The sequence below is a fragment of the Muscardinus avellanarius genome (assembly GCF_963383645.1).
Source record: "Muscardinus avellanarius genome assembly, chromosome: 15".
Lineage (NCBI taxonomy): Eukaryota > Metazoa > Chordata > Mammalia > Rodentia > Gliridae > Muscardinus > Muscardinus avellanarius.
Window position 1 is genome coordinate 40,905,811 of NC_137801.1, and position 144,179 is coordinate 41,049,989.

At 41.2% G+C, this 144,179-nt stretch overlaps 2 protein-coding genes across 2 annotated transcripts; both read right to left on the reverse strand.

Moving 5' to 3' along the window:
• Nucleotides 1-8,358: 8,358 nt before the first annotated feature.
• STPG4 (sperm-tail PG-rich repeat containing 4) lies at nucleotides 8,359-78,551 on the reverse strand (the record flags this gene model as incomplete). The annotated part of the gene is made up of 7 exons (XM_080711613.1): nucleotides 8,359-8,475; nucleotides 12,358-12,462; nucleotides 45,798-45,852; nucleotides 46,827-46,891; nucleotides 74,362-74,619; nucleotides 76,074-76,133; nucleotides 78,468-78,551. The coding sequence occupies 7 exons, from the start codon at nucleotides 78,549-78,551 to the stop codon at nucleotides 8,359-8,361; spliced, it is 744 nt and encodes a 247-aa protein (XP_080567739.1).
• Nucleotides 78,552-83,799: 5,248 nt separating this feature from the next.
• On the reverse strand, nucleotides 83,800-86,756 carry CALM2 (calmodulin 2; the record flags this gene model as incomplete). Its single annotated transcript, XM_080711872.1, has 4 exons — nucleotides 83,800-84,342; nucleotides 85,655-85,790; nucleotides 86,496-86,602; nucleotides 86,687-86,756. The coding sequence occupies 4 exons, from the start codon at nucleotides 86,754-86,756 to the stop codon at nucleotides 84,314-84,316; spliced, it is 342 nt and encodes a 113-aa protein (XP_080567998.1). The 3' UTR covers nucleotides 83,800-84,313.
• Nucleotides 86,757-144,179: the final 57,423 nt, after the last annotated feature.

The window sequence follows — 144,179 nt, forward strand, 5'->3', positions numbered from 1 at the left end:
AACACCAATGAATTGTGTACTTCAAAATGGCTACAATGGTAAATTATGTTATGCATATTTTATCATGATAAAAAGAAAGAAAGGGGGAGCACTGATTCTGAACTTGTAGATTCTTGAACTCTATTTTAAAAATAATAGGGTTTTCAAAGTAATCCTAAACCAACCAGATGTAGTGGGTACATATCTGTAATCCCAGTGACTCAGGTGACTGAGGCAGAAGGATCCCAAATTTGAGGTTGACCTAGGTAATCTAGCAAGACCTTGTCTCAAAGTACAAAAAAAAAAAAAAAGAGACTTCTGGGAAGATGGCGACCGAGAAATGCGGGGCTTAAAAGCCCCGCTAACAACAAATCTCCATTACCACAAAATCAGCGCCTTTCATAGCCAGAAAACACCATCACCAGTGAAACAAAAAATCACCAGGCTCCAGAGAGAAAGCGGACTGAGAACAGAGCCACAGAGGAGATACACCGGCCTCGCGCCCGAGGACGCGGCAGAAGCGGCAGCAGCGCCATACTGCCGGAGGCACCGGCGAATTCACGGGACGGCCACAGCAAGCCGAGGTGAGCCACTGCGGAACAGCTAGGCGGGATTACTCCGCGCAGAGAGCATCTAAAGCTCCCAGTGGCCGAGCTCAGCACACGCTGCAGGGATTCAGAGTAGAAATCAAAATCAAGAAGAAAAACGCCAGCCCCATAGCCAAGAGCGTAGCAGCGGCGCCATATTGCCACCGGCAGCAGCAGCAGTGAATTCAGCGAGGCCAGTACAGCTACATCTGCGTACTCAAGAACAGTGAGTCAAATTGCGGGCCACAGAGGACAAATCCCAGTACTGTACTCCCTGGGACTTGACCCAGTGGGGGAGGGGCGGTGGCAGAGATAACACACCATAGGAGAACGTGCAACCTGGCACCCCCCACAGTCTAAAGCAGCCTCTATCGACTCTCTGGGTCGGAGACTCTGTGATAAAACCCAGTAAAGGAGTAGTGGGGTCTGAGATACTACTGACTCGAGATCCAGAACACCGTAAGGGAAGTCATAGTGACCCAAGGGAAGAACCCAGAGAAGGCACAAACATTGGAAATCATGGGAAAGAGGAATAATACTGGAACAATTAATGCCCACAACCCCACAACATCAAAACCCGATAAAACAGAAAATCAGAGATTTCTAGAAGATCAAATCAGGAAAATAACTGTAGAAATAATAGAGGTGCTTCGAAAAGAACTCAGAGAGAGCCAAAAAGAGATAAAGGATGCAATTAATGAAGTAAAGGCCTCAATTCAAAGCACAAACAACCGATTAGAACACATGGAGAACAGAATCTCGCTCTTAGAAGATGAGCAATCCAAAAATGAACTTATAGTTTCTAATCTAGAAAAAAATATCCAACAGCAGGAATCTGATATTGAAGAAATATGGGCCCATTTTAAGAAGCTAACCTAAGAATAATTGGATTAGAGGAGGGAAAAGAAAGTGAAACCAAAGGGATCAACAATCTCTTCAAAGAAGTAATAGCAGAAAATTTTCCAAACATAGAGCAAGAGGTCGATACACAGGTCCAGGAAACTTATAGAACTCCCTTTAGACAGGATCGGAGAAGAGGATCCCCATGCCACATAATTGTCAAAATGACCAATGTGGAAGCCAAGCAGAGAATCTTAAAGGCAACAAAAACAAAGGGCCAAGTGACATTCAGAGGCAAACCAATTAGAATCACTCCAGACTTCCCAAACCAAGTCATGAGAGCCAGAAGGGCTTGGAGTAACATATTCCAAACTCTGAAAGAAAACAACTTCCAGCCAAAAATTTCCTACCCAGCAAAACTTGCTATCAAATTAGATGGAAAAATAAGAAGCTTCCATGACAAACAGAAACTGAAGGAATTTATGTCTTCAAAACCAGCACTAGAGAAAATACTCAAAGAGATTAACTACAAAGAAGAAATAGGTAACACACACCAGAACCAGAGAAACAAGATTTTCCATCCAACAGACAACTAAGATTGGTTATCTGTGGAGATTCATTATTTATGTTAGTCTTTTACCTATCTCTAAATGGTATTGTTTGCCTTTATTGTTGTTAATTTTTAGGATTTCTAGTTGGAATATTAATATACCTTCAGATATAGCAATTGGAAATATTTTATCCCATTCTATTAGTAACTGTTAACTCTGTTTACATTGTCTTTGGATATACAATTTTTTTATTTTTTTATTTTTTTATTTTTTAGGGAGTCTGTATACTCCTCTGTTGCCTGTGTCATTGAAATCATATCCAAGAAATCACTGCCAATTTCAATGTTGTGAGGTTTTATGACCCAGATTTTCTCCTAAAAGTTTATAGTCTTAAGATTTGTATTTAGGTCTATTATCTATTTTGAGTTAATATTTGTATATGGGATTAGGTAAGGGTCCAATTTTATTCTTTTCCATGTAATTATTATTTTTTTAACAATATTTAGTTAAAAGATTATCATTTCCACCACCAAATGTTCGTGGAAACCTTGTCAAAAATAACTTGACAATATAGGGAAGAATTTAGCTCTAGGCTTTTATTTTACTCCAATGGTTTATATATCTGCCTTTAGAATAGTACTACACTGTTTCAATTATTGTAGCTTTATATGGTTTGAAATCAGAAAATATATATCTTCTAGCTTTGTTCTTTTTCAAGATCGTTTTGGGTACCTAGACTCCATATTCCATATTAGGATAGATTTTTTTCTGAAAAATAAATATATAAATATATGATAGTTTCACCTAAAAAATAGAAAAAAAATATTCTCTGGTAAGAAAGAAAGCAAAAAGAAATATTGAAATGTTATCTTTAAGTCATCAAAAGCTTGGTATCAGACAAATGAAACTGTTATGTGAGATTATCATTTTTAATTTTAGATAAATTGCCATAATACTAGATGTCAACTACTAAGCCAAGCATGGGAGGGAGGGATAGGGAGAGAATGGGGTGGGGATTGGGTGGGGGCTGACTGGGAAAAGTGTGCATGTATGTCTACAAAAATATGTATCCTACTATGATGTATGAATACAGTGCACCAATTAAAAAAAAAAAAAAAAAAGGAGCCAGGCATGATGGTGCACAGAAGCTGAGGATCGCAGGTTCACAGCAGCCTCAGTTACTTAATGGAGCTTTCCGCAATTTAGTGAGACCTGTTTCAAAAATAAAGAAGCCTGGCATGGTGGTGCACGCTTGTAACCCCAGCATTTGGGAGGCTGAGATAGGAGGATTATGGTTTGCGGACAGCCTCAGCTACTTAGTGAGGCCCTCAGCAACCCAGTGAGACCCTGTTTCAAATAAAGAATAAAAATATAGGGCCAGGGGTGTAGCTGGGAGGTAGAATGCCCCTGGGTTCCATCCCCAGTACCGCAAAAAGAAAGAAAGAAGGAAGGAAGGAAGGAAGGAAGGAAGGAAGGAAGGAAGGAAGGAGGAAAGAGAAGAGAGGAAGGAAGGAAGGAAGAAGGAAGGAAGAAGGAAGGAAGGAGAAAGAATAAAAAATAGGCCTGGGTGTGTAGCTTGGAAGTAGCATGTCCCTGGGTTCAATCCCAGGTAACTGCAAAAAAATTAAAAAGGGCTAGGGATGTAGCTCAGTGATAGAGTACCCCTGGGCTCCAGCCCCCATACTGCAGCAAAAAGAAAAAAAAATCCAAATAATCATAGGCCTGTGAGCCTGAAACCAGGCAGCTCCATGCCACAGGGTGGCATCAAGCACGGTGGGAATGATGCTGGGACCAGTCACCTCAGCACGCCGTGGCCTCAGCCTCAGTTCTGGAAGCTGCTGCCTGCAGGCCCAGAAAGCAGTGAGACGGTGGGGGTGGGGATGCAGGAAAGGAAGAGAGAGGAGGAGGACAAGCTGTCCCCTTCAGTGCTGTGACTTTTGACATGTCCTGACTTAATGGAAGCAAACTTTACATGGAAACACATAAGATATCTGTAGCCAAGAAAGACATGTCCTCTGACTGGAGCCAAATTCAGAAAGTGCTGGGGGGAGGGGCAGGTGGAGGAACAGCACAGGAGAACCAGGGCAGGGACCTAGAGAAGCCAGAATTACAGCGGCTGATAGGGCAGGGTAGGGGCCATAGGAGACCTTAAAAAACGTTCCTCAAGGATGTCAGGTGGGGAGGGGCCGGCCCAATGAACATCAGAGTTCCTTTCATCTGCATTGCTGTGACTCCCAGGTCCTCTTGGATATATCATTTGAGACACATGAGAGTCCTATCTGCCTTAAAGCTCTAATCTCAGAGCTAAAGTTCAATGTCTACCCTGGTACATCCAGTCTCTCTTCTTCCATCTTAGAATTATTTCCCACCGGGCATGGTGGCGCACACTTGTAATCCCCGCGCTTGGGAGGTGGAGACAGGAGGATCCCATAGGTTTGGAGCCAGCCTCGCTGGCTTAAGAGACCCTGTTTCCAAATAAAAAATATAAAAATAGGTCTGGGAGTGTATCCTGGAGGTAGAAGGGAAGAAGGGTTCCATCCCCAATACCACCAAAAAATAAAATTTAAAAATAAATAAAAAGAATTATTTCCTAGGTTTGGGCTCATAAAAGAAAAAAGCCATTCCATCTCTCTGGTCTCCCTGGAAAAGCCTCCCCCAAACTGAGTGAAATACATTACAATAAAAACATCGGAATACACCAGAGAGAAAAAGTAAAATACATACTGCTCTTACTACTAGTTTCCACAAGCCTCTCTGCTAGCCTCTGGGGCAGAGTGTCTGTCACTTCATCCCAAATAGCAAAAACAGGGTAAGGGCAGGTCAAAAAGACAGATCTGAGCTGGGTTTAAATAAGCCAGGCGGAGGCTGAGACAGGAGGATTGCAGGTTCACTACTTAGTAAGGCCCTCTGACACTTAGTGAGACCTGTTTCAAATTTTAAAAATGTAAAATAAGGCTGGGGTGTGGCTCAGAGGTAGAATGCCCCTAGGTTTAATCCCTAGTACCATGAAGGAAGGGAAGGAGGGAAAAGAAACCCAGGTCTGAGTTGGGCCCCCCACTCCTGAGTCAAAGGCAAAGCTTAGAGTCAAGTGAGCACAGAGCACAGGGTGGGCCAGGTGTCCTGCAGAATGTTCTCCAGAGGCTCCACGTCCAGGTAAAATCTCCACCCACCTCCCAAACCCATTTCCTCAGGCCGCTCACATCACTGTCCCCTTCTCACTCTCTCTAAGGTGGTGGGAGGCTGCCTTCTAATCCACCAGCTGGCTCTTGTAACTGCTATGGGTCTAGCCCCCTGGCATAGCTAATGGCCCAGGTAGATTCCTGACCAGAGCCAGCCCACTGGTTCCCTCTCCTGGGAATCTGAAACTGGAACCAGCCAGGTGTTGGTTGTCTTCTTTCAGAATGTTGCCTCAGGATATGACAGGTGGGGCTGAGGGGACCACATTTGACCCTACCCACATAAGGAGACACTGAAAGACAGCTCTGGGGGCAGAAGAAAAGCAAGCCCAGGATGTGGCGTCCTGACACTTGCAACAGAACCCCCCCACTACCCCTGTTGGGCTGAGGCCCCCTCTAACTTTCCATCGATCAGCTTTGACGGAGACAGACATGAGCACCTCTTGCCTCCCTCCTTCTAGAATGGCTTCTCAGTACCAGCTGCCATCAGAAACACCACTTCCTAGAGAAAGTTCCTCCATCAGAACGGCCAGCCATCACTTTGACCCACTTTGAGAATAAGACGTGAAACCACCTGCCCTACAGCCATCTCCTGGTCAAAGAGACGCCCACCCAGCCTTCTGCGTGGCTTTGCCTTTTGGAAGCGAAGGAGCTCTGGAGACAGCCTTCCCTCCCCCACTCCAGTGTCTGTGTTATGAAGGCTTGGAAGTCTAGAGAAGAGAGATGTTTTTTCTCTCCTTTTAAAATATAATAAAAGTCAGGCTTTTGTTGGATTTATAAACAAAATTCCTTCTGGTTGTTTATTAATGACTCTGGACTCTCCCCGCCTCTGCTGAGCGCCCATAGAATAGGGGCAGCAGGCGTTGGATTTGCCTGGAGATGGCTCCTTGAGCAGAAAGGACTTGCGGGCGTGCAAGGCTTACGTAGCCCAGCTCTGACAGCCTCTCCCTCCCACGCCCTCACTTGCACCCTCCTTTCCCTGGGCTAGGCTTCCTCTGCTCCTTGCCGGAAAATGTTTATTCCTGCCTTGGGCCTTTGCCCCGTGGCTGTCCTTGCTTCTGACACTCTCCCTTCTCCTCTCTGCTCATCTCAACCTCCTGATCCCTTGGGTGCTGGCCAAGCTGCCCTCCTGCATGCACCCAGGCTCAGCGCACTGCCTTCTCCCTCCTCTGATCCATCAGCTTCCTACTAGAGCCAAATGAGGGAAGCTTTAGACCCCAAAGAAATGGCAGAAGCTTCTTGCCACACTCTCACAGCCTTCCAAGCTCCCTCTCAGGCCTGTTCTCTTCTTGTATCCTCCAAAGCTCGGTCCCATGCCTTATTCGTGTCCTTTCTGAGCCCCCCGCCCCCAGCTCCAGCAGACAACCTTTTGAAAGCAGATACTCTAAATGTTTTCATTAACTTGAAATAAAAAATACAGCCACGCATCCCTTAACAGTGGGGATGTGTACATTGTTAGTTGGTTTTGCTATTGTGTGCAAACACAGACCTAGATGGTACAACCCATGACACACTTGGGCTGTGCTAGAGCCATGATGAACAAAAGAAAGAGACAATGAAGCAGTCAAGAGAGACAGGTGGACTTGAGATACACAAGGCTGCCGCCAGGGTTAACATGGTGTACTGTTTCACCACAAACTTGTTTTCTGTAAGTAGGAGGAGCGCACTCTAAAATAACAAGAAATGAACCAGGCACAGTGGCCTGTGCCTGTAATCTCAATACTTGGAAGTCTGAGGCTGGAGGGTCACAGTTTAGAGGCTAGCCTCAGCCACTTAGTGAGGCCCTTGGCAAATGAGCAAGACCCTGTTTTAAAATTAAGAATAAAAAGGGCTAGGCTGTAGCTCAGGGGTAGAATGCCCCTGTATTCAATCCCCAGTTACACAAATAAGTTAAAACTAAAATCATGATAAATGAGGTAAGGTTGTAGTTCAGTGATACAGTGCATTGTTTATAGGTACAAAGCCCTAGGTTTGATCTCTAGCACACACACACACACACACACACACACACACACACACACACACAAGGTAAAATGTATTGTAAATACCCCAGGTAGATTGGCAAGGGAGAAAAACATAGCATGGTAAATATATACACTGATAGTGCATTCAGTTATTATTATTATTAAAAATTACAGCTGGGCGTGGTGGTGCACGCTTGTAATCCCCGGGCTTGGGAGGCGGAGACAGGAGGATCGCGCAAGTTCGAAGCCAGCTGCTTGCTCTGGCTTAAGAGACCCTGTTTCCAAATAAAAATATAAAAATAGGTCTGGGAGTATAGCCCGGAGGTAGAAGGGCTTCCAGGAACCCCAGTACCACCAAAAAAAAAAAAAGAAGAATTATGTACTATACAGTATTGTATGTGCCTTTAGGGGGGCAGGATGTGGTTCTAGGGATTGGACTCACAGACATGCTACCACTGAGCTATACCTCCAGCTCTATTTTATTGTTCATTTTGAAACAGGGTGTTGCTCAGTTGCTCAGACTGGCCTCAAGCCTGCGGTCCTCCTGTGCCAGACTCCCAAGTACTGGAAACAGGCATGTGCTACTGAATCCCACGTGTGGGCCATACTTCCACATGACTGGCAGTGCAGTGGGTCTGTTTACACCAGCATCGCCACAAACATGTGAGGAAAGTCTTGCACTCTGGCATTACTAGGCAACAGGAATGTTTCTGCTCTGTTTTATTCTGAAAGGATAAATTCCATCATATGTTCAATCTGTTGTTGACCAGAACATCGTTATTTGGCACTGACTGTACTCAGTGGGGATTGAGCCAGTATTTTGGGGGGTAGTTGAAAAAGAGAAAGTACCACCTTTGGGGATTGTGTTGGGCTCCACATGGCCTTGGTTTAATGCCAATGACCCAACAAAGTCTTCAAGGGGACCCAGGTCTTTCAACACTAATATGGTTGAGCTGGAGGGGCTGAGGCCATGCAACACTCTGCCGGTGTGTTTGCAAAGCTGCAGGCACAGCCAGGACCCAGTCTCGGGACGTGCTCTTGGGTAATAAGCAGAGTGAGCATTTAACTGATTGCTCAAACTGGGATACTTTGAGAGTGAGATGGTAATTATGCTGGTACTACTGAAGATGAGCAGGCTGTCACACCAGGCAAGTGATCGCGTTCTGTGGCCAAGCCCCTTCATGCAATAGGAAAAGTGCAGCTTCCTAAACGGAAGAACTTGCTAAAACTCAAAGTAGTTTAGCGATGATATTGCTTTACTTTAAAAGCCAATTGTGTTGTTGAAGAAAAGGCTATGTTCTCGGCCCATTTTGGCTATGGTTGGCGACTGCTTAGGGAACTGTCTGGAAGATGTATATGTTCCTGGGCCTGGAGTTTTCTGAAACCGGAAGAAAAAACAGGAAGTGATGAGATAGTGACTCCAAAACCCAGAACCCCTTGCAATTAGCTGCTGGCCTAGATGTGGCCGGTGGAGGAATCCCCTGGGCAAGGAGACAAAGGCCACATCATCCAGGTCTGAGGCCCCTTAGGACCTTGAATTGAAGGTCAGGGAGCCAAGGCAGCTCCTGCTAGGGTCGCCTTGAGGCTGGAGACGTGCTTAGACAAGAGCAGGGTAAGCTGGGGCGTAGCTGGCACCTGCCGGGGGAGGCAAAGCCACACCCCACTGTACCGCCAAGCCTGCTTCCTCCCCATGGGTAAGCAGCCCAAGCAGCTCCCGTCCTGTGGACTGCCATATGCCCTGTCCGCTCCCTACCCCCGTGCTCTCAAGCTAGTAGCAAGTGGCTGGAGAGACTGAATTGAGAACCTGGAGGGTCTAACTCAAAAACCCCAACCACTTCCCAGATTTGCGTCATGTTACCATAGCTGACCCAGGGTGATTAAAGCAAGATGTTTCCCAAGTGGGTCTATGGACCCCAGGATCAGAAGTATTCTCAAGGGGTCCACAAGTTCTTGTTTTAAACATCATGTTTCCATTTTTATAAAATTCTTTTTTTTTTTATTTAGTGGTACTGGGGGTTGAACACAGGGGCACCTCTACCACTGAACTATACCTATTAACCCTCCCTTTATTGTGTGTATGTGGTGCTGAGGGTAGAACCCAGGGGCTTTTCCTGCCTCCAGGCTACACTCCCAGACCTATTTTATACTTTATTTGGAAATAGGGTCTCACTAAATTACTGAGAGCATTATTCAGTAGCTGAGGATGGCTTCCAACTTGTGTGATCCTCCTGTCTCAGCCTCCCAAGCGTGGGGATTACAACTGTGCGCCACTACGCCCAGCTTCAACCCTCCCTTTTTTTGTACTGGGGATTGAACCAGGGACATTCTACCTCTGAGCTATAACCCTAGGCCTTTTTATTTCTCTATTTGGAAACAGGGTCTCACTAAGTTGCTGAAGGCCTCACAGACTTGCTAAAGATGACCTTGAACCTATGATCCTCCTGTCTCAGCCTCTCAAGTGCTGGGATTACAAGCATGTGCCACCACAATCAGCTCCAGCCCTTTCTGTTTAATTTTTATTTTGAGACATAGTCTCACCAAGTTACCCAAGCTGGTCTCGAACTTGCAATCCTCCTGCCTTAAGCCTTCTGAGTAGTTGGAATTTTAGGCACGTGCCAGTGCCTGGCTGATGAAATTCTCAAACAAAATATTTTGTTAATAATTTAAACAACATGACTCTTTCACTGTGGTACTGTGTAAATGAAGTCCCTATCTATAGATTGAGGCTGTGATCTCCTGGGTCAGTGTTTCCTGTGATGGAAGAGCTGTCACATATTATTGAAATTCAGAAAATTTTTTTGTCATGATGTCATGAGACATCATGATTAAGGACAAGGATTTCAGAGTCCAAGAGACCTGGGTTCAAGTCTTAGTCCCATGACCAATGGCTCAGTGTGACTGGGCCATCAATCTGGTAGGAATACCTGCATGGTAGGAAGAAATGAAGCTTACTGGATTCCTCCCTTTGCTAGGCCTAAGACAGGCCCTCCACCACTATCAGCTGCCACCACTATTATTTGCTATTATCATGTCCCTGCCATTCCCATCTGCCTTTGCAGTTTGTTATCCCTTCAGGAGCTGGTGAGAGTGGAACAGGGCAGTCGGTCAGCTGGTTAGCCTGGCAGATGAGATTAGCTGCCTGCAGAAGCCACTTAAATGACAGGATGCTTCTTCCCTTGCAAAACGCAGAGCAGCTGCCTGGAAATCTAATAAGTGCTGGCCAGTTACATGTCAACAGAAGCAGAAGCCTTTATTGGTGCTATTGATGAGGATGCAGTATGCATGTGAAGTCCTGGAAGGCCAGACCACAGAGCAGGAGGTTCAGCGGACCTGTACCAGCAAGGCCACCCCTCAGTAGGCTGCCAGATGTGGCTGAACCTCCTTAAGAAAATCCAGCTCAGTCCCCAGCCCTGGTTTCACTGTCACCAAGGAGCCTGCTGGTCCCTCTTGGTTCTATGGATATTTTCTGTAAGGGAGAGCAGCATCCCCACACTCTAGACCCCTTGGTGGACGTTTATAAGTAAAGCAATACATTCTAGCATGCTGCTCAGTTTCTTGGGAGTTTGGTTAGCACGATTCAGTCTTGCTGAGAATTATCAGTCCTGTGGGCTCTGAAAAACATCCATTTCTGGATCGTGGTGATACCACTAACTTGGGAGGATCCTGTAGCCTTCTGTTGTCAGTCTATGTGCAATTCTACTGGCTGGACTCTCTGGAAATCCTCAGCTAAAGGTCACAGGATGCCTGACGTGAGCCCAGTAGCTCTGGAGCACAGGTTCTGAGGGCCATCCCTGGGGCACACAGGTGTGCTGAGGGAGGTGGTGGGCCCCTAAGGTGGCAATGCCACAGCCTTTCCTACCCATCGTCTCAACTTGTCCCCCATGTCCATGTCCTTCACTCCCAGCGGGGAGCCCATTGTCTTTCAGGCAGAATTTGTATTTCTGTTTACCCAACTTTCAGATTGGGGTGCAGGCTAGGAGCAACAAAACCATGGGAAATAAAACAGTCTTTGGACATTAAAAATATGTTTAAGCTGGGCAAGGCAACATTGCAATCCTATAATCCCAGTGCTTGGGAGGCTGAGATAGAAAGATCATAGGTTCAAGGCCAGACTCAGTGAGACTCTCAGATACTTAGCAAGACCCTGTTTCCAAATAAAAAATAAAAAGGGTTGGGAGTATAGCTCAGAGGTAAAATGCCCCTGGCCATGTGTGGGAATGTTTTTGTAATCTTTCCAGTCTTCTCGGGCCTTGGAGGCTCTGCACACCCCTGAATCCACTTTCTTTGTAGCTCTCCATTGCTTGAGTCTCTCTTTCTATCTCCTCTGAGCCTGTGGAGCAGGGTGGTTCCTCGTGCCTTAAAGGTCCCATTTGGTTCAATAAAAAATGTTTCTGCTTCAATGTTTTACTCCTTGGCTCCTGGAAGTCACGCACACAAAGCATGTCAGCTCTGGGTGGCTGAGGACCTCACTTCACTCACACACACACTCACTTCAGCCTGCCAGGGTATTCCCTTTGGAGTGCCCAGTCAGCCTGAGGGCGGTTGCTGGGATGGCTTGCCTACCCTTCCTTCCTTTCTTCCTTCCTTCCTTCCTTGGAGGGTAGGGGGACCGGTATTGAACCCAGAGAAATTCTACCTCTGAGGTACACCCCCGGCCCTTTTTATTTGGAAACAGAGTCTCACTAAATTGCTGATGCTGGCCTCAAACCTACAGTCCTCCTATCCCAGTCTCCCAAGTACTGGAATTATATGTACCACTGCACCCAGCTGGCTGGCTGTTTTCTTTCTCTTTCTTTCTTTCTTTCTTTCTTTCTTTCTTTCTTTCTTTCTTTCTTTCTTTCTTTCTGTGGTACTGGGGTTTCTGGAAGCCCTTCTACCTCCGGACTACACTCCCAGACCTAATATATATATATTGGAAACAGGGTCTCTTAAGCCAGCATGGCTGGCTTTGAACCTGTGTGATCCTCCTGTCTCTGACTCCCAAGCGCGGGGATTACAAGTGCGCGCCACAATGCCCGGCTTTGGCTGGCTGTTTTCAACTGACCTATAATTCAGCCACTGTCTTCAGGCCTAGAGTCACCCTGATTCTGAAGCCTTCAGCTATCAGGGCTCCACACTCCCTGTTGCCTTGACAGAACCCTCTGTACACTGGGGCAGTGTGTGGTTTCCCAGCCCGCCCTCCTCCCCTGTCCACACATGGGAGTCTTGAGACCTGACCATACCTGTATTTCCAGGGGTGTCTATCTTTTAAAATACTTACTGAACAGCTGGGCAGGAATCGAGGTACTCTGGATTGAAAACAAGAAGTAATGGAACAGGTGGGAGTTGTTTTCAAGTTATAATGACCTGGTCCCGGGCCCTCACGCTATAGAACATAAAAATAAATTTAAAAAAGAATGTTTCATCATTACTAATGCTACACACACACACACACACACACACACACACACACACACACACACTTGGCTTTTTTGATACACACACACACACACACACACACGGCTTTTTTGATATACTTTAATGCTTTATTTTCCTTTCAAATAAGAAGAAAACACCCCAGGTTGGGAGCCAAGAGCTGATATTAGGTGTGGCCTAGAGACCAGTGTGATGGGTCACACCTGTCGTCCCAGTACTTGGGAAGTTGAGAAAGGAGGATTGCAGGTTCAAGGCCAGCCTCATGAGATCCCCAGCTTAGTGAGATCCTCGACAAATTAGCAAGACACTGTTTCAAAATAAAAAATAGAAATGGTTGTTGTTGAATGAGTGCATAATGCTTCAATAGAATAGTCTTTTATTATTTTTTTTTTTTTTTTGGTGGTACTGGGGCTCCTGGAAACCCTTCTACTTCTGGGCCATACTCCCAGACCTATTTTTATACTTTTTATTTGAAAACAGGGTCTCTTAAGCCAGCACGGCTGGCTTGGAACCTGCGTGATCCTCCTGTCTCCGGCTCCGAAGCGCGAGGATTACAAGGGTGAGCCACCACACCCGGCTTCAATAAAATATTCTAAGTTTATATACTTAAAGCGTTTTAACAATACAAAGTTAAAACAATTTACATTTATTATCTTGACCTGGCCATTTCACTTTTAGGCATTCATCCTAAAAAACAATTGAAAATATATACAAATATTTAGCCACAAAGGCATTCATAGCAACATTGTTTTAAATAAAAATTGCAAATAAACCAAATGACCAATTATGTGTATCTGGTTAAATCAATTCTTATAGGCATAGAAAGCTATTCCCATTTGGGCATGGTGGTACATGCTTGTAATTCCAGCATTTGGGAGACTGAGACAGGAGGATTGTGGTTCGTGGGCAGCCTTAGCTACTACTTAGTGAGGCCCTTTGCAAATCAGTGAGACTCTGTTTCAAAATAAAGAATGAAAAAATAGGGCTGGGGGTATAGCTGAGAGGTAGAATGCCCCTAGGTTCCATCCCCAGTACTGCAAATAAAACGAAAGCTATTTCCCAAATATCATTAAGTAAGAAGTGCTTAAAAATAAGTGCATAAAAAATACTTGGAATGACATCTCAGAATTTGTTCACAAGCAGCGGCTTTCTCCAGGTGGTGTTGAGTAAAAAGGAAGAAAAAAATTCTACTTCTGTACATTTTTTATTTTTCATAAATGAACATAACACATTTTCATGTTCTTAAGACATGAAAAATTATACTTAATGTAGAAATAAGTAAATATGGAAATTGGGTAAAGAAAAAATTGTAAAGGATAGAGCCAAGAGTACAATTAGAACAGAGCCATCTATTGGGTAAAATCCTCTGGTAGCTGAGAGGTTGGCCACAGATGAGCTCAAGAGATTTGACAGAATGAAGACTGGGATTTTGGAGCAAGGCTCCTCGGGTTTACTCCAGCTGGAGGTGCAATGATGGAATCAAGGCTGACATTTTCAATTATTTGACCATGAATGGAGTCTGTTCTTAACACCATCCACAGGTCTGATAATGGAGGAATGTTGCACCTCCTAATTTTACACCTCATGACAGAGATGAAAGCAGTAACATTTTCAAGCTGAATCATGCCTGTAACCGAGGTCCCTATCAGGGTGAGGCTCTCAGTTTGGTATAAACTCTGCACCCACATGGGAGAAATCAAAGCGACCATACCACAAAGAAATGAAAGCCACAGGACCCCAGGCAGGGACGGTTTGTGCACCCTCCAGCTGTAGCAGCAGCTCTTTGTGCCTGCTGGGTAGCCGAACCGTAGCTGACACTGTGCGTTCTAACCGTTCCACACCTGCAATTGCCTGGCTGGCGCCTGCAGCATGAATAGGAACAGTGCTGTGGCCCTCCCCTCAAGCCCAGTGTGACTTTCCCTCATGAGCTTCCAGACTGCAAGTGCCTTGAGAGTCCAGGTGTCAAGCCCAAAGAAGAACGGATGTGTTCCCGTGCCGTCCTGCAGCGGCCCGGCCTGGGCCGGCCATATGACTCAATGGGACTGAAACGGAACAGAAAGAGAAAACTGCCACAGATGGCAACTGGAACCTTTAGGAGGGAACATTGGGGGAGTGGACCAGGCCTCAGGACATGTGCCAAAAACCACAGAAATGCTGTGGCAGAGCCATGACCATTCCAAGTAAGACTGGTCACTCAAGGCTCCTGCACCAACCAGCAAACAGCTCCAGCAGAGTCCCTACTGTGCTCATACCTGCGGACTGCACAAAATGGGATGTGCCATTCCTGGTGGAGTTCAGTGGCAGAGTGCTTATAATGAGAAGGATGTTTGTACTGGGTCCTGCTTAGAGTTGCGCATTCTGCTCCCTGAAGCACCAGGGATCATGAAGCACCATGCTGGGCCTCAGTCCCACTCTAAGTGGGACGGGCATGGGGTTCAACAGCACGCACGCCGCTCACACAGCTGTGTGGCTTGCTTTCTAAGCCTTGTTTTTGTCCAAGACCAAGCTGAACCTTTGAGAGGCCACTGACAGTCAGCACCAAGGAAGAACAGAATAGCCACCTTCTTACAGTCCCAGAACTGGAGACCAAGAGAAACCACAGAAAGCCTTTCATAGTGCCCATCCTCATTGGGAGCCTGGCTCCAGCTTGACTCTCTTGACAGGTGATACTGGCATTGTCTTCCCTTTTCAGAAATCCAATTTAACTAGTTTCCATGTGAGGGCAATTTTTACCAACAGGAGCTGTGGGATTCCATAGATAAATTAAACACTATCTTGGCCCTCAGAGGAGTTTGCAGTCTAGGGAGGGACATAGGCAGAACCAAACAAAGCACTATGAAAGAAAGAGTCAAACTGGGCGTGGTAATCCCAGCTACCCGGGCCATGGGGAGGCAGGCTGATGCAGGAGGATGGAAAGTTTGAGGCCAGCCTGGGCAGTAAACAGGTGGAGGGCTGGGGGGCTCGTGCTAAGCTAGACTCCTGGCTTCCAGATTCCAAGCCAGGCCTGGTGTCTGGGCTGTGCTGTTGAGTGAAATCCCAGGGGCAAGATGTTACCAAGGGTAGGATCTGTCATCTTGCTGCAAAAGACTCAAATACAAGGGTCCCAGTACATTTCTGGGTGCTCCTGGGTCTGCCAGGCTAGGAAGAAGCTTGATTTATCTGACTATGATGCTCTGTAACATAGACCTTTATAAGCCCTGACCGCCCCGCCTCCCCCCAAGCTCCCCAACACACCCTAACATTCAGGGCTGAGAGGATGGGACAGGTCAATCTATAGATGTCGCTCTGGAATGCCAACATTATCAGTGATCAATCTGAGGCAGCCTGAAGCAGAGAAATGCCAGGCGCCTCAGAGGCTGTGGGAGCAGATGAGACTGTCCCCGTGGTTATGTGTTGAACTGTTCCCACCCCCAAAGTCTTAAATCCTTTGAAGTTTTCTTGTGTTGAACTGTGTTGAATGCTGCATGCTATCTCCCCGCCGCACACGCCCTAAATTCTTAACTCCTATGAAGTTTGAATTCTCAGCATCTCAGAATGTGACCTTAGTCAAAAAAGGTCATTGCAGATATAATTACTGACAGTATGGTCATTGGCGCAAGCACCAATCCAATTTGGCTGGCGTCCCTTTTAAAGGAGGATTTAGACACACAACAATCATAGAGAGAACATATACACGAAGAGAAAAGAAGGTATCTGTAACCAAGTAAAGCGAAGAAGTGCCAGCAAAGCACCACAAGTCAGGAGAGACAGGTTGTTCCTCACTGCATGCAGGAATGGCCACCGGGTGACACCCTGACCCGGGACTTTTGGCCTCTAGAAGTGTGAGACAATAGATTTGTCTTATTGGGAACAACAAATATCTAATTTCTGGTACTTTGTTATGGCATCCCTAGCAAAGGAATATGTAAGTGTTAGCTTATTTCTTCATTCAACCAACATGTCCCCAGGAATGGGCTAGAAGCCAAGTATATCATTATCACTCAATACCCATTCTCTCATTCCTTGGTATCAGAACTTTTTTTTCAGGCATTAGGGATTAAACACAGAGGTATTCTACCACTGAGCCACCTCCCCAGCCCTTTAACTTTTTTTTTTTTTAATTTGAGACACAGTCTCACTAAGTTCCCAGGCTGGCCTCAGACTTATGATGTTTCTGCCTCAGCCCCACACCCGGCCCCAGGAGTACCCTTAGGAGAAGGCATCCTGTGCTTCTTCCTCACCCTTCTCCCTGAAAGCAGGACCTCTGTTCTCAGCAACCATGGGAACAGAAGCCATGCTCAGCAGAGCCACATAGAGGACAGCCAGCCCTAACCTGCCCACTGCAGGGGCCTTAGCAGGTGAGAAATTCCTATTTTGTTTATAACACTGTTTAATGGCCTTGTCGTTGGCAGTAGAACTTAGTTCCAGTTGACAAGATAAGCACTCATGTCCTATTCTCATGATTTTACATTTTAGCAGGGAATATATACCTTACCAAAAAATATGATCTCATGTGTGTGGAGTGTCACAAAGGGATAGAGAGGATGCAAGAGGGTGCACTGACCAGGTTCCAGGGGCCCCAGAGCACCTCATGGAACCACATCTGAGTGGATACTGAAAGAACAACGAGGAGTTTGCAGGGCAAGATGGCTGGAGAAAGGGTTGGTACATGAAGAAGTGATGGGGAAAGTGGAGGCAGGCCCAATGGAAAAGGCGTCGAGGACAAACCTGGAGAGCATTTTCATGATTATCCTCCCTGTGAGTGGGGTGGGGGTTCAGATCGACTGGACAAATTTGCTGCATTGCAAAAATAAACTAAAAGTGGTAACTGGCTAGTGCTGATTTAATGAGTAGGAAAGACCAACGACCATATGAGTAGTAGTCCCAGGATAGCTTAAGCCTGTATGCAAGTTCGCAGTAGGAATTCTCTTCCCTTCAGCTTCCTGAACTCAGTGTCCCAGGAAGTTAGAGACTGCTGCTAGGCTGACTGTGACAAGGTCCAGGGAAACAAAGCCCAGCAGTCAGACCCACAAACATTCACGGAAACCTGCTGCATGCCAGGGATTTATGCCAGGGATTCCAGCCAATGTAAAAAACATTTCCTATAAACCAGGCATGGTGGTGCACACCTGTAATCCCACATAAAAATTTCACATGAGATATTTGGCTACTCTACAGTAGCCAACTTGAATTTGCTAACCGACTTTTATAATATCATCTTTCTCTAGAGAGCACACACATTCCATATCTTGAGTGAATTATCTTTGTGCGCCAATACTGGAGAGGTATGTTAATAGATGTTTGTATCGACTGTCAAAAAATACAATGAGGGACCTGACATTCAACTTTCTCAATAGTTAATTTGGTACTTTGTACATGTGTATTAAATCGAGAAAGGTTTTTACAATTCGAAGGCAGATGTAAACCTTTAAATGTCACCATGCGTCTCCAGTCTATGCAAGTCTTTGTCACTGTGAAGCCTTCTTGTCTGCTGGCAGGTGCGGGGGAAAAAGTTCCACGGGTGCTGGTGTTGCAGGCTCCTCGCCAGCCTGCGCCAGCGTCAAGCTCCCCTGCTGCCCCACCGCTGCTGCCAGCCTTGCCTGCAGAGTTGTTTAATCACCTACTGTCATCTGATTGTCACTCAGCCTGGTGTGAGAGGTCAGATGCAGTGACTTAGCACCTCAGCCTGGGAGCCAGAGCCAGTCCCTGGCCTCACAGCTGGGAGCTGGAAGGAACAGTACTTAGTCCTAAGCCATTTTCCTTCACTCCTCCCTGTGTGTGTGTGTGTGTGTGTGTGTGTGTGTGTGTGTGTGTGTGTGTATGGTATTGGAGATTGAACTCAGGGCTATTCTACTGTGGGGGTATATTTTGAAACAGGGTCTCGAAGTTGCTGAGAGCTTAAGATGCTGAGGCTGTCCTCAAACCTGTGATCTTCCTGTCTCAGCCTCCCAAGTACCAGGCTTAGCTGTTTTTCTTTCTTTTTTTTACTTTTTGTGGTACTGGGGGTGGAATCCATGGAATTTTCTACCTCTGGCTATACTTCCAGACCTATTTTATATTTTATTTGGAAACAAGGTCTCACTAAGTTGCTGAGAACCTCACTAAGTAGCTGAAGCGGGCTTCAAACCTGTGCGATCCTCCTGTCTCAGCCTTTCAAGCGCTGGGATTATAAGTGTGCGCCACCACGCCCGGCTTCAACTGTTTTTCTGGAAAGTCATACAACTAAAGGGAACCTAGAAAAAACAATTTTCCTAGGCAAAAATAGCTTTCAAGGAGATGATCATATTGAAGAGGGAAAGAGTCAGAAATAAATATATCATCTTAAAGTCCCTCTTTTATATGTATGTATGTATGTATGTATGTATATAAAACACAAGTAATAAGTAGCATCATCTGAATTTACTACATGATATGGTAAAATGATCCCCCCCAAATTTGATGTGTGGGATAGGTAGGAATACGCTTCCCAGAAAGGAAAACAAGGACCCCAGCAAGGAAGCTAGAGTCCTGTGTGGAGCGGAGGTGGCTACAGGGGAAGCTCAGGAGGAGGAATGGCAGGACCTAGCCAAGTGGAGAACCCAGGAATTCTATAAATCAATAGCAGTCTACAAGTCCAGGGGAGAAGGGAGAGATGTGTGCTGGTTGGCAGAGTCCGACCTGCCAGGGGCAGAAGGTCATCCACACTTGGGACACTGAGAATTGAGCACACCTCTGCAGTGTACCTGGGCCTCTGGTTTCTGCAGGGAGGAAGCACGTGATCGAGTCCCGGTCAGGGTGCTGTGTGGTCGGGGCTGCCTAGTGCAAACTTGTCTACCCTGAAGGTGACGCGTGCCAGGAACCCTGGGAACACAGAACTGCCGCTTGTCCTCAGGGCCCACCCTCTATTCTCCAGGGAGCCCTGGATCAGGACGGACCCATGGAGACTGAAGTTCAAGGCAGTGTTTCTGATGGGGAACTTGGGGCCCCAGGCTGGGCACTGCCCTGAACCACCTCTTCTGCTTGTCCTGGCTGCTTGCTGCTGTGAGAGGACCCGTCCCCAGCAAAGGTAGCACTGGGGGCAGGAACTTCATCTCCCGGAGACAAGTGACAGTGAAGGGAAAGAAGGGAATCCCGAGGCCAGGAAGCTGGAAGGCCACCTTCCTGTTTTCATGCTTTTGGCACTAGAAGTGTCCTTTGTGTATAAGATGGCAAAAACACACCCTCGTTAGCCAGACGTGGTGGTGTACACCTGTAATCCTAATACTTGGGAGGCTGAGGCAGGAGGATCACAGGTTAGAGGGCAGCCTCAGAAACCCATTAAGGCTCTCAGCAACCTAGCAAAACCCTATTTCAAAATAAAAAATAAAATTTGGGCTGGGGGTGTAAGGCTCAGAGGTAGAATGCCCCTGGGCTCAAGCCCCAGAATGTCTCCACACACAAACACTCACTCCTTACAGTTGAATAGTGGGTGTCTGATGTTTTGCTTCCCATATCCCTTCCCTATTCTGCTAACAGAGCTCATCTCCTTTGTTTAGCATTAACATTTGCAACTGACAATTCTGGTCAGATAACTCCCTATTCCTGATGGCAGTGGCTGGCAGTCACGTGATTCTAACCTCGCCAAGCAAAAGGGCCTCCTCTTCACACTCAACCTGGCTGGGCAGGCAGGATGTGGATGTGCGCTCCTGGTGGCCATATGGCCCAGCTCAGGGAGAGAGCAGGTCAAAGGATAAAGGACATAAGACAGCTTCATGTGCCATTCTGGGCAGGGCACCAATACGTGCCAGCAGCTGTCCTTTGAATGTTTGTGCCCTTTGAAACTCTGGTTGAGATTTAGTTCGATTGGGAGGTATTATGAGAATGGAAACTTAATCTGGCTATGTTATTTAAAGGTAGGACCTTTGGGAGGGGATTAAGGTTAATTGAGGTCAAAAGGGTGGGGTCCTAATCCAATGGAACTATGACTTTTTATAAAGACATCTAAGCAAGGGCCCTTTTCCCCACATGATGCTCTGGGCCACATGAGGACTGCAGAGTCCACACGAGCCAGAAGCACTGCATGAGGTGCAGCTACCCACTCTTAAACTTCTCAGCCTTCAGCACCATGATCCAAATAAACTCCTTTTCTTTATAACTTACCCAGTCTTTGGTATTCAGTTATAGCAACAGAAAACAGACTAAGACACCACCTTACTTTCTGATTTTATTTTTTTGTTTAAGCTAATTTGGGATGGATTTCTGTCATTTGCAGTGGAAAAAAAAATCCTATTCCATTCCTTTTTTTCTGTTTCCAGTCAATATAAGAAATCAGCTCAGGAAATGCTTCACATTCACAATTAGACAGTAAAACGTGACTCTGCTAATGTTAACCACTGGAAAAATTGCACAGATTTAAAAAAAAAAAAAGTCCAAAAGACTTCTGGAGCTGATTGACAAATTCAGCAAAGTCGCAGGTTACAAAATCAACCTAAAGAAATCAGTGGCTTTTCTTTATGCCAACAATGAATCCACAATGAAAGAAAGAAAGAAACAAACAAACAAAAAAAAACAATTCCATTCACTATAACCTCAAAACCAATAAAATACCTAGGAATAAACCTAACCCAAGATGTAAAAGACCTCTACAACAAAAACTATAAAACATTAAAGAAAGAAATTGAAGAAGACCTTGGAAGATGGAAAGATCTCCCGTGCTCATGGATAGGCAGAATAAATATCATCAAAATGGCCATTCTGCCAAAACTGATCTATAGGTTCAATGCAATTCCCATTAAAATACCAGTGACATTCTTCAGAGACCTAGAAAAAAATCAATCATGAACTTCATATGGAGAAAGAAAAGACCTAGAATAGCCAAAGCAATTCTCAACAATAAGAAACATGCAGGAGGCATTACAATCCCAGACTTCAAACTATACTACAGAGCAATAGTAGTAAAAACAGCATGGTACTGGCACAATAACAGATATACTGACCAGTGGATTAGAATAGAAGATACAGAAACAAACCCACACATCTTTAGTCAATTAATCTTTGACAAAGGGGCCAAACACATACGCTGGAGAAAAGACAGCCTTTTCAACAAGTGGTGCTGGGAGAACTGGCTAATCATTTGTAAAAAGATGAATCTAAACCCCTATATCTCACCAAACACAGGAATCAACTCAAGATGGATCAAAGACTTAGAAATTAGACCTGAGACTGTGAAGTTAGTAGAGGAGAGCATAGGTTCAACACTACAACATACTGGCACAGGCAGTAACTTTCTCAACAAAACCCCCAAAGCTCAGGAAATTAAAGCAAGAATAAACAAGTGGGATAACATCAAACTAAAAAGTTTCTTCTCATCAAAGGAAACTATCAATAACCCAAAGAGGAAGCCTACAGAATGGGAAAGGATCTTTACCAGCCACCATTCTGATAGGGGGCTAATATCCGGAATATACAAAGAGCTCAAAAGACTCTACACTAGCAAAACTAATAACCCAATCAAGAAATGGGCAAATGAACTGAATAGACACTTCACAAAAGAAGAGATACAAAGGGCCAATAGATACATGAAAAGATGTTCTTCATCACTGGCCATCAGGGAGATGCAAATCAAAACTACACCGAGATTCCATCTAACCCCAGTCAGAGTGGCAAGCATAAAGAAATCAAACAACAACAAATGCTGGCGAGGATGTGGGGAAAGAGGAACTCTTTTACACTGTTGGTGGGAGTGCAAACTAGTTCAGCCACTATGGAGATCTGTGTGGAGATTCCTAAGAAAGGTGGGAATAGATCCACCATATGATCCAGCTATACCACTCCTGGGTATCTTTCCAAAGGGGTTGAATTCAAAGAAATACAGCAACATATGCATACCTATGTTCATAGCAGCACAATTTGTAATAGGCAAAATATGGAGCCAACCCAGATCTCTATCAACAGATGAATGGATAGCAAAACTGTGGGAAATACACACAATGGAATTCTATTCAGCCATAAAGAAGAACAAAATTATATCATTTGCAAGAAGATGGAAAGCCCTGGAGAACATTATGTTAAGTGAGATCAGCCAAGCACAGAAGGAGAAGGTACATATGTTTCCTCTAATATGCCCAAACTAGGAAACACAGAGGATACCAGTGAGACTCCAGATAATGGAGGGGAAATATCAGCAAAGTTTGGATGGAAAGATAGGAGAGGAGGAAGGCTTATCTTGATTAATGAGGGTCTACATCTGAACATGTGTAAAATTATGAATAAGACATGGTTAACCTGGACAACCATTGGTGGGAGGGGGGAAGGGAAAACGGGGGCGGGGGGAAGAGGGCACCAAATATAGTTTAAATGTATACTATTTATGTTCAATAATAAAATTGTTAAAAAAAAAAAAAGAAAAAACCTGCCAGGATAGGTATCATTTTCTGAAAAAAAAATCTTAGTATATCTGTAGCTATATTTGAAATGTTATATTTAACAAAATGTTAACAAGTGAAACTCATCTTTGAGGAGACTGTGACCTGCTTTAATCATCTTAGCTTTTAGATTCCATTCAAGCAGAAATCAATTTTCTGCTTTATTTGGTTTAACCATGTTTATTAATTATTTTGCTGCTCCCCATGGTATTTCAAGCTGTCAGCTTAGTTTTTACTTGAACTAATTCCTTAAATGTGAAAACAGCTGGAATGATTCAGCACTTTCCTAATGCTAGTGTTAGTGCACACTGAATGCCACAGATCTGAAAGAGTCTGGAGGACTCTTTCTATAAAATGTGACCCAAATAGACAAATCATACAATAATCGTTTGTATCTGTACAGACCCTTTCTTAATTCTTTAATTATTTCCTTATTCTTTATAGGCCTGTTAGGTTTTAAGAAACATAGAAACAAGCCAGGCATGATGGCACACATCTATAATTCTAGCTACTCAGAAGGTTGAGACAGGAGGATCACAAATTCAAGGCCAGCCTCGGCAATTTAGTATATCTCTGCCTAAAATAAACAATAAAAAGGCTCAGTGATAGAGTAACCTGGGTTCAGTCTCCAGTTCTACAAAACAAAAACACCTTGAAATATTTCTGTTATCAAACAAAAGAAACCCATGTTCATTTGACATCGTAAGGTTTATTTTCACAACTATGAGAAATAGTGCAAAGAATATCTTTAGCAAATCACTAGAAAACCCAAACATCATATGAAGGACAGAGTCCTAATTAGGTCATATCAAGAAGAGCTATTCTTTTTTAAAAAACAAAATGTTTTCCTGTTGATCATTTTGATGACTCTTTTCCTCAACATTATATTTTGCTTTCAAAAATTGTATTTTGAAAAATTACAAAGACAGTAGAAAAAAAGGAAACAAGCAACCACTCTTAGTCACAGCCCCTCAGTATAACCAATACAAGAACTTTGGTCCTGTTGAGCATGGTGTATTGTGCCTATAATCCAAGTACTTGGAAGGTTGAAACAGGAGGATTGCAGGTTTGAGGCCAGCCTCAGCAAATTAGCAAGATCCTGTTTCAAAATTAAAAAAAAAAAAAAAAAAAGAAGGGCTAGAGATATTGCCCCTGGGTATAATTCCCAGTACGAAAAAAAAAAAAAAGAATTTTGGTCCATTTTCTATTTTTTAATATATGCTACAATTCTACACATTAGATTATAATGATTTGGGAGTACTGGTGCTATTTTTATAATTTTATGATAATTATTTAAATGCTGCAAAATATTCCTTCGGGTGGATATGTAATATTCCTTCACTGTTACTCCCCTTCTGCTGGATATTAAATTTTTACTATTTTTATCTTGCTATTACAAATAATCCCTTAATGATATCTTTGTGTTGATGAAATTTCTGAATTTAAGATTATTACTTTAGGAGGATTTTTCGAAGTGGAATAGTAAGCTAAAAGGTATAAACAGTTTTTATAGTTTAACATATACTGCAAAATTGCTTTTCAAGGGATTGTTTTGATATATACTCCCACCGGCAATAACTAAGTACTGAGTCTCTGTGATCCACATTCCAAGCAGGTATTAAGGACAAAAAAAGATTGAGAAAAATAAAATCGTCCTCATTTCATGCTACCCTAATAATACTAAATAAAGCTATCGATAGTCCTTACAGATTGAAAGAAGTTGTGCAGAATATCTGATATTCTTAAGCCCACATTTTGAAACACATTCAGGAGAAAATAATTCAGGAGAAATAAATTCTTTCTTTTTTTTTTTTGTACATCAAAAAACTTATCTAGGTCATTTATAAAATCCAGAAAACCAGTAAGAGGGGGAGGAGGAGAGGAGGAGAAACCACAAATGACAAATTTTACAGTGTTAATTCTCTTGGATAAGAATGACTAGGGTTTGTTGCAATTTGTTTTTTCCTCTTTTAAAGCATCTTGGTATGAATGACCTGCATCTTTTGATCTTGAGATGTCTGGAACTTGGTCTTTATCAAAGTGCTAAAAGCAAACATCAGATGGTAGAAGTTTCTAACAGAATTATTTTCTGTGGGTGAAAGGGCCCCTCTGCTTGTGGTGGAATATCCTCTGGCTTCTACCTAGAAATGCATGTATATACTCTCAGAGTCTTTTCTACAGATAAAAAAAATATATGCTAATCTATTATCAATAATTATTTCAACAATAACTGAAATAGCCAATAAGTATACAACCTTACACTAATAATTTGAAGGTTGAAAATTATTTTCCAATCAGATAAACATTCTCCTGAGAGTCTTTTGGAGACAAAATATGATTCACCAATTGAATCTCTAACACAGAATGAGAAGGCTGCTAAGTTTTTGTATAAAATAAGTAAAAATGAGCTGAACATGGTGGCACATACCTATAATCCCAACACTTGGGAGACTAAGACAGGAGGATTGAAAGTTTGAGGCCAGCCCTGTTTCAAAACATAAATAAAACAAAAATTTTTTTGTGTGTGTAGTACTGGAGATTCACCCAGGGGCAGTCTACTGCTGAGCTATATCCGCAGCCCTTTTTATTTTGTTTTGAAACAGGGAGGGTCTTGCCCTTGAACCCACAATCCTCCTGTCTCAGCCTCCCAAATACTGGGATTACAGGTGTATACCACCACACTTCTTAGCACAAGGTACCTAATTTGATGAAATAAATATTTTATAATTTAACCTTCTGTATAAATAAACAAGTAAAAATCACAATCCCTAAAAATGTTAATATTCCTTTACTATATAGTTTTTAGAAATCCACAAAAACAACAAAAGAATACTAAAACTCCACCCAGTAAATAACTGGACACAAGCTATAAGCAAAAAGTATACAGAGAGGACCACAAGGAATTGGTTAACAAATAATTAGAATGTTGAGCTTCAGATCACACATATTAAATAAAAATATCAAGGTTCCTTCTCTGTGTGTGTTTTCATGGTACCAGGGGTTGACCTCCTACAGGGATGTTCTACTCTGAGCTACACCCCAGCCCTATTTAATTAATTAATTAATTTATTTATTTATTTATTTTTGTGGTCTTGGGGATGAAACCCAGGGGCCTTCTACCGCCAGGCTACACTCCCAACTTATTTTATATTTTATTTGGAAACAGGGTCTCACTAAGTTGCTGAGAGCCTCACTAAGTAGCTGAGGCTGGCTTCGAATCTGTGCAATCCTCCTTTCTCAACCTCCCAAATACTGGGATTACAAGTGTGTGCCACCACACCCAGCTTTATTATTTTTATTTTGAAACAGGACCTTCCTAAGTTACCAAGAGCCTTGTGAGGCTGGGCTTAAATCTCTGATTAACCTCACTCAGCCTCCCAAATACTGGGACTATGGTTGTATGCTATCATGTAAAACTAAGATTCCTTTTTTATTATCAAATTAAATAGTGTATTTTATTTATTTATTTATTTTTTGGTGGTACTGGGGGTGGAACCCAGGGGCTTTTCTATCTCTGGGCTATACTCCCAGACCTATTTTATATTTTATTTGGAAACAGGGTCTCACTAAGTTGCTGAGAGCCTCACTAAGTAGCTGAGGCTGGCTTCGAACCTGTGCGATCCTCCTGTCTCAGCCTCCCAAGTGCGGGGATTACCAGCGTGCGCCACCATGCCCGGCTAAGTAGTATATTTTAAAACAAAAATAAACAAGATTTATATAGACTTAGAGAAATGATACTCTTTATTGCTGGTGCAATATGCATCAAGAATTTATATAAAACCTGTATCCAGCAAATCCCATTTGTGACAATGCACAGAAAATGATTCATGAATTTAGAAAATCTTACCACAGCGCTCAGGTTTTCATCTGAGTGCTGAGTATCAATGTTTTTACATAACAAAGTTGTGCATCTAGAAAAAACTGCTATAGACAAAATTCTCCAATGAACTGACCACTTATAAAATTATATCTTATTTAAATAGCTCACCCTGCTCAACATTTGCACATAACTATTACAGATAGGAAAGCGTCTTTGTGAGTCATTTTTCCCTCTTTTCTGGTGGTACTGAGGATGGAATCCATGGGTGCTCTACCACTGAGCTACTTTATTTTTTATTTTGAGACAGGGTCTTAGTAAGTTTTTGAAGCTGGCCTCGAACTTGTGATTCTCCTACCTCAGCATCCCAAATTGCTGGGATTTCAGACATGTTCTACCTCTCTTGGCTTTCCCTCATTTAAAAAATGTCATTCAAGGCTGGGTGTGGTGGTGCACGCTTGTAATACCAGCACTTGGGAGGCTGAGACAGGAGGATTGCACAGGTTCAAAGCCAGCCTCAGTTACTTAATGAGGCTCTCAGCAACTTAGTGAGGCCTGTTTCCAAATAAAATATAAAATAGGTCTGGGAGTATAGCCTGGAGGTAGAAGGCCCCTAGGTTCCATCCTCAGTACCACTCAAAACAGTATTTTAAATCAAATCACTAACCAATTGCTTGCTAAACATCCCTTGTAGAGCTATGTTATACAATGTGATTTCTTCTCTTGTAGAGACTTTTGTTTACCTAGAGTTAATTAGTGCCCTAATTTTTCACTTGCATATTTTGCTATACATTTTAATTTTTTCCTATACTATCAGCTATTCTTGAGTCCCCTTTCCCTTAGAGATATTTGTCCTGGAGTTCTCTACCTTCTCAACATGGATTGGATTCTGTCTCAGCCTGCTATTAAGCTGTCAACCTGGGATATCTCTCCCAGACATATTCACCTTCTCCAGGATCCCATACCTTCCTTTTTATATATTTGTTCCCCTGTTTCACTGAATTTTTATCACTAGTAGCATCTTTAAAATAGTACTTGGGAAGAGATAATTTTTATGTATTTTTGCATGTTTAAAAATATTTTTGTTTTCACAATTTGTGATAGTTTGGTTGAACATAGAATCATAAGTTGAAAATAATTTTTTCTTTCTCATCTCTCTATGGACACTACTAATGGTATTTTTTATTTTTTAGATTTAAAAAAATTTTTTTGTTGGTGCATTGTAGTCATACATCTGAATGGGATATACAAGATGGTGGAGACATACATGCACACATCACCCAATTAGCCCTTACCCCATCCCCGCCCCATTCCCTCCTCATCCCTCCTTCCCATGCTTGGCTTAGTGATTGACTTTGATATGTTTAAGTACATTATGTGCTTTAGAGAGTTTTCCTCTTCCCCCCTCCCATCCCCTTAGTTAGATTGCCTTATTTGCTCCTGTATAGAATCTCTTTCTTCATCTAGAGTTCCTCCTGTTACCCATTTCTCCCTAGCTTTCGCATATTAGGAAAAGCATTCAATTTCTTGTTTTCTGTGACTGACTAATCTCCCTTAGCATAATGTCCTCCAGTTCCATCCGTTTCCCTATAAATGATGTAATTGTGTTTTTCTTTATGGCTGAGTAAAATTCCATTGCCTTTCTATTCACTGAATTCTTTTTCCAACCAGATGTCCATCTCTAGTTCACATTAGAAGTTTTTCTCATGTGCCCAGTGAAAGCTCTGGGTTATATGGCTGAGATACCTTGAGATCAGACAAATGAATGGCAAGCAAGTGCTTTTCCTGGGATTCTATAAGAGTCAGATGTGGTCTTCTTTTCTCTGGGCTCCATGAGATTTCTCATGAGTGTAAGCTCGTGTGTGTGTGTGTGTGTGTGTGTTTTGCTGGGGAGGTAGAGGTAGGTTTTTCTACCAAGCAAGTGTCTCTTGCATGCTAAGCAAGTGCTCTACCACTGAGCTATGCTCCAGTCCTAAACATGTATTTTTCAAGATGGTTTCTCACTATGTTGCCCAGACTAGCCTTGAACCCCCAGGCTCAAGATATCTTTCTGCCTTAGTCTCCCAAGTAGCTGGGACTATAGGCATGTGCATTGTACTGACTCTACCAATGTATTTCCCAAGGTGCAAATATTGAATGGCCAGCATTTCACATGAGGAGAGGAGGGAGGGGGACCTTCAGATCCAATCACTTTCTTTATAGTTTTAATTAACTCCCTGGTTTGGAACCAGATGCTTCATGTTATCTTCTCTCCAAGTCCCTTTCCTCCCTAAGGGATGAATGGGCACAATATCAACCAGTTGGCTTTGGCCATATATCAGCTCTCTACTGTCTAAACATTAAGCAAGTTATTTGATCATGCTCACTCCATAGAGCTTAGCACCCAGGTTTTGAGGTCAACACAAACCGGGTCTAAGTCCTAACTTTACCTCTTAATAACTGGGTGACCTCAGGCAATTAACATCTCTTTCCTGACCTAGCAAATAAAGATAAGTAAATGCTACCTCAACAAGTTGTCAAGATTAAATAAGACAGTCTGGTCAGTCAACAAGCACTGTGCAGGGCACCAGAAAACACTCGCAATAAATGGTAGTCAAACATCTCTTTCAAAGTTGATCCAAATAGGATAGTTGATTTATGAAGTCCCTTCCAGGTCTAAGAGTCCAATTCACAGTAGCCAAATTATGGAACCAGCCTAGTTATCTATACACAATGGAATTTTACTCAACCATAAGGAATAAAATTACATCATTTGCAGAAAAATGGATGGAACTAAAGAATGTCATGCTAAGTGAAATTAGCCAGTTACAGAAAGCAAAGGGTCATTGTTTTCTCTCATATGTGGAAGCTAGAGAAATATTGGAAAACAAAAGGAACTTTAGATAAATGAGGAAAAATACTTCAGATAAAAGTTTCTAACAGTTCCATTGCTGTGATGTTAATTTCTAGAACAATTAGTCTCAATGATAAAACCAACCAAGTGAGTTTTTCAGATAAAAGCTGCATGGCACATTAGAATTGCCTAAGCAAGGGACTGATGAATTTATAGCAAGAAGCTTTATGACAGTTCCTTAGCAAGCACTATATCCTTACCATGCTTACACTGCAGGCCACCATCCCCCGCCGCTGGGATCTAAAGCATTTGCTCTCTGTAGTTGACAAGTTTATGGATCTAAACCAAACCCACAAGTCTGTGCTGGATATGCATGCCTAGGACAGACATGAATCACAGCCCAGGCCAGTTCTTTGCCTTGGAACATTTTCCATAAAAGTATTTCCTCCTCCTCCTCCTTCTCTTCTCCTCTCCTTTCTCTTTCTCTCTCTCTCTCTTGCTCAGAAACTTCCTGGGCTCAAGAGAACCTCCCACCTTGGCCTCCTGAGTAGCTGAGACTATAGGCCTGCATCACTGCAAATGGCTCTAAATGGAAATTATTTTTAATGAGTTGTTCTATATTTATTAACTCACAGAATCAATCAAAAGCATGTATTTCAAAGAAAATACAGTGTGTATAGGAGGGAACCGGAACTCCTGACTACTGTCCACGCCAGCAGCATGGGGAACATCATCTATCTCCCATTAAATAAAAGATATACCCATCCCCATCTCACACACACACACACACACACACACACACACACACACACACACACACAGAGCCAGGAAAGAGACAAGAGATGCTGGCCTACATTAGGGAGCTGTGAAACACTTTGGAGTAATGGTAGCCGCCCTAGCTGGGGGGTGGGGGGGGCAAATGCCTCAGTATCTGGAGAGGTGTCCCTGGAGAAGCAGGCTGATTTGCCCCTTGGCACCCAAGAAAATCTCAGGAATTTGAGGCTTCAGGCACCTGCGGATGGTATGGAACTGCCTGCAGGTATGACAATTCCACCCCAGGTCCTGCCCCACCTCGCCCCAGCTGTAAGGAAATTCCCTTTCCCACTTCCCTGGAGGAGACAGGGGTTTGGTTCTGGGGAAGCTGCACAAGAGACCTGGACTTGGAGCCTCAGACACTGTGAGGATTAAGGCCTTCACTCAACACAGGGGTCCAGTTAACTTCTACATACCCCATGGTGAGACCCTGGGACCCTCCCCCACTCGGCTCCCAGAACACTGACAGCTGGCTTATACCCCAGGCAGGCGGCTGAAAGAAAAGACCTACAGTAGCAAATAATCAAGAGCTATCAAAGAAAAAGGTCCCCATCCCATCCATTCACCACGAAACCCATATATAGATAATCCCCACTTTTTTCTGGCTGCTATAAAAAATAACTATCAGTTTGGTGACTTAAAACAACAGAAGACTAACATCTGAAATCAGTCTCATCTGTCTAAAGTCAGATTCATCAGCAGGGCTGGCAGCTCTCCTCGCGAGGCTCTGGGGAGAATCTTTCTTGCCTCGTCCAGCTTCTGCTAGTAGCCAGCATTTCTTGGCTGGTGGCGGAGCCACAGCAATTGCTGCCTCCATATTTGCATCACCTGCTCTCTGAGTGCATGTATGTGTGTGCAATCTGCCTCCACGTATAAGGATATTTGTGATTGTGCATAAAGCCCACCCTGCCAATCCAGGATAATTTTCCCATCTCAGAATCTTTAACTGGATCATATTTGCCATAGGTCACAGGCACATCCAGGATGCTTTTGGTATTGAACCCTGGGACATCCTACCTCTGAGCTGGACCCCCAGCCCTATTTTATTTTTTATATTTTGAAACAGGATCTCACTAAATTACTGAGGGCCTCACTAAGTTGCTAAGGCTGACCTCAAACCTGCAATCCTCCTGTTTCAGCCTCCCAATAACTGGGATTAAAGGCATGTAGCACCATGCCAATCTTACTTACCATGTTTTAAAATTAATTAATTAATTAATTTATTTATTTATTTATTTATTGCGGTACTAGGAATGGAACCCAAGGGCATTCTACCTCCAAGCTATACCCCTAGCCCTATTTTTTTATTCTTTATTTTGAAACAGGGTCTCACTGAGTTGCAAAGGCCTCACTAAGTAGCTGAGGCTGGCCGTGAACCGCGATCCTCCTGTCTCAGCCTCCTGAATGCTGGGAGAACAAGTGTGTGCCACCACTCTGAGCTTAAAATTTATTTACTTATTTATTTTTTTGGTGCTGGGGCCAAGCACACAATCTACCACTTAGATACTCCCCCAACCATTTGCTGTGTATATTGAAAATACTTTTTCTAATTTATATTTGCCTACTTGCTTTGTTTATAGTTTGTGCGTGTGTGTTCATTTAAAAAAATTTTTTTTATTGGTGCATTGTAGCCATACATCTTAGTGGAGTACAAGATAGTACAGGCGCACATGCACACATCACTCAGTTAGCCCTTCTGCAATTCCCACCCATTCCCTTCCCCCTCCCTTCTTCTCATGTTTGGCTTAGGATTGACTTTGGTATGTTTGTGAATGTTAATATTATGTACATTAGGGATTTCCCTCTCTCCCTCCCATCCCCTCAGTTAGGTCGCCTTATTTGCTCATCTATAGTTTCTCCTGCTTCATCTAGAGTTTCTCCTATGACCCATTTTTTTCCCTAGTTTCCACAAAATCCATGCAGGAGGCATCACAATACCTGACTTTAAACTATACTACAAAGCCATAGTAATAAAAACAGCATGGTACTGGCACAAAACAGACACATAGACCAATAGAGCAAAATAGAAGAGTCAGAAACAAATCCACACACTTACAGCCAATTGATTTTTGACAAAGCCCCCCCCCCAAAAAAAAAAAAAAAACACTGGTCAAAAGATAGCCTCTTCAACAAATGGTGTTGGCAAAACTGGTTAGCCATATGCAGAAAAACAAACCCTACTTTCTCACCCTGCACAAGAGTCAATTCAAGATGGATCAAAGACTTGATAATTAGACTAGAGACCTTGCAGGTCCTTGAAGAGGGGTCCAACACTGCAACCCATAAGCCTGGGTAAGAACTTTCTCAACAAGACCCCAAAGGCATAAGAAACTAAAAGGTGGATCAATACATGGGATTGAATTAAAGTGAAGAGCTTCTGGAAACTACCAAGAACCTCAACAGAGAGGCGACAGAATAGGAAAAACATTTTGCCAACTATTCCTAATACCTAGAATATGTAGAGAACTCAAGGAACTCAGCACTAAGAAAACAAATGACCCAATAAAAAATGGGCAGGTTAACTAAATAGACAATTCACAAAAGAAATTCAAATGGCCAATAAATATATAAAAATGCTCACAATCATTAGCAATCAGAGAGATGTAAATCAAAACTACCCTGAGATTTCACCTAACTCCAACTAGAATGGCAATTATTCAAAACAAAAACAACAACAAATGCTGGTGAGGAGGTGGAGAAGTGGGAACTCTAAGACATTGTTGGGATTGCAAATTAGTGCGACCACTTTGGAAAACTGTATGGAGAATCCTCAGAAAAATGGGAACAAACCTACCATATGATCCAGCAATACCATTTCTGGGTATCTACCCAAAAGAAAGGAAACCAAACTACCAAACTAATGCATGTGTATCTATGTTCATAGCCACACAATTCACAATTTCCAAACTATAAAACCAGCCAAGCTGTCCATCAACAGATTAATGGATTACAAAACTATGGGATATTTACACAATGGAATTTTATTCAGCCATAAAGAAGAACAAAATTAGACTTCCGGGAAGATGGTGACGGAGGAAAGCGGCACTTACAAGTCCCGCTAACAATCCAACTCTACTACCACAAAACCAGCGCCTTTCAGAGCCAGAAAACACCACCAGAAAAGAAATAAAAACGGTAAATACAAGGGACAGAGAAAAAGGGCTGGAAAAACAAGACACCGGAAAAAAACTAGCCCGAACTGCCGCGCCCACGCGGCACGGAGCGGCCGGAGCAGCCGGAGCGGCCAGAGCCACAGCGCGGATTGGGGGGAGCCGTGGAGCGGAGCGGCCTGATCAGCCGGAGCAGCCAGAGCCGCGTCGCGGAATGGCCGGAGCAGCCGGAGTGGCCAGACCCGCGGTTCAGAGCAGCTGAGCAGAGCGGCCAGAGCAGCCGAGTGGAGTGGCCAGAACAGCCGAAGCAGCCAGAGCCGCAGAGCGGATTGGCTGGAGCGGCGGCGCGGAGAGGCCGGAGCCGCGGAGTGGAGCGGCTGGAGCAGCCGGAGCAGAGCGGCCAGAACAGCTGAGTGGAGCGGCCAGAGCAGCCGAGCAGAGCGGCCAGAGCAGCCGGAGTGGAGCGGCCAGAACAGCCGGAGCAGCCAGAGCCGCGTCGCGGAACGGCTGGAGCGGCCAGAGTGGCCAGACCCGCGGTGCAGAGCAGCCAGAGCTGTGGTGCAGAGCGGCCGGAGCAGCCGGAGCGGCCAGAGCCATGGTGCGGAGCAGCCAGAGCCGCGGCGCAGAGTGGCCGGAGGGGCGCGGCCTACATCTCCCCTAGCAGCACCAGGCTCCAGAGAGGAGGGAGACTCAAAACAGCTCAAATCCAGAGAGGAGGTACTCTGGCCTCGCGGCCTAGGATGCAGAAGCAGTGTCTTACTGCTGGCGGCAGCGGCGAGTTCACTGGACGGCCCTAGACCAACCCACTCAACCAGCCACCAGGAGCCTGAGAGGAGGGGTGGACAGCGAGCCGAGGTGAGCAGGTGCTGAACAGCCGGGCGGCAGTCAGCAGTTTTGTTGGTGGAGGGAACATCTAAAGCTCCCAAGGGCCGGGCAGAGCACAACTGGCAAGGACTCAGAGCGGAGTAAAAAACCTGAGAAGAAATACGCCGCATCACGGCTGAGGGCGTGGCAGTGGTGACATATTGCCAGTGGCAGAAGCAGCGAATCCACCGAGTTCACTAGAGCTCCATCAGCACACTCAACAACCGTGAGTCAAATTGCGGCCCCTAGGGGAGAAATCCCAGTACTGCACTCCCAGGGACTTGCGCAGATAGTCTCCCTGGGTCGGAGATTTTAGCAGTGCAGCCCAGTGGGGGAGTGGCAGTGGCAGAGATAACATACCATAGTCCCAACTCCCCACTGGAGAATGCCCAACTTGGCACCCCCCACAGTCTAAGCAGCCTTGATTGACTCCCTGGGTCTGAGACTTTGTGATACAACCCAGTAAAGGAGTAGTGGTGACTGAGATACCACAGACTCGAGATCCAGAGTATCTTAGGTGAACTCGTAGTGACACAGGGAAGAACCCAGAGAAGGCACAAACTTCCAAAATCATAGGAAAGAGAAATAACAATGGAGCAGTGAATGCCCACAACCCCACAACATCAGAATCTGATAACACAGAAATCCAAAGATCTCTAGAAGATCAAATTAGGAAAATAACTTTAGAAATAATAGAGGACTTTCGAAAAGAATTTAGAGTCAAAAAGAGATAAAGGATGCAATTAATGAAGTAAAGGCCTCAATTCAAAGTATAAACAACAGATTAGACCACATGGAGAATAGAATCTCGCTTCTTGAAGATGATCATTCTAAAAATGAACACATAGTTTCTAATTAGAAAAAAAAACCCGAGAGCAGGAATCTGACATTGAAGAAATATGGGCCCATTTCAAGAGAGCTAACCTAAGAATAATTGGAATAGAGGAGGGAAAAGAAGGTGAAACCAAAGGGATCAACAATCTCTTCAAGGAAGTAATAGCAGAAAATTTTCCAAACATAGAGCAAGAGGTCGATACACAGGTCCAGGAAACTTATAGAACTCCCTTTAGACAGGATCGGAGAAGAGGATCCCCACGCCTCATAACTGTCAAAATGACTAATGTGGAAGCCAAGCAGAGAATCTTAAAGGCAACAAAAACAAAAGGCCACGTGACATACAGAGGCAAACCAATTAGAATCACTCCAGACTTCCCAAACCAAGTTATGAAAGCCAGAAGGTCTTGGAGTAACATATTCCAAACTCTGAAAGAAAACAACTTCCAGCCAAAAATTTCCTACCCAGCAAAACTATGCATCAAATTAGATGGGGAAATAAGAAGCTTCCATGACAAACAGCAACTGAAGGAATTTATGCCTTCAAAACCAGCGCTAGAGAAAATACTCAAGGAGATTAACTGCAAAGAGGAAATGGGTAATACACGCCAGAACCAAAGAAAAAAGAATTCCCATCCAGCAGACAACTAAACAAAGAAGAATAAACAGTATCTCAAACAGAAATAAGATCTTAACATGTTGGGAATTAAAAATTATCTCTCTATAATCACACTGAATGTAAACGGCCTCAACTCCCCAATAAAAAGACATAAAGTGGCAAAATGGATTAAAAGCCAGAATCCATTCATCTGCTGCTTACAAGAAACACACCTTACAAGTAAAGATAGGAACAAATTCAAGGTAAAGGGCTGGAGCAAGGTAATCCATGCTAATGGTACTCAAAGACAAGCAGGAGTAGCAACTATGATATCAGACAAGTTAGATTTCAAACCCAAACTTATTAGAAGAGACAAAGAAGGTCACATTTTACTGGTAAAAGGAATAGTCCAGCAAGAGGAAATAACAATAATCAACATCTATGCCCCAAACATAGGGGCAGCTACTTTCATAAATCAAACTCTTTGTGACATGAAGTCACACATAAATCCCAACACAATAATACTGGGAGACTTCAACACACCTCTCACAATACTAGACCGATCTTCCAGACAAAGGGTCAGTAAAGATGTCTCAGAACTAAAGAACACCATTAACCAAATGGACCTGTTGGACACATATAGAATGTTTCACCCAACTACAGCAGAGTTTACATTTTTCTCAGCTGCTCATGGAACCTTCTCCAAAATAGATCACATCCTGGGACACAAAATGAGCACTAGCAAATTTAAAAAATGTTACATACTTCCCTGTGTCATTTCAGACCATAATGGAATGAAACTAGAAATCAACTATAAGAAGACCCAGAGAAACAACATAAACATGTGGAGACAGAACACCACACTTCTGAATGAAGAATGGGTCATAGAAGATGTAAGAGGTGAAATCAAGAAATTTCTAGAAACAAATGAAAATAAAGATACAACATATCAAAACCTCTGGGACACTTTGAAGGCAGTATTAAGAGGAAAATTTATAGCACTGAGTGCTCACATAAGAAAAACAGGAAATCTTCAAATAAATAGCCTTACGACACACCTCAAAGCCCTTGAAAAGCAGGAACAATTGAACCCCAAAGCCAGCAGAAGACGGGAAATTATTAAAATTAGAGCAGAAATTAACGAAATAGAGAATAAAAAAACAATACAGAAAATCAACAAAGCCAAAAGCTGGTTTCTTGAAAAAATTAACAAGATTGATAAACCACTAGCCAACCTAACTAAAAAAAAGAGAGAATCAACCCAAATTATGAAGATAAGGGATGAAAAAGAAGACATTACTACTGACAGCGTAGAAATCCAGAGGATTATCAGAAACTACTTTGAAAAACTATACTCCAACAAAATGGAAAATCTAGAGGAAATTGACAACTTCCTAGATAAATACAACCTTCCTAAACTGAGTCAAGAAGATATAGAACACTTAAACCAACCAATAACAATCAAAGAGATTGAAACAGCAATAAAGAGCTTACCATCAAAGAAAAGTCCAGGACCAGATGGTTTCCTAAGTGAATTCTATAAAACCTTTATAGGAGAACTAATCCCAATACTACTCAAACTATTTCAGGAAATAGAAAAAACCGGGAATCTCCCAAATACATTCTATGAAGCCAACATCACACTAATACCCAAACCGAATAAAGACAGTTCAAGGAAGGAAAACTACAGGCCTATATCTCTGATGAACTTGGATGCAAAACTATTAAACAAAATACTAGCAACACGCATTCAAAACCACATCAAGAAAATCATTCACCATGACCAGGTAGGGTTCATCCCAGGGATGCAAGGCTGGTTCAATATACGAAAATCAATCCATGTAATTCATCATATAAACAGAATCAAAGACAAAAACCACATGATCATCTCAATAGATGCTGAAAAAGCATTTGATAAAATTCAACATCCATTTATGATAAAAACACTGCGGAGAATTGGGATAGAAGGAACATATCTCAACATTATTAAGGCAATCTACAATAAGCCCACTGCCAACATCATATTAAATGGGGAAAAACTTCAAGAATTCCCCCTAAAAACTGGAACAAGACAAGGATGTCCACTATCACCACTTCTCTTCAATATAGTACTAGAGACTCTAGCCAGAGCAATAAGGCAAGAAAAGGAAATCAAAGGAGTACAAATAGGAAAAGAAGAACTTAAGCTTTCACTATTTGCAGATGACATGATACTATATTTAGAAAACCCAACAAACTCAACCAAAAGGCTTATAGAACTGATCAACAAATTCAGCAAGGTATCTGGATACAAAATCAATCTTAAAAAATCAGAAGCTTTCCTGTACACCAACCATAAATCCACTGAAAAAGAAATTCAGAAAACACTTCCACTCAGTATCTCCCACAAAAAAAATAAATTACCTAGGAATAAACTTGACCAAGGAGGTAAAAGATCTCTACAAAGAAAATTATAAAACATTAAAAAAAGAAATCAAAGAAGATCTTAGAAGATGGAAAGACCTTCCATGTTCATGGATTGGCAGAATAAATATCATTAAAATGGCCATCCTCCCAAAAGTGATCTACAGATTTAATGCAATGCCCATTAAACTACCAAGATCATTCCTCACAGACATAGAAAAATCAGACCTTAAATTTATCTGGAATAACAAAAAGCCCAGAATAGCCAAGGTAGTTCTCAGCAACAAAAACCACGCAGGAGGAATCACAATACCTGACTTTAAACTATACTACAAAGCCATTGTAATAAAAACAGCATGGTACTGGCAAAAGAACAGATATATAGACCAATGGAGCAGAATAGAAGACCCAGAAACAAGTCCACACACTTTCAGCCAATTGATTTTTGACAAAGAGGCCAAAAACATACACTGGAAAAAAGATAGCCTCTTCAACAAATGGTGTTGGCAAAACTGGTTAAGCATATGCAGAAAATTGGATGTTAATCCCACTTTTTCACCCTGTACAAAAGTCAACTCACGATGGATCAAAGACTTGGAAATTAAACCAGAGACTTTGAAGCTCCTTGAAGAGGGCATAGGTCCAACACTGCAACACATAGGCACAGACAAACATTTCCTCAGCAAGACCCCAAAGGCACAACAAATTAAAAGGAGAATCAATACATGGGATTGCATGAAACTGAAGAGCTTCTGTTCAGCAAAGGAAACTGTCAAGAATCTCAATCGAGAGCCAACAGAATGGGAGAAGATTTTTGCCACCTACACCACTGATAGAGGACTAATATCTAGAATATACAGAGAACTCAAGAAACTCAACACTAAGAAAACAAAGCATCCAATAACAAAATGGGCAAATGAACTAAATAGACACTTCACAAAAGAAGAAATTCAAATGGCCAATAAATGCATGAAAAAATGCTCAACATCACTGGCAATCAGAGAGATGCAAATCAAAACTACCCTGAGATTTCACCTAACTCCAACTAGAATGGCCATCATTCAAAACACAAACAACAACAGATGCTGGCGAGGATGTGGAGAAGTGGGAACTCTAAGACATTGTTGGTGGGATTGCAAATTAGTGCAAACACTTTGGAAAACAGTATGGAGAATCCTCAGAAGAATGGGATCAAATCTACCATTTGATCCAGCAATACCACTGTTGGGTATCTACCCAAAAGAAAAGAGACCAAACTACCAAACTAATGCATGTGTATCTATGTTCATAGCTGCACAATTCACCATAGCCAAACTATGGAACCAGCCAAGATGTCCATCAACAGATGAATGGATTACAAAACTGTGGGATATGTACACAATGGAATTTTACTCAGCCATCAAAAAAAACTCAATTACATCATTTTCAGGGAGATGGATGGAACTGGAGGACATTATGCTAAGTGAGATTAGTCAGGCACAAAAAATAAGAAATCAGATGCTTTCCCTAATATGTGAGAGTTAGGGAGAAAAGAGGAACAAACAAGACAACCTAAAGGAGGAGAAATGAGGGGGGAAGAGGAAAATCGCTAAAGCTCACAATGTACTTAAACATATCGAAGTCAATCACTAAGCCAAGCAAGGGAGGGAGGGACGGGGAGGGAATGGGGTGGGATTTGGGTAGGGGTTAAATCAGCAATGAGTACATGTTTATACACACAAGTTTTTTTACCCCAATAAGTTGTATGAATATAATGCACCAATAAAAAAAAATTAAAAAAAAAACAGAGATGACCTCAGACTCAGGAGCCTCTGTCATTAGCTGAATCGAAAAGTGTGCACCCTAGTTCATTTTTGTGGGAAAAAAAATTATGTCATTTACAGGGAAATGGATAGAACTGGAGAACATTATGGAAAATGAGATTAGTCAGTCACATAAAGTAAGAAATGTAGTTTGTTTTTTGATGAATAAAAATTTTAAAATGTTTTGTAATCCAATGTGATATTTCTTTTCTCTGAAAAATTTTCATTGCTATTATCTCAGAAAGTCTGCCTTATCCTAAGATGAAATATATACTCATATATCTTCTCCTAGTCTTATGGTTTTAAGAGTATCTACTTCCTTAATCAATATGTAACCTACTTTACTGTGTGGCATGAAATGAGAATCTACCTTACTTTTCCCAACTTATGTAATCAACCGTCAATCCTAAAATAACGTCCTCTTTCCCCACTCTCATACCAATGCTATAAAGCATAAAAATCTTGTGTATCCTAGGGCCTGTTTCCAAGCCATGATCAGTGGTCTCAACTCCTCTATGGAATGTTTACTGTATCGTCTCTTTGTATCCTAAGTTTGCAATTACAGACAAATAACTCCAGTTATCAAATCACCCCAACATTCTGCATTTTTTCATTCTTTCAGACTGTTTACATTAGTATTCATTTTTAGATACCCTATTGATTAGTTGTTTATCTAAAAGAGTTCATTTTTATAATAATTCATCTAAATGCATTTAGAAATATTTTAAAGCAGAAAGGCTATTTCACATTTGAAAGGAAAGAAAAACTTTTTGTTGTTAATGCACTGATCTAAATATCTATGATAATTTTATTAGTTAATTCAATAAATACTATGTGCCAGCCACTTTCTAGGTCCTAGGAATACAAGATATAAACAGACAAAAAACAATCCCTGCCTTCATGAAGCCTAGATTCCAGTGGGGGTGAAAAAAGTAAAAACAGGATACATAAAATTTATTTCATTTTATTTTATTTTCATACCTTTTTGTTTTTTAAATTTTTACAAGGTTGGATATGTAAGTTTTAAAATGAAGTATGTCAGACAGTGAGGAAAGGTATGGGAAATAAAGAAACCAAGGGAGAAGACTGGGGATTCTGCACAGGTGATGAAAGAAGACCTCCCTGAGAAAGTGATGTTTGAGTCGTGTCCTAAAGAAAGCCAAGGAGCTCACCTCCAGGGCCTCACCTCCATCCTCTGACCTCCTGACAGAAATATTAAAACAACAACAACATTAATAGCAGCAGCCATGGATGAAGCTCCTATTCTGTGTCAGAGACTAGGCTGGGTTGCTTCTGAGAGAGACGTTGCAGACCTTGGAGCAGGTGAAGCTGGTCTCCTTGTCACATGTCCCCAAAACCTCCCTCAGTGAACATCCCTTGAAGATCCCCTTCAAGGCACCTGACCTATGCCCTTGCCTTCATTTCTGCCCCTGAAAACCTCTGCATCAGACGAGCCACTGCCAATTCTAAAGGGGACTAGAGGACATGTTCTACCAAAATGGTAGCCTACACCGGGAAATTTCCGAGAGAAGAGTGAAGGAATATCTCTGGAGCACCATGCATCAAGCTAAAGAGCATTCAGTTTCCATTGAAGGAGGATGACAGAGTGTTCCAGGGGGGATATAGAAAAAAATAAAAGCAACTGATAAATTATCTAATGCATTTGATCATTACTGAGAAGAATGTATAATTCTCTTAAGAACTTAGAATACTTAACAAACCAAAAGTTAAAAAAAAAAAAAGTGAGGCTTTTTTTCCCCTCTTCTGGTATTGGGGATTGAATTCAGGATCTTGCAGAATAGGCAAGGGCTACCTCTGACCTACATCCCCAGCTCAAGTAAAGCCAATGTTAAAAGTTCAAGAAATGTGGGACTTCCAGGAAGATGGCGACCGAGAAAAGCGGGGCTTAAGAGCCCCGCTAACAACAAATCTCCATTACCACAAAATCAGCGCCTTTCATAGCCAGAAAACACCATCACCAGTGAAACAAAAAATCACCAGGCTCCAGAGAGAAAGCGGACTGAGAACAGAGCCACAGAGGAGATATACCGGCCTCGCGCCCGAGGACGCGGCAGAAGCGGCAGCAGCGCCATACTGCCGGAGGCACCGGCGAATTCACGGGACAGCTACAGCAAGCTGAGGTGAGCCACTGTGGAACAGCTAGGCGGGATTTCTCCGCGCAGAGAGCATTTAAAGCTCCCAGTGGCCGAGCTCAGCACACGCTGCAGGGATTCAGAGTAGAAATCAAAATCAAGAAGAAAAACGCCAGCCCCATAGCCGAGGGCGTAGCAGCGGCGCCATATTGCCACCGGCAGCAGCAGCAGTGAATTCAGCGAGGCCAGTACAGCTACATCTGCGTACTCAAGAACAGTGAGTCAAATTGCGGGCCACAGAGGACAAATCCCAGTACTGTACTCCCTGGGACTTGACCCAGTGGGGGAGGGGCGGTGGCAGAGATATCACACCATAGGAGAACGTGCAACCTGGCACCCCCCACAGTCTAAAGCAGCCTCTATCGACTCTCTGGGTCGGAGACTCTGTGATAAAACCCAGTAAAGGAGTAGTGGGGTCCGAGATACTACTGACTCGAGATCCAGAACACCTTAAGGGAAGTCATAGTGACCCAAGGGAAGAACCAAGAGAAGGCACAAACATCGGAAATCATGGGAAAGAGGAATAATACTGGAGCAATGAATGCCCACAACCCCACAACATCAGAACCCGATAAAACAGAAAATCAGAGATTTCTAGAAGATCAAATCAGGAAAATAACTGTAGAAATAATAGAGGTGCTTCGAAAAGAACTCAGAGAGAGCCAAAAAGAAATAAAGGATGCAATTAATGAAGTAAAGGCCTCAATTCAAAGTACAAACAACCGATTAGAACACATGGAGAACAGAATCTCGCTCTTAGAAGATGAGCAATCCAAAAATGAACTTATAGTTTCTAATCTAGAAAAAAATATCCAACAGCAGGAATCTGATATTGAAGAAATATGGGCCCATTTTAAGAGAGCTAACCTAAGAATAATTGGAATAGAGGAGGGAAAAGAAAGTGAAACCAAAGGGATCAACAATCTCTTCAAGGAAGTAATAGCAGAAAATTTTCCAAACATAGAGCAAGAGGTTGATACAAAGGTCCAGGAAACTTATAGAACTCCCTTTAGACAGGATCGGAGAAGAGGATCCCCACGTCACATAATTGTCAAAATGACCAATGTGGAAGCCAAGCAGAGAATCTTAAAGGCAACAAAAACAAAGGGCCAAGTGACATTCAGAGGCAAACCAATTAGAATCACTCCAGACTTCCCAAACCAAGTCATGAGAGCCAGAAGGGCTTGGAGTAACATATTCCAAACTCTGAAAGAAAACAACTTCCAGCCAAAAATTTCCTACCCTGCAAAACTTTCTATCAAATTAGATGGGGAAATACGAAGCTTCCATGACAAACAGAAACTGAAGGAATTTATATCTTCAAAACCAGCACTAGAGAAAATACTCAAAGAGATTAACTACAAAGAAGAAATAGGTAACATACACCAGAACCAGAGAAACAAGAGTTTCCATCCAACAGACAATTAAGATTGGTTATCTGTGGAGATTCATTATTTATGTTAGTCTTTTACCTATCTCTAAATGGTATTGTTTGCCTTTATTGTTGTTAATTTTTAGGATTTCTAGTTGGAATATTAATATACCTTCAGATATAGCAATTGGAAATATTTTATCCCATTCTATTAGTAACTGTTAACTCTGTTTACATTGTCTTTGGATATACAATTTTTTTATTTTTTTATTTTTTAGGGAGTCTGTATACTCCTCTGTTGCCTGTGTCATTGAAATCATAACCAAGAAATCACTGCCAATTTCAATGTTGTGAGGTTTTATGACCCAGATTTTCTCCTAAAAGTTTATAGTCTTAAGATTTGTATTTAGGTCTATTATCTATTTTGAGTTAATATTTGTATATGGGATTAGGTAAGGGTCCAATTTTATTCTTTTCCATGTAATTATTATTTTTTAACAATATTTAGTTAAAAGATTATCATTTCCACCACCAAATGTTCGTGGAAACCTTGTCAAAAATAACTTGACAATATAGGGAAGAATTTAGCTCTAGGCTTTTATTTAACTCCAATGGCTTATATATCCACCTTTAGAATAGTACTACACTGTTTCAATTATTGTAGCTTTATATGGTTTGAAATCAGAAAATATAGATCTTCTAGCTTTGTTCTCTTTCAAGATCGTTTTGGGTACCTAGAGTCCATATTCCATATTAGGATAGATTTTTTTCTGAAAAATAAATATATAAATATATGATAGTTTCACCTAAAAAATAGAAAAAAATATTCTCTGGTAAGAAAGAAAGCAAAAAGAAATATTGAAATGTTATCTTTAAGTCATCAAAAGCTTGGTATCAGACAAATGAAACTATTATGTGAGATTATCATTTTTAATTTTAGATAAATTGCCATAATACTAGATGTCAACTACTAAGCCAAGCATGGGAGGGAGGGATAGGGAGAGGATGGGGTGGGGATTGGGTGGGGGCTGACTGGGAAAAGTGTGCATGTATGTCTACAAAAGTATGTATCCTACTATGATGTATGAATACAGTGCACCAATAAAAAAAAAGTTCAAGAAATGTAATTGTAACATACTCTGGCTTAACAGGAAACAAAATTAAAATGTATCAGATACTATATATTGAGATGAAAATGGTGACAATTATTAGAGGGTAGAAAAGGGGTTTATTGGGGGAAGATTTGAGAACTCATATTCCATACAGAGTACTAAGAGATGAAGCCTAAAATTAAAAAGAATAAAGTAAAATCAGGAAAATAAAGTAGGAGTTGTGTAAGAGCGTTATTTGGAAAAATGGATGGTTTTTAAAAATACCAGGAAATATAGGTGAGAAGTGAAGGTGACTGGCCTCAAGGAAGTAGAACAGACTGTGGAAGGCAGAATGGAGGCATGCTCTTTTTATGACTTACAGCACCAAGTGACATTGAGCCATGTACTGATACTGTGTTGGTGAGAATAAACTTGTCACTCAGTGGCAGAGCACATGCCCTGCATGCATGAGGCCCTGGGTTCAATCCCCAGCACTGCAACAACAACTTCAAAGAGTAGAACAAAGCAGGTTTTATCTTTTTTTAAAATTTGATAGCCAGCAACATGTTTAAATTGAAAATAAAAATGGTTATATGTACGTATCATGTATATATTGTAGGATAGCTAAGTCCAGTTAATTAACATATCCACTACCTTATTTTTTATATAAGAATCCTTAAAACCTATTGTCTTGATGATTTGTAACAGTAAGATATATTTCATTAACAATAGTCACCAGTTTATCTCTTAAACTTTAGAAAGTTAAGGAGCCTTTTTTTTTTTTTTCCTTTTCTGTTATTTTCTTTGTAACCACCACCACCCCCTTCTTTCTTTTTGTACTGGAGATCGAACCTAGGGACATTCTACCTCTAAGCTACATCTCCAGCCCTATTTTTTAAATTTTGAAACAGGGTCTCACTAAGTTTCAGAGGGCCTCACTACATTGCTGAGGCTGGCCATGAACCTACGATCCTCTTGTCTCAGCCTCCCAAGTACTGAGATTACAAGCCTATGCCATCATGACTAGTGGACATTTTCTTTTATAACTTACCACAAATGCCTTATTTGCATTGAAACTCCTAGTATATTTTCTGACATACATTAAGCATATCAAATCAATTACATTTATCACTCATAGCTTATTACTAAGATGAGTAAGTTGTTAATAGATTAAAAAATCTCTATATATTTTAAACATCAAATTCATTATGAGTTAACTCTACATTATACTTACGGGAATGAAGTAGGTTGTTGGGAATCTTTGAACAGTAGAACGAAATACAAAGCTCCTATATTAAAAAAAAAAGAAGAAGAATGTTTCTCTAAGTCTTTTTTTTTTTAATTAAACCCAGGGGTGCTCTACCACTGAGCTGTCACATCTTTTTTGTTTTTTGTTTTCGACAAGGTCTAAGTTGCCCAGGCTATCCTTGAATTTGCAGTCATCCTGTCTCAGTCTCCCGAGTAGCTGGAATAACAAGAGTACATCAACTCACCTGGCTTTTAAATTAACTTCCCTAAATGATAATTTTGTTGACTTATTCCCTATCTCTCATTAAATATTTTATTTTATTTTATTTTATTTGTAGTACTGGGGATTGAACCCTGGGGTAGTCTACTTCTGCAACTTAGTGAGACCCTGTTTCAAAATAAGAAATAAAAAATAGGACTGAAAGTGTAGCTCGGAGGTAGAACACCCCTTGGTTCAACCCCCAGTGCTGAAAAAAAAAAAGTTAATATGGATACAAGACACATAAATAAGATTAAAAACCTTTAGTAGTCAGGCATGGTGGCACACACTTGTAATCCCAGCATTTCGGAGGCTGAGACAGAAGGATCCAGGTTCGCTGACGAGCCTCAGTTACTTAGTGAGACCCTTTGCAACTCAATGAGACCCTGTTTCAAAATAAGTAATAAAAAATAGGGCTGGGGGTATAGATCAGAGGTAGAATGTCCCTGGGTTCCATCACTAGTACCAAATAAATAAATAAATATAAACAGCCATAGGTATTGGTAAATATGTATGTAAATAAAAAGGTATGAGTGAAACTTAATTAGATGGGAGTGGTGATGCACGCCCTTAATCCCAGTATTTGGAAAGTTGAGATAGAAGGGTTGCAGGTTTGAGGCCAACCTCAGCAATTTCATGAGATTCAAAAATAAAATGGGCTGGAGGTTTAGCTTGGAGGTAGAACGCCCCTGTGTTCAATCCCCAGTACTCCCCTGCACACATACACACAAAGTAACTTAATAAGCATTTAATTACCTGGAAGCATACTTGGGAACTGGTGCAGGAAGTACCTCATATTGTCCTGGGGAAAGCTCAAGTGACTATACAGAGGGAGAAGATCACAATAATGTATTAGTGCAGGTCAGAAACTCACTTTGTTATCTGTCATTTAATAATTATTTTATGCCGGGCGTGGTGGCGCACACTTGTAATCCCAGCATTCGGGAGGCTGAGACTGGAGGATGGCGGTTCATGGACAGCCTCAGCTACTTAGTGAGGCCCTCCGCAACTCAGTGAGACCCTGTTTCAAAATAAAGAATAAAAACAGGGCAGGGGTGTAGCTCGGAGGTAGAATGCCTCTGGGTTTCATCCCCACACCCGCAAAAAAAAAAATTATTATTATTTTTATGGCCACTGAACATTATTACATCACTGATTCTCTAATAGTGGGAAAGGTGCACTTTCAAAACATCCAATGTGGATTCACTTTTCATGGTTTACTTTATAGAAAAAATGCCTGAGATGCTGCATGGGAAATGCTGTCTAATTAACCACAGGTCAAATGCACTACACTCCCAGAGAGACATGGTCACTGACCAGCAAGAAGTCACAGGCAAGCTGGGCGTGGTGACACATGCTTGTAATCTCAGCACTTGGGAGGCTGAAACAGGAGGATCGCGCAGGTTCAAAGCCAGCCTCAGCCACTTAGTGAGGCTCTCAGCAACTTAGTGAGACCCTGTTTCCAAATAAAATACAAAAAAAAAGTTCTGGTATTGTAGCCTGTGGTGGGTAAAAAGCTCTTGGGTTCCATCTCTAGTAACACACACACACACACACACACACACACACACACACACACACACACACGAGTCACAGGCAGGAACAATTCTAATACTGTAGTCAGTGCTAAAGCTAAAACTCAGAGGGAAACCCCAGGCATGGGGAAGAAATGGAATCTGAGAGGTTGACATAAAGATAGTAAAGACCATGAGATTTGAGGGAGGTGTTTAAGAAGGGCAAGACTTGAGAGAGGAGCGGTGGACAGCGAGCCGAGGTGAGCCACTGCAGAAGAGCCCGGCGGGATTTGGCAGATTTTTCGGCGCAGGGAGCATCTAAAGCTCCCAGTGGCTGGGCTCAGCACACGCTGCAGGGACTCAGAGCGGAGCTCAAAACCAGAGAAGAAATATGCCAGCCTCACGGCCAAGGGCGTAGCAGTGGCGCCATATTGCCACCAGCGGCAGCAGCAGCGAATTCATCAAGTCCACTACAGCTCCATCTGCGTATTCAACAACAGTGAGTCAAATTGCGGGCCACAGAGGAGAAATCCCAATACTGACTCCCAGGGACTTGACCCAGTGGGGGAGTGGCGGTGGCAGAGATATCACACAATAGGAGAACGCGCAACCTGGCACCCCCCATAATCTAAAGCAGCCTCTATTGACTCCCTGGGTCTGAGACTTTGCAATACAACCCAGTAAAGGAGTAGTGGGGTCTGAGATACCACAGACTCGAGATCCAGAGCACCTTAAGTGAAGTCGTAGTGACCCAAGGGAAGAACCCAGAGAAGGCACAAACTCCCAAAATCATGGGAAAGAGGAATAACAATGGAGCAATGAATGCCCACAATCCCACAACATCAGAACCCGATAAAACAGAAATTCAGAGATTTCTAGAAGATCAAATCAGGAAAATAACTCTAGAAATAATAGAGGTGTTTCGAAAAGAACTCAGAGAGAGCCAAAAAGAGATAAAGGATGCAATTAATGAAGTAAAGGCCTCAATTCAAAGTACAAACAACCGATTAGACCACATGAAGAATAGAATCTCGCTCTTAGATGAGCAATCCAAAAATGAACTCATAGTTTCTAATCTAGAAAAAAATATCCAACAGCAGGAATCTGACATTGAAGAAATATGGACCCATTTTAAGAGAGCTAACCTAAGGTTAATTGGAATAGAGGAGGAAAAAGAAGGTGAAACCAAAGGGATCAACAATATCTTCAAGGAAATAATAGCAGAAAATTTTCCAAACATAGAGCAAGAGGTCGATACACAGGTCCAGGAAACTTATAGAACTCCCTTTAGACAGGATCGGAGAAGAGGATCCCCACGCCACATAATTGTCAAAATGACCAATGTGGAAGCCAAGCAGAGAATCTTAAAGGCAACAAAAACAAAGGGCCAAGTGACATTCAGAGGCGAACCAATTAGAATTTCTCCAGACTTCCCAAACCAAGTCATGAGAGCCAGAAAGGCATGGAGTAACATATTCCAAACTCTGAAAGAAAACAACTTCCAGCCAAAAATTTCCTACCCTGCAAAACTTTCTATCAAATTAGATGGAGAAATAAGAAGCTTCCATGACAAACAGAAACTGAAGGAATTTATGTCTTCAAAACCAGCACTAGAGAAAATACTCAAAGAGATTAACTACAAAGAAGAAATAGGTAACACACACCAGAACCAGAGAAACAAGATTTTCCATCCAACAGACAACTAAGATTAGTTATCTGTGGAGATTCATTATTTATGTTAGTCTTATACCTATCTCTAAATTGTATTGTTTGCTTTTATTGTTTTTAGGATTTCTAGTTGGAATATTAATATATCTTCAGATATAGCATTTGAAAATATTTTATCCCATTCTATCAGTGACTTTTAACTCTGTTTACACTGTCTTTGGATATACAATATTTTATTTGTTAGGGAGTTTGTATACCCTTTTGTTGCCTGTGCCATTGAAATCATATCCAAGAAATCACTGCCAATTTCAATGTTGTGAGCTTTTATGACCCAGATTTTCTTCTAAAAGTTTATAGTCTTAAGATCTATATTTAGGTCTTTTATCTATTTTGAGTTAATATTTGTATATGTGTTAGGTAAGAGTCCAATTTTATTCTTTTTCATGTAATTATTTTTCAACAATATTTAGTTAAAAGATTATTATTTCCTCCACCAAATGTTCGTGGAAACCTTGTCAAAAATAACTTGACAATATAGGGAAGAATGTATCTCTAGGCTTTTATTTAACTCCAATGGTTTATATATCTGCCTTTAGAACAATACTACACTGTTTCAATTATTGTAGCTTTATATGGTTTGAAATTAGAAAATATATATCTTCTAGCTTTGTTCTCTTTTGTGATCGTTTTGGGTATCTAGAGTCCATATTCCATATTAGGATAGATTTTTTCTGAAAAATAAATATATAAATATATGATAGTTTCACCAAAAAAAAAAGAAAAAAATATTCTCTGGTAAGAAAGAAAGCAAAAAGAAATATTGAAATGTTATCTTTAAGTTATCAAAAGCTTGGTATCAGATAAATGAAACTTATGTGAGATTATCATTTTTAATTTTGGATAAATTGCTATAATACTAGATGTCAACCACTAAGCCAAGCATGGAAAGGAGGGATGGGGAGGGAATGGGGTGGGGATCGGGTAGGGGCTGACTGGGCAATGTGTGCATGTATGTCTACAAAAGTTTTTTGTATCCCACTATGATGTATGAATACAGTGCACCAATAAAAAATTAAAAAAAAAAAAGATAAAGAAAGAAGGGCAAGACTTCTTCGAGGAAAGCCAGAGAGGGTATTCCAAGAAGGAAGAGACCTCCATCTGAAACTGTCTCTCTGACCATCGTGGGACTTCTTGCAAACTATGTTGGGGTGGCTTCATTGTTAGCCCAGCGGTCTGAGAAGCAAGGGAGATCAGGAACTGGGAAGGGTATAGAGGATGATATGGAGAGGGAGGACAGGAGAGAAGATAAGTCGGCTCAGGGCTCCCTATGCCATGCTGCCGGAGCTGACAGGGAAGAGTTGCATTATAAATCCTGGGAAGGTTGCTTCCTGAAGTGAACAATCTCCCTCCGGTGTTTTTACATTGGATTTTGAGAAACAATGCCACCTTTGTTGAACATGAAGCATCTTTCTCCTAGCATTACTTGTCACGTGGAAGTTCAGCTATTATATTTCTCCTGGAGGCTGTCTTTCCCATGTTACCACACAATTTTTATTGCAAAGGCAGCATTTTGTGAATATAGTGATAATAATAAATATAGATTTTATGTTGAGATATGCATACTGTCCTGATGCACCTGTACCTGCTTAATGGCCCACCTGACATAATAAACACCAAGGAAAGAAAGGTATTTCTGCATCATACTGTAGAAACAGAAACATATTTTAAGCAAAGGACTCTCTTGAAGGCTAACAATGGCCTATCTCTTGATTTTGATGATGGATCATGGATGGTTGCTTTCTATTTACTTTAAACTGTGCTTATATGTGTTCCCCCATGCACATGCTCCTTGCTCTGTTACACACACCTGCACACAGAAAGAGAAAGGAGAACTGAAAGGGGGACTCAAAATAGCTGTTCATTCATCTATACTCAACAATTCACTTAAGATTGCTATAACAAAGAGCTCATGGAAAAACTTGTTAGTCTGGGAAGGAATACTGGAGCATCTGTGTTTGTCCTACTACACACAGCATTGTCCACTCTCTGTCATTTAATGTAACAGAGAGAGCTAACTTTTTTCCATAAAGTCTTTTTTTCTGTGGTACTGGGGGTGAAACCCAGGGGTATTCTACCTCCAAACTATACCCCCAGCCCTATTTTTGATTCTTTATTTGGAAACAGGGTCTCACTGAGTTGCAAAGGGCCTTGCTAAGTAGCTGAGGGTGTCCTGATCCTCCTGTCTCAACCTCCCAGATGCTGGATTACAAGTGTGTGCCACCACGGCCCATAAAGCACAAGTCAGCAGCCTTATGTAACAGACTGTCTCTGTGTGCATCACTAAACATTTGAGTGGGCCTATTTTTCTTGGGTCTAATCACACACATGCACACACACGCACACACACACACACACACACACACACACACACACGTAAACACACACAAAGAGTTTTCTAATTCCCATGTTTTTCAGTACTTCATTTGAACATATAATATAAGACTTAGAGAATCTAGACAATGGGCCCATAAAAATACCTGATTCTAGTTACTTTTTTTCTGATTCTAGTTAATTAATGTTTCATTCCACACTGATTAGACACTCAAAAATCTTGTAATAGCTTCAGGTCATAAATATGGCAGGATGATATTACTATGGCTATATAATTCAGTTTTTTTTTGTACTAACACTACCAATGGTACAAAACAGGAAAAGGTAGAAAAAAGCTGACAGTACTTATTAGGCTTTTGGTGGGATCATGCGCGCGCACACACACACACACACACACACACACACACACACACACAATTTTAAGAATTCTTTAGAAGAGTTTTAGATTCACAACAAAATTGAGAGGAAGATACAAAGGTTTCCCATATAGCCCCTTTCTCCACACATGCACAGCCTCCCTCATGACCACATCCCCACAAGAGTGTGCATTTATGACAGTGGATGACCCACATTTACACACTGTCACCCAAAGGCCATAGTTACATTAGGGTCCACTCCTGGTGCTGTATATTCCATGAGTTTGGACAGATGTACAATGACATGTATCCCTCACCATTATAGGTCATACAGAAAACTTTCACTATCCTTCAACTTCTCTATGATACCTATTCATCCTCCCCTGCTAACCCCTGCCAACTGCTAATCTTATTGTCTCCATAGTTTAGCCTTTCCTTGAATGTCATATATTTAGAATCATACATTATATAGCTTTTTCAGATTGTCTTCTTTCACTTAGTAATACGCATAAGTTTCCTCCCCCTTTGTTTTTTCTTTTGGTACTGGGGACTGAACCCAGGAGTGTTCTACCTCTGAGCTGTACCCACAACCCTTTGTATTTATTTATTTATTGTTTGTTTGTTTATATTTTTATTTTGAAACGGGTCTTGCTAAATTGTTGAGGCTGGTTTCTGAGGATGGCTTCGAACTTGCAATCTTCTTGTCTCAGTCTCCCAAGTACTGGGATTACAGGCATGCAACACCACCACTGGCTGAGTTCCACAGTTTTGTCTTATAAATTTAGGTGTATGATTCAGTTTAGGGGTTTAAGGTCTTTGTCCATATTCTCGTAAGTATGGATGTCCATTTATTCCAGTGCCACTTGCTGGAGCTATTTCCTCCACTGCACGGCCTCTGCTCCTTTGTCCAAGATCAATACCTGGATTTTTGTGGGTCCATTTCTGAGCTATCTTTTCTGTTCTACTGGTTGTGTCTACCAGTACCATACAGTCTTGATTACTGTAGATGCATGTTATGTGGTCACTGCAGTCTTCCAACTTTTCTTCTCCTTTGACATTGTATTGGTTATTCTGGGACTGTTGCCTCTCCACAACTTCAGAATCAGTTTATTATATCCATGAAATAACTTGCTAAGATTTTTATTGGAATTTTATTGAATCTAAAGATCAGGTTGACATCTTGACAATACTTATCTTCCTCCTCATAAGGAAGGAAATATCAGGGAAAAAAACCTCTCCCTTTATTTAGTTCTTTGATTTCCTCCATCAGAATCTTGTAGTTTTCTGCACATAGATCTTGTACAAATATATTTTGTTAGATTTACACCTAAGTACTTCATTTTCTTGGATGTGAATGTAAATGGTATTGTGTAGTAGGGTGTGGTGGTACTTGGGAGGCTAAGATAGGAGGATGGCAGGTTCAGGGCCAGCCTCAGCAACTTAGTGAGACCCGATTTTAAAAAAAAAAAAAATGAGCCAGGTGTGGTGATGCACGCTTGTAATCCCAGCATTTGGGAGGCTGAGATAGGAGGATCACAGTTCGTGGACAGCCTCAGCTACTGAGTGAGGCAATTTTGCAACTCAGTGAGACCTGTTTCAAAATAAAGAATAGGTCTGGGGGTGTAGCTTGGAGGTAGAATGCTCCCTAGTTCCATCCCCAGTAACACACACACACACACACACACACACACACACACACAGGCTGGGGATTTATCTCAGAGATTGTATATGCTTAACTCTACCAGTAATTTTTTATTTCATGGTATAAATAATCTTTCTCACATAAGTTCTCACACACACACACACACACACACACACACACACACACACACGGTTTGAGAAGAGAAACAGATTTCATCTAAACCTCACAATTTCTAAGTAAATTCTAGGTTAATATATGAAATAAAAGATCATCTTCTTTGTGTGTGTGTGGTGGGGGTTAATGATTGAACCCAGGGCCCTGCACCCAATAGGCAAGTCCTTCCTACCATTAAGCTGCATCTCAGCCCTTTTTATTTCATTTTGAAAGAGTTACTCTAAGTTTCCCTGGCTGGCCTTGAATCCTGTGATCCCAGCTGTGATCCTCCTGAACAGCTGAGATTATAGATGTATACCATCGTGGGCATCTCCTAAGGCACTTTTTTTTTTTTTAATGGTATTGTGGTTTTTTGTTTTCCCTTTTGTATTGAGGATTGAACCCAGTGGCATTCTACTTCCAGGCTATACCCCCCTGCACTTTCTATTTTTTATTTGGAAACATGATCTTGCCAAGTTGCTGAGGGACTAAGTTTCTGAGGCTGGCCTTGAACCTGTGATTATTCTGTCTCAGCCTCCAAGTCCTGGGATTACAGATGTGTGCCACCACGCCTGGCTTTTGTATTTTTTTTTTATTTCAAATCCCACATGTTCAATGCTGGCATGTAGGACAGCAAATGACTGTTCTCACTGACTAAATTTCTTTAACAGGTACAGAGCGACTATGTGAGGGGGCACCAAAGTGCTTTGTGCATGTATGTCATTATCAACGTGATATATATTATGATGTGAGACCATAATGCACCAATAAAAGCACATTGATATATCTAAAAAACACAGGGTGACTCTATGGTTTAGGTCTAGAATGTCCCCCACAAAGCTCATGTGTTGGCAATGCAGCAGTGTTCAGAGGTGAAATAATTGGATCATGAGGACCAGTGGATAAATTCGTTTGAAATATTAATAGCCTGAATGAATTTCCTGGATGGTAAGTGGGACATGGCTGGAGGTCACGGGGGTGTAGCCTTGGGAGCTCCGTCTGTTCGTGTGTGTGTGTGTGTGTGTGTGTGTGTGTGTGTGTGTGTGTGTGCACGCGTGCACACGCGCAGGTGCTTCCCAGCTGCCATGAGCTGAACAACTTTTCCTCACCACTCCCTGCTGCTATGATGTTTCTGCACTGGTGCTGGCTGATAGTGGTTTGAACCTCTGAAATCGTGAACCAAAATAAACTTTTCCTCTAAGTTGTTCTTCTCAGGTCAACAAAAATAACACAGTGAGCTTTGGCAGATTATGTCTTTCAAGAAATAGGTCCATTTCAACTATGTTTTTAAATTTGTGGGTATAGAATTTTTCATAATGAGCTGGGCATGGTGGTACATGCCTGTAATTCCAGTACTTATAAGGCTGAGATAGGAGGACCACAGGTTTGAGGTCAGCCTCAGCAACTTATCAAGACCCCCAGAAACATAGTAAGACCTTGTTTTTAAAATAAAAAATAAAAAATAAAATGGACTGAGAGTGTAGCTCTAATGTAGAATGTCCATGGGTTAAATCTCCTGTAGAAAAAAACAAAAATATTTATCATAACACTTCTTTATTTTTTAATGTCTATGAGATTTAGTTATGCCCGCTCTTTTCTTACTAGTATTAGTTACTCATTTTCCTTAAATTGGAAACTTAGATGATTGATTTTTTTTTTTTTTTTTTTTTTTTTTGGTGGTACTGGGGTTCCTGGAAGCCCTTCTACCTCCGGGCTACACTCCCAGACCTATTTTTGCATTTTTATTTGGAAAAAGGGTCTCCTAAGCCAGCGTGCGGGGCTAGCTTCGAACCTGCGCGATCCTCCTGTCTCTGCCTCCCAAACGCGGGGATTACAAGCGTGCGCCACCACGCCTGGCGGATGATGATTGATTTTTAATTTCTTTTCTTTTTCATTCTTTGTGTGGGGCGTACTGAGGATTGAATTGAGGTACATTCCACTTCTGAGCTAGATCCCAGCCATTTTTTATTTTTTGTTTTGAAACAGCGTCTCACCAGGTTGCTGAGAGTCTCACTACACTGCTGAGGCTGTTCTTGAACCTGAGACTTTTCCCATCTCAGGCTCCCAAGTACTGGGGTTACAGGCATGCAGCACCACACCTGGCTGCTTCTTTTCTAATATAGTCATTCAGTGCTATAACTTTCCCTCTGAGCATCGGCTTCACCATATCCCATAAATTTTGTTAAAGTGTTTTTCATTTTTTATTTAGTTCAAAATATTATTTAATTTCTCTTGGGATTTCTTCTTTTATCCATATGTTATTTAGAAACATGTTGCTTAATCTCCAGTTTTCTTTCTATCACTGATTTCTAGTTTAATTCCATTATAATCTAAGACCTCACTTTGTATGATTTCTATCCTTTTATTTTTATTTATTTATTTATTTTTTTGGTGGTACTGGGGGTGGGGCGCAGAGCCTTTCTTCCTCCAGGCTATCCTCCCAGCCTATTTTATACTTGTCTCAGCCTCCCAAGCGCGGGGATTACAAGCATGCGCCACCACACCCAGCTTATTCTTTTAAATTTGTTGAGGCATGTTTAATAATCCAGAATGTAGTCTATTTTAGTAAATGTTCCAAGTGAGCTTGAGAATAATGTTTTTTTTTTTTTCTGCTGTTGCTGGAAGAAGTGGGCTACATACATAAATTATATTCAGTTGACTGATGATGTTGAGTTCAACTATTTTCTTACTGGTTTTCTGCCTGCTGTATCAGTCCATTTCTGATAACAGGGTGTTCAAGTCTCCACCTATAATAATGCATCCTCTATTTCTTTTTGTAGTTCTATTAGTTTTTGACTTACATTTTTTTTTTTTTTTTTGTGGCACACGGGGTGGAATCCAGGGGCATTTCTAACTCCGGGCTATACTCCTAGACCTATTTTATACTTTATTTGGAAACAGGGTCTCACTAAGTTGCTGAGAGCCTCACTAAGTAGCTGAGGCTGGCTTTGAACCTGCGTGATCCTCCTGTCTAAGCCTCCCAAGCACTGAGATTACAAGTGTGTGCCACCATGCCCAGCCTGTTTCTATTTTTTAACACTTTTTTCTGTCTTTTGCAGTTCCAATTCAGCATTTTATGTTACTCCATTTTTCTCTTCTTCAGCTTATCTCCTCCTTCAGCATACTGATTCTGATGTTGTGGCTTTTACTTTTTTACCGATTGCCCTGAGTCTGCTATATATAACTAATCAAAGTTCACTTTCAAATAATACTAAACCACTTTATGAGTAGTGTGATTATCTTCCAATAGCAAAATAATCCTAATTCCTTCCTCCTGTACCTTGTATCATTGCTATCATTCCCAAATACATACATGCACAAGATATAATCATAAAAATACATGATAAAATACATTGTTGCTATTAACATTCTGAATAAACTCCTCCTATATGTTATATTAACTAATTTTAAAAAAATGAACTTTTTTTTTTTTTTAAATGGCGACTGAGGGACACAGCACTTCTCAGTAGCTGAAACAAATAAAGTTCAACTACTTAGAAAGCAGTGTCTTAATCAACAAAATAAATACGTACCAGGAACCAAAACAGATCCAGGTACTTCGGCAGAACCCTGAACTCGAAGAAGAACAAAGATCAGACAGCAGACCTGCTGCAGATACAATCGGGACGCCCGCTGGCGGGCTGCCTGCGCGGCTGCCTGCCAGCCCAATCGGCACTCCCGAGCCCTACTGAAGCCACCGCGGCAAGATAATCCGGGACTGAAAACGGACATAGGACCTCATCTTAAGCAGCGAGCAGCACCCACGTCAGAATTCTGTGTGCTCACCAGCGACTGGATCACAACAGCACGGGGACTCCCACAGAAGCCTGGACCAAGGAAGCCAGGTACCTGAGTGCGTCCAGGGAAAGTGCAGGTCCTAGCATGTGCCCCAGGCCCAGCACCGGCCCGGGGCATCTGTCCCACGCCTCAGAACCCAGCACTGTCCTCACGCACCCTGTCTGCACCCAGGACCCCTGCTAGTAGTCAGTGTCTGCGCCACTGCCACCCCTAAATCGGAGCCTACCTTGTGTGTCTAATCCCCGCCCCCCACTGGAGCCCAGACATCCACCTTGCCAGAGGCCTGCCTTCCAGGCGGCGAAAGCTCTGTGCGCCCCTAAAATCTCCTCGGCCCCCCCAGCTTCTATGTCCCGCGGGAGGCAGAGATCACTGCTGGGCACCACGCACTGCTTGTGCACCCGAACCCTAGTGCACCTATCCTGCACCCCTGGCCCACTGCTGGGAGTTCCCGCCTGCCCGGTAGCCCGATGCTTAGTTCTAATTGAGAACACAGTTCAATACACCTTGAAAGAGCATAGCAGCAGCAATAGGCAGCTGCACCCACTCACACCTGGTTCCAGTAATAGCAGCGCACCCAGCCTGCACTCTCGGAATAGGCAGAGCTCTGGCAGTAAGTGTGGGCATCCAGGAACCGGCATCCCTTTGCCCAGGGTACATCTTGGGACCACACCAGCTAGCCCAGTTGGAATTTCCAGAAACACAGGAAAATCCATCGAGACACAATATCTGCACAGGACCTTAGGGGGAGGTTCCAAGTATACTTTGGACATCCTCCACCCCTGCTGTAGGGAAGCACAGACGGGAGTCTAGTGTGGTGAGTGCAGAGGTGCTGACTACAGGTTGGAATTTCTCAGAACCTGGGAATTCTACAGAATCTAATAAAAGTGAAACCAGACATCCTGACACACAAACCCAAAGTAGTTAAAGGAAAGAAAGGTGTCCAAACACCCAGAGTGACCTAAGAAGATAAAAATAGAGTACAAAGAAAACTAAGAGACATTGGATTATATTCTGAAAGCTACCAAAGCAATCAGATACACAAATATTATATGGACCTGACCCCATATGCGTAAATAAGTAGGACTGTTTGTTTTACTTTTATTGTGGATGTTTTGTTTTGTTTTGCTTTTACAGTGCTTTTGTTTTGGTGTGGTTATTGGTGTTTTATATTTTTTTTTCTTAACCCACCCTTCTTTTACTTTAACTTGTTGTTGTTTTTTATATAAATATTTGATAGTTTGCCTTATATTCTGATTTCACACAGCTGCTAGTTCCTTTTATTTTATTTCTGTCCTTTTTTCCTCTTTCCTTCCTTTTTCTGTTCTCCTCCTTTGATTGGTTTTTCCTTTCTTTTTCTTGGATTACATAATAGTCTTGGTATCTTGTGTGGATTTTTTTTTTTTATGTTTGTCTGCTCCTTCCATTACCCCTCTTTACAAACTTTCCCACACTAACCTACATACTCTTCTCCCCCAAAACTTTTCCCCATAATATACCTCCTTGTTTAATACTCAGAGTATTTCATATATCCATACTTACACTACTAACGACAAGAGTCCTACTAGTTAACTCTCTCTCATTCTTAGCAAGATATTACCTTATCATACTTAAAGTCTTTCTCAACCTAAATATATACTCTACCTAATCCGACTCCTTTACCAATCACCCCAGCTCCTCCCACATCACCCACCCTCAACACTGGAAAGGCTCTGCTGACTTGCTGATACCCCTAAACTCCTAATATTAAGATTGGTCTAAGCATAATACTCACGAACAATGGGTAGAAATCAGAAAAACAGGACAGAGAATGCTATAAATATGAGAACCAGGAATTATGAAGAGATAGCAGAAATCACGAATACTGACCTACTAGAAATGCAAGAAGGGAAATTCATAATCTTGATGTACGATATGATGAAAAGATTTAAAACAAGTATAGAGGAGGTGAAAGGTGAGATAGAAACACTAAAAAGGAATCAGAAGAGGTCTGGAATGAAATGAAAGAGGCAATAAGTGAAATGAAGACAGCAATAGAAAGAAATTCTGGAAGATTACATGAAATGGAAAACAGAATATCAATATTAGAAGACAGTACATCCCAAACTGAAAACACAGTCAGCGATATATAGAAATCTTTACAGCAACAAAACCTAAACATCCAGCAAATATGGAATAATATGAAGTGTCCTAATTTACGGATTATAGGCATTGAAGAAGGGATAGAGGTACAGACCAAGGGCATCTGTAATATCTTCAAGGAAATAACCTCAGAGAATTTTCCAAATATGGGAAGAGACTTGGACCTTCAAGTCCAGGAGGCATACAGAACTCCACTGAGACAGGACCAAAGAAAGACCACTCCACGCCACATAATAACCAAAATGACCAATATTGAGGCTAAGGAAGGAATCTTAAAAGCAGTGAGAACAAAAGGACAGGTGACATATAGAGGCAAAACAATACGAATCACCCCAGACTATACAACCCAGGTCATGAATGCTAGGAGAGACTGCTATGACATGATTCAGACCCTGGAAGAAAATAACTTCCAGCCCAAACTAATCTATCCAGCAAAACTACTATTCAAGATCAATGGAGAAACCAAAGTCTTTCAGGATAAACAGAATCTCAAAAAATTCATTAATTCAAAGCCAACACTAGAGAAAATTCTTAAAGAAATAAACCATAAGGAAGAAAATAGAAGCAGACTTCAGAATCAGAGAAGAGAGGAAGTTAGTAAGTGGGCCATTTAAGTAAAGAAGAAAGATCACACCACCCAAGAGTAGACAGAACACAAAATGGCAGAAAACAAAAATCATATTTCAATAATATCTCTTAATGTCAAAGGACTTAATTCACCAATCAAAAGACATAGACTGGCAATGTGGATTAGGAAACATAATCCAAATATATGCTGTCTGCAAGAAACTCACCTCACAGCCAAAGACATTCACAGGCTGAAAGTGAAAGGATGGAAAAAGATATACCATGCCAATGGTGACCAAAAAAGAGTAGGGGTAGCAACCCTGATATCCAACAAAACAGACTTTAAACTAAAACACATCAAAAGAGACAAATCAGGGCACTTCCTTTTATTAAAAGGAACAATGCACCAAGAAGATATAATGATAGTAAATATTTATGCCCCAAATGTGGGTGCAACCACATTTGTAAAACAAACCCTTCTGGACATAAGATCCCAAGTAGACCCAAATACAATAATTCTGTGAGACTTTAATATGCCTCTCACACCACTGGATCGATCTTCAAGGCAAAAGATGAGTAAAGACGCTTTAGAACTAAAGGAAACCATAAACCAAATAGACCTAATAGACATTTTCAGATTATTTCAACCAGGAACTACAGAATACACATTCTTCTCAGCAGCCCATGGAACCTTCTCCAAAATAGACCACATACTGGGACACAAAGAAAATACCAGCAAATTCAAAAAATGTAATATAATTCCTTGCATCTTTTCAGACCACAACGGAATAAAAGTAGAAATCAACAACAGGAAACTCGAAAGAAAGTATTCAAATTCATGGAGAATGAATGATACACTATTGAATGATGAATGGGTAAGAGCAGAAATTAGGGAAGAAATAAATTTATGGAAACAAACGAAAACAGAGATACAACCTACCAAAATCTATGGGACACCATGAAGGCAGTATTAAGAGGAAAGTTTATTGCATTGAGTGCCCACATAAGAAGGACAGAGAACCACCACGTAAAGAACCTAATGACACAACTCAAGGACCTAGAAATTCTGCAACAGTCTATTCCCAAAGCCAGCAGAAGGCAAGAAATCATTAAAATTAGAGCAGAAATAAATGAAATAGAGAACAAAAAACAATTCAAAGAATCAATAAAACAAAAAGTTGGTTCTTTGAAAAGATTAATAGAATTGATAAATCCCAGGACAACCTAATCAAAAGAAAAAGAGAATCAACTCAAATTATCAAAATTAGAAATGAAAAAGGAGATATCACCACAGATAGTGAAGAAATTCAAAAGGTTATCAGAAACTACTTTAAAAATTTATACTCCAATAGACTTGAAAACCTGGAAGAAATTGATAGATTTCTAAGCACAGTTAATCTTCCTACACTCAGCCAAGAGGACATAGCAAGCCTAAACCAACCAATAACAACCAAAGAAATAGAAACGGCAATAAAAATTCTTCCACCAAAGAAAAGCCCAGGCCCAGATGGGTTCCCAGCTGAATTCTACAAAACCTTCAGTGAACAACTAATACCAATACTACATAACATGTTCCGAGAAATTGAAAGAGATGGAACTCTCCCAAATTCCTTCTATGAGGCCAGTATCACATTAATCCCCAAACCAAATAAAGACACCTCAAGAAAGGAAAACTATAGACCAATATCCTTAATGAACATAGATGCAAAAATTCTAAACAAAATTCTAGCTATACGCATTCAAAACTATATCAAGAGAATAATACATCATGACCAAGTCGGTTTCATCCCAGAAAAACAAGGCTGGTTCAACATACGCAAATCAGTACATGTTATTCACCACAGGCAGTAACTTTCTCAACAAAACCCCCAAAGCTCAGGAAATTAAAGCAAGAATAAACAAGTGGGATAACATCAAACTAAAAAGTTTCTTCTCATCAAAGGAAACTATCAATAACCCAAAGAGGAAGCCTACAGAATGGGAAAGGATCTTTACCAGCCACCACTCTGATAGGGGGCTAATATCCAGAATATACAAAGAGCTCAAAAGACTCTATACTAGCAAAACAAACAATCCAATCAAGAAATGGGCAAATGAGCTAAATAGACACTTCACAAAAGAAGAGATACAAAGGGCCAATAGATACATGAAAAGATGTTCTTCATCACTGGCCATCAGGGAGATGCAAATCAAAACTACACCGAGATTCCATCTAACCCCAGTCAGAGTGGCAAGCATAAAGAAATCAAACAACAACAAATGCTGGCGAGGATGTGGGGAAAGAGAAACTCTTTTACACTGTTGGTGGGAATGCAAACTAGTTCAACCACTATGGAGATCTATGTGGTGATTCCTAAGAAAGGTGGGAATAGATCCACCATATGATCCAGCTATACCACTCCTGGGTATCTTTCCAAAGGGGTTGAATTCAGAGAACTACAGCAACATATGCATACCTATGTTCATAGCAGCACAATTTGTAATAGCCAAAATATGGAACCAACCCAGATCTCCATCAACAGATGAATGGATAGCAAAACTGTGGGAAATACACACAATGGAATTCTATTCAGCCATAAAGAACAAAATTATATCATTTGCAAGAAGATGGAAAGCCCTGGAGAACATTATGTTAAGTGAGATCAGCCAAGCACAGAAGGAGAAGGTACATATGTTCCCTCTAATATGCCCAAACTAGGAAACACAGAGGATACCAGTGGGACTCCAAGATAATGGAAGGGAAATACCAGCAAAGTTTGAGTGGAAAGATAGGAGAGGAGGAAGGCTTATCTTGATTAATGAGGGTCTACATCTGAATATGTGTAAAATTATGCATATGACATGGTTAACCTGGACAACCATTGGTGGGAGGGGGGAAGGGAAAACGGGGGCAGGGGGAGAGGGCACCAAATATAGTTTAAATTTAAACTATTTGTGTTCAATAAAAAAATTGTTAAAAAAAATGAACGTTTTGGTTTTTTAACCATCATTTCTTCCTTCTTCTAAGGCTCTTCCTTTATTCATGTAGATTTGAGTTTCTGATCTATATCATCTTCCTTCTTACAAATGTCTTTGAATATTTCTTGGAAGGGAGGTTTATTGGCAACAAATTTCCTCAATTTTTGTTTGTTGAAGATCGTGTTCATTTCTCCTTCACTTATGAAGGATAATTTCACAAGATACAGAATTCTAGGTTGGTGGGTTTTTTCTCTCAATATTTCAAATTCTTCATTTCAGCCTCTTCTTTGCAAGCTGGAAGCAGTGCCTATTTGGTTCCTTTGGAAACAGAAAGAAACCCCCTCTGGTTTCTTTCAAGGAGTTTATCTTTGATTTTTGTGGTTTGAACATGATATGTTTAGTTTTGTTTTGTTTGGCCTTTATCCTACTTTGTACTAATGGGACTTCTTGGATCTGTACTTTGGTATCTGACATTAATTTGGAAAATTCTTAGTACTTTTCTTTTTTTTTCTTCCTTCTTTCTCCCTTTTTTTTTCTTTTGCATTCTCATTTCATCTCTATTATATATTGTGCAATTTCCCATAGTTTGTGGATATTCTGGGGCTTTTTTTTGTTTTTGTTTCATTTTTCAGTTGTGGAGGTTTCTACTGAAATATCCCCAAACTCAGAGACTCTTTCCTCAGCTATGTCTAGTAAGAACAGGCCCTCAAAGGCATTGTTCATTTCAGTTACAGTGATTTTGATCTCTAGAATTTCTTTTTGGTTCTTTCTTAGTATCTCCATCTTTCTGCTTACATTGTTGACCTATGATCGATCTCTCTCTCTCTCTCTCTCTCCCCTCTCCCCTCTCCTCTCTTCTCTATCTCTCTGTCTCTCCTCTCTCTCTCCCCTCTCCCCTCTCTCTCCTCTCTTCCCTCTACTCTCTCCTCTCTCCTCTCTCCCCTCTCCCCTCTCTCCCTCCCCTCTCTCCCTCCCTCCCTACCCCCCTCTCCTCTCTCCTCTCTCTCAGGAGTGCAGGTGCACATGCTCATTGGAAACTGAACCCAGGAGCTCAGTGCACAAGTGCTCTAATACTGAGCTGCACCCCAGCCCTTCCCCATCTATTCTTGCATGTTGCTGACTTTATCATTCAAGCCCATAACATATTCATCATGTTCATTTTAAATTACTGATCTGCAAATTCCAACATCTTTGCCACACTCGATTGTGATGCTTGCTCTGTCTCTCCAAACTGTGGTTTTTGCCTCTTAGTACACGCCATGTAATTTTTTTCTTGATTGCCAGACGTGATGTACTGGGTAAAAGAAGCTGCTGTCAATAGACCTTTAGTAAGGTGGTGGTAAGGGTGGGGGAGGGATTTGTCCTAGAGTCCTATAATTAGGTCCCTGCTTTTCCTGAGCCTATGCCTCTCTCTGGACCACATTTCACAAGTTCTCTGCAACCCCTCTCTTAGGTGGAACGGGGTGACGACAGCTGGCTGGAGTTGGGCATTTTCCTTTTCCTCCATAAGTCAGGCTCTGAGAAAACCCCAGCAAGCCAGGTTTTGGTTTCCTCTGAGGACAAACCTTCTTAAGAAGAACAGGGTGCTCTGATGTGTTTCAAGGATTGCTTTTTCCTGTCACCGTGGCAGAAGGATGAAGCCATTTTACTCTGACACTTGCTGTGAGAACCTGGTTGAACTCCTGGAGTTGGAACTCACAAACAAAAGTGGGAGGACTCCTATGGCTAGATCCTCCTAAAAATTTTACCTCTCAGAACTGCCCAAATAGAGCCTCCAGCCATTCAGCAATTACGGTGCCTCCAGAAGCTGCTCTGTGCATTTCTCTTCTGGTAAATAGGGGTTCCTTGTACCACCTGTAGTCTCTCTGGTTCTAGGGTTGGAAATCTGCCCTGTGACCTCACCTTCTCTTAAGAGATCTAATAAGAGCTGTTGAATTTTTAGTATGTTTAACTTTTAATTTGTTGTCAAGATGGTGCTACAACTTCTAGGCTACTTATATACAGAACTGGAAACCAGAAGTTGGTGTGACACCATTTTGGCAACCCAGACCCATAAGTGGATAGGACAGAAACATATTTCTCACTTCTTTAGAAGTTCTATCAGAATAATTGTAAGGTGAACACAGCCAAAGGACCAGCAAGTACAGAATTTCTAGGCACCACTGGTAGAATTCCTCTTCTCTCTGAGAAGTAAAACCTCTAAGTGAGCCATGTGAAAACAGCAGCAATTCATTGCTCGGATGTCGTTAAGGTCTAAGAAATAGACACACAGGACTCCTCAAAAAAGCAGCATGCCTAATGATACCAATGATATTTTCTTAATTTAATCATTATATTTTGATTTCCACTATGAAGTACAAGTATGCCCCAGTCCCCAAGATAATTCTCTGTATCCAAATTTTAAATTTCATATTTATTGCCACATTCTTGACATATTTACATGTGACAATCACTGCTTTGCCTTGCAGTGGCTGTTTGAGTTCCACCTTAAAAAAAAAAAAAGTCAGGTGCAATGGTGCATACCTATAACTCAGTAGAATGAGGTAGGAAGATACCAAGTTCAAGGCCAGCCTGGGAAACTTAGCGAGACACTGTCTCAAAATAAAATAAAAAGGGGTGGGAGGTAGGTAAAAATAAAAAGGGGTGAGGAGGTAGGTAGCTCAGTGGTGGAGTGCTTGTTTGCCTAGCATGAGTGAGGCCCTTGGTTCAATTCCCAGAACTGGAAAGAAAAAAGTTAAATTAGCCAACTTGGAGGACCATATTCCTTCATCTAGATAAACAATGAGTTGTTTCATGTTATCTACATTTGGCTCTTTGTTTTTCTGACATTTAAGACCTGGGCTCTCAAGTGACTGGCACCTCCCTCGCCAACCAGGGAACTTCTCCATAGCAAAGCAAGTCCAGCCTGGCCACCTCCTTGTGACCTAAAACAGGTACTGGGGGAGGGAAGGGGCAGAGGGACCAATTGTGTTTCCTTTCACACGTTTCATCTTCAAGGCAATGCTAAAGCTAGCCAAAACAGAGGCTTCACACTATTTTAATTAATTTCACTTAATTGTTTATTTCATTTAAAAAGAATCCCCAACCTAGGAAGTAAATATAAGAATCTCTAAAATAAGGAAAGAGAAGATTTGAGGAGGGGAAAAAAAGGCTAGCTGGAAAAATGTTGCATTCTTTACAAATGAACTTAACTGAAATAGAGTATTACTTACACACTGAGGACAATTCAAAATTTATAGAGAGAAAAAAAAAAAACCCGTAGCTTCCTTGACCATTATGTAACCCCTACTTTCCAATGTAAACCACTATTACTGATTATGTAAGTATCTCTCGAGAAAGTACATATTTAACATCACATATATGTTACTGGTATTCGTTTATACAAATAGGATTATGCTACAAAATTAACCTATAACTTGATTTTTTCACTTAATAACCTGACAATACTTTCATATCAACACATATAGATTAACCTCATTATTTTTAGTGGTATGCCTGACAGCATGCTGTTGTATGGATATGTCATTATTTAACTAGTTCTTTAGTTAAATAAAATTACAAGCAATGCTGCATTGTTATATAAATATCTCACTGTAATTTATTAAGACCATTTGAAGGATAAGTTCTTGACAGTTGATGAGTTGAAAGCTACATAATTTAGAGCTAGGTGCAATGGTACATGACTACAATCCTAGCACTTGGGAAAATAATGGGCTTAAGGACAGTCTCAGCAACTTAGTGAGAGCTTGTTTCAAAATAAAAAGGGTTAGGGATATAGCTTGAAGATAGAATGCCCCTAGGTTCAATCTTGAGTAAACAAACAAACAAACAAACAAACAAAAAATCCAGGCATGGTGTTGCGCACTTGTAATCCCAGCATTTAGGAGGCTGAGACAGGAGGATTGCAGTTCACAGACAGCCTCAACTATTTAGTGAGGCCTTTGCAACTCAGTGAGACCCTGTTTCAAAATAAAGAATAAAAAACAGGGCTGAGGGTATAGCTCAGAGATAAAATGTCCTTGGGTTCCATCCCCAGTAACCCCCCTCACACACACACACAAACTACAAGTTTTAAAATATTTCTAGGTTGCAAAATTGCCCTTTAAAATATCTGCACCAATTCATATTCATACAAGCAATGCATGAGAATGCCTGTTTTCTGTATCCCCTTTACCAATATTCAGTATCAACATACTTAAGTTTTCAATCATTATAGGCAAGCAGAAATGGTATTTTTGTCATTATTTTTATCATTAATTACTAGTTGAAGCCCAGTATTTTTTTATGTTAAAAGGCATACTAAAAAGTAAGTAATATATGTTTTGTAAATTGCTAGTTCACATCCATTGCTCATTTTTAAATCAGAGTATCTGTTTTAATAGGATTGTAAGAGAGCATTACTCATGTCCATCCTTTGAGGCAAGTGTTGAAAGGCACAGTTAGTTGCCAAATACAAAATCAACATACAAAAGGTGTCATTTTTGTAGATGAAGAATTGAACTTGCTAAAACAGAAATCAAGAAAAATATCCCATTTGCAATAGGTCTATTAACCCTGAGAAAAAACACTCAGAGATCACATCTATTACAATAATGCCTTAATCCAGAGGTTATCACCAGGAGCATTTTTGTCCACTACAGGACATTTATCAAAGTCTGGTGATAATTTTTTGTGTTATTATTATTATTAGAAGGAGGATGATACAGGGTTGGATCCAGGGGCATTTTTACCTCTGAGCTACACCTCCAGTCATATTTTATTTACTTCTAATTTTTTTTTTTTTTTTTGGTGGTACTGGGGTTCCTGGAAGCCCTTCTACTTCTGGGCTACACTCCCAGACCTATTTTTACATTTTTATTTGGAAACAGGGTCTCCTAAGCCAGTGCGCGCGGCTGGCTTCGAACCTGCGCGATCCTCCTGTCTCAGCCTCCCAAGCGCGGGGATTACAAGCGTGCGCCACCACGCCCGGCTACTTCTAATTTTTAAACAGGGTTCAGACCTAGGTTACTGAGAGTCTTGTTAGGTTCTTGAGGCTGGGTACTGAACCTGAGATCCTCCTGTCTCAGCCTCTCAAGTATTAGAGTTACAAATAGGTGATATTTTTGGTTATTACAACTTTGAGGGTAGATAGCCAATACTATCCAATGAGCAGAGGCCAGGAATACTGCTAAACATCCTACAAAGTACAGAACAGCCTCCCACAAGAAAAATTTTCCTAGCTAAAATGTCATTAGTACTGAGGGAGAGAAACCCTGGATTAGACAGGTAGGTGAAGAAGTCAGAACAACAGTAGAACTTTAGAGAGAAGTCTAGGCAGGAGATATAAATAAGTTGGTAATCACCAACAGAGTGTTTGTAGCCTTAAGACTGGATACGATCAGCATCTAAGGAAAAAGTACAGATGGAGCAGAGGTATGACTGCCTGGAGACTCCCAGATGAAGAGATAAGGGAGAAGGTGCAGAGACCGCAAGAAGCTGGGAAGTAAAAATAAAAACCAAGGACTAGAAGGAGGTGTGAGGTGTTTGAAAAGAGGGGAGAGGTGAGATATGGCCACTCAGAAGAGTGGGAAAGTAAACTAAATAGAGAACTCTGTTTGGTGCCTAGTGGAAGGGTTTAAATGAAACTAGGCGTTCAGCTACATGGATTTGGCCACAAGGTATGCAGTTAGAGTTAACCAAACCAATAAGAGATGAGCAGCCAGAGTCAAGGGAATTAACACTGTAGCTGGGAGTAACTATCATGATTATGAAATTTATGACGGGAAACCTCCTGATGGAGGTTGAGGGACAGTGAAAAGGTAGGAAAATCAATGAGTTGAAGGCTGGCAGAGAGAAAAATTGTTGGGGTTGGGATACTAGAGTGTAGCCAGAGAATGAGATTTATGTATCTGAGATTATGGAGGAGTGATAAGGTCTAGAATATACAAAGAACTTAAAATACTTTATATTAGAAAAAACAACCCAAACAAGAAATGGGCAATTGAATTGAATGGACACTTGACAAAAGAAGAGATACAAATGGCCAATAGATACATGAAAAAATGTACATCATCATCAGTAACTAGGGGGATGCAAATCAAAACTACACTGAGATTCCACCTAACCCCAATCAGAATGGCAATCATCAAGAAACCAAAAGATAATAAATGTTGGCTAGGATATGGGGAAATAGGAACTCTTTTACACTATTGGTGGGATTGCAAACTAGTTTGTCCACTATGGAGATCAGTGTGGAGATTCCTTAGAAAACTGGGAATGGATCCATCATATAATCCAGCTGTACACTACTGGTATTTTTCAAAACCAGAGAACTACAGCAATATATGCATGCCCATGTTCATAGCAGCACAATACACAACAGAAAAATTATGGAACCAACCTAGGTGTCCATCAACTGATGAATGGGTTACAAAATTATGGAAAATACAAACAATGGAATTCATTTTGGGGCAGCACTAGGAATGGAAGGGCTTTCTACCTCCGAGCTACATTCCCAGCCCTATTTTTATTCTTTATTTTGAAACAGAGTGTCACTAAGTTGGGGAGAGCCTCAGTGAGTAGGGAGACTGGCTGGGAACCTGCAATCCTCCTGTCTCAGTCTCCCAAGTAGTGGGATTACAGGCATGTGCCACCACACCCAGCACAAACAATAGAATTCTACTCAGCAATAAAGAACAAAATTATGTCATTTGCAAGAAGATGGAAGGACCTGGAGAACATTATGTTAAGTGAGATTAGGCAATCATAGAAAATGAAGAGTTACATATTTTCTCTAATATGTGCAGGATAGGGAGTAATTGGGATATAAGAGAGACTCCAGATAATGGAGGAGAAACCTCAGTGAAGCCAGGGAGGGATCTAAGGAAAGGGGAGGAAGAAGAATGAGGTTCATTAATGGAAATACTACCGATGACTATGTATATACATGTGAATATACCAACTTTCAGCAATGTGAATATATCCCACTTCTATTAAAATGATGGGCTTGATTATGCTGTCCTATTCAATACTCTGTATTGGGAGGGAGGGAAATAGGGATGTGGGGGGCACCAAATGCAGTGTGCATGTATGTCATTGTCAACGTGATTTACATTATTACGTGAGACTATAATGTACCAATAAAAGCACATTGAAATATCTTTAAAAATAATAAAATAAGAGCCGGGCATGTGGCGCACACTTGTAATCCCAGCGCTTGGGAGGCTGAGACAGGAGGATCGCAGGTTCGAAGCCAGCCTCAGCAGCTTAGTAGGGCTCTCAGCAACTTAGTGAGACCCTGTTTCCAAATAAAATATAAAATAGGTCTGGAGTTGTAGCATGGAGGTAGAAAGCCCTTGGGCTCCATCCCCAGGACCACAAAACAAAACAAAACAAAAAAATAATAAAATAAATATAAAGGGTATAATCCTGGGGCTAGTGGATGACTGCAGCACTGGGCAATAGCAGGCCATAAGGCCACACACACAAAGAGAGATGGTCTACACATATTCCACAATGGAAACATTATTTATCTGATAAGATGTTATAGTAAGCTGGGCGTGGTGGTGCATGCTTGTAATCCCAGCGTTAGGGAGGCTGAGACCGGAGGATCATGGTCCACGGACAGCCTCAGCTACTTAGTGAGGCCCTCTGCAACTCAGTGAGACCTGGTTTCAAAATAAAGAATAAAAAATAGGGCAGGAGGTGTAGCTTGGAGGTCGAATGCCCCTGGGCTCCACCCCCCCCCATAAAAAAGTAATAAAAAAAAAGTTACAGTAAAAATTGTGGGACCATCTCAAATCCTCTTTGGAAAGTACCAGATATAGATAAGTATATGTATGTACATATACACACACACCTAATAAGACTCCTTGATATAGATTTCCCAAATGAGTTACGGGCTTCAAAATAAAGGCATTAAAAATAGCAAAAACTTTTCCTTTTGTTTTGCAGTGGTGGAAATTGATCCAGATCCTCCCACATGCTAGGCAAGTGCTCTACCACTGAGCTACATGTTCAACCCCAAAATAGTAAAAACTCTCTCTTTTTTCTTTCCTTGTGATGCTATGGATTGAACCCAGGGTGTTGTGCATGCAGACAAGTGCTCAACCTTTTAGCTACACACCCAGCCCTTTTTATTTTATTAGGAGACAGATTCTTACTAAGTTGCCCAGGTTGGCTTCGACTTGGTGACTGTCCTGCCTCAGCCTCCAGAGTAGTTGGAATTATAGGCGTGTACCACTGTGCTAGGCAAAACTTTCTAACAAATAAAAAGCAGACTGACTGATGAGGTAAAAACTCTATTAAAATAATGGGCTTGGTTATGCTGTCCTATTTTAATAAACAACACTAATGTATACTGGATCTACTCAAAATTCAAAGTATTCTGGGTTCTCCTATTAAAACACCAGATTTGTTTTGTTTTGTTACTGGGAATTGAACCCAGGGGCATTGTTCCTCCATGCTACCACACCCAGCACTTTTTCTTTTTGTGTTTGAAACAGGGTCTCAATAGGTTGCCAAAGTCTTGCTATGTTGCTGAAGCTCTCCTCAGCAACATAAAGGCATGCACACCATGCCCAGCCCAATTTTTTTTTTCAGTACTAGGGATGGAACCCAGGGGCATTCTACCTTCAAGCTACACCCCCAGCCCTATTTTTTATTCTTTATTTTTGAAACAAGGTCTCACTGATTGCAAAGGGGGTGCCTATACAAAGTTACATCTGAATCTCTCTCCACTTATGAGCATATTCTCTTCTATCTTTGAAAGAGAAAGTTAGAAAAACAGAATTATTTCAGTTTCTGGAGCCTAATACTTTGAGGGAGGTGAAGAGTAAAGGAGAAAAGACAAAAAAGAAACAGAAAACGTATGTTTTCCAAAAATGTATCCATTCCTCTAGGTAAGCTAAATTCATTTGGTCCTTTTTAGTTTTGCCTAATATCAACCTTCTGTCCTTCCTTTCCACAGTGGGCCTTTAGCCAACCCTCAGAGACTAGTCGAGCAAGAAAAGAGGAAGCAAAAGGGAAGGAAATGGCAGAGGAGGTACAAAAGGATGATCTGGGTGGCCAGAACGATTTCCCATGTGGCTTAGCTACCTGACACCAAGCCATAAAAGTCCCAGGGTAATTTAGTGTTTGCATGCACTCCCTGAAGCACACAGGATGGGTAAGCACATAGGACACTTGCTGTTGTGTTTCATGGCTGTGATCCACAGAGCAGCAGGAAGGGTGTACATGTTGGATACCTGTGCTCCTCCTGTGAACACTTCGTGTGTACCTTACCAGTCGCACGCAGCCTCTTGTTCTTAACTTGGCCTCCAATGGCCACGCATTTGTTCTCAGATTGTTATCATAATGTTCTGATAAAGTGAAGACTGATACCATTACTAGCTTCTTCCCACTTGGGGAATATTAGGGCACAGACAACTGAGACAACTGCCCAAAGTCCAAGTCACATGCCTACACAGGCTGTGCTCCCAAAGCTTCATGTCTTCCACGGGGCCGTGCTCCTGCCTCCTGCCTCCTGCCTCCTTTCATCCCCCCACCCAAACCCTGCCTCTCGTTGGAGGTGGAGACACACAGTGGGGACGCACAGTAAACTGGCAAGAGGCCTGAATTTGGGCTCAGAGCGTTCAGTTCAAAGTGCTGCTTCACCTGCTTACTTATTGGTTTATCTATCTTAGAATAAGTTACTTAGTCTCTACTCACCTCATTTTTGCTGCATGTAAAAGAGAGATAACATCCATCGACTTTAAGTATTTCAGAATAGTTAAGGAGCAACTAAGGGAATATACATGGGTTATAAGCACTAAAAGCTACATAAAAGTCATTTCTGGGCAAGTCTAGCTACATTCCAGCCTTTAGTGCAGCCCACATTAAGCTCTCCCTTGGTACTTCCTGCTCCATCATTATTATTATTATTATTATTATTATTATTATTAATTAATTATTATTTTGCAGTACTGGGAATGGAACCCAGGGGCAATGTACCTCTGAGCCACACCCTCCACACCCTATTTTTTAGTCTTTTTATTTTTTGAAACAGGGTCTCTTTAAGTTGCGAAGGGCCTTGCTAAGTAGCTGAGGCTGTCTGCAAACTGCTATCCTCCGGTCTCCACCTCCTGGATGCTGGGATTACAAGCGTGAGCCACCATGCCTGGCCCTGCTGCACTATTTCTCTCAGTGCTTGGTGCATTTTGTCTTGATAGTTAAATATTTCCAGATCAGGAACATCTTCTCTCCACAGAGCCTCGTACAGGTCTCTAAGCATGCTAGTGCTCTATACTGTCAATGCTACGCATAGCCGAGCTGAGGAGACTCAGACCTTCTGTAACTACAGGCTCACTTCTACACACACGCACACACACACACACACACACACACACACACACACACACATTATTCTTTTAATTATTTTCTGCGTGTGTGTTGGATGGAACCCAGGGCCTTGTGCATGATGAGTACATGCTTGGAACTATACCTGTCGCCAGGGAAAAAAAGCTTTCTATGGTATATAGTTATATGCGTGCTCTAATAAAGATACTCATGGAGAGACAGGGTATCCTCTTCATTTATTTTTGCTACTGGAACTTGAACCCAGGGGCATTCTACCTCCAAGCTATACCACCAGCTCTTTTGAATTATTTTTATTTTGAAAAAAGGTCTCACTAAATTGCTGAGGGTCTTAATAAGTAGTTGAGGCTGACCTCAAATCTGCAATCCTGTCACAGCCTCCCAAGCGCTAAGACTACAGGTATAGGATACAAACCCAGCAGGGCATTCTCTATAAAAGAAGATGGTTTACCTTGTTAACTACTTAAAGAGGCCAGAGCATGGCCCAACTATAAGATCCTCGAGTTCACAGCAAGGGAACCCTGCCAAGAGTGGCCCTAGACAGGAAAAATGTCTCCCCAAGTTTTCTCTCCAGGTTAAGAAAACTTTATGGAGAAAAATCTTTTGGATACATTTATAAGTCAGGCAAACTTTGCTTCATCTCTATAGGAAATAAGATCCTAGAGGTTTTCCATCTGGAAGGCAGAGTATATTTTATGTATAAAGGATTTTTCCTCAGGGGCTCTTAGTAGCCCCCCCACACACACACACACACAAAGCTAGTAGAGCTTTACCTTATCTTTGTAAACAAGTGTGCTGGGGCTGGGCCGGGGCTTGTCTTTGAAGGAGTAAGAGGCAGCTTGCTTGTTTAGCAGGTCCAGGAAGTCAGGAGGCACGTACTGCGGAAGATCACTGAGGACTGGGTCGTTTCTTTGCACAAGAGGTGGTTTTCTCCTTCCTTCGTTTTTAAAATTATAGGTTGCTCTCACTGGATTTAATAGAGATTCTTCGATAAACGTTTTCAAATGGTAAGTGCCAGGTATAGGAGTATTCTGTGGAAAATCGACATCAGTTTTAAGATCATTATGTAAACCTGTAACTTTTCCAAAAGCACTGTTTCTGGAAGGGTCTTTCTTCAGTAACAGTTCTCTTTATTTTCAAATTTTAAGAAACTCTATCAAAATAAACAGTCTTGACAAAGCAGTATTTCTAGAGAATCATGATTATTTCTTTTATGAAACAAATGCTGAATTAATGCAAATGGGTTACAGTTGAAGTTTAACTTCTTTAAAGAGTAATTTGAGAGGTTGATTGATTGGTTTTCGTACTAGGGATTTAAGCTGAGGGGAGCTCTACCTCTAACCTGCATCCTGAGTCCCTTATATTTTTTATTTTGAAACAGAATCTCAATAAGCTGCTGAGGGGTTTGCTAAATTGCTGAGGCTGGCCTCAAACCTACAATCCTCCTGTTTCAGCCTCCCAAGGACTGGGATTATAGGCGTGTACCACCTAGGCTGCAGAAGCTATCCTACTTCCCCTAACTAGATACTAAGTGTCTTAACCACCTCTCAAGCAGAAAGCTAACAGATAATAACAGGAGTTTGGGAATTAACTGGCAGAGTATATGGTCTACCACCAGTCCAAGGAGATGCGGCTGAATGGCTAGATCTGAAATTGTGGTCATGGCTGCTTTGTGGCCATTCTGCCACTGAGTACTCAGCCTAGTTTTGTCATTAAAATTAGTTCGATTTCAAGGCTTTGACTCATGGGGCTCCATTACTGAAGAATGTTGATAGAAAAGACATCTGCAATATAGAAAATATCCCTTCAGAGGATGATTTTCTGGCCAGTTTTCTTTCATATATTACCGTTACATTCTTTTATGCATTGACCATGTTAGTAAATGTTATCACAGTTCTGTACCCATCTGTGATAAAATTTGAAGTCCTTTCCAAATGAATGAATTTTCTTTCTTGCACATAGTCACCAAGATCATAGGTTGGCCTCATCTGTTCTGTAAAGCACTTGAACTCCTAATACTCCTTTTCTTTCCAAACTTTCATTGCATTCAACATTTATTTTTTTATATTTATTTATTTATTTATTTATTTATTTATTTATTTATTTATTTATTTTTTGTGGTACTGGGGTTCCTAGAAGCCCTTCTACCTCCGGGCTCCACTCCCAGACCTATTTTTACATTTTTATTTGGAAACAGGGTCTCCTAAGCCAGCACGCGCGGCTGGCTTTGAACCTGAGTGATCCTTCTGTCTCTGCCTCCCAAGCACGGGGATTACAAGCGTGCGCCACCACGCCCAGCAGCATTCAACATTTAAAGCTAATTTTTCATTCATATGCTAATATTCACATTATAAATATGAAATGAAGCCTATGTAGATCTAAACAATTACTGTCTTCTTACAATTGTTACTGGTCTAAAAAGAATGATTGAAATTTTAATGAGAATAAAAATAATTCAAATAGGAAATACTGAAAATATACACACTCTTAATGTTACTCTCCACCATCCTTGTCTTTGAAAAGATGAAGTCTTCCGGACTGGTTTCTATTAACAAACACAAAATACATTAAATTCATTTGAGATGTAATCCTCTGAAATTAAATGTATATAAGACATTTACTTGAAAAAATTAATACAACAAATTAATAAGCCAAAATTAAAAGCTATATGATAATTTTTGCCCCTATTAATTCCTTAAATTGCTCTTTTATGATCTTAGTGATTTTTTTTTTTTTTTTTTTTTTTTTTTTTTTTGCGGTACCAGGGATAGAACCCAGGGGCATTGTACCTCTGAGCTATATCCGCAGCCCTCTTTTTTAGTGTTTTCATTTCTGAAACAGGGTCTCACTGAGTTGTGAAGGGCCCTGCTAAGTAACTGAGGCTGTCCACGAACCGTGATCCTCTTGTCTCCACCTCCCGAGTGCTGGGATTACAAGCGTGCGCCACCTTGCCCGGCCCTTAAGTGATTTTTAAAATATCTAAATTCTCTTTGGTAAAATTAGAGTGATAAATATCACCAACTCACTGAGATGTTATAAGGAGTTAACAAAATTTGATGTTCTTGGGAGGACCTGCAGATCCTTCACTTAGCGGCTAAGTGCACTGGGTCAAGTTGTTCAACCCTCACAGCCTTGCTTCCTCACAGCAGTGCAAAAACAAGGCATGGCTAAAGTCGGCATGAGAATATGGTACTGTTCAGAAAGACTTGGACCTGTGACCAGTACTCAATAAATGGGAGCTTCTACCTTTAACACCTCAGTTAAGAAGCAGATTATTCCAGTATTCCTCAGTTTCCAAGGGAGCTTTTGTCTTCCATGGCAAGTACTTTATACATATTTATCATTACTCCACATTTGTTTCAGACCCTTCTCACAGAACATAGCTGTTTAGTTTTTTTCTTTTGCATTTTTTCCCCCCAATACTGGGATTGAACTCAGGGGCATTCTACCTCTGAGCTATAGCTCCAGCCCTATTTTTTATTCTTTATTTTGAAACAGGGTCTCACTAAATGCAGAGGGTCTCACTAAGTTGCTGAGGTTGTCTGTGAACCTGTGATCCTCCTATCTCAGACTTCCAAATATTGGGATTTAAGGTGAACCACACCTGGTTCACCTGGTTCTTTTGTACTATTTCTCGAAGGTAAGAATGATTAAAAAGAAATTTAAAATTAAAATTTGAAGTCCTTTCCAAAATGAATGTATTTTCTCTCTTGTACATAGTCACCAAGATCATAAGATCATAGGTTGCCTCATCTGTTCTGTAAAGCAGAACATTTTTTTCTTTTTCTTTTCTTTTTTTTTTTTTTAGCTTTTAGATATTGGGAATTGAACCTGAATGTGCTATACATCCCCAGCATTTTTTAAAAATCTGAGACAGGGTTTCACTAAACTGTTCTGGCTATCTCCAGCTTTCAATCCTCCTGCTTCAGCCTCCCAAATACTGGGATTACAGTATGTACCACTGTACCCAGTTCATTTCATTTTATAATGCAGTGCATTTATTACTATGTAATATGGGTATCAAGAACTTGTTAAAACCTAATCAGGTTTATAATCCATTATAATCCAATATAATCCATTCTTCTTTCATGTTGTAACTGAAGTCCACTCTCTTTATGAGTACCACTGGGTTTTAGTTTTACCTCCAAGTATGTTCAGTTCTCTAAAAATGCATCGTTTCATACACACTTTTAATCCTGGGCTTCTTTCTATACATTCAACCTTTATGTTGAATCTTCTTTCGCACGTTAGAGTCACAGAAAGAAACTACTCAGCAGTTTAAGACAGGTCTCCCACCTCTACCCAAAAGCAGGGAAATGAAGGAAGGAGAGGTAAACAAGATAAATCGAAAGGAAGGAAACTGGCAGCTGCTGCTTGGCAGCAGGCAATTTAAATTCCACCCAACTACCATTTTAAAGTCACTTTAAAAGGGAAAAGTAAAAGACAGGCTAAACATTCCTTACCAAATTTAAAATATTTTATAGGCACTAAAGTTAAGGGCAGGGCAAAAGAGTCTAGCTAGACTATGGAAGAAAAGTTAGGGCAGGGCAAAAGTCTGCTAGACTATGGAAGAAAAAACCCATCCTCTCTCCACAGGAGAGGGAAGAGAAAGCAGTTGAATCCCTCTACTGAAGCAATGGTCCAGAGTAGTCAGCATTGGAAAGTAAAAAATACTGAGAACAAAAAATGAAGGGGGAGGGTAAGAGGCACTGCAAGGAAAAAGAAAGTAAATAAATAATAAATAAGTAAATAAAAGGAAAGATCAAATAAAGACAGGAAGGACTCCAGTGTAGACAGGAGGGCTGAGAGAAACCAGCAGGGAGAGCCGGGGTGGGGAGTGGGGCAGGGGGTCCATGGGGCAGCTAGAGAACAACAGTACCGAGGCCACGATGAGCGAATCTCCGTGCCCCAGGTCTTCTCTTAATACTGAGGTGGAAGTGATGGCAAGGACTGCAGGGTCCATTGCAGCCTCTTCTCTCCCTAGGCATCTGGTTGCTAGGAAGCACCATTCAGCTGGTGGAATCCTGAGAGCTCACAGGGCATGAGCCAGGTTTTTCTCCACTGGTGGGGGGAAGGAAGAAGAGCTGTCGCAGAGGAAAACCTTCCTGAAGGGCACACACAGCAGCTACTGAGTGAGGCTCTTAGCAACTTAGTGAGACCCTGTTTCCAAATAAAGTATAAAATGTGTCTGGGAGTGTAGCCCGGAGAAGGTTTCAGTACAAAAAGAAAAAAAAAAAATCTACAAGGTATGAAGTGGCCAGAGGGCCCTTAGGTAACAGACTTGACAGGGCTTGAGCAATCCCACAATCTCCCCATCAGCCCACTCCAAGTTACCCCAACCCCGCACTCCAGATGGGGAGAGACTGCTTGGTAGGCATACTTGGTCTTAAGACAGAACTCTAAGGCTTCAGCACCCACTTGCAGTGGCTGAGATCCTCCAAATAAAAATTCTGTTTTTAGTTCTTTCCTTACTTAATACTAGATAGCAGGTTTCACCTGTGGAACTACAGATTATCCTTTTCCTCTCTGTATAAACCCTTTCACTTTGGGCCTCTCGGCTGTAATTTCTTCTCAATCTAGAAACATTCTCTTTAAAGACAAACAGTCCATCAACCGTTTTTATAGATTGTTCCAGGAACTTCACATTCATTAATGGCATTAATTCTCACAACACTGCAAAGAAGATATTAGTCCCACCTTATGAGTAGAGAGGCTTCCTTGATCAATTTAGCAGCTGACTCACCATCACACAGAAGTGACACAACCAGAATTCAAATCCAGATGTCTTCTACACCAGTGTGTGCCTCCCTTCACAAACTTTTAGGATCAACATGGCTCTTCACATCACTTTCCTAATACCATCTCAATCTGACTTGCTCACATGCTTTTCAGATACAACTGTACGTGCTAAACAACAGTGATCCAATTGCCGACTAATGGATTTTCAGCTCTTATCAAAGATGGCCTTGATTTCATTGCTATATTGATTCCTTCTTGAATCCCTCTCTTCCCTGGACTGGCAGGACACTCACAACATTTGTTGTGATATATTCTGAGCCCGTTTCCTTGTCTATAAAGAAGATAGATAATAAAGCAATACTTACCTACATGGGGTTATGAATAACTAAACAAAATGTTTGCAACCATGTCTGGCACATCACCTTTAGGACAAAAGCAAAATTTATACAATCCAAGCTCTCACATTTTCACTTACAACCTCACACTCTGCTGTATTACAAACCTCAAATATTCCATCTTCATACTTCTGTCTCAACATAAGCTAGCCCTTTTGTACAAAATGCTAGCTCCTTTGTTCCTTCTTGGCAAATTCCAAGGGTCAAGTGCTGAGCAGCCCTCCCAGGCCTGGCCTGAAGGACCAATAAAGATAAGCATGAACTTTATTGGAGGCCTCATCTTGACAAATAATTCCTCCTAACTTTAAATATTACCAAGACATGGGGGTTTAATTCTGAGCCCTTAAAGCTTGAGGAATTTGTTGAATAAATGACCAGCTTTCAGCTCTATCAATAAAACCAGAAATTATGGCTATGATTTTCAAAAATTGCTGTGTATACAAAACATCTGGCTGTCCTGTAGATTCTGTCTCCAGGACAGGACTTTTTTTTTTCTTCCAGTGTTAGGGATCAAACCCAGGGTTTCACAAGATGCTAGACAAATGCTCTACCAGTGACCTCTATCTCCAGTCCAGATTCTGCATTTCTTACCAGCTCCTGGGTGATCATTTGAAAAGCGAGAATAGGTAGTTTTATCTAAGTGCTCTTAAAATACTGAAATCAAGTTTCACTTTTAAAAAAGGACCAGGCACCAGATTTAAAAGGAACTGAAATTAGAAGGTCAAGAGGAAAGTACACACGAGTCCTCACAAATTTAACAGATCAAGTTCATCCCAATGCCTCATTTAATTTTCTTATTTTGGCTGAGTTTATAAAACTGGCTCAGCAGACTAGGGACTGGGACCCTAGAGACTGAAAGAATATGAAAGGTACAGAGAAGTCCAGAAACCCATAGGTATGAAATTGAAGAGAAGGGAACATCTTGATGAGAAAATAGTTTTAAGAATCTCAAAAATAGGAACAGCATGGGTCAACAATTTCAAGGACTTTATCTATAAAATAGACTAAGCATGTAGGATAAACAAAATGTTCTCTTAAATTGTCTTGAACAGTATTACCCTGAAAACAAGTATTAAGACTAGTAATACTGAAAACAAGTATTAGGACTACAAGTTTTCAGAGTAATACGAGTTTTAAGAATTTCCTTTCAAGAAGGAAAGACTGTACAATATTGGAGCCCAACATTGCCTCTGCTATCCATTAGATCTTTCATCTCTTCCTAAAAATCCTAGGGATAATCTTCAACTACAATGACAATTGGTAAAATTATGAAAGCTAACATGCTACAAATGTTATCATGATGCAAATTAAAAATTACTGCAACCCTAATATGTAGCTACTAATAGGGTTGAAGGTGATATTTTAAAATCCTACTTCTGGGTTCAGGTAAAGATTATATTGCAAAAAGCTGCAGAAATTAGATTTGAACCCAGGTTAGTATGACCAGTTAAATTATGTAACTATTCTAAGGCCGGGCGTGGTGGCGCACGCTTGTAATCCCCGTGCTCGGGAGGCAAAGACAGGAGGATCGCGCAGGTTCGAAGCCAGGCGCGCGCGCTGGCTTCGGAGACCGTTTCCAAATAAAAATGTAAAAATAGGTCTGGGAGTGTAGCCCGGAGATAGAAGGGCTTCCAGGAACCCCAGTACCACCCCCCCCCCAAAAAAATTATGTATTCTATAGTTTCCACAGTCAAGATAATTCCTACTGCGACTTTTGTAAATATAAAATCACCAATGGCATATGAGACCAAAAGAGCATACTTCTCCTTTCTTCTCATCCTTGTTATTCGTTATCTTCAAAATGTTTGAAACTAAAATAACATTAACTGCCCAATTCCCTTTTACAGGGTTGTAATTGGTTTAATAGGAGAGTAACACAACAGTAATACTGCAAATACCAATGACCAGGCCAAGTGTTTGTCTCATTAGTTCACCGTTTATAAAACCAAGTAAGGAAGTAAGGAAGCCCATGCATATTATAACACCCTGGAGAAAATGCTTCATTCAGAAACGACTCACCCCGCCAAATAACTTGAACTTTCTTTTGACTAAATGTTACTATATCTTTTGAAGACTCTATTTTAGTTGACCACCTAATATGCAATGACAATTTCATCAGGATTATCAATATCTACTTCTTTGCTGTCTAAAAAGATAGGGCATAACCTGGAAAACAAGGAATTGCCCTCTGAGAATTTCAAAACTTTGTGGACTAAAATACGTAATAACTATGTTTTAATTTTGGCTCTGGCTAATTTTGCCATGAGTACTTTCATTAAATATTTAAAAGTTAACCGGGCATTGGTGGCACATGCCCATAATCCCAGTATTCAGAAGATAAAACAGAAGGATTGCAGGTTTGAGGCCAGCTTATCACTTGGTGAGACCATTTCAAAATAAAAAATGAAAAGGGTGAGGGGTGTAGTTCAGAGGTAGAATCTGGGTCCAATAATCTCCAGTACGAAAAAAGAACCTTGAATATCATCTTTTTGGTAGTTTAAATTATAAAGAAAGCTGAGCGTGGTGGCACAGGCTTGTAATCCTAATAGTTGGGAGGCTAAGACAGGAGGATCACAGGCCAGCATCAGCAACTTAGTGAAGCCCTGTTTCAAAATAAGAGAAAAATAGGGCATGGGGTGTAGCTTGGAGGTAAAATGCCTCTGGGTTCCATCCCTAGTGCTGCAAAAATTGAAACAAGGTTGGGGATGTAGCTCAGGGGTTGAACACTGGAGTTCAATCCCCAGGACCACAAAAATAAAAAATTATAATAATAACAAATTATAAAGAAAGCAACAGCAGTTTAAGCAAAAACAAAAACAAGTCTTAGGTCACTGCTAATCTATTCCTAAGGCAACTTTTCTGTAAAACATGTTGCAGGTAGGCAAACATTACTGAAATGAAAATCTTCCCTTTGTCTTAAAAAGAATAAAGCATGCTGGGTGTGGTAGCGCACGCTTGTAATCTCCGTGCTTGAGAGGCAGAGACAGGAGGAATGCGCAGGTTCGAAGCCAGCCGCACTGGCTTAAGAGACGCTGTTTCCACATTAAAAAAAAAAAGTATAAAATAGGTCTGGGAGTGTAGCCCAGAGGTCGAAGGGCTTCCAGGAACCCCAGTACCACCAACAACAAAAGAAAAAAGAATAAAAGCACAATGCGTGAAAGATTGAAAAAAGTGGTAAAATCATAATGACCCTCTCAGTAACTAGATGTGGATTGTACTCCTAACAAGCAAACATTAAAAAAAATGATTTTATGACTGAAGTCAACATAGATAAAGGGATGATAAAGTTGAAAACTACATTAGAAAGGCAGAAAACACTAAATACCTACTTTTTCACTGTTGATATACTTACAAATGTTTTTACTCTTCAATGACATAAAAGTAATTTAATCCTCATTTAAAAGCTAAATACAGCTGAGCTCAGTGGCACAGGCTTGTAATTACTTGGGAGGCTGAGACAGAAGGATTGCAGGTTCACAGTCAACCTCAGCTACTTAGTGAGGCCCTCTGCAAATTAAGTGAGACCCTGTTTCAAAATAAATAAAAAACAGTGCTGGGGGTATAGCTTGGAGGTAGAGTGCTCCTGGGTTCAGTCCCCAGTATCGCAAAAATAAATAAAAAAGCTAAATACAATCTTTTTTTCCTTTTTGGGATGGGTGGGTGGGTGCTGAAAAATAAACAGGGGCATTCTTCCTCTACCCTACACCACCAGTCCCATTTTATTTGGAAAGAGTCTTGCTAAATTGCTGAGTCTAAGTTGCTGAGGCTGGCTTTGGAACCTGCACTCCTGTCTCAGTCTCCCAAATACTGGGATTACAGTGTGTGTCACTATGCTCACCTTTTAAATACAATCTTTAATAGTAAAAACCCAAAAAATCTAGATTGTAACAAAGAGAAACCAATTACACATTTTATTCTCAAAATTGCTTTGACTTTAACAGTTAAATGACTCAAATTGAGAGCAACAGTTGGGTAAATTGTAATTTTTTTATTGGAAAACAAATATACAACTTGGAATGGATTTGAGGCAAATTGTGCCATAAGCAGATTTTCTTTAAGTGGCTAAACAAAGTTTAAAAAGCAAGTAACAATAAAAGAAAATGTTTCTGGTGCAAGACCAGCAGTACAAAAAAATAGTGTACGAGTACCTGGATAATACACCCGTTTTGCAATAGTGCAACTTTTAAGTACATATTGTTGACTGTCCATAGTCCACGCAGAGTTACAACTCCACACTTCAACAACAACATGCTGACAATTCCTAAAGAAAACTACTTAAAAAAAAAAAAAAAAGGCATAACCCAGATGTTCCCTCATTTGACCAACTCCATCTAAGTTTGGATGTGCAGAAGGGCTTAGATATATCCAGAGTAAGCCACATGCAACATGTTACTTGATCAATTTTCTAAAATAAGGTTTCAGGACAATGACAGTAAGATAAGGGAAGAAAACACGGAGGAATGAAGTCCTAATTACTATACATGCATATTTTTTGACAGTAAGGGGAAACCTTTTACAGATAAGTTACAAACAAAGAAAAGGCAAATAAACAATTTTGTACAAGAAATTTAACACATTCTGTACAATGTCTTCACTTTGCTGTCATCATTTGTACAAACTCTGAAAAGCAAACACAAAAAGTTGAGTCAATGGCAAAAAATGGACAAAACCAATCACAAGCACACAATTACATAGCAGTCTCTCGTCCCCTCCCTAAGAATTATCAATAAAGTTCAATGGAACGCTAGTTTACTGCCAAGACGGCAATTTCATAAATTGCAATTATTCAAAATTATTAATATATAGTTAATGTTTCAGACAGATAATCATAAAAAGAAGCACTTACGGTTCCTAGACTTTAAGTTTTTATTGTGGTACTGGGGGATCCAAGAGGAATTCTGAGCTACACACCAGCCTCCCTCTTCCCCTTTTTTTGAGATAGGGTCTCACAAGTTGCTGAAGAGTCTCACTACATTGTCGAAGCTGGTACTGAACCTGAGATCATCCTATCTCAGCCTGCCAAGTACTGGGACTGCAAGCATGTGCCAATATGCTCAGGCCACTTGAATCTCAAGACAGCTGGGTTACCACCGGTCAACATTACAACTTTAGTGCAAGGAACTAAGTTTAATTTTTTGGATGTTAAAGTTTATGCTGTTTTCTAAGGTAAGTAATTACATCATGAAATACACAAGTAAAACAATGTAAAGGCAAAAGTTCCACTGGCGAAGCCTTTTAATCTCTAAAGACTTTGATTCCTGTAGTGGCTATCCCAATGTTTAAAGTCACACAAGATTTTGAATTAAAGCATATGCAAACAGTTTCAGACTAAAGCCAGTTAAGAGGAAAAAATACTCAGTAAAAGCAGTAAGTCTCTTAATTTCATTTTAGGGAATTAAGAATAAGTTTTAATGTTTTTCAAATTGTCTCACACAATCATACAAAAATTGTACAGTAAGCAAAAAAGTGTACAGTGCATCACAAACTTTAGTGTGCATACAAACCACCCAGAAATCCTATTAAAATGCAAATTCTAAGCCATACGTGGTAGTGCATGGGAATCCCAGTACTTGGGAGGCTGAGACAGGAGGATCTCAGGTTTGAGATGTACCTCAACAACTTAGCAAGATCCTGTTTCAAAATAAAAGAAATTGTGTGTTCCCAGATCCAATTCCTAGTTAGTAACACAAAAACAAATTCTACGTACAGAGGGGTGGAACTGATAGTAAGACTTCTAAAAAGTTATCAGATGACAGTGATGTTGCCTGGACTATAGACAATACTTTCAATAGTAGAAGTCAAATATTTACTATTTTAGCATCCTAACTTTTTAAAGGAAAAGTCATTAATTTTGACCTATGAAATACCTAACTAGAACTTTTAACTTAAAAATTAGTGCCTAGAATGAGGCAGAGTGAGTGAAAAAACTGACCTTCATAGTTTACTTGACCATCGCCATCAATATCTGCTTCCCTGATCATTTCGTCAACCTCTTCATCCGTCAACTTCTCTCCAAGGTTTGTCATCACATGGCGAAGCTCTGCTGCACTAATATAGCCATTGCCATCCTAAAGGAAAATTAGTATAGCATGAGTAAAATTAAGACATATGGTTTTAATAGAAATTTAACTGAATTTCACAGAGAAATATACTTTAGAAATCCATAAAAAATGAACATAATCTATAAACATTTACTCTATAAATTGTCACTAAGCAGAACATCCTATGTTGGAAGTATTATTCCCTCATTATACAATACATTATGTTATTAAATCAAAATGTACATTGAATTCTTTTTATTTATTTATTTTTTTGTGTGGTACTGGGGGTGGAACCCAGAGGCTTTCTAACTCCAGGCTATACTCCCAGACCTTTTTTATATTTTATTTGGAAACAGGGTCTCACTAAGTTGCTGAAAGCCTCACTAAGTAGCTGAGGCTGGCTTCGAACACGTGTGATCATCCTGTCTCAGCCTTCCAAGTGCGGGGATTACAAGCGTGTGCCACCATGCCCGGCTACATTGAATTCTTTAAAAAAGCTTTTGCTTAGGACTGGGGATGGAGCTCAATGGTAAAGCACTTGCCTAGCATGTGCAAGGCCCTAGAGGTTTAATTCCCCAGCATGACCACACAAAAAAATAAATAAAACCTTCTGCTTAACATTTAAATTATGTTGGTAAATCTTTAAGGACAAGCCTTAAAGAATAAAGGATCCTGATACCATCTCATCATCCTCAATTTACAATCTAACATACCCAGTCTTTGGATACCGACCTTGTCAAACACACGGAATGCTTCTCTAATTTCCTCTTCACTGTCTGTGTCTTTCATTTTTCTTGCCATCATTGTCAGAAATTCAGGGAAGTCAATTGTGCCATTACCTGAAATGGTTTAGTTGAAGCATTAAACACAAAACAAATACCTCTTTTTCAAATCCTTCCACCCTCCTCAAATTAAAGACCTACCATCAGCATCTACTTCATTAATCATGTCCTGTAATTCTGCTTCTGTGGGATTTTGCCCAAGAGACCTCATTACAGTTCCCAATTCCTTTGTTGTTATAGTTCCATCACCATCCTTGTCAAATAGTGAAAAAGCTTCTTTGAATTCTGTTAAAAGACAACAATCCAAACATACAGGTTAATGATAAAAAAAAAAAGAGTATTGCTACCAAGTACATATTTCTATAAGGTAGCAACAGTGTTTATTTACAATACATTAAGGGTATCAAAGGTGAAAACTATATCTAAATCACCTAATTTTTTTTTTTTTTTTTTTTTTTTTTGCGGTGCTAGGGATGGAACCCAGGGGCATTCTACCTCCAAGCTACACCCCCAAGCCCTATTTTTTTAATTCTTAATTTTGAAGCAGGGTCTCACTGAGTTGCAAAGGGCCTAAATAGCTGAGGCTGTTCACAAATTGCGATCTTCCTATTTCAGCCTCTCAAATGCTGGGATTACAAGCATGTGCCATCACAATTGCTCACATCACCCACTAAATTTAAAATTTCAGAACCATATGTAATAGGCTAGCTTCCTTTTAATGAGGGAAAAAGCACTACCACCAAATAATATATAATGATGGGATTGATCAAGATATGAATGTATAGTTTTAGGTAAGTGCTGCATTAATGTCAATAATTTAGACTTTCTTTAGAACATAAAACTCCAAGCTCATAATAGAGTGAAATAAGTTATTCCTTAAGCTCTTATTGCAAATATTATTTCTTTTCTAATTCACCATAAGATTATCTATAAAGCTGCTATTGCAACATTCCATAGTACCTGTCATCACTATTTCCAAATAGAGAAACTAAGAGTTTAAACTGGTAGTACAAGGTCATACAAATGAGTTAATAGCAAACCTAGTGCTTTCGGAGTAAGGTACTTTCTATTAAAAAAAAAAAAAAAAAAGCTTATTAGACCCTATCAGGAAGCAAATATGAAGACAGTTCCAAAGTTCACAGGGCCATTAAACTTTCCTAACATACCTATGTTTGAAAATGTATTATCTGACATACTTAAGAAATGGCATACTTTAAAGAATCCAAGGCCATTTGTTCTCTACTCCAATTCATATACCTAAATACCAATTCTACTTCAATTTTATCTTTTCTCAGTACTCAATTACTCTTCTACTGACTTTGCCTATTAAGACTGTCTTCATGTCTTAGTATAAAACTAAACTGAAATCTTATACTTTCATGTGTGCGTGTGTGTGTGTGTGTGTGTGTGTGTACATGTACGCATGTGCCGCGTACACGGTGCTGGGGAATGAACCAGGTCATTCTACCTGAGTTGCACCTCCAGCCCTACTTTACCCTTTTTTGGAAGGCATCACTTTAATAATCCACTATTAAAATCACTTATCCACTTAACTATCTAACCTGCCAAGTTTGTCTCATTATGTGAGGCCATGACACAGCAACAAAAAGCAGGCATTACTGCCCCACTTAAATCATCTTAGCTCTGCTACTTACTAGGAATATAAAAAGAGCAAAGGACTACACCTTTTCTGCTTCAACTTCAACATTTTTGTAAAACTGTACCTACTTCTCAAGTTTAAGAATGTGGGTAAAACACTTAAGATGCCTGGCAAATATTTAAATGGCAAGATCTTTTTCTTGCAGAAAAACTGCACTGAAAATCAAAATCCTCTTAGATTCCTTAAGAGCAGTTTCATTTTCTTCTCACTTTATACTACCAGTCTTGGTCTTGACTATCTCAAGTACAGACATGACAAATTTTATCCCTTTCTCTCTGAAAACCATTTTAATCTATGCCCACTTAAATACTATCTACTCATTGCTTCTGTCATTAATACCTTTATAGTTTTGACTGCCTACTGGACATATTCCCTGATTGACCTCAAGCAAGACATAATTCTATACTCAACAACCATAGGAACACAAGTAAAAACCAAGATGCAACAAATTCTCCCTCCCAAATTCTGTCAAATTCTGTAGAATTCTACCATTTTAACACTGCCAGATTCTTTTTCCACCTCTACAACCAATATTTTGGCTCAAGTTTCCGTCTTTTGGAGTATTAGCACTGCCTCTTAACGAGATTCTCTCTTTAAAATTACTCACACAACTGCCTGGCTCCTATTACCGTTTTGAACCATCAATTTTACTTTCTTCTGCTTAATATTTTAGTTACTCAGGGCTTTATTTAGATAAAATATTACTGACTAGTTTGTAGCAGTTTACTTCAGTAAGTTTCATCCCATTTTAATATTACTTTTTTCCAGAGGATTTCATCTACTATAAGCAAAAGCTTAAAATCACAATAACTGATTTCATGACTATAATTAATATAACCTAGATCAATCTAATGACAAAAATAGATCAGGTAGTGCCCACCTACAAAAAGCAGGATTTGATAATGACACTTCCATATTATCATAGTTTTTTTTTAAAAAAAAGATGTACAAACTGTTTAGACTACAAATACATCAATCCCTAGGATTTACATCTATTACCTAGTAACTGAGGTTACAAAAACTAAGATGTTTAGCCAGGCAAGATGATGCACACCTGTAATCCCAGTACTTAAGAGGCTGAGAAAGGAGGATTGCAGGTTCATGGTAGGCCTCAGCAATGCAGCAAGACTCAGCAACCTAGTGATTCCATGTTTCAGAACAAAAATAAAAAGGGCTGAGGGTATAGCTAGGAGATAGCATGTCCCTTAGTTCAAGCCCAGTTCCAATAAAAGGTATCGAAGTGATGTGTTTATAATTATATTCTCTGCGATTTGCCACCCAGCTGTAGGTGCAGTTTATCATCCTTAATTACATAAATTTCCAATGTTTAAATAGCAATGATCATTCTTCTATTTTAGGACTCAATAATTATCTGGCAGATAGATGGTTAAAAAGGTTATATATGGCTGGGTGTGGTGGCCCATGCTTGTAATCTCAGTACCTGGAAGGCCGAGAAAGGAGGATTGCCAGTTCGCAGCCAGCCTCAGCAACTTGTACAGCCCTCAACAACCTTATTTTAACCCTGTTTCAAAATAAGTAGTAAAAAGGGCTGAGGGTGTAGCTCAGAGGTAGGATACCTCTCCTGGGTTCTATCCCCAGTACCCCCCCCCAAAAAGTTTATGTGTTCCAAATTTCAAGAAGCTTTAAAATCTACTAATCCTTAACATGTTTGCTAAAATAAGAGAAAAGCAGACATTACAACCCTGTTAATGCTGTATTTATCTTATGCATGTAAGAAAGGAACAAAAGGATAGTATTTAAGTGAAGGTTTATTCAAAATTTCTACTTGTGTTCTTATGCTACAGACTCAACAAAAACTTCTTGAAATAAGAATAAATTCAAAAGTACAATTTAAATTCACCTGTCCTTCAGAACTAGGGTGTCTTGCTAGGTTGCTGAATGTCTGCTATGAGTTGCTGAGGCTATACTCAAAACTGTGATCCTGTCTCATTATACCAAATACTGGGACTACAGGCATGTACAACCATGCCTGTCCCAGAATTAGCATAATTTTTACATGTAGAAGTATATAATTAACTCTCAGGAATCACCTGAAATCATAACCAGGAGTCAAAATTTAAATATACAATAAAGATCAGGTCCTGAATGTCACAGAATAGCTATCTTCTATATAACTGGTAGGTATAAGGGACTTCCCAAAATAAATTCTAGCTATACATAAATTGAAATTTTCAGAAAATCCTCATTTTATTTCATTAGCAATCCCAGGACCCTTTCCGAATTAGATGATTACATAAGCCTATAATTTTTATTTGAATAGGTTATTATAAAATAATTGTAACAAAAGGCAAATGCTTGTTTACTAATTTACTTATTTATAGAATATTATGAAATAATCTCTTGAAGTTATATCAGAACTTTGTTGTCCTTTTATGTAATTGTTACCATAAACTGAGGAAGGCAAAAGTTTAATAGGGTTAGTTTAAGCACAGATTTAAAATAAAATTTGTATTCTAAATGTCAAACACTAACAACTGAAGACATTATAGCAGTTATGAATGAAATTAACTTGTATTATAATAGACTGAAGTGCTCTTTAAGACCTGGCAATGTAAACAATTCTAGAAATGCTACCTAAACAAACCAACTTATTGCTGTTGGTAGAATTTCTAAACAAGTCTTTAATTAGCTTCAAAAGTATCTTAGTATACAAAAGGCCACATTATATGAATGAAGTCTGTTAATTTTCTAAAGAAGTAGATCTTAGACTCTAAGATGTTACTGGTCACCAGTAATTTACCAGTTAAAAGAAAAAAAAAAAAAAAAAACCTGCATCTACCTCAAAGGCAGACATTGACATATACCAAATTTGGAAGGAAGGAACTTGGGAAGAGGCAGAATTCATGAGTATTCTATGACGTGTGTGTGTGTGTGTGTGTGTGTGTGTGTGTGTGTGTGTGTGTGTGTGTGTGTGTGTGTGACAGAGACAGAGAGAGACAGAGAGAATATGAGAATATGAAATTTATTTCACATGCACTTTTTGAGAGTGAAACTTATCTTTTCAGGAAATACTTATTTGGACTGTTAGGTTCTGCCAGAGCCTAATATGGGCATGGCCCTGGACTCAATTCCCAGTACCTCAAAAAAAAAAAAAAAAAAAAAAATTTTTTTTTTTCCTTTTATTCAGTGCTTACTATGTAGCTGGCATTGGGTCTACAAGAAGGAAAAAAATATATATAGCTTTTATTTTAGTAGCATCAAAGTTTTGGTAAAGATTCACTAAAGCCTCAAGTCTAATAATGGCTTTAAAGAAAACTGTGATGTAGGGGGAAAAAATAAACCAGGGTAGGGAAAGACTCAAGAACAGATTTTTTTTTCTTTTCCTACTCCCACTAGAAACCTCATTTTCATAATGGAGGTCAATGAAAGACATAATTTATCTTAAATATTCTGATGAACTAGAAACATTCTTTATAAAAATGTCATTAAAGACTGGATTCTCTAAAAAAAAAAAAAAAGATTGGATTCTCTAATATCCAACAGATAAGATTTTATTTTTTATTTTCTGCAGTGCTAGGGATCAATCCCAGGCCCATTCTACCTCTGAGCTACAACCGCAACCCTATTTTTATTTTTACTTTTATTTTTTTTTGTGGGCCTGGGGACGGAACCCAGGGGCATTCAACCTCCAAGCTACACCCCGTCCTATTTTTATTCTTTATTTTGAAACAGGGTCTTAATAAGTTGCGGAGGGCCTCACTAAGTAGCTGAGGCTGTCTGCAAACCACAATCCTCTGGTCTCAGCCTCCTGAATGCTGGGATTACAAGCATTCACCATGTACCCCACCATGCCTGGCTTTATTTATTTATTTAGAAACAGGGTATCACTAAGTAGTTGAGGCTGTGATCCTCCCAAGTACTGAGATTATAAGTATGTACCACCATTCCTAGTTTAATTTCTTTTTAAAGAGAATGCAATCAGAGTAGTAATATATTTTCTAAACTAAAGTGAATATAATATGCCATAGTATTGTGTACAAAGAGACAACTACCTGACCAGAAATCCTGACAAATGAAATGCCATGTAGATTAGAGGTCAGTATTTAAGAGTTGGAAATATTAAACAACCCAAGCTAGATCCCAAAAGAAAAATTATATAAAAACAATTTCATAAAAATCCATTTTGCTGACCTACTTAAAATGATGTAAGGCCAGTGGTATAACTGAATGATAGAGAGCCTGCCTAGCATATATGAGGTCCCTTGTTCAAATTCAGAAGACTACAATCTAAAGCAAAATCTCCAAAGCTCTCCTTGACTGCCTCAACACAATCAGTACATGTTATTTACTAACCCTAGAAAATTAATCCTAAATTTCAGTCAAATTACACAATAATAAAAATAAAACTTGTTTAAATTTGGTCCTTAATTCTAATAGCTTTCTATTTCATTTAAATCCTCAAATACTATGTGTGATAAGGATTTGAGGACACCACTGATTTCTAATAGTATCATAATTTCTGTGTATATATGGGAGGCACTTGCTTTACACAATGGAGTTGAATGCCATTTGAGCTTAACATGTTTAAGTGCTTCTGAGCACACAAACTCCTCCTTGCTTATCAAGAAAACTGCAGCAGCTAAAACTGCTTGGCACTTATGCTGTAAAAGTCTAATAAAAGCAAAGTAGTTTGAAAAGTATTTAAACACTGCAATTAAAGACAACTTTGCCAAATTTCTCCAACATTTTCAAACTAACCAACCGTTTCAAAGTATTAAACCCAAAGCACTAATATTTAAATGGCATAGCACAAAGATAACAGGATATCAGGTTTTACATATTAATTTCATGTGTTTCCACAGCAAACCGAAGGAGGTTTAAGAAGTTTTAATCACTGCCACTGATTTTAAAGTAGAAATTCAAATCAGTACTGTAACATCTGTCAGTTTTTCTCTAGAGATGGCTGTTCCTCAACAGATTACACAAGATGAATATTCCTTATCTAAAAGGCTTGGAACCACAAGCTTTTCAGATTTCAAAATATTTACATATCAAGAGGCTGAGACAGAAGGATAACAGGTTTGTGGCCAGCTCAGCAACTCAGTGAGACCCTTTTTCAAAGTAAGAATTAAATAGGGCTGGAGGTATAGCTCAGAGCGGTAGAATGTCCCTGGGTTCAATCCCCAGTACCACAAACTAAAATAAATAAATTCACTTACCATGTATTAAAATCGTAGGGATGGGACCCAAGTCATATAAACCTTATACACATATCCTGAAGGCAATTTCATAGTATTCTTTTGTGTGCCTGAGCATTTTCTTTTCTATTTGTTTTTTCCAGTCTGGAACCCAGGAGCATTCGACCTCTAAGCTACACACCTTGCCCTATTTATTATTTATTTATTTGGTGGTACTGGGGATGGAACCCAGAGGCTTTCTACCTCTGGGCTATGCTCCCAGACCTATTTTATTTGGAAACAGGGTCTCACTAAGTTGCTGAGAGCCTCACTAAGTAGCTGAGGCTGGCTTCAAACCTGTGCAATCCGGTCTCAGCCTCCCAAGTGCTGGGATTACAAGCATGTGCCACCACGCCCAGCTTATTTATTTATTTTTTAAACAGGGTCTCATTGAGTTGCAGAGGACCTAAGTACCTGAGGCTGTCCGCGAACAGCGGCCCTCCGGTTTCAGCCTCCTGAATGCTGGGATTACAAGCATGCACCACCATACCTGGCTGCCTGAGCAATTTTTTTTTGTTTTGTTTTTTTGGTGGTACTGGGGTTCCTGGAAGCCCTTCTACCTCCGGGCTACACTCCCAGACCTATTTTTTACATTTTCATTTTGGAAACGGTCTCCTAAGCCATCGCGTGCGGCTGGCTTCGAACCTGCACGATCCTCCTGTCTCTGCCTCCCAAGTGCGGGGATTACAAGCGTGAGCCACCACGCCCGGCTGCCTGAGCATTTTAACTGCAACCCATCACCTATGGAATTTTCCATTGACAGGAGTTGTCATTGCTCAAAAAGTTTCAGATTTTGAAGCACTTTGTATCTTCAGATTAGGGATGCTCAGCCTGTATGTGTGATACTAATAAATCTAAAATACTAGCTAGTTTAAGGCAGGTAAAATTCAATGTTAAAGCCAGGGATGGTGACACACACTTGTAATTCCAGCATTCAGAGGCTAAGACCAGAGGTTCACGGACAGCCTCACCTACTTAGCGAGGCCCTCCGGCAACTTAGTGAGATCCTGTTTCAAAAGAAAGAATAAAAAAATAGGGCAGGGGGTGTAGGTCAGAGGTCAAATGCCCCTAGGTTCCATCCCAGACCCGAGGGAAAAAAAATTCAATGTCCAACTGAATTCTACATTTCAAGTAATTTTTTTTTTTTTTTGGGTGGTACTGGGGGTGGAACCCAGAGGCTTTTCCACCTCCAGGCTATACTTCCAGACCTATTTTTATACTTTATTTGGAAACAGGGTTTCACTAAGTTGCTGAGAGCCTCACTAAGTAGCTGAGGCTGGCTTCGAACCTATGCAATCCTCCTGTCTCAGCCTCCCAAACGCTGGAAGTTAGCCGGCATGGTGGGTAGAATTGTAATCCCAATATTTGGGAGGGTAGGATAGGAGGATCGCAGGTTTGTGGCCAGCCTCACCTACTTAGGCCATCTGCAACTCAGTGAGATCCTGTTTCAAAATAAAGAATAAAAAAATAGGTTTGGGGCTGTAACTCAGAGGTAGAATGCTCCTGGGTTCAATCCCAAGTACTGAATAGGGGAAAATACTGATTTGGGGTTGCAATATTAGCCCAGAATTTACGTTCTGGTAGTCTTCAAAAAACAAAACAAAGACCACCACCATTAGGCTTTTAAGTGTACCCACATGAACTATGTCGTCTTTTAATCACAGCCTGAAAAATTTTTCACAAGCAAGTTTACATTTTCATTTGCCAAAGTACGTTGAATTACTGTATTACATCATCACACCCATTTATTACCAGCTCTGAAATACATCTAAATTATTTCAGATAAGTATCTTGAGGGTGGACAATCCATTTATAATAAAATCCAATAGCTTTAATCTAGCAAATTATTTCTCACCTGCAATCTGCTCTTCAGTCAGTTGGTCAGCCTATGAAGAGATCAAAGAGGCAAGTTAGTGATTTAAGAAATAGGTAGATTAATAGTTACTGAAACAAGCTTTAAAACTTTCAAGGTTCACCTTGTACCAAAGTTTCATTTAGCTCAACATTCCTTAGTACAAGCAACAAACAGGTGGATAGAAAATGCACACAACTACTTTACCTTCACAGATAAAGATGTTGACATCAAGCTTAAGATTTACATATTTAGAATACTTAGGAAAGTATACTTCCAAGTACCAAAATTTAATATAAAACTGAAAATAAGCAATTTGCCATACTAGAAAACTTAATCGGAATTGTTATTCTTCTAAAGTATAGAATCCAACAAGAACATTGTTTCGTGTGTGTGTGTGTGGGGGGGGTACTGGGGATTGAACTCAAGGGTATTCTACCTCTGAGTTACATTCCCAGCCCTATTTTATTATTATTATTTATTATTATTATTTTTTTTTTTTTGCGGGTCTGGGGGTGGAACCCAGGGGCATTTGACCTCTGAGCTACACCCCCTGCCCTATTTTTTACTTTTATTTTGAAACCGGGTCTCACTGAGTTGCAGAGGGCCTCACTAAGTAGCCGAGGCTGTCAGTGAACTGTGATCCTCCATCCTCCGGTCTCAGCTTCCTAAATGCTGGGATTACAAGCGCACCACCACGCCCAGCTTCCTATTTTTATTTTTATTTGCAAACATGGTCTCATTAAGTTGATGAGAGCCACTACTTGCTGAGGTTGTCCTTGAACCTGCGATTCTCCTGTCTGTCTCATCTCCCAAATACTAGATTTAAAGGTGTGCACCACCATACACAGCTATTGCTTCCTTTTACAAAGGTAAAATTCCTAAACTTAAGTTAATCTCTGACAGGAACAAATCATTACTACTAATACTACTGGATAGTAACTAGTATTTTAAGAATCCCAGATTTAAAAAATTCTTATATATGGTTAAAACCACTATTCTCACGTGAAAGTCATTTCCTAAACCTAAAATGAGAGATAAGGGGAAGGCTCACTAGATTTTGCTACTCCTCACCAGGTAGGCAGATGCAAAGAATCCAAAGCTCTGAGCATATCAACTACCATATTTACTAGAGGTTAAGTTCAGCCATCCCCCCTCCCTTTTTTTGGTGGTACTGGGGATTTAACCCAGAACATTCTACCTCTAAACTACACCCCCAGCCCTTTAAATTTTTTTGTTTTGACAGAGTCTTGCTAAGTTGTTGAGGGCCTTGGCTAAATTGCTGAAATTGGCTGGGCGTGGTGGCTCAAGCTTGTAATCCCTGCACTTGGGAGGCTGAGACAGGAGGATCGCACAGGTTCAAAGCCAGCCTCAGCTGGTTTAAGAGACCCTGTTTCCAAATATATAAAAAATAGGTCTGGGAGTGTAGCCCAGAGGTATAAGATCCCTGGGTTCCATCCCCAGTACCACCACCACCAAAAAAATAAATAACAATAATAATAATAAATTGCTGAAGTTGGTCTCAAACCTGCAATCCTGTCTCAGCCTCCCAAGACTAAGATTACAGGTGTGTGACACTACATCTGGCTTCTCTTAACTTCTGAAATCCTAAAGCAAGCCCAAAGTTTGTGGTGGGGTTTTATTTTGTTTTGCCATACTGGGGACTATAAAGCAACCCCAAGCTACATCCCCAGCCTTTTTTTTTTTTTTTTTTGGTCATTTATTAAGTACTAGGGATTGCCCACAAGCATTCTACCTTGGAGCTACATCCCTGCTCCTCTTATTAAAAATTGAAAGAGGGTCTCAACTCAACTGCTCATCCTCCTGTCTCTGCATCTCAAGTGCTGGGATTATAAGCATGTGCCACCATGCTCAGATAATTTCTTATTTTGAGACAGAATCTAAGTCACCCAGGCTGGCTTCCAACTTGTTATTTTTCTGCCATAGCCTCCTGAGTTGATGGAACTCTAGGTGCATTTACAATAAGTCATTGGGATTACAGTGTGGTTTATGATGTTTTTACAGACCAGTTTTTACTCCCCATCCATATTTCAGGCTCAGGTTAAGTTTGGATGTGACAGGGAAGGACAAACAAAATCAGTGATCAAACTAGGCTTAAACACTAAGTTGTCAGCAGAGCCTAATACCTTCAGAGCACCATAATAAAGAAGTTTGCAAAATATTCAGGTTTCTTGTCCCACAGCCTTTACCTTTGGATATTTCACCGCTCATTAATATATACATCCATGGAACAACTGCTTCTGTAGTACTGAGGGGCACTGTCAAGAAATATACTACCTAAAATCCCTACCAATATGGAACCATATGGATCATGATTAATCTACTTGCTTACTTACTGGAGAAGAAAAACACTACCTACCTGGTTTCACTCTTTAATAAGTGAACACACCTCTGGGGAAAATATAACACTTCAATATGGAGTGGCCTTGTGAAATGAGAAAATGTGACAATCAACCCAGAAAGGAAGTTTCTTTCCCTGCTCAGTAATTCTGACCATAGTATGAATTAAACTTCTATTTTTTTTTCAAAAAAGGAAAGGACCTAATAACTTAAAATTGAAAAGCCAATAATTAAATTCATATAGAGTTCTTAAAATTATTTTACCCCTGCATGTCCCAGTTTTCCACTCACAAATACTTGGAATAACATCAAGCCCTGTTTTCCCTAGGAGTAAGACTTAAAATCCAGTAAATCCAATGAGATGTTTGTTTAAAATAGAAGCTAAAAAGAATTAATTTTAGTTGGATTTTGTTTTGTAGGAATTCAATCCTTTCATTAGAAAGGGCAATATGGCATGGTGGGGAAAAGGCAGAGTGTTGAGTCATAGCTGGGCTGGTTTCCCAGCTCTACCACTAATAACTGGGTGACCCCAGACATGTTACTCAACCTCTCATAGACAACTTCATCAGTAATGCAATAACAATGCCTACCTTGCAAGGGTGGTTATGCTAAATAAATGAGATGCTGTATAAAAGGGCTGGTCTAAAAGCTAGGCTAATGGGCTAGTTAATGCTATCAATTTATATAAATTAATCAAAGAACACACAATATTAAGTACCAACAAGACCAGCCCAATTTCCATACCGAAGGTGAAATCAGTTGAAGACTAAAAATGTTAAGCTAAATGTCTGACTAGCACAATACATGATGTGTGAAAGCTGCAGGAATGAGTGCTATGTACAAGAGTCATGGGATCTGTTCTTTCAACACGTTGGGAGGAAGCAACTTGGGAAAGGATTATGTGTACGTGAACAAGAAGCCCTTAGGAAAAAACTAGGATATTAACTATAAAAGAAACTTTGAAATTGTCCAATTTTCTTTGTTAAATAAAAATTTAAGGACCTCAAACCATCCTGTTTAGCTCCCTATATCTCCTGCATGTCAAATTACAATCTTAGAACAGATGGCAAAAATGAACTTCAGAGAATAAGTACGCAGGAAATTAAGTTACTCATGTAATGTAAAATGTAAACGCAGCCGGACATGGTGGCATGCACATTTGTAATCCCAGCATTTGGGAGGCTGAGACTGGAGAATCGAGGTTCTCGGATAGCCTCAGCTGCTTAGTGAGGCCCTCAGCAACTCAGTGAGACCCTGTTTCAAAATAAAGAAAAAACTGGGCAGGGGATGTAGGTAGGAGGTCAAATGCCTCTGGGTTCCATCCCCAGACCCACAAAAAAAAGTACACACTCTTCAGTATTGCTTGAATCTGTACTTAAAGTTTTAAAATAAAATTTACTAGCAACATTCAGATTTAAACCTAAAATCAAGAACATAAAGACTTCCTAGCACTTTACTTTTTTCAGCACCAAGCAAATGAATTTGATTCTTCATTCTGTCTATGGAAAGTGCCATTTTCTTAGTTAAAAGAACAAGAATCATACTTTTGGGAAAACAAGCTCATTAATGTGTTTATTTCAGTAAAATGAAGCCACCTAATTCATTAGAGATGAGACTAGTTTTTCCTCCCCTCCCCCCCTTTCCCCTGCAGTACTGGTGATTGAATCCAAGGGCATTCTATTTCTTCCAGCCCTATTTTTTATTCTTCATTTTGAAACAGAGTCTCATTAAGTTGCAGAGGGCGTAAGTAGCCGAGGCTAGACTGAACAAGAGATCCTCCTGTCTCAGCCTCCTAAAGATTGGGATTACAAGCAAATCATGCCTCGCCTCCCTTATTTTTTAACTACTGATATTCTTCCTACTGCACTCTTGTTGATCTAGACAAGGCTTTCAGACATTAGTATACAATCTTAGGTCCCACCCTGACCTACTGAACTAGAAACTGCATTTTGGGTAATCACAGTAAACATCAAGTACTAAGCTACACTACAAGAGTATCAGGTATTCCTTAAAGTGGCATTCAAAGTAGGTATAAATACTCTTTGGAGTTTATGTAGTCAAAAGTTTTGGTTTTTTTTTGGTTTGTTTTGCGGTACTGGGGATGGAACTCAGCCTCGGAACCACAATCCTCCGGTCTCAGCCTCCTGAATGCTGGGATTACAAGCCTGCGCCACCACACCGTGCGCTACCACACCAGGTTCAAAAGTGGTCTTAAATCTGAAAACATGTAAAAGTACATGGGAGTGAAAGGGAATAAACTACTATCCTTGACCCATTCCCATCTGTTCATTCCACCAAATCCTACTTAAATACAACAAAGGCTTCATGTGATTTTTTTTCCCTAAAATTATAGAAGTCAGGATTTTTACCTTTATTAAAAGCAATCTAATCCGAGCGTGGTGGTGCACGCTTGTAACCCCTGTGCTTGGGAGGCAGAGACAGGCAAATCGCACAGGTTCAAAGCCAGCCTCAGCTACTTAGTGAGGCTCTCAGAAACTTAGTGAGACCCTGTTTCCAAATAAAGTATAAAATAGGTCTGGGAGTGTAGCCGGGAGGTAGAAAGCCTCTGGGTTCCACCCCTAGTACCACCAAAAAAAAAAAAAAAAAAAAAAAAAAAAAGACAATCTAAATAACTCCAGTAAAATAAAAAGATACCCTAAATTCTGACAGAAGAGCATTTATTATATGCATCTTGAACCAAAACAAACACCACAGGAACAAAATGAGTTCATAAAAATTAGGACATTTAGTAAAGGACTAAATTCTCGTTGAAGCTAGAACTTTCTGTATTGTAACAGAGCCAAAAGCAATTTCTTTGATTTCCTGAGTCTAGGAGAGAAAGACCTTGCAGCTTAATCAATAGTGATTAAAGTGACAAACTTTCTATCTGCACTTCTTTCACTTATTGTAAGCACCTCCCATTTTGTGGTGCTCAGGATTGAACTCAAAGGCATTCTACCTCACTACATCCCCCTAATTTTATTTGGGAAACTAGGTCTCACAGTTGTCTCAGCCTTCCAAGTACAAGGATTACAGGCCTGTACCACTACCCTGTGGCAATCCCCTTTTTCAATAAACATGTATTGACTACATATAAATTCAAGATCTACATGAGGAGTATCATACACTTCCATATCCAATAATTTTTTAATTTGATGGAGTCCCAATTTACAATCTCAAACTCTTTTTTTATGAAGGGCAATTATTTAAGAATGACTTAATTTAACAACAACAAAAAAAAAACCCTCCAATACATCAATGATGCAAACAGTAACTACAAAAGCTTATCTTGGCAAGAAACCATAAAAACAGATACAAACTACAATTTTATAAAATCTATTTGAAGCCCGGCGTGGTGGCGCATGCTTATAATACCTGCTCTTGGGAGGCTGAGACAGGAGGATCGGGCAGGTTCGAAGCCGGCCTCAGCTGGCTTAAGAGACCCTGTTTCCAAATAAAAATATAAATACATCTGGGAGTGTAGCCGAGAGGTAGAAGGCCCCTGGGTTCCATCCCCAGTACCACCAAAATATAAAAAATTTAAAATCTATTTGAGCTAATTCAGTGTGAGAACAAATTAGGGGAAAACTATGTATACCCTTCACTTTAAATTTTTAATAGATTTACTACACAACTTGGAATTTTGATTACGTGTTGATAATGTACATTTTGCTTAAGTGTAAATTCAACCAACATATTAAGTTCAAAATAATTTAAAAATATCAAGATGAAAAGAGCGTATTCAAATTCAGAATGTAAAATATCACGATGGAACGAATCCATCCACTTAAATGAATGCTAGTTTTATCCATTGTGAACTCTACCCACACCCATAAAGGCTAGAGGTTTCACTTGGCAAGGATTCCCAACTCCTGTTTAAGATGTCACCTTGCCTCCTGGGCACACCCATCGCCATAACCACTTGGCAGAAGGAACCACAAAGTATTGCAAATTATCACCTACGTTAATTTTTTTTTTTTTAAACAGGAAAGAACGTGAGCTCCAGTCCTACGTTACAGGAAAATACTTTCTAAAATTCCCTGCCCTTCCCTACACTGATCTACCACTACAGTATGTGATAACCATTTTTGTAGAAGCAGATTAAAATATACGTTAAGATTAATTGACAACTTCTACACAAAGGAGTTCTTATCAAGGAATGCTGTATGCGGTGGTATTCTTTAGCATTAGGTGTGCACGTGCACAAGGACAGACAGTGGCCCCTGCCAAAGGCATTCAATTGTTACATGAAGACCCACGTTCACATCAATGGCAGGCACCCAGAGCTTGCACACGCTCAGTGCTAAACACCTTTAGCCCCGAGCTGTCCCTAACCAGAGGGGTATTTCGGGAAGGCGTATGACTTATTTCCTTCAAATAATAAAGCCACGTTCACTTTTCTTTAATGTAGCCGAGGTAGTGAAAGACTGGCCCGGATGGAAGAGGAAGAGTGGGGCTGCCAAGAAGGGTGGGGGAGCGCGGGGGCCCCTCCCGCCCACTCCCGCAGCGCAGCCTGCAGGTGCCAACGCAGCAGCTGGGACGCGGTGGGAGCCGAGCGGGCCGAGCGGGGCGGCGGCTCGGGGCCCGCCCCGCCCCCAGCGGCCGCTCCCTGCGCCGCGGGCCCGGCCTCCGGCGGCGCGCGCCCCGGCCCCGCGCGGGCCCGCGCAACGGCGGCGCGGCGCTCCCCGCAGCGCATGGCGGCCGCGCGGGGACAAAGGCGCTGCTGGCCGCGCTAGCCGTCGTCCGGGCGTTTGAATCCGCCCCGCCTTGACCTTCCGAGACGCCCGCCCCCAGCCCAGCCCGCCCGCCGCGCCCCGGGCTGCGCGCCGACCCCCGCCCATAGGGGAGCGCCCGGGAGCGGCGGGAGCACCTGCGACGCCCGCCGGGCGCCCCCGCCTCGGTGCCATCCCTCCCGCGAAACCCGCTCCTCAAAGGTGGAAGGGCGCGTCCCTTTCGCGGCAGTCGGCTTCAGCCTCTTCCCCCCGCAGGCCAAGCCCGCAGCTCCGCGACGCACTCACCATGCTGCAAGCGCTACCGGCTCCGAGACGCGACCGCACAACCACTCGGCTCGCTCGCTCCACTCGGACTAATTCTCCTCCTCCGCCCCCGGCCTCATAAACACCTCCCGCCGCCAGATCCCTCCGCCGCGCGCAGATAACGGAACAGCGAAACGAGTCCCGGCGCCCCTCCCCCCGACCACCCCTCGAGACCCCCTTCGTCCACAGTTACTGGGTCAACCAGACAAGCCAGAGAAAGGCAAGCGGGGGGCGGATGACGCCGGCGGGGCTCGCCCCCCAGCGAGCCGTTGGAAGGCCGGGTCAGCCGCGCCCGCGGGGCGCTACTTTGCGGCGCGGAGGAGCATCGCGGTGGCGCGCGCTCTGGTTGCGTTGAGACGGCCTCTGATAGGCTGGTTCGTACCTGCAATGCGTCACTCGGGCTCGCAGCCGCCGCCGGGACGCGGTGCGGCGCCTGCCGTTGCTGCGCGGACCCGCTGTCCTGGCAACTGCGCCGGGGGGCAGAGTCGTTTTTTTTTTTTGTTTTTTTTTTTTTTTGCGCCTGGCCGAACCACCTTCCCCCACCACTCGTCTTTTCCTGGCACACTGGTAGCTTTCCCGCCCCATAATGAGGGATAGATGAAAACACCTTAAGCCAATAATAAACTGAAAGACCCCGATAAACACGTGCCCTGCGCTCAGCTTCTCAGCCTAGTTTTTTGGCCTCATGGAGGCCACATATTTTCTGTTTCACTTCCTTACCAAACCCGTGGAAATCTGGATAAGGGCAAATTCAGCTCCTCAGCTGACAGACTCATCTGGAAGGGTTTTTTGTCTATACTTCCCCTTTGCTTTCCTTGCCAGCAGTAATTTATTGGGGGGGGGGTGCCACTCAAAACCCAAAATAGATTCTGTGGGATTGGTCTTTTCCAAACTTCCCCCTTGATATAGGAAGCTCAAAGTAGACAGCCTGGGAAAAGGATACTTAGGAAGCTAAAGAAAGGATTTAATGCTCCAAACGCAGTTCTTCAAGATTGATGGTAGAATCTCCGTCCAGGAAAAAAAAAAAATAATAATAATAATCTGAGGCTGTGTCAGGGCCTTATTTACATGTAAAAAGAACAGGCATGTGGACCCTTGAAACCTAGTGAGTAGTAGTTAGCAAACTAAGGTGAAATCTCACTAAGAAGGCGCCTTTCAAATATTTTGCCCAGCCAAGATCATTTGATGCTAAAAGCAGTGACAGTGACGTACCCACTTGGAAGGCTTCAGTAGAACTTAACCTCTTTTAGCCAAATTAGACATTTTTCTAACACCATTAAAAGTATTTTCTTCTAAATTATGCAAACCAAGCATTAAGTGCTCTTCTAATTAGTATTAGCAATGCTATGACCCCTTCAGATGAATGACTGTTCAATGAAAAATCAGAACTCCATGTTTTATTGTCCTTGCTAATGTAGAGATGTAATGATGAGGGAGGAGGTGGAGAGTTTTAACTTTGTCCTACAAATGAAAAAAATACCATTAAGGCAGAATGTATCTTAAAAGTAGACATTTCTCTTTCAGAATCTGAGGCCACTCTTCCATTATTCTGCATATTGGTAGCTTACAAGTCTTTTTAAAATATGCCTCATTAATTTGTTCTTGATTTCTCCTTAGTTAGGAAGACCCATCAGTAATCTTTTGGTTCAGCTGAGTCACTAAAAATACTCTTTCTACACCACACCCCACTAGCATTCTGTAACTTTATGAAAGTTATAATGATGAAAAATTGAATGACAACATGAATAATCATCTCTAGAAAATCTTCAGAAGGACTGATGCATAGTATGGAAGTGTGAGTTTAAGTTTCATATACACGTACATGCTTAGAGATGAATGCCTTGTATCCAGGAGGGTTTTAGCAAATATTTGGGAATAAAATACGGTTTTCTATCAGGGACACAGAAAAGTTCTTCCAGTTTTCTTATGCTGCATTTTGGTAAGCCTTCTCTTGAAGATCTTTCCTTGTTGACCTCTCAAGAGGAGAAAGAAAAGCAAGAGTTACATTTAAAGTCAGTGTGGTTTATGAGTATTTGAGGCTGTTCCAAGTCAATTTATTTATAGAGCATTTGTCTTTCACAACATAATATCCAATCCTGCCTGACTTTGACAGTTGCCAGCTGAGAAGCAAAGTGGGAGATGAACAGGGAGATGTCAAGGCCTAGGAGTTTTTCTACCCCTCATCTCACCCCAGTGGAGAGAGCTTACAGTCTTCCACCTTTGCCTATCTTGGGAAAGTGAGCACACTTCCTCTCTAGGCCTCTTCCTCATTTGCAGAAGAGAGATAAAATAAGCGTGATCCTTTGACACTTCCTTCCTATGGCTTCCCTCCTCCAGCCAGCTGTGCTAATGATCAAGAGCAGAGGGATAGTCATAGAGCATTCTTAATTGTAGTGCCTATGGATTTTACAACAGGTAAAAGAGGCATCAGTCATAAGTAGTTATATATCAACTTATGCATCTAACATGTGTACTAGTTATATACTAACCTTAAGAGAATTGAGAAAATGTTTTCTTCTGTGGTTCAGATAAGGATCCATCGTTGAGAAATCAAACTATTCTTCCTTCAGCACTATGGGGCAAAACATAGCTGGGACAGGAATCTAGCCAGGTCATGTTTTTGCTTACTGCATTCTCGGCTCAATGAGGCCTAAAGGGTACTGGGAAAGAACTGAATTCTCAGACCTCTTGAAGGGGCGTATGCTCACATACACATAAGAAAAGTTAAGGGCTCTCATTTTGATATTGACATGCTGCCATTTATTTACTTGCTCGTCAAAAAACTGAGATGTCAGTTTAGGATGACCAACTACCTGGGCTGCTTAGGACTGAAGGGTTTCCTAGGATGCTGAACTTTCAGTACAAAGAGCAGACAGTTTTAGGCAAATCAGAGTGTTTGGTCATTCTGGAAACTAGACCACTCATTCAATAAATGTCAGCAGCCTATTATTTTTTGTGTTAAAAATGAGCACAGGAGACCATGGAAGCACAGGAGGAGAACCTAATGGGCAAGGGAAAGACTTCCTAGAGAAAAAGAATAATATCTTAGTCCATTTTCTGTTGATATAACAAATACCTGAGACTAAAAAAGAAACAGAAGTTTATTTGGCTCAAGGTTCTGGAGGCTGTCAAGTCCAAGACCATAGTTCCCCCATTTGCTTGGAATCCAGTGAGGGTCTTTTTGCCCCTGCTTAACATGACAGAGGCACCACATGGTAAGGCATAGCAAGTGTGCTAGCTAGCTCGGGTCTCTCTTGCTCTTCTTGTAAAATCACTAACGGCACCACGGGGCACCACTCTCATGGCCTAATCTAATCCTGATTACCCCCCCCCCAAAGGCCCACCTCCACATGCCCGAAACATGAATTGGGGATTACATTTTCACACATGAAGTTTTAAGAGACACATTCAAAGCTTGGCACATAGAAATTTAAGTAGAGGTTTTAAAAAAGAGAGGAGAAAAGGAATGTTTGAGGCAGAGTAAAGAAACAGAGATATCGTCACTACCTCCATCACCATGTCTTCAGGGCCACTCTCCAGAAAGCATATGCAACTCTGGAGTACACATCCCTAGGAGAGTAGACTGAGGAAGAAACATATACAGGCCTGGAAGCAGGCCCTGGGCCATTTAGGCTCCAAATTTTGTGAACCTGGGGAACTGGAGCACTCTGGAAGGTGAACAGGGCATGTGTTAAGGAGGAAAAGTGCCTTTGGTCCTGTGTGGAAGGGCTTATCCAGAGGAAGGACAGAGCATGGCTCTCAAAGGGGAAGCTAAGACAGGCCCTCTCTTGTCCAGATCTTTAGACACAATCCTCTGGCAACTCCTGGGGATCCTACAGCATTGCATCCAAAACTCAGCCCAAGATCTTTTACCCTGATCTCTATTCTGGGTTCACTGAAAAGCATCTCCCTCACCCAGTCACCCACAGTACCTAACGTACTCCCAGGTACATGGATAGACCATGCTCTTTCCCACTTCCATGTCTTTGCTTGAATTTCCCCTTCTCTCTTTTCTATTGCCTGCTGGACATCTGAACATATCTGTCCCAAGAGTCACATCCCCTGTGATGTCTTCCTAACTCCACCATCCCCTTTTCCCATGGCCTGAAGAGAAATAATCACTGTCTCTAGAAATATCCTTATGAGCTGGTACAAACCTGTAATCACAGCTATTCTGGACAACTTAGCAAGACTTGTCTCAAAATAAAAATAAAATAAAAAAGAGCAGGTGATATAGCTCAGTGCTTGCATTGTGTGCATGAGACCCTAGGTTCAGTCCCCAGCACTTAAAAACAAATGCGTTACAGTACTATTTCTTTACAGATTGGTTACGCTAATTAAACTGAGTTCCTTGTGAGGCCTTACGTTTACATCCCTTACCACCTTGCATGGTGCTGCTTTGTAGTTAATGTTCAATAAATTATGTTAAATGAATAGATGGATGAATACACAAAGATAGCATTTTGTGCATGCCTTTTTTATGTGATTTGTTAAGTATGAGTTGTCTTATAAATAGTGAAAGCCGGGCTGGTGGCGCACGCTTGTAATCCCCGCGCTTGGGAGGGGGAGACAGGAGGATCGCGCTGGTTCGGAGCCAGCCTCGCCAGTTTAAGAGACCCTGTTTCCACATAAAAAAGTTAAAAAATAGGTCTGGGAGTGTAGCCCATGGGAGTGTATCCTGGAGGTAGAAGAGCTTCCAGGAACCCCAGTACCACCAAAAATAAAATAAAATAAAAAAAATATATAAATAGTGAAAATCTTTTTTAACAGAGAAAGTAGCCAGTTAGGACATTTCTACTCTTCTTCTGTCTTTTTTTTTTTTTTTTTTTTGGTCGTACTGGGGTTCCTGAAAACCCTTCTACCTCCGGGGTACACTCCCAGTACCTATTTTTATACTTTTTATTTGGAAACAGGGTCTCTTAAGCCAGCGCGGCTGGCTTCGATCCTGCGCGATCATCCTGTCTCCACCTCCTGAGCACAGGGATTATAAGCGTGCGCCACCACGCCCGACTGTAAGTCATCATTTTAACCATTTGAGTATGCTAACTATGTTATTTTCAAATTTTTTCAAATATAGATTTCATCTTTTATAGGTTTTCTTATGTCATTGTGCAATGATTATTTATACCACTTTTAAATTGTATTTTTCTTGTTAGGAGAATTTATAGTTCAGACTATATCAGCTTCATGAAATTAAGAACTAAAGCAAGCCAGGGTTTGCTGTGCATACTTGTAATTCCAGTATTTTGGGAGACTGAAGACAGGAGGATCACAGGTTTGTGGCCAGCTTCAGCTACTTAATGAGGCCCTTCACAACTTATGAGATCCTGTTTCAAAATAAAAGGAATTGAAAAAAAATAGGGCAGGGGATGTAGCTTGGAGGTAAAATGCTCCTGGGTTCAATCCCCAGTACTACAAAAATAAAATAAAATAAAATAACTAAGGCAGCTAACCACCAGATAATTAAACTAAAAATATGCTTTTACATCTAGGCTTGGGGGTGCATGCTTGTAATCCCAGTACTTGGGAGGCTGAGACAGGAGGACCACAGTTTGCAGACAGCCGTGAGGCCCTTTACAACTCAGTGAGGCCCTTTTTCAAAATAAAGGATAAAAAAATAGGGCTGGGGGTGTCGCTTGGAGGTAGAATGCCCCTGGGTTCCATCCCTAGTACCAAAAAAAAAAAAAATGCTTTTACTCTCTGAATGGTTTCACGGAAGAGAAGTGATTAATATTTTAGAAATATTGTTGGCAGCATGAGAACCTACACGATGCATGCATTTTTACAAAGGTACCTCAAATTTTAACTTCATTTCCTTGTACTGCCTTGGTTTTTTTTTTTTTTTTACTATCTTTTGAATGGTTTGACAGGCAAAAATTGTGATGTCCATTCTCAAGCTGGGAAGTTGCTATTCCCATATACGTTATATTCCCATGTAACTATTTAGCCAATATTTCGAGGCTCTGCTTAACGGAGCATGGAGTACGTAAGTCTGCTTTGAAAGATGTTTAAATGTTCTGAGTGAGCTACCTACTTTCTTTATCTCCTTCATTTTCAGTAGTTTAATTTCTTTATACTGTCCTCAGGATCTCATTGTTTACTGTACCTTCTATGGAACTTTTGCTTACAATGTCAGTCTGGATGCTTATCTACCATTTTCCTCTCCAAGATGCACTGGCCTCTCTTCTGAAGGGAAACCAGGAGCCAGAGGCCAGTCTGAGAAGGCAGCTCTCAGCTTGATCAGGCCAGGAGATCAGATATGTGCCTTGTTACAGCTTCATTGGAAGGGTATGGATTGGTGTCTGCATTTGTTAAATCCTTCATTTTTTTAATTGTTTATGCTTTGAAATCATGTTGATAAAAGAAAATTTTCTGGGAAATGATTACCTTTTAAGACTTCAGAAAATCAGCAATAGGCCTTTCCTGGAAGGGAGGAGCCCAGTTTCTCCTTTATATGAGGAAATGAGAGTCACTCAGACACAGATACATTCTGTATCTTATAACTAAATTTTGTCCTGCAGTGGACCTTTGGTTAAATGTGTGTGTGTGTGTGTGTGTGTGTGTGTGTGTGTGTGTGTATGGTGGTGGTGGTGGTGGTGCTGGGGATTGAACCCAGGGACATTCTAACTCTGAGCTATACCCCCAGCCCGATTTTTTATTCTTTCTTTTGGAAACAGGGTCTTACTAAGTTGTGCAGGGCCTCACTAAGTAGCTGAGGCTGGCCTCAAACTCCTCCTTCTATCTCAGCCTCCCAAGTACTGGGATTACAAGCATATGCCACCATGCCAGGCTATATTCTTTTTTATATTTTGAAGCACACCTGTGAATCTCCTGCCTCAGCCTTTCAAGTGTGTGCCACCACAAAATAACTTCTGAGAGACATCATAGCCCTTGTCATTCATGTGGGGAGATATAGGTGTGCCCCAATTAAAGTAACAGAATTTACTGGGAGTGAAAAAGCTTTGATTTTTTCAGGTAGAAACTATTTAACTGCTAAGTATTTCCTTAGCAATTTAGGCCCCAATTTCATTTGAAATATAAAGAAAAGTTGAAATAACTGTATGATAAACTACTTGTATTAGTCATCTTTCTGTTGATGTAACAAAATAACTGAGATATCTCCTTACAAGAAGTAAAGATTTATTTTGGCTCAAAGCTTCAGAGGCTTCAGTCTGTGGTTGCTTGGCCCCATTGCTTTGGGGCCTGTGGTAAAGCAGTATGTCATGGTGGGCATACATGGCAGAAGAGGTCTGTTTCCCTCCTGGATTCCAGGAAACAGAGAAAAGAAGGGGCCAGGTTCCTAATATCCCCTTCAAAGGCAGGTCCCCAATAGCCCAACTTCCTTCTAGTGGGCCTCATCTTCTGAATGTTTCACTACCTCCCAACAGTGCCACAAACTTGAGCTTTTTGGCCTTTGGGGGGAAAATAAAAGATCCAAATCATAACATTATTCATATACTACCCACTTAGATTCAATAATGGCTAACAGTTGCCACATTTGCTTTCTCTGTCTCTACACACACATTCACACACCAAATACAGATGTGCTTTTTTTTTTTTTTTTTTGCTAAGCCACTTGAAAGAAAGTTTCAGATATCAGACTTCAGCTCTAAGTTTCAGCATATTTCTCTTAATAATAAGGATATTCTCAGGCTGAGACAGGAGAATTACAAGTTCAAGGCCAGTCTCAGCAACTTAGTAAGACCCTGTCTCAAAATAAAAAATAAAAAGAGCTAGGAGTACAAGTCAGAGGTAGAGAGCCCTTGGGTTCAATCCCTAGAACCTCAAATCAATCAATAAACAAACAAACAAATAAATAAATATGTTCTACAAAAACTGTAACTCTATTATCATACTTTAAAAATTCATATAATCTTAGAGCCAATCCTATATTTAAATTTACCTAGTTGTTTCCCCAATTTTTTACTAGAATCCAACAGGGGTCATGCTTTTCAAGGTTCTATTTTTTTAATATATTTTTAATTCTTTTACTCTAGATCAGTTTTTCTACCTTTGTTTGTTCATAACATCAATATTTTTGAAGAAGTCAGGATAGTTTTGAAATGTTTACATTCTAGATTTGTCTGTTTCTTTCATCAGAGTGTTATTTACTTTGCTCTCCTATCTCCTATATTTCCTACAAACTAGAATTCAGGCCAAATTCAGGTTTAAAACATTTGATAAAAATCCTTCCCAGGTAATATTTGTGTATTTCACACTGTATAATCTAAAGATCATTTAATAACAATTGCTCCACTATAGAAGTGACAAATTTTATCACTTAAGACTTCACCATTTTAAAGGTACATTTTCCACTTCTAATTAATAAGTAATTTGTGAAGTAATACTCTGTCGCTGTGTAAATATCCTGTTTCCCAAGAGCTCTTCACTTAGTGATTTTATCATCTATTAATGATCATTGTCTAAATAATTACACTGTGGGTTGTGCAATTATAGTTTTTTTTTGACAGAATACCATACTATATTTACTGTTTAGAGTAGTAAAGGACAACAAATAGTGTACAAATTGATGAATAAACACAACAGAGCCAAAAAACATCCCATCCAAGCCAATACACAAAACAAAGGAAACCAGAATGTTTTCTGCAAATTTTAAGCAAGTGAGATAGATCATTGTCAGATTGCAAAAGGCAAAGCATGGCTGTCGAGCAGCATGGACCTCAGAGAGGACGACAGGCTGAACTGTGAGCGTTTTAATTGGCACAGATCCCCAGATCTCTCACAGAACTGGAGTACTAATGTACTAATGCATAATTTCAATACATATTTGGAGAGCAGTAGGGCACATATCCATGAGAACGCTAAGCTACCTTTCAATGGGTTTCTTTTGCAGCCACTCTTTGAAGTAGTTCTTTTCTACAACACCATAACAGCAAATTCATTGATACTAATCTTACTTTTTATAGAGACCATAATTATCAGAAGTAAATATTAGAAAAATTCTGAGACCACAATACAATTAAGGAGAAACGTGGTAATTATTTTTTCCATGTTCCAGAAAGGGTAAAAGCCAGTTTTTGTTGTGCCAATCTCTGCCCCTGTACCTGCACCCCAGGCCCTAAGTGAAAGGTGGGTTCCTGGGCCCCAGGTTCTAAGAGGACAGGCTTAGGAGCAGAGAGAGGAGACTCAGGCCATGTTGCTAAAGGACTACTTTCTCTTTTACTTTTTAAGAAATATCCCAATATTTTTCCTTCAACTTTATCATGTTTGATAAAGCTTATAATTTACAATATTTAACATTTTAATAACCTGAACCTACAACAAAGAGTTAAGTGGAATTCTGGCCTCCCCCCACACTGCCTCCCACTGGGTGACTGTGAGCTCTCCACATGATTAGGACAAGCACATCAAGGGGTGATCACAACTCAAGAGCAAAATTACGATTTTTATGTTCTGTAATACCTTCTGAAAGTATTAGCTAACATACTTCTTTCTGTAAAAAAAAAAAAAAAGTACTTTTCTTTCTCCCTTTTCCTCCTTTAGGAAATATTACTACTGACTAGTGAACTTTTTTTCCCATTAAGTATATTATAGTCATTTACATTTATCTTAGTTTTTGGGTGCTCAAGTTGTCCCTGATTTGCCCAGTGTAAGGTGTTCAGGTCAGCTCCTGTGTCCTTTCAACATATCTTTTTTTTTTTTTTCCCTCTGGTCTGGGGATGGAACCCAGGGGCATTCGACCTCCGAGCTACACCCTCTGCCCTATTTTTTATTCTTTATTTGGAAACAGGGTCTTACTAAGTTGCAGAGGGCCTCACTAAGTAGCTGAGGCTGTCTGCCCCACCATGATCCTTCTGTCTCAGCCTCCCGAATGCTGGGATTACAAGCATGTGCCACCACGCACAGCCTTTTGACATATCTTCATCAGTTTTGGTGTAATTTCTTGTGTACCAGGATCACCTTGTACTTTCTCTGCCTAGACCTAGAGCCAGCCATTTTATTCAAGGATTCTGACTTTTTTTTTTTTTTTTTTTTTTGGTGGTACTAGGGTTCCTGGAAGCCCTTCTACCTCCGGGCTACACTCCCAGACCTATTTTATATTTTTATTTGGAAACAGGGTCTCTTAAACCAGCACAGCTGGCATCTGAACCTGCCTCCCAAGCACGGGGATTGCAAGCGTGTACCACCACACCTGGCTGTATTCTGACATTTTAAATGCATCTTTTATTTTTTTTTTTTCATTCTAAACTTATTAAGCCATCATTCTGAATTTGTTGTGGTCAGTCTACCCATAAATGTTTCACTGGATTTCTCTTAGTCCTCAGAAAATTTCCTTCTCCACGCAGCCATTATCCTGGAGACTTGCTCTCAGTGCTCAGTACCATCTCTGGTATATCTTCGCGTCTCCTTCAGTTTTTTCTCAGAGCATTAAATTTGGGGGAATAAAAAGTGTGTACTGGGCCAAACTGGAAGATGGAGCATCTCACAAGGTCCACTAAGAAGCTGTGGATGGAAGGCCCAGAGGGACAGGGCCTGAAGAGAAAGGCCCAGACCTTCCCTAAAGGGATGTGTCAGCACTGCCCTCAGCAGAAAGGCCCCGTTTCTTACAGCCCCACTCTCATTCTCACATGGCCTGCCATCGCTGCTCTGTGCTGTCTTCCTAGGAGTCAGAGAGGACTGGGGAGAACAGGAGCTTTAGTTACCAGGGTTTAATGCTTGGGGAAGTGAGACCCCAAGATCAGGAAAGGAAAAGAATAGTAGCTACTTCCCTAAGTCCCCAACAATCACGCCAAAATTCATATGAACATATAGACCATTATTTTGACTATGTTGGAAACATCTCTGCTAATTGGCCTCATACTCATGTTAAAGTTTCTGTATTTGAATATATTCTGGCTGGATTTATTGTATATTTTAGCAATAAGTAAAACAAATAATTTTACTTACCAGTGAGCCCTAGTTATCTTTTGTCATATTAAAATTATTACTTATGGACTAAGGGTCTCTTTCAGCTGTGTCCTTCTGGTCTAGTGGTATTTTCTCCCAGCTAGACCTGCATTATACTCCCTCCACTCCAAGAAGTACTTCCATGGGCTATGCTCTCTTCTTACCACAGTCATTCCACATTATATGCAGGACTCACCACTGCACAGGATCCCAGGAAGTAGGAGTTTGCATTTGTGTTATTTGTGTTGCTATTAATTACCTCTGTCTTTTGGGGTAAGTCTCATAGCCTCTCTAGGCTTTAGATTTCATACTTATCACAAAACCTCGTGTGTGTGTGTGTGTGTGTGTGTGTGTGTGTGTGTGTGTGTGTTTGCTGGAGATTGAACCCAGAGCATCCTACTTCTGAGCTATACTCCCAGCCCTATTTTACTTTTTATTTGGAAACGGGTCTTACTAAGTTGTCAAGGCTGACTTTGAACCTTAAATCCTTCTCTCTCAGCCTCCCAAGTACTAGGATTACAGATGCATGCCACCATGCCTGGCTCTCTTAATTTTAAGGGGTGTGTGTGTGTGTGTGTGTGTGTGTGTGTGTGTGTATGGTGTGAGAGAGAAAGAGAGAAGAAAAGGAGGAGGAGGAGGGCAGAGGAGAAGAAGGGGGAGGAGGAGATCCGATATATCTCTTATCGTTCAAATTATAGATTATTTGAGTGGAAAGAGATTTAAGAGGTCATTTAATGTAGTGATTTGTCCAGGTCCTGTGTTTTGTTGGAGGAGTCAGTTCTATTATCTCTGACTTCAGTTCTGTAGTCCCTTCTATACTGTGCCCAACTGACTACCATCTTTACCCTGTTTAAAATTCTGGTAATTCTCTAACCCAACAATAGTAACTCCAGTGACCACACCTCTTCTCTGTATGTGTGTTTTATCACTTTTTCTTGTGCATGAGTGTATGTGTGTGTGGAGGGGATACTGGGGATTGAACCCAGGGTCATTTTACCTTTGAGCTACACCCACAGCCATTTTTGTTTTGTTTTGATACAGGGTCTCACTAGGTTGCTGAGAGTCTCACTAAGTTGCTAAGGCTGGTCTCAAATCTGTGATCTTCCTGTCTCCGCCTCCCAAGCACTGGAATTATATCACTTATTTTTATATTAGTAATAACATTTTCAAACTCTATGTCTACTGTATCTGGGTACTAAGCTAAGCATTTTACATTCAGTATCACATTGAATTCTCATGGCAAACTTAGAGATTCAGTTCTACAACCATCCGAGTTTATAGATAGGGAAGCTCAGGATAAAGGATTAACATAATTTGTCCAGTTACGCAGCTAGTAGGTCTTGGATTTAAATCGTCTCTGACTTCTAGATTTAACTACTTCACTTTTGTACCTGAGTAGTCATATTCATGCACTCATCCATTAATTGTACCTATACGTGCCCAGCTCTAAACCAAGCACTATGTGAAAGAAAAAAAAAAAAGAAAATAGAAATGGAAGTTCCTATTCTAACTCAAGGTACACGAATCTATAAACATGAAACAACTAGAATATAATTCTGGACAACATGTGTGATATGATATTCCAAGTACAGCAGCTATTATTTAGTCAATAGTCTACAAACTTTCTGAAGCCCAGATTAAAATCTATGGTTTCTAGAATACAATAGGCGCTAGTTAGATAATGGCCAGGAATAATCTCTTGTGAGACAAAAAATAGAGGTTGGGTTTGAGAAAGTGTACTTTCTGTTTACTGTTGAGTCAACTAAAATAATAAGATCATACAAATTTTGCAGGCTGCATTAAAATTGCAATAGTGAACTACCAGCAATAACAAAAGTTGAGTATCTACTATATGCTAGGTGTGATTGCTACCTGGAAGATGCAGAGACAAGGAAGACAAACAGAACATTCAGCCAGTCAGAGATGAAGCCAGACTGGGTTAGTGGAATATCTTACTGTGAATGCGATCAGAAGTGGCTGGCATTTAGGGTTATTTGAAGCATCTTACAAAAAAGAGAATTACCTTCTAGTAGGAAGAGGAAAATGACAAACTTAGATATTCTGGGAGCTTAAGAAGAGGAGAGGAAGTTTGAAATGTGAAGTGGGGACTTAAAAGTAGGCCGGATAGCCCCCCCCACCCCCACTTTCCTACCAGTGTTTACTTCAAGGGGTGAGCTCCCTCAGGATGGATTAGATGGACTCAGTCCTGAGGCGTTACACATTTACAAATAAATAGTTACAAGTAACTATTTGCATTTGTTTATTAGACTTTAGAATTATTGAGTCAATTAAAATCTCAATAGTTTGACAATACATTTAATACTCATTTTGTCTGAGCAAGTTTGATCTGAGATACCCAAGCCCCTTCACTGGAGATTGCTTTAAAGTTGCTGAATTACAGTAAATATATTCCTGTCATTAACAGTATGGACTCGTTTCTCCCTAAACAGTTAACTTCTCCTTCAGTAGAAATTTGCATCCTTTGTTCTGGAGTTTTATGATATAGTAAGACAGCAACAAATGACTTCACACAACTGATTTTTCTAGCTCTTCAGACATCGTTTAATATTTTAAAATATACCAACTGACCTTAATGAAATCAAAATCAATTACTGCCAAGGTCCTTTCCAGCCCCAGGATCCTGATACTTTACCTAGACACTAATTCCCTTTGCAGTGTTTGCAACTGTGTAGTGTATCATTCCAGTAAGCACTGGACTGTGAAAATTATGATCCTTTGGTGAAAAGATTGAAAGTAAACAGGTTTTTACAATATGGCAGGCTTCTGGAGGGCTCCAGAAGCTCTGCTGACAGCCTCCTTCTCTCTACAAGAGTCTATTCTATGTAATTTTCTAAATTGAAAATGCAAAATCCTCCTCCCATTCCCAAATGGAAGGGCAGTATATTGGTAGTTTTGTGATCTAATACCCTGACAGCCTGTTACCATGGGACAAAAGCCGAGGTCAATGATGATTCCTCAGCAGTGACCCACAGCATTTCTCATGCAGTTCACTGCAGTCTATTTTGAAGAGTAGACACTTTAACATTTCTAAAGAGAATCAGAATTATCATTCAAATGATAAACTGTCACACCGACAGACATTCTTTTCTGATTCATTGAAGTGCAGGTCTTAAGAGGTTATGCATTCAGTCTCAGTGTTTATTAAAGAGCGTGGAGACAAATAGATCATAGAAGAAATCAAACGTTGCACACCACAGATGCCAAGCACAACAAAATAATCTTCCAGTACTAATATATGGGCTATATAACCCACTGGGAAAAATCAAGTTTTATTCAGGCAAACAACAAATCAAGTAATCTCTCTATAGAAAGCCATTTACAGCTCATTTAGAAATTAGATTCATAATCTTTAATAAAGCCTGTTTACACCAACATGAAGGAGTTTCAAATAAATAAAACTGAAAGCAATGATAAATTAGCTTCCTAGCTAATGTTTATTACAGTGTAATCTTTCAAGCCTACCAAAGTCAAATTTGTTTTGCCAGTTTCCTAAATTCAATCCAAGGAGCTTTTGGTTCTTATACAAAAGTAATTCATATTGCCAAGTGGCAGCAAGACAAATTAATATTATGCTGGTTCTTACTATCCAAAGGGGATTTACTAAATGTAAGTAATAATATAGGCTTTTACCATCTGGAAATCTATTATTTAGATGTAAATTCTAGACACATGGTTTGGTACTCTTAAATGGCAATAACATAAAAAGCTGACCCTGGGGAACATGTCATACCCAACATGTTAAAAAGGATGCCTAGGGCTTTGGTTAGAAAATAAAGAGCTATGCTAGAATTTTATAGAAGAATCATGATGACAAAGCCCTTTCCATTTAACAATCCCAGTTCATCAACATCATTGGCTCAGTGACTGGAAATGAATGGAGAAGGGGTCATGTTTTGCTCTCTGCTTGTTACTCAGCTTTAGGTAATGCGTTCACACCACCAGCTACAAAGCAGGGGACTCTGCCCAGCAAATTCTCTAGTACAGCAGGCTTCCTCCTTGGCAGAAGCCCAGGCTGAGCTGCAGCCTCTCTCTGCTACCTGCTACAGACCTTCTTTCCACTGATCCATGTCAGCCTCTGGGAGCCAGCTTTCCCAGGATATGCATAAAGTATTCCTTCATAGGAGCTCAAATGCATGCCATCTTGCTCAAATGCATGCCATCTTGGGCTGTGAGAGCCTCAAGACATCAGTTCTTCCTAAGTCTGCTGCATGAAATGCTGAAAGGCATTTTCCTACACTGGAAATCTCTAACAAAAGGTGCCATTTGCAAGGAGACCTGGGGCTAAAGGGGCATATGTGAGACAGGCTTTAAACACACCAGGTATTTCACTTAATCCCACTCCCCCTTGGTTTTCAGTTGAAGGAAGGGAGGGATGTCAATTACTCAGGGGGAAATGTGGGAAGAAAGGTAAACAGTGCACGTGAACTTCCAAGAACTGCCCAGAACCAACAAAGGAGCATTCCCTCCTGCCCAGTCATGGGCCAGATATTTACTAAGCCCCGGACTCTGTGTGCACTGGGTGATGGCTTCCTAGACCCCTGAGGCAGGACTGTGGAGAGAGGCTTCCTGTCTACACCTAGAAGAGCAGATGTGAGAGGCTGACTTGGATTGGATCCTATTAGGTAGCTCCTAATAGCTTTTGTCTTTGAGTGAGTTGTTTGGCCTCCCTGAGCTCATTTCCTCATCTGTACAGTGCAGAATATTAGTGTCTATCTAGGAGTATTACTGTGAGAATGAGTTTCTCTGTCTAGGAGTATTACATGAGAATGTACATGCAGAGCTTCTAGTAGGGCCTGGTATTGAGTCAGTGCTCTCTCAGCCCTCCAGACACCCACCCCCCTCACTGAGTGGGGTGTTCTGCAGCCACCCAGCAGTAAGCTCTTCCTCACACTCATTTCTCTGGCTAGTCCTGTTTCCATGTCAAGAGTTACCAGACTCTAGAAAGCTTGCCCAGCCCTGCGCTCTCCACCCCCACCAGCTGCAGCTTCCGGTGCACTCCTGAACCTCCTGGCCGGCCTCTCTCACTCTTTCTCTCTGTCTCTTTCCCTCTCTGTCGCCTTCCCTGTCGCAGTCGGGCTTGCAGCCAGGAAAAGCTTAGGATCTCCCGCCATTATTTCCTGTATCTCCACACCCCTAAACCACAGGGAGGGAAGAAGGTCAGGGATACTACAAGAACCTCTGCAGCCCTTGGGGCTAGACAGGCCCAGCCCATGTTTCATTAGCAGACAGGGATGATATGAGGGGTTTCCAGCCACTTCTCAGTCTGTTCCTTCCTCCAGCATTAAATCAATAGTCCAGAACTCCCAGCATCTCTCCTCCCTTGAGTGAGATGAGGAGAACTAAAAACCTTTGCTGAGCACTGCCTAGACACAGACACTATGCCTGGGTACAAGGGGACTTAGCTCCTCCTCAGAACTGGAGATATAGGCCGCATCTTATTAGCCCTATTTTACGAATGAGGATGTCAAGGCTAAGAGAGGTTAAATTGTTCCCCCAAGTCACAGCCTTAGGCTGGGATTAGAGGGCCTTGGGCTGTCTGACTCCAGAGGCCTCCCCCTCATCTTCAGCAGGCTGCCTCCCTAGCAGGTGGCAGGGAGAGAGCTGACTCATAGTTTTTGATTCATTCAGTTCTCTTTTCTGCATTAACATTGCTCTAGACTAATGAACAAATATTGCATTATGCATTTCTAACTTTGCAAACATCCACATGAAGCTGCTTGCCTGAAAGCCCAAAGAGTCACAGCATTTTTGGGTGACCTATTGCCAGCCTTGCTTTTGGGTAAGTTAAAAAAAAATCTTAGATCTAAATCAGGAATCCTTAAACTAGAGTTCAAGAAGGGGACCTCAGGGTATTCTGTAAAGCCTTAGAGGAGGAAAAATAATATATATGCATAAATATGTATGTATATGCATTTTTCTAGGGCAAAGGTCAGAATTTTCACCAGATTCTCAAAAAGGCTTTAAGCTTCAAAAGGTTAAAAAAAACTATACAAGTTCTGGCCAAATTCAGACCTCACATTCCCAGGCTTGCTCCTGCCCGTTGTTCCACAAGACAGCACCATTTTCGATAGAGAATACCCAGAGCTAAATGCCAGAAGCAGAATCTGAGCTCTGAATCTTCTGGCAAACATTTTTAAGACTCATGAATTATTAAAATGGTTAATTAAGTCAACCTTCACCAGAGAATATGTGCTTTTTCCTCCTCATCACTAAGCTGACTGTGAAACTTGACTTCATTCGTCCTTTGTTTAAGTACAAGGTCACCTCTCTTGGTTCCTTCTTTGTTGAGCTAGGAAGAACCTCATTGTAGCTGCTGTGTTATAGAGCAGCAGCCTGCTGTGCCTCAGCATACACATCTAAGAGACTCTGAACCCATTTTCCCTTCTCTGTCTTCTGTAATTCATGCACTTTCATGTAGCCTGTTACTACCTCAAGCCCACACTGTTTAATCTGATAGCTCTCCTCACTGGTCTATGTCAGCCATGTGTGTTTCCACATCTTCCTCTCCTTCCAGAATTTCCTTTTTCCTGGGATGCTGTGAGTGCACTCCTGAACCTCCTGCCGGCCTGTAGCCAAAAATGACCAAGGATCATCAAGTTATCCTGTGTTGTGAGGTTGCACTATACCCATCCCTACATTTTGAAGCACATTTGCCAGGTTTCTTCCTCCCTCTCCCCTCCATGTCTAAATCCTACAATTAGGCCTTTAATCCAATCCTACCTTTTTTTTGAAGACCTCCTCAATGTTTTATTGATCAATTTCATCTGTTTCCAACTAGTTCATGCTCCTGGAAGGCAAGAACTTATTTTTTCTTCTTTCAATATATGTACCAACAGGTTTATACCAAGCAGATGCCATACAAAAACTGTATTAATTAAGAAGTCGGCTTCTCTCCACCCCTGCTGTCCCCAGTCTTTGGAGTTGGCCACTTGCCAAGAGGGTCCATTACTAAATGAAAATGTAGGGCTCTAGCTGGGGATGAGGAACTCAATCTCCTCATTCCCATAGGCCCAATGGTTCAACCCATGGTCATCAGGTGATTCCCCAAGTGATTGCAACTCTGCACCTGAATAAAGGATGGGAAAGAGGCAATCACAGGTCACCAGCCGAATATTCAGTGATGCTGACAGCCCAGGGCAAGCATTGCCGCCACCTTTTCCTAACCTGAGATGCCATGAGGTGCATATCCAATCCCAACCTTCTCCATGCCTATGTCCAGGCCCCTGCCAGGAATACAAAGCAACAAGGCATCCCCCACTGATGCATCCTGGTGGCCTTCCCAGGTGGAGGGTGGTAGCAATCACAGGAAGAGGGTAAGGAGGAAGAGGCCTGGAGGATGCCAGGAGAAAGGGAGACAATGGTCAGGAACTCATCCTAGAGAGCTAAGAAGGTATAGGAAGACTGAGCTGCAGGGGAGTCAAGACTCCAAACCCCAGGCTCTTGCTCTATTGTGCCATTAAAACTCATTTACAAAGCACAAATGCTAAGATGGTATGAAATTAGTAAGAGTTTCAAGATGGAAACTCCAGAGCCCTGAGCCCCACCTGCCGCCATCAGTGGTGGGAGGCCTGTATTCCACTGTCGCCCTCTGTGGGGCCCTTCTGGGTATGAGGCCCTGTGTGCCTGCATTGGATGCGGGTCCATGAAGCTGGCCCTGCTTTCCAACCTGCTCCCGAAAATCGTTGGCATAACTCTTGCTGTATAAAAATACAGAGAAACAATGAGTAACCCACTTGGGGATTCACAGAGTTACCCTAATGTGTATGAATACCACCCCTACCTCATCTACTGTTTTTTACATACACAGGATTTTTTACATACACAGGAGGATGAGTAAAATGGGCCAGTAAGGCACTTATTGAATATTTAGCAATTAGTTACATGGCTTTGGTGAAAAATCCTAGATTTTTTTTTTTTTTTTTTTTTGTGTGTGTGTGTGTGTGTGTGTGTGTGTGTGTGTGTGTGTGTGTGGTGGTACTGGGGTTCCTGGAAGCCCTTCTACCTCTGGGCTACACTCCCAGACCTATTTTTTTAAATATATTTTTGAAACAGGGTCTCTTACGCCAGTGCGGCTGGCTTCGAACCTGCGCGATCCTCCTGTCTCCGCCTCCCAAGCGCGGGGATTACAAGCGTGCGCCACCACACCCGGCATAAAATCCTAGATTTTGAAAGTTTGATTTAACCATGACCTGCTTCTCCTCTCCCCACTCAAGTCAATTCCCTTCTGCGATGTGTGTGAATCTTTAATGTTTGTCAGAACAGCAGTGGTTAAAACAAATTGGTACTCAATTACTATTAGACCTCAAGGAGAAGAGTAATGCAGCGTCACACTTTGGTTTTAAACCCAGTGTTAACCACTGGAAGCTATGTACTATTTTTCTCTCCCTCACATCTTTAATTCATGACTATAGCTGAATATTTATACTAAAAAGATTTTTAAAAGGTTGATTGATCTGACGAGCCTTAGCCTGGATCAGAGCCCATGATGGATGGTGCTATTTGTTGATATTTCAACAGCAGAAAACAGACCTTTTCCTCAGTAACTGAGGCTGACAGCACAGCAGGTTCCAGAGCTGGATTTCCTAGCTTTGCTGGGCAGGTCCTGCTGCCTGTTCTCACTGATGACCTCTGGGGAAGAGACCCAGCTGTTTCATTTGACTCTGGATTTCTCTCTTTTAAACATCGCCCACTTTGGTTGGATGTGTGCACCTCGTCTGACACCTAGCTGCTAGGTTAACATCTGTGAGCTGCTAATGAGTTGGGGAGTTTCATAGCCCATAGGAGTGATCTGCGCTGCCCAATTAATGTGGCAGAATAAGAGTCTAAGAATGGAAATGAGCTTCTGGGAATGCTGGATGATTTTTCATGCTGGTGTCTGAATCCTGAAAACAGGTTCCTCTGTGGTTGTTGGTTCCCATTTACCTGCAAACATTTCTAGAGATACGGTAGGTTTTATTTCTCTCTTGGCATATCCTGCATAGCTAGCAGTCAATAAATACTTATTGAACTGATATGACTCTAGCCTTTTTTCTTTCTCTTCATTTTTGCTTCCAAATTCTTTCCATAGAAATTAATGTCAGTATCACTTGCCATGTCTTTGCTAGAAATTTCCCTTTCAGGTTGGTGTCTAATCTGGTGAAGCAATAGCACTTTTTTCAACACTTTCCAGAACACTGTGATTCCATCTTTTCTAAACTTCATATCATAGGGGTCCTAAGAAAAGTGGCAGGGGACCATCTTTCCTCAGTATCTCTGAAGACCACTGTTAGGATTCATTGACCTTTTGTCTAAACTGAAATAAAAAATTAAATTATAAACCCACTTGGGGAAGGTGGCATACACTGTAATCCCAGTACTTGGGAGGCTGAATTAGGTTCGAAGCCAGCCTCAGCAATTTATTAAAGCCCTCCACAACTTAGTGAGACCCTATTTCAAAATATAAAATAAAATATGGCTGGGATAGGGGCATAGCTTGGAGGTAGAATGCCCCTAGGCTCAACCCACAGTACCACATACACAAAACATATTATATTTAGCCAAATCTCCATTAAGCCAATATTAATTTTTCTTCTTTCATGGAAAGCAGCAATAAATCTTGCTTCACAGGGTTCTTGCCTCCTCATTCAGTTCCTCAGTCAATAAAATTGTCTATTCCTGAGATTGGATTAAATAATTTGACTCTCCTCTATCTAGAAGTCTGGAGTTCTTGCTGGCCTTTTCTTGAAGAAGCAGAAATTATCCCCTTTTTTTCTCCAGTGGGCTGTGTATACCTTGTCATTCATAAAGCAAAAGAAAAAAATAGGGAGGTGAAACAGAAATGAGTGGCAAGGCCAGATATGGTGGCACTCACTTATAATCTCATCATTTGGGAGGCTGAGACAGGAGGATCATGGTTCACAGACAGCCTCAGCTACTACTTAGTGAGGCCCTTTGCAACTCAGTGGGACCCTGTTTCAAGATAAAGAACAAAAAATAGGGCTGGCTGTTGTGCTGCAAGGCCGGGTCTGGAGCCAGCAAGGCCTGGCCTGGAGCCAGTGAGGCCTGGCCTGGAGCCTATTGTGTGGCAGGCCTGGAACTGGGGCCTGCTTCACAGCAAAGGGCCAGTGGGTTTCTTCAACTGTGTGGCCAGGAAGCAATAGAAGCTGCCGCTGCCTCACCTGATCTCTCAGCAGATTTCCACGTCCAAGTGACCTCTATTGTTTTTTAAAAATTGGTTGTGAGTAGATCATCCTGTCAAAGTTACTCACCTCTGGCTTTCAGGTTTTCAGTAAGTGGGAATAAGTATGGAGAAATAGAAGCTCTAATACATTGTTGGTGGGATTGCAAGTTGGTGCAACCACTTTGGAGAACAGTATAGAAGATCCTCAGAAGAAGAAAACGAATTTACCATATGATCAGCAATACCACCTCTGGGTATCTACCAAAAAGGATGAAAACCAAAATATCAAACTAATGCATGAACAACCATGTTCATAGCTGCACAGTTCATCACTGCCAAACTTAGGAAAAAGCCAAGATGTCCTTCAACGAATGAGTGGATTTCAAAACTATGGGATGTGTACACAATGGAATTTTGCCCAGCCATAACAAAATTATGGCATTTACAGTGAAATGTCACAAAAAAATAAGAAATCAGATGCTTTTCTTAATGTGTAAAATATTAAGAAGAAATGGGTAACAGGAGGAACTCTAGATGAAGAAGGGACCCTATAAAAGGGCAATGAAGGTGACATATCTGAAGGGATAAGAGGGAGAATAAGGGAAAGTCTTTAAAGCACATGATGTACTTAAACATATCAAAGTCAATCAGGAAGCCAAGCATGGGTGGGAGGGAGGGGGAGATTGGGTAGGGGCTGACTGGGTGATGTGTGCATGTATATCTCCACAAGATTTGTTTTATCCCATTGAGATGTATGAGTACAATGCACCAATAAAAATTCATTTAAAAATAGGGCTGGGGGTGTAGCTCAGAGATAGAATGCTTCTGGGTTCCATCCTAAGTACTGAAAAAAAAAAAGAAAGAAAGAAAAAAAAAAAAGAAAGGAAATGAATGTCAAGAAAACTGAGAGTCAGTTTCCACCAACTAATTGTGTAGTGCCCACTCTCTTGGAGCCTCAGGTCCCTTCTATAAAATTTAAGATGAAAAGCTATCATTAACTGATATCCTTGCCAGGCATGGTGGCACAGGCTTGTAATCCCAGCTTTTGGGAGGCTGAGACTGGAGGATTACGGTTTGCAGCTAGCCTCAGCTACTTAGTGAGGGCCTCTGCAACTTAGTGAGACCCTGTTTCAAAATAAAGAATTAAAAAAAATAGGGCAGGGGGTGTAGCTCCGAGGTTGAATGCCCCTGGGTTCTATCCCCAGACCTGCAAAAGTCAAGGTATCTGAGAAGGTTGCAGCCTCAATAGATTGTAATTCTTCAGGCTAAGGAAATTGGCATATATGTGTGCATGTATGTGTGCATGTGTGTGTGTGTAGGTCCATGCACATACATGCATATATGTGTGTGTGTGTAAAATGAGAATAATTTTTCCTCTTTCTTTTTTCTTCCTTTTTTCTTCTTAATAGAACAGAACAAAATGAGTTCAGATCATGAGTTCAGCTGATTTCTTCCCAAACCACAGGATTCATTTTCTGAAATTGCTATCTTTTCCTTCAAAAGCCTCAGCAGACCTTAGCTTTGCCATATAGCTCCATCACTTTTATATTAGGTCTCTGTGAAATAAAGAAGTATTTATTTATTTATTTATTTATTTATTTATTTATTTATGGTCTGGGATGGAACCCAGGGGCATTCAACCTCAGAGCTACACCCCCTGCCCTATTTTTTATTCTTTTATTTTTAAATAGGTTCTCACTGAGTTGCAAAGAGTCTCACTAAGTAGCTGAGGCTGTCTGCGAACCGCTATCCTCTGGTCTCAGCCTCCTGAATGCTGGGATTACAAGCGTGCACCACCATGCCCGGTTCAAAGAAGCTTTGTAGATAAGGCTTGGAATGAACAATGCCAGGCCCAGGTGTGGTTGAAGCGGGCATCTCTCTGTACCCTCTAAGAGGTCACACTGGCTTCCCTTCCGCCATCTCCTAACTAACATCCAGAGTCCTATCCAGAATCCCAGTGAACAGAATGCTGTTGGTCAATAAACCCACAGATAATAATTTTTCAAGTGATAATTATGCACCTAATGATTATACACTTAATAAATGCATAAACCATTCCTCATATTTATGACCCAAATAATCATAGAGATCTTTTCAAAATCAGAGAAAGCCCTGTTTCTGGGACTTAAATATAACATTTTCATAAAAGAAGATTATCTCAAAAAATAAAGGGATGGAGATTATGGAGGTTGCATAGTCAAAATAGGTTTATATTCTGGCACCTCCTTTGATTAGTTTCATAAAGCTTTCAGTGTCCTCATATATAAAATGTGGTGGGACAAGGAGTACCTGGGAAGACATATGAGAAGGGGTTGCATAGCTTTCAGCACATAGTATGTGTTCAGTAGGTTCAGTCATTATTAGTAGTGATGTGACATTAATAATACATAGAAGTGACCCTTGCTTGACCCCATCTAGGGAAGCAACAGTTGCCCCTGGCATCATGCTTCCTGCTAGATTTCTCTTAGGTCTCTAAAGCAAAGGTAAGGTGGGAAAATGTTCCTGTGTTTCAGTTATTGGAAACAATGGTAAATTTCTTTGAAGCATCTCAAACTATATATTAATGTAAAAATTGCAACCTGGGCATGGTGGCACATGCTTATAATTCCAGTACATGGGAGCCAGCTTCAGCAACTTAGCAAGACCCTGTTTCAAAACAAGAACTAAAAAGGGCTGGGGGGTGTAGCTCAGAGGTAGAATGCCCCTGGTTCTATCTCTAGTACCACCCCCACAAATATTATTTTTATTTTTGTCTAGGGAGAAAATAAAATAATCTTAACCAGAGTAATTAAATTTTTAAACCTGAAAAGAAAGAAAGATAGTGATTTGGGTCTCTTTGGTGGTGACATGGTTGAGTCTGGACTCTCACCATTCTGGACTGGTGCTCTGGCTGTAGCCAATAGGAGAGGGAGTGAGGACCAACATAGGCATCATATGACCTGCCATAGCCCCAGACTCAGTGGTGCTGGTTGGACTGAAAGTATCTATTCTTTTGCCATCCCTGCTCCCTCTCAGTCCCTGGAACTCAGATGGTGTTATAAATCCAGAGGGCCAGGGCAGATGACAGTGACTCATCTTGAGTGGGGACAATGCCCTGGCGAAACCGCAGTTCTTTTTTTGACTTTAGACATTCAAATCCATGTAAAGATGAAACTGGTACCCTCTCTTAGGGTAGGAAATGGTTCTAAAAGCCCAAAAGAACATGTGTTCAGGTTCAGATCTTCCCTTGCTCCCAAATAAAGTTCCCCATGTGATATTCACCACAGCCGTCAGAGGATCCCTGATAGGGTTTGCTTACATTATTGAATCCACAGCAGGTTCAGTCTGGCTCCCTCGGTCAGGCAGGAATGGATAAACACAGAACTGTAGAATTGCTTTATCACATCTGGCTCTGAATTATGTGATGTCTCAGTCTGAGGTGTGACCCAACCAACACAAAGTTGGCTGGCGAGATCTGGAAGATGGTGATGCCATGAATGGAAAGAAGGAAATCTGGCCTATACAGAAGTGACAGGTTGGGTAGGCAGATCTAGCCAGCTTCTCAGAAATAACAAGAGGCCATATGAATTCAGGGGGGAAAAGAGAGGTATGCAAATTATAACTAATTCATTGAAGGGAAGACACAGCCAGGCAGGACATGAGCATACAGATAAGCCTCCATTGACGGCTTCACTGAGGTCATCAGAAAGGATTTCAGTCAACCCAATGAAGACTAAGGCAATCACAGCAGAAAGAAGAGATGAATTTAAGATTAATCTCCTGTTGATTCCTACAGCAACTTATAAAGAAAATGATGCAGGGGAGGGCTTAGTTGGAAATTAATGCAAAGATGATTAGAACCAGATTTTTATTTATTTATTTATTTATTTATTCATTTTTTGTGGTACGGGGGGTGGAACCCAGAGGCTTTCTACCTTTGGGCTATATTCCCAGACCTATTTTCTATTTTATTTGGAAACAGGGTCTCACTAAGTTGCTGAGAGCCTCACTAAGTAGCTGAGGCTGGCTTCTAACCTGTGTGATCCTCCTGTCTCAGCCTCCCAAGCGCGGGGATGACAAGCCTGTGTCACCACACCCGGCAGAACCAGATTTTTAAAAAAGAAGAATGAGGAGGGAGAGAAAGAGGAGGAGGTGGAGGAGGCAGAGGAGGAGAGAGAACCATAAAGGTAGTGATTCCCAAACCTGTGGGGACTTTTTGTTTGTTTGTTTTGTTTTTTAGTACTAGGGATTGAACCCAGGGACACTCTACACTGAGCTAAAATACACAGCACTTTTTAATTTTTTTATTTTGAGGCAGAGTCTTCCTAAACTGCCCAGGCTGACTTTGAACAGTTTGGCCTCAAACCTGAGATCCTCCTGTCTCAGCCTCCCAAGTCCTGGGATTACAGGCTGACACCACCACACTCTGCTTGGTTACACATTTTAATCACTTGGGATCTTTTAAAATTTCCAAAGCCCAGGGCACAACCCTGAACAATTATGTCACAATCTCTCAGGCATGAAAAATTTTCAAAGTTCTCCAATCATTTCAATGTGCTGGCAAGTTTGAGATCCACTGGCAATGGGTAATATGCAGGTGGAGACATGTTAGGAAATGGCATGTTAGGTTTTGTCCTAAAGGGAAATTAATATAGTTATTAAGAAATAGCATCCAAACAGTGACACATGCCTAAAATCCCAGCTATTAGGGAATCTGAGGCAACAGGATCCCAAGTTCAAGGATAGCCTGAGCAACTTAGCAAGACCCTGTCAATAAATAAATGAATAAAGAAAGAAAGCAAGCTGGATGTGTAGCTCAGTGGTAGAGCATTTACCTAGCATGGGTAAGACCATGGATTCAATATTCAGTACTTTAAAAAACATTTTTTTAAATTGCAAGAAACTTGTTTTTTAAAAAGAACAAGAGATAGTTCTTTCTCTCTCTCTCTCTCTCTCTTTTTTTTTTTTTTTTTTTTTTTTTGGTTTTGTTTTGTTTTGTGGATCTGGGGATTGGACCTAGGGGCATTCGACCTCTGAGCTATACCTCTTTTTTCTTATACCTAACTTTTATTCTTTATTTTGAAATAAGGTCTCACTAAATTGCAGAGGGCCTCACTAAGTAGCTGAGGCTGTCCACGAACCACGATCATCTGGTCTCAGCCTCTTTTTTTCTTTATTTGTAATTTTTAAGTATTTATCAGTATTTAAGAAACGGATGGGTCATATTAAAAAAATAAATAGCAACAAGAGTTAAATTCAAGTAATTATTGAGGACGTTGGACCTAGTATCTGGGAGTAAGATGGAAATCAAGGGGGTTTTATTGCTATTATGGATACAGCAATTTATATTTTTTGATTCATAGAATGTTCACATCCATGACCTAATTTTAACTTGCATCTCTGTGCAGCAGGCAGGAAAAGTATTATTTTTTCTCTCCTACTTCCACAGATGGGAAAACAGATAAAAAGTCATGATTTACTCAGCTTTACCAAGAAAAGCTGGTGGCAAGAATAGGAGCAGGATTTGGTTCTTTAGAAATCTCACTTGGCTGTCCTTCCTCCTTACCATACAACCTCACTGCCCTTGAAGAGCTCTACAAGTGAGGGAAAAGTTACAGTGATCACAGAAACAAGCAAACTTGACACTTGCAAGTTGAACCAAATAGTTCTGCTATTAGGGGAAGAAAATCTAGAACAGATGCCAAGAGACACATCAAGGTGGTGGCCAAGTGCTGGACGCCCTGCCCTTGAGGATGCTTCATGAATATTGGATGATGTTAAAACACTGAATTGGCCTCCAAATTGCAATGGGGTAGTGGGAAGAGATGAGGTTAGTGAGGTCATAAAAATTCTTTAGGTTAAAAAAAAAATGGAAGCAGCCTTGTGATTCTTGTGCTTTGACCACAGTTTTATGACCCATCTTAAGTTAACTCTGTTATAAAAGTGGCAATGAGATGTTGCTCTGGGTTTTACTATTTGCAAGAGATAGGGATTCACTGGAGGTGGTCTGCCCTAATAAATAGAAAGGTATAGGCCCTAAGACAGGAATGCAGTCAGGCTTAAGGGAAGACTAGAACCAGGAACTTGCCAACTACCGGAAACTCAGGGGATGTGTGCTCTCTCTTTCATTTCGGTTTCTATCTAAGTATTTGTGTTCATCTTTTCTCTGCTGCTCTGTCCACGTATGGGGTTAAAACAAGATATCCATAGTTCCTAAGTTCATATTTCAGCCACATGAACTACATCTACCCACGCACTTTCTCAACTTCTATGGAAAGAACACTTTGGGCCCAAACCTGCTCCCAAATCCATTTTTGATCCCTTAGCTATGACCAGGGATCAGGGGTATGTTGTGAACCCCTCACTCTGAGAGATGACAGTAAGGCCACAGATTGGAATCGTTTAAGCTGAGCATATTCCTCAAAATACAATCACTCTTCATGCCCGTAGGATAACTAAACAGACGGAAAATAACAGACGTTGGCAAGGAAGTGGAGAAATTGACCCTCTTGCAATAGAAATGCAAGCTAAATATAATTTTTTGTAGTCCTGGGAATTAAACCCAGGGGCATTTTACCTCCAAGCTACCCCCCCCCACCGCCTTATTTTTAATTCTTTAGTTTGAAAGTTGCAGAGCGCCTCACTAAAGTAGCTGAGTTTGGCTGTGATTCTCCTGTCTCAGCCTCCCAAGTACTGGATTACAAGCTCGTGCCACCACACCCAGCTTGTAAATATAAATTCAAAATGTACGTGTAGCCTTTGTGGAAAACAGTTTGGTGGTTCCTAAATAAATCAGATATAGAGTTTCCATATATCCCAATAATTCCACTCCTGGGTAGAATTGCTCAAAAGAACTGAAAATAGGTACTTAGGCCAGGCGTGGTGGCGCATGGTTATAATCTCAGTACTTGGGAGGCTGAGACAGGAGGATCACAGGTTCAAAGCCAGCCTTGGCAATTTAGTAAGGCTCTCAGCAACCTAGTGAGACACTGTTTTCAAATAAGAAATAAAATTGGGCTGAGGGGAAGGGTGTAGCTTGAAGGTAGAATGCTTCTGGGTTCAATTCCCTGGACAAAAAAAAGGGAAAAAAAGGTACTTTAAAAAACTTGTTTATCAATGTTGACATCACATTATTCACAGTGGCCAACCTCAATGTCCATCAACTGGTCAATGAACAAAATGTGATGTAGCCTCTAGTGGGACATTATCCAATCACAAAATGTGATGTAGCCTCTAGTGGGACATTATCTAATCACAGAGAGAAATGAAGTCCTGAAACCTGCTAAGACACAGCTGAACACAGAAAGTATGCTAAGGGAAAGAAGCCAGACACAAATACCCACATATTATATGACATCATTTTATGAAATATCCAGAATTGGCAATCCAGAGACTGGGAGCAGACTTGTCATTGCCAGGAGGTGGGGGATAGAGAAATGGAGGAATGGAGAATGGCTGCTTAGCAGGCACAGGCTCTCCTTCTGGGCTGAAAAAAACATTCTGGAATTAGCAAGTAGTGATGATTGCACAATATTTAGAAGGTACTCAGAAGCTCTGGGTTGTATGTTTTCAATAGCTACAATAGTAAATGCATATTTTACCCCAATTAAAAGATTCAAAAAGCCGGGCATGGTGTCACACATCTATAATCCCAGTACTTGGGAGGCCGACAGAAGGATCACAGGTTCAAGGACAGCCATAGCAATGTACTGAGGCTCTCAGCAACCTAACAAGACTGTTTCAAAATAAAAAAAATTTTAAGGGTGCTGGGGGTGTAGTTTAGAGATTAAAAAAAAAAACACAAAACCTCCCTGGGTTCAATCCCCAGTACCACCAAAAGGGAAAAAATTAAAAAAGAAAAACATTTACTACATAAAATTGAACCAAAAAGACTGACCACATTCATTACCTTGGAAAAGCCTAGTTTGGAATTTGGGGATAATAATACTTATTCAGAAAACACGAACCAAGCATTTATTATGTGCCAAGTATGAAGCATATGGGGAACAAAGATGTAATCCCAGCCTCAAGAAACTGACCGATGAATGAAGCACACAAACAAACAGGTGGCTTCCATATAATGTGAGAGGTAGTAAGCACAGACCTGCTGTGGTATTTGGGAATTCAGGTGGGGCCTGATTATGGAGGGCTGACTTCAAGGATAAGCAACACCTGAGCCAATTCCTAGACGATGGGCAGGAGCTCTTCTCCAGTGAGGTGCGAGGAAGGAAGAAGGGCTCGCCAGACAAAGCAGAGATATGCAAAGGCACTGTGGCGTGAGGGGAGAGAGTGATCCGTGGGAGTCAAGAGGGGAAAGCTGAGAAGAGAGGTCAGTCGTGTTATATTTTCAACAAAGTCAAGTAAGACAAGGGTCAAGGGCAAGTGGCCGTGGGCTGGATGATGAGAGGGCCTCTCATCCTCGGCAGGTTTTTGGTCATGGCAGGCTGAGGTCTTCCCAAGCATACTTTACTATGAAGTTTGGCTAAGAAGGAAAAAAGGGCATAGTATGGCAGAGAAAGAGAGAGAGGGAGAACTTTTATGTGCTCAGGAAAAATAAAGAGGCAAAGACTGGAAGAAGTGAGAGAGGAGAACAAAAGAAGCTAAGAAGGTGTGGAGGCTACAGAGCCCTGGGGGAGGGGGCCTTTGATGGATAAGGAGCTCCCACTACCTTCTAGGTTTTCAGGGATAAAAGAAAGGAAGAGTTGTTGTTTTTATGTTTTTTGTTTGTTTGTTTTGTGGTACTGGAGAATAAACCCAGGGGTGTTCTACCTCTGAGCTATACGCCCAGCCATATTTTATTTTTTATTTGGAAACAGGGTGTCATTAAAATATTGAGGGCCTCACTAAGTTGCTGAGACTGGCTTCAAATCTGTGATCCTCCTGTCTCAGTCCCCAAGAACTGGGATTACAGGGGTACGTCATCACACCCGGCTAAGATTTGTTTCTTGGTGAGGCAGAGAAACTGGAACATAGGAAGGGGGAGTTCCTGCTTCATGGCCTCTATTTTCTCAGTGAAGTACAAGAGGAGGGAAAAGCTCAGAAGAGTCGCTATGGGGAAGGGCGAGTTTGCTGCCAGGGATGCTAAGAAGGGTTTTTCAGATTGCTCGGCAGCCGCCGAGGCTGCAGATGATGGCTTTCTAGTAGTGCCAATCTGCGTGGGCTATGATTTTCTCCAGAGTTTGGAGCCAGGAGCCCAGATGTCGGAGTGGAAGAAGAGCCGCCCAATTGGGCTGGGGTGCAACCAGACAGAAGGCTTTAGGCAAAGGCCCATGAAGCCTAGGCTAAGTAGGGGAGAAAGTGGAGAAGAGTGTGGGGAGCAGAAATGGGGTTTGATGGAGTGATAACAAATAGCCAGGGAAAGAGACAAGGACTTGAGAAGGTAGGAAGTCCAGCACACCGGGACTTAGGAGGGGGTGGGCTGGGAGGTGGGAGGCTCTGATCAGGGCGCACTGGGGAACAATTTGAGGCGATATGTAATCAAGTGCTAAATAGGATGGTTTGAAACATAAGTGGGCATAAGTGCTGGGCGGAGGGGGCACTGGGGAGACAAGAGAGTGGGGATGAAGAAATCCCACACGTTGACAGCCTGTACAGCACCCCTAGAGGGGAATTCAAGGTGACAACCGAACAAGGTATCTTGATGCCTAGAAAACCTTGGGTGGACACAGCTTCTTTGCCTCCCTAAGGGCAACAAGCGAGTAATGGGGAGGATATTAGGATCCCCTGGTCCTGCCGGTGTGGCACCTGTAATGGAAGCTCGTGCTTCATTCATGGCCTGCTTCAAGGTCCTCTTTGACACCTCCGCTCCCCTCTTGAGCTGCTCTCAAAATTCAAAGAAGCCTAATATACATGGTACATTCCCACAGGATAAAGCCATGAGTTGATGTGGGGCTTGGGGGGAGGTTGGAGTGGGATAGAAGGAACATCAAAGTGGTCCTTGGTGAAGACACAGCTTGCAGCACTTGCTCAAGTCCACACGAGCTTGAGGTCAGAGCAGTTACTGCACTAGTCTGAAGTAGCACAGCTACGGCGCAGAAGGCCCAGCGCAGAGGCAGAGCTCTCAGTCCAGCACTCTACGCAACACAGCTCAGACGCGGTGCTGATCTTTGCCCACTTTCTCATCAGCCACACCTAGACCTGTGTTCACCCACCTCATAAACTGTGGGCTGGAATGGAGCTTAGGGATCTGTGGGTTTGCCTATCCAGCTCGCATTTGCCCTATTTCTTTAATCCCAGCACCCAGGTAGGTTCTGGTGCACCCACAGTCTGATAGGCAGTGTTGTTGGTGGCACAAGGCAGGCCTGCTTTCTGCTCTCTCCCTGCACTTAACTCGCATATCGACACTGCTGGAGCTCTGTGTCCCATCAACAGGGATCTACCTGCAGGTTAGCTCCTGCTAACCAAGACTCCAGGCCTGTCCTATCAGAGCCTGGTTCTAAGATTTTTTTCCTTCTTTACTATGAGCTATCGCATATCCTTCTAGAAAAAAAAAAATCTCCATTTATAACTTCATGTGAATGGAGACTGACATTTTCTGCCAAAAACCCCTGAAGGGCCAATATTTGTGATCAGAGAAAAACACCAACAGCAGGATCTGAAAGCAGTTTTGTCTGTCAGCAAATCTGACCAGAACTACCTTCAAAATGCCCAGAACTCAAACAGCACTTCAGCACCCCCACTGCTGTGGTCCTGGTCCATGTCACTCTTACCTGTGGCTCAGAATATTGTAGCAGCCTCTTAACAACAGGTCCTGCTTGCATGTGGCCCCTGCAGCCTATTCCTCATACAACAACCAGGGTGGGGTCCTGTTATAGTACAGCTGAACTGTGTCACTCCTCAGCTCCTCCCAGTGGGTCCCCAGCTCATGCAGAGTAAAGCCAAAGTCCTGAGTGCGATGACACAGCCCACGGGAGGGTCTGGCCCATCTCTCTTGACCTCCTCTCTGGCTCCTCTCCCTGGCTGGTCCCTGTCCCACAGACACATGCTTGCTGTCCTCTAACATCCTGTGCACACTCACATTTCTTGGCCCCTTGCCACACCATTCCCCCACTAGAAAGTCAGCTCCAGGAGAGTAGGGATTTTGTCCCAGCACTTTGCTAATTGCTGTATCCCAGGAGAGTACATGGCATAGAGAGGTGCTCACTTAGGATCTGATGAGTGAGTGAATCGTCAAGCATGAGCTGGGCACCTAGTGCTTTATCCTCCTTCTCATTGTGCCACCCTGACATAGAGGGCCTCTGCCCACCTGCTGAGTGGGTGCTTTCAGCACTCCAGGAGTCTGCCTGTAGTGCCTTATTGTTTCATTTGTTTTAAGAATTAAAATTATAATTTCTTATTAAAATATTAACTGCTAGAAGTAAAAATAAGACTATTGATATACATACAGCAATCATTAGATGGCAAACACCTGCAATCCCATCTGCTTGGGCATCTGAGATGGAAGGATGGCAAGTTCAAGTCCAACCTGAGCAACTTAGTAAGACTCTGTCTCAAAATTAAAATTCAAAAAGTCAGTAGAAGAGTACTCCTGGATCTCCCGTATTCAATATTCAATTCCCAGTTCCAGAGAGAGAGAGAGAGAGAGAGAGAGAGAGACTAAATTTTAAAAATCAGAGCAAAGCAAACAAATCCATACAAAAATGTATAAACACATAAATATATCTTCCAAAGTGATGAAAGCCCAAAGGGTGCGTCTTTGTGGGGCCTGGGTTCCTAGGGGAGCAGGGCTGGCAGGGAGAGTTTTGCTTTGTTTTGTTCTGAAATAAGATCTTTGGATCTTTAGCATCATCTTTGGATCATTATATAAATTCCCCAGAATCCTTTCTGGGAAATGTTTCACTTTGCTATGATACTGCCTTGCCTCGGAGATTTCCACAAGCTTTCTATTAATTGTCCTTGGAGGTGTTTGCTTCCTGGAAGAAGCACATTATAAGTTATAAAAACAGAAGAGGATATTTTTATAAGAAGCTCAGCTCAAGTTGAAGCCTGAGGCCAGCATCTGGAGGACGGCCTGTCCCAATGGCAAACCCATTTGCAAGTGTTTCACCCTGCTACCCTTCAGGAGCCCCAACTTGGCATCCCCCAAAGTGGAAGGGTGTGACCTGAAATAGCCAATGACCTCTCTGAGAAAGGTTTTACCCACAACCCCATCACACACACACACACACACACACACACACACACACACACGTGCACACAGAGATGCCGCACAGTTCTAGGCTCAGAGACTTCCATTGCCCTGACCTCAGGTGCTCAAAAGTCACTGATGCAGAAACATAATTTCCTTGGCTTTCTATAACCTCTCTTTCATCCCCGCTCAACCAGACCTAAGGAAAGCAAATGTAAGAAAGCCTTCCGTTGGCCTATGAAAACCCACTTTGCACCTCCCTGGCCAGTCGCAGGAGGATGACTGAGGCAGGCCTGTTGATCGTCAGTGTTCATTTGATTTCCCTGCCCCTTTACTCTTTCTCATCTCCTCCTTCTTATCAAAACCCATGCTCAGGTCAAGCTTTATTATCACGCATTTGCACTTTGGGGTTAACTTCTATGCCTGTGTTTCCTCTTTTCCAGAGAAGATCATACTTTTGGTCATCTCTCTCAGTTTAGGCATTGACTGGGGAAAAGGGGAGCAAGAGACCCTCCTTGTATCTCAGAAGTATTATGACGGCATCAACTGCCATTTATTGAGTGCCTGCTATGTATCTTAACCTGTACTGGGCACTTTTCAAATATTATACTGTTTAAATAATGAGTTCAGATTGGGCATGATGGTGCACACTTGTAATCCTAATACTTGGGAGGCTGAGACAGGAGGATCGCAGGTTCTAGGACAGCCTCAGGGTTTCACTAAATTGATGAATCGCAATTCATCAATTTAGTGAAACCCTACTTCCAAATAAGAAATAAAATCAGGCTGGGAGTATAGTTCAAAGGTAGAATGCCTCTGGGTTCAATCTGTAGTATCACAAAACAACAACAACAACAACAACAACAACAATAAGTTCAAGCCAGGCATGGTGGTGCATGCTTATAATTCCAGTACTCAGAAGGCTGAAACAGGAGGATCACAGGTTCATGGCCAGCCTCAACTCCTTAGTGAGACCCTGTTTCAAAATTTAAAAAAACCTAGGCTGGGGGTATAGCTTGGAGGTAGAATGTCCCTGGATATAATAATCCCCAGTATTGATGAATATATAAATAAATAATTCAGATTAAATGTTTTAATATATGTATTAGTTCTGTGTCTGGCACATAGTAAATATTCAATTTAAAGTAGTTATTACTTAGCTGTCATGGTGGCACACACCTATAGTCTCAGTTACTTGCGAGACTGAGGCAGGAAAATTGCTTGAACCCACGAGTTCAGGGTCAGTTAGGGCAACATAGTGAGATTTTGTCCCTTAAAAGAAAAAAAGCAGCTATTAATTTTTAAAATAATAACCTTCCTAAAACCCAATAAAACAGGAAGTGTTTCATCTTAAAGACAAAGAAACAAAGTTAAGTGACTCCACAAACTTGCTCAGATGACAGGAGCAGGACTAGGACTTATATCCAGACTCCAGAGAATGTGTTCTTCCTATGATGCCATTTGGATTTTTAAAACACAAAAGCTCAGTTTACTTTGCCTTGAGTGAGTCCAGCTTGAGATGTGGGCAAGTAGGAAAGCACATCCTTAGATGCCTTGTCTTTTAATAAGACTTTATTTAAAAATCCTTTCCATCCGTTTTCTCACTTCTTTACTTCCCAGAGTAGCCGAGTTCATTTCCCTTCACTTTTACTTGTAGCATCTTACTGCTGGGGAAATGACAGTCTGAGAGGGGAAGAAAATTCGTAGAGTCCTGAAATGTCAGAGGCAAGCCCCAGCATAGGCCTCTTTGATCTACTTTTGTTTTTAAGAGCAGGCTAGGGAAGAAAATGATGCTCTGTCAGCTTTCTCCTAGGACAGAACCCCTGGCCAAGCGGCTCGTTAGTGCATGATAATGCTCATCCGTGCCCCGCTCCTGCCCCACTCCTCAACCATCACATCCAGGTCCTCTGTCTATTTGACACAGCCACAAGAGAAGCAGGCGGCATGCATTTCCAAGAAAGCAGGTGTCATGGCTTCCTGTCACAGGTGTCATGGCTTCCTGTCACAGGTGTCATGGCTTCCTGTCACAGGTGTCATGGCTTCCTGTCACAGGTGGTATGGACTTTGGTTAGAACTTTATGTTTGTGGAGTCATCCCTGAATGAACCAGGTAGAACAACATCAAAACAAAACCCTCTATCTCCATGTCTGTCTACCTCCCAAACTGGATTGTTCAGTCACAAAGGCAAGAGCCAAAGTATGGCTGGCAGCTAGAAAAACAGCTCAGAGCCCGCTGCCTAGGCAAAACAACACATCCATTCACAGCATCTGTACTGCCAGCCTCTTGGGAATGGAGAAATATTTGTGCTAGGAGACAGCCTCTTTCAAAGGTTCCCCTGAACATCTGCTGGCTACAGGGATTCTTCATTCTTGGCAGAAAATGCACCCTTTGATGGGGATCTGTGTCATAGCTTCTTTCAACTGAATTCATGATAAATTTTTTCCAGAAGAGACTCTTCCCCTGCAGGCTTTTTTGAGGCTTTCAGATGAGCCAGTCTGGGTGGTGATGGTGGTAAGCTGCACAGTCCTCGATAAGGTCAACATTTCCTGTACCCACTCTGATGGATACAGAGGGTTGTCTCAACAAACTCAAGCAGAACTCAGGAGACTGCCTGTCCCCTTCCAGACAAGGTGACAAAATCTAAACAATGTATGGAAGTCATTCTAAGGCTTCTTCCAGATGTATTCATCATTCACCATGGCTGATTAAGTAGAGATACTTTGTGGTCCTTTTGCTTTTAAATTGTATAAGATAGGTAAGACTTCAGAGTGCAGTCCATGGATAGGTATGCTTAAAAGGTTTTCTCTCCATGTGGGAGAATACTGATCTGCAAGACCTGCATTTTTCTTATATACTTTGGGTTCCTGGAAGCCCTTCTACCTCTGGGCTACACTCCCAGACCTATTTTTACATTTTTATTTGGAAACAGGGTCTCCTAAGCCAGCGCACATGGCTGGCTTTGAACCTGCGTGATCCTCCTGTCTCTGCCTCCCAAGCGCGGGGATTACAAGCGTGTGCCACCACGCCTGGCTATCCATCAATATTCTTTTGGACAAATCTCATTTCTGAATCTAAACAGAGGTTTGCCATACAGGAGGCATCACAATTCCTGACTTTAAATTATACTACAGAGCTATAGTAATAAAAAAACAATGTGGTACTTGCACAAAAATAGACACATAGACCAATAGAATAGAAGATACAGAAACAAACCCACACATTTATAGCCAACTGATCTTCAACAAAGGTGCCAAACACACATGTTGGAGAGAAGACAGCCTTTTCAACAAATGGTGTTGGGAAAACTTGTTATCCAGTTGTAGAAAAAATGGAACTAAATTCTTACCTCTCACCCTGCACAGGAGTCAACTCAAGATGGATCAAAGACCTGGAAGTTGGACCAGAGACTGTGAAGCTATTAAGAGAGCATAAGTTCAACACTCCCAACATATAAGCACAGGTAGAAACATCCTCAACAAGACCACCAAAGCTCAGGAAATTAAGACAAGAATTAATAAGTGGGATGGTTTTAAACAAAAAAGTTTCTGCACATCAAAGGAAACCATCAAGAGTCTAAAGAGAAAGCTTACTGATTGGGAGAACTTTGCCAGTTATCCCTCTAACAGAAGTCTAATATCTAGAATATACAAAGAACTTAAAATACTTTACACTAAAAAAAAAAACCCAATCGTGAAACAGGTAATTGAATAGACACTTCACAAAAGAAGAAATACAAGTGACCAATAAATACATGAAAAATGTTCAACATCATTAGCAATCAGGGAGATACAAATCAAAACTACACTGAGATTCCATCTAATCCCAACCAGAATAGCAATCACAAAGAAGTCCAATAACAATAACAATAAATGTGGGGAAGTAGGAACTCCTTTACACTGTTGGTGGTATTGCAAACTAGTTCAGCCAATAGATCCACCATATGATCCAGCTATACCACTACTGGCTATCTTTCCAAGGGGGTTGAAGACAGAGAACTACAGCAATGTATGCACACCCATGTTTATAGCAGCACAATACACAACAGCAAAACTATGGAACCAACTCATCTGTGTCCATCAACAGATGAATAGATTACAAAATTATAGGCTATCCACACATGGGATTCTACTCAGCAATAAAGAAGAACAAAATTATGTCATTTGCAAAAAAAAAAAAAAAAAGGAAAAACCTGGAGAACAGTATGTTAAGTGGGATTAGCCAGTTACAGAAAGTGAAGGGTCGTATGTTTTCTCTAACATGCAGAAGCTAGGGAGTAATTGGGATACCAGAGGGTCTCTAGATAATGGAGGAGAAACCTCAGTGGAGCCAGGGAGGTGGTCTAGGGGAAAGGAGGAGGAAGAGTGGGGATCATTAAAGGAATTACTATCAGCTTTGTGTACATGTGTGAAAATAGCAAGGCCAATTTCAGTACTCTGTGAGAAGGGGGAAGATGGGGAGGCAGCAGGGGGCACCAAGTACTGTGTGCATGTATGTCAGTGACAACATGATTTACAGTATGATGTGAGACTAAAATGTACCAATAAAAGCATATAAAATTATAAACTGGAGTTCACAACTAGTCTGATATCAATGACCAGTGAGGTCCAAGAAGGTCTGGCAGTCACCCTATTGCTATGAGGGATGGATTTCTGGTCAGAGTAACTGGCCGGGAACGCCTGCTGTGCTAGATCTCCCAGGGCTGAGCAGGACCCATATGCAGCTCTTGCCCTCTGGGACTTTGATGGCATCAGACTGTAGATGGTAGCAGGGCTCAGGTGCTGGGCACAGGGCCCAGACAAGGAAAGCTGGAGCAAAAATGAATGCAGATTAGGAGATAAACAGGGGATTTGGTAAAACCTGGAATATATCACTAGAAATGTATCAACCAGTGAGAAGGGAAGGTCAGGAGCCAGGAGGTCAATATGTGAATGTGAGAAAGCAGCTCACCAAGAGGAAAGCTGAAAGCAACCTGGAGAATAGTTTAAAAAAAACCCAACCAACTGATTTTTGATAAAGCCATCAATTTAAATCAATAGGAAAAATCAATAGGAAAAGAAGGATCTTTCCAACAAATGATGCAGGAATAAGTGTTTAGCATACACAAAAAAACCCCTCAATTTTTACCTCATTTCACTAGGAAAAATTAATTCTGAATTTTTCTATAAGGGGTAAACTATAAAGCCTTTAACAGAAGATATAAGAGATAATCTTATTGACCTTGAATTTGACACAGGTTCTTTAAAAGAATTTTAAAAATATATGAACTAGCTGGGCGTGGTAGTGCACGCTTGTAATCCCAGCATTTGGGAGGCTGAGACAGGAGGATCGCGGTTCCCAGGCAGCCTCAGCTACTTAGTGAGGCCCTCTGTAACTTAGTGAGACCCTGTTTCAAAATAAAGAATAAAAAATAGGGCAGAGGGTGTAGCTCGGAGGTCGAATGCCCCTGGGTTCCATCCCCAGACCCGGAAAAAAAAAAATATATATATATATATATTATACACACACACACTATAGCAGTGTGACTATACTTAATGCCACTGAACTGTATACTTAAAATGGTTAAAATATGAAGTTTTATTTATGTATATCTTACAAGTTAAAGAAGATACAATAGCTTTTAGCTAGGTGCTGTGGCATGTGCCTATAATTCCACTGCTTGGGAGGCTGAGACAGGAGGACTCAGCAGGTTAGAGACCAGCCTTAGCAATTTAGCAAGCTCCTCAGCAACCTAGCAAGACCTGTTTCAAAAAAAAAAGTGCTTGGGGTGTAGCCCAGAGGTAGAATGCTTTTGGGTTAAATCCCTAGTACAGAAACAAAACAAAGCAAAAACTTTTGTTGTAGTATTTGTCAGAGAGGGAGAAAAATTAACCATAAAAAAAATATTAACAAATGAGACCATCAAAATCTTAAACTTTTTTCTTCACAAAATCAAAGACACAAAAATCAAAAAGGGAGACCAATGAAAAGTTGCCAAACTCACAAAGGACATAACTGACAAAAGATTTATTCTAGGATAAATGAAAAAATTTTATAGCTCAATAATAAGACATATAATCTGATTTGTAGAAAAAGGTTTGAACAAAAATGTCATCAAAGATATAGAGATGTCAGGTAAACACACAAAAAGATGCTTAATCTAATTGGTCATTAGAAAAATGCAAATTAAAACCTCAGTGGGAGAGCCAGGCATGGTGGTGCAAGCTTGTAATTCCAGCATTCAGGAGGTGGAGACCTGAGGATCCTGACAGCCTCAGCTACTTAGCGAGGTCCTTTGCAACTCAGTGAGACCCTGTTTCAAAAAAAATAAAAAAGACTAAAAAATAGGGCTGGAGGTGTATCTCGGATGTAGAATGCCCCTGGGTTACATCCCCAGTAGCAAACAAACAAACAAACAAAACAAAAAACAAAAAACCTCAGTGGGAAATTACTACATACCTACCAGAGTGGCTAAAATTAAAGACTACACGAAATGTTCAAGGAATTGGAGCAACTGGAACTCAGAAGAATATAAACACTTTGGTAATAGTTTGGCCATTTCTCACCAAGTTAAACATATACTTACTATATGATCCTGACTATCTCTTCCTAGGTATTTACAATAAGGAAATGAAAGCATATCTCTACAAAAGACACGCACTCAAAGTTTCACAGTAGCTTTATTTGTTATAGCCTCAAATTATTTTTTTTAAATTTTTTTTGATGGTACTGGGGTTCCTGGAAACCCTTCTACCTCTGGGCTACACTCCCAGACCCATTTTTATATTTTTTTAAATTTGGAAACAGGATCTCTCAAGCCAGCGCGGCTGGCTTCGAACCAGCATGATCCCCCGTCTCTGCCTCCCAGGCACGGGGATTACAAGCGTGCGCCACCACGCCCCGCTATAGCCTCATATTATAACCACTTCAAATGTCCATCAATACATGAATGAATCGATAAACTTAGTATAACTGTAATATGGAATACTACTCAGCAATGGAAAGGAATGAACTATTGGAACATGCAACAACATGGATGAACCTTAAAATAATTATGCTGAGTGAAAGAAGTCAGACCCAAAAAAGAACACATGCTGTCTGCCTCCATATGTAAGATTCTAGGAAATGCAAATTAATCTATAGTGACAGAAAGCAGACAACTGGTTGCCTAGGAACAGGGCAGGGAGAGAGTGAGAGGTGGATTACCAAGGGACACAAGGAAACTTTGGGGAATGAGGACATACTCATTATCTAGACTGTAGCAATGGTTTCTGGGTATGTGCATATGTCAAAACTCATCAAATTCTGTTCTTTAAATACGTGCAGTTAATTGTATGGCAATTATATTTCAGTAAAGCCTTTTAGAAAAAAAAAGAAAGGATAAACAAAAACAGACACCCTCTGCCATCAGTAGTAAACACAGGGTCCTGGCTAGAATGTGGGCTCTGGAGTCTTCACCTTCACTAGTTTGGATTCAGGCTCTCTGACCGACCATCTATGCATCCTTGGCTTAATCATGTCATCTTGCTCCCTTCATCAGTGAAATAGGGATGCGAGTGGTGTCGTGAACATAAGTGGCCTGGTATTTGTAAGGTACTCAGAACAGTATCTGAAGAATGGTAAACATTAGTCACCTCTGCCACCAACATCATCACCATCTGTAAAGCTGTTGGTTGAAATGCAACGCTGACGAATACTCGGCGATCAGCACATGGGTGAGTGGGTGGAAGGGACGCGGGGAGAAACAAGAGTTAAATCTCACGGGATACCCAGAAGTCCCACCACCCTAAGGAGTTATGTTTTGAGGCAACTCCTGACCAGCTTGAGCCCGGTCCCCAGAATTAGCCAAACTAGAAACTGCAGGGGGAAAATAGCACAATAAAACTCATTATTTTCTATCATTAATATGCACTAGTAATTGTAATTTTTTTTTTTGGTGGTGGTACTGGGGGGGTGGAACCCAGAGGCTTTCTACCTCTGGGCTATACTCCCAGACCTATTTTATATTTTATTAGGAAACAGGGTCCCACTAAGTTGCTGAGAGCCTCACTAAATAGCTGAGGCTGGCTTTGAACCTGCACGATCCTCCTGTCTCAGCCTCCCAAGCGCGGGGATTACAAGCGTGCACCACCATGCCCGGCAAGTAATTGTAATTTAAAAAAAAAGAAACTTCTGGGGAGAGAGATAAGTGGGGTACTTGGATGAAGTGTGTGGGCAACAATAAAGATGCCCTCTGACAGGCAGCATGGGGTCCTTTCTGCAGTTCCTAAGTTCTAGCCAACACCATGCTGTTGTTGCATTAGCCACATCAGAAAGTAGATGGCCTTGTCCTCTGTCCCTCTGTCCCTCTCCCCCAG